The sequence below is a fragment of the Mustela nivalis genome, assembly GCF_964662115.1.
Source record: "Mustela nivalis genome assembly, chromosome: 1".
In the NCBI taxonomy this organism is placed as follows: Eukaryota; Metazoa; Chordata; class Mammalia; order Carnivora; family Mustelidae; genus Mustela; species Mustela nivalis.
The window spans coordinates 80,456,156-80,569,704 of NC_139020.1; the positions used below are offsets into that span (position 1 = coordinate 80,456,156).

Genomic DNA, 113,549 nt, shown 5'->3' on the forward strand with positions numbered 1-113,549 from the left:
TAATTTGCCAGGCCTGGCTCAGTGTTTTAACAGTGTATTCCCCTAAAATGAATACCTAATAAGAACCTGTGTATCCGCTCAGTTTTCCAGAGCTGAAGTCACAATCATGAGGACTTGGCCTTCTCTGTAAACCCTCTACATCACTGTTCTGCCCAGAAGCTCTGCCAGGATGACCAGCGTGCCTAGGACTGACACAAATCTACAGTAGGAAAGCCAGTTTGCGATTTTGTCTTAGTTAGCTCAGACTGTCATAACAGAATGCCACAGATCAGGTGGCTCGAATAACAGATATATATTTTCTCACTGTTCTGGAGGCTGGAAGTCTGAGATTAGGGTGCCAAGATGGCCAGATTCTGGGGAGAACCATCTCTCTGATTTGAAGATGGCCGCCTTGTCACTGTATCAGGGAGATAAATTGAGAGAGAGGAGAGAGAACACAGGGTGCCTCTCCAGATACTCTCCTACTGGGGGTAAGGGGCTTCAGTGTATGAATTTGAGTGGGACATAATTCAGTTTAGAGCAGGCATTAAAACAGAGGGAGCTTAAACAAACCATTTTACTCCTAATACTTGTGAAGCTGTATAGGCTAAGAAAATCTGTAGCATAGAGGCCGTTCTAGATGTGGTCTTCTGTGATTTCTTCAGGGAAGCTCAACGAAAAGCTTTCTTAAATGGCCTTGATCACTGAGATGGGTAAGAAGTACAGGCCGAACAAAGGCACACCAGGCAGGCAGGGCCCAACTGTTAGCATGGAAGGCTCTCAGAACGCAGTCAAAATTCAGTCACCATTTAGCTCGGATTTATTGAGCCCCTGCTATAAGCCAGGCACAGGTCTAGGCACTGGGGATACTACTGCAGCCAAGAAAACATCAACATTCCCTGCCCTCAGGGAGTTTCCATTTACATATCATACCAAAGGGCTGGCCCTCAATAATTCAGATACAAATTTTAGAAAGCTAAGGGGTGAGCAAACAGTGCAACATTTGCATATGGACGCCCTTCAGAGCTGTTTGCCTTCATCAAGCTTTGAGATACACCAAGAGCATATGCTGCTCAGAGGAGCTGGAGCTGCCCAGGGTGGGAGCAGAGGAACTCGTGCCTATCCACCCCCGCCCCCAATCCCATTCTCTTTGGCTCTGTGGCTGACCTGCTTGCGGTGTGGCCTTGGACCAGAAGCTTCTACCTTGTGCCCATTTCTTCACTGACAAAGAAGACAGCTGGGCATGTGTGTGCGTCCCCCACCAGCTGGTGTTTGGGAAGACCACTTTCAGATGTTAAGGAAAAGTAAATGAAGTCAATGAGCTTTGCAACTCACCCCTGCTCAGTGAACTTGCTCCCTGCCTTTCTGGAGATCCGTGTGTAAACACGGGACTGTGTAATTAACCTGATGTCAACACCAGCTGTACAAAGGCATCAGAGGGGGACCAGGTGGCCCAGGAGAGAGATATCCGGGCAGACCTTGGGAGAGAAGGAGCCCTTTCCTCTGGCTTCTCATTCCAATTCCTTCAAGGGAGGAATGTCCTACCAAAAGTGGGCAGGCGGCTTCCAGGACCCGGTGAGTTTCATTTACAGGGAAGAGAACAAAAGGTGGCCCCTGCAGGAGCCTTTATTTTCCAAGAAGCCTTGGCCAGCCAGTGGCTGTGGGCACTTGTCCAGATAGTTAAGGTGCAAGATGCCATTGCCTGAATTACCACCACAGGATTCTTTGATATGGTGATGACCATTGTGCTGAGTGGGGCCTGGGAGATGCCCCAGGTTTGGTCCTATGGCTGCTGACAGAATTGGGGGAGGGGTGGAAGTGAATTAAGAATGGTTGAATTTGTATCCCCCATTTTGTCTGGTGTTTTTTTTTTTTCACTTGGGGTAAGAATATTATGATGAGATGATTTATTATGAGGAAAGCAACATTAAAAAGGGAAGGCATGAGAGAAAGTCACGTTGTCATTACAGTAACAAAAACCGCAAAGGTGAACTCAGTATGAAGTTAAGACAAAATGCTTCAAAGACTGTCAGAACAAGCTTTGGCTTTGCTAAGAGACTTTTCCACAATTTAAAGGAAAACTTTTTTAGCCATCTTGTTATTCCTCCTCACCTCAGACTGAATGAAAAGCTTATCCCAAGGAAGTAAACAGTTCTAGCAAATGAGGAAATGATTTTGGTTTAAACTAATATAAAATAGGAGCTGGACTTCTTGATAATTTGTAACTTGTGGCCCACTGCCCACCCTTCCCTCCTTCCCTCCTCCTTTCCTTTCTTTTTTTCTTCCTTTCCCCCCCTCCCTGCTCTTAGCCATGATTAACAGTTTTGAGTCCTTTAAGTAAACCATGACACCTTTCTGACCTTTCTGTCCTCTGAGGTGTTCCAAGTGCGTCACATGCCCAGTGTGACTGAAAAGTAACAAGACAGAGTTCCAGATCTGGCTCTGGAGATAAGTCTCATCACTTTGTAGTCACAGGGCATTGTTGGGGGGTGGGGAGAGGTTATCAACCTTCAGGGAGGGAGCGGGGCGGGCAGGCAAGTGACCTGGCAGGAATGCGAGTATGTGAATATGTGACAGGCAGTGCTCTGGGTTAAGTTCGCAATAAGCCACACTCCCACTGTGGAAAAGCCATCCTTCTAGAAGGTTAGGGAGGTGTGGGTGATGAGCCGTGGGATCAGGAGCTTTGCAGCCTTCTTCAGATGTCTGACTGCATGTGTGAAATTTCCTTGGAGGTTTTCTGGAGAATTCCTGAGGTGAGCGGTGTCAGAACAAGAGAACCAAACATGGCTTCCATACTTTTGATGTGGTTTGAAAAGGTGGGGCCAAGAAAAAATTCTTGAGACATCTTTGGTGGAAAAAGGTGCTATAATTAAACCACAGGGACAAGACCCATGGGCAGAAAGAGCTGCACTGGGCTCATGAGGAGTAACTGGGTTATATAAGATTTTCTATCCTATGGAGGGGAAGGTAATGTTAGGGCTCCAGGAAATTAGTCTCTAGGTTTCTGGAGATTGCTTTTTTCTTGTAAATCATTAAGACAGTTGCAAACTGATGGAGACTCCTGTCCTACAAGACTGTGATCTCTATCAGTTACCCATTTGTTTTTCCCTTTCCTTTGTTCTTGGGCAGCTAGGAGTGCCTGAGAAATGTCACACAGATCCCACAATGTTGGGGTGGGTAGGGGGTGGGGAGGAGGTTGCTGAATGTCAGCTTGTGCTTTGCCTTCAGCTGGCCTTCTGCTCCCTCACCGCTTTGAGTGTCTGTGTCTTCTTTTCATGGGCCCCAGAGTTACCGCGACCTCAGTGGGGCCTCAGGGCTCCGGCAACCCCCATCCCTGCAGCCCTAGCCCCAGGGAACCATCTTCGGCCCTGGATTCATAGAAGCCCTGGTTGGTGCTGAATTCTGATTTCTACCTTGAAGTAAGCAGAACTGAGTTCTGAGCTCCGCTGCTGGTTTGTTTCTTCCTTCCTATTCATATTTTGTTTGGGCTTGGAGTCTGGTTTATTCTGCTGATCTGCTTCCCATTCAATGATTAACTTATGAATAAAGAAACATTAGGAGCTGTGAGTTCTCACTGGGGGCGTCAGTACGTCACACTGAGGATTCAAGAACGATGAGCCTTAGAAACCAACGGTAAGGACCACATGTCCCCTGGCAGATGTGAGGACTGCCACAGGTTGTTGGGAGGAGAGAAGTCCCAAATGTCCTTCATACTCTCAAATAGCAGACCTTTCAGTCAGCACCCCAGGCCCAGGACTCCAGCCTCCTCAGTGTTTTTGTTCTTTACCCTGATGAAGAGCTGCTCTGACACAGTTTTCTGCATAGAACATACAGTCTGGGTGGAGGGATGGGCTGGACCTGAAGCCACTCTATGGGTTTCGCAGTTTAGAAACGTATTTGTCTTAGTTGGAGTTAACTCTACAATACCACTGACAGCGTTCAGTGTGGTCCAGGACGCAGGCCTCTCTGTGGACATGGCTGTGGGCCTAGGGGCCTGAGTTGTGATGATGCATTTTGTATGGTCAGAACTATAATGGGTTTTTCTGGTGTCTGTTATCTAGCGTATGTTTTCTAGCTTATGTTAACATCCGTTATCCCCCTCCTCCCATTCATTCAGAGAGCACTGGCTCTCAGAAGGTTTAAAATACCAAGCACAGGTTACCTTGGGAATCATTACATTTCTTACCACTTAAAAAACAGAACAGAATTACAAGAAGGCAGGTCAACATGCTGATCCTTGTAAAGGCAAGGTAATAGGTACAAGAAGAGTTATTATATTAGTTTATGCACTTTAAAAAATTATTTATTTATTTATTTGTCAGGGAGATAGAGAAAGAAAGAGAACGAGCACACAAAGGGAGAGTGGCAGGCAGAAGGAGAAGCAGGATCCCTGCTGAGCAGAGAGCCCGATGAAGGACTTGATCCCAGGACCCTAGACCATGACCTGAGCCGAAGGCAGATGCTTAACCATCTGAGCCACCCAGGCATCCCTATTTTATGCACTTTTATATATGTTTGAAAGCATTTCTTTCTTTCTTCCTTTCTTTTTAAAGATTTTTAATTATTTTTTTAAAGTAATCGCTACATCCAATAAGGGGCTTGAACCCATGTAGAGTTGCATGGTCTACAGACTGAGCCAGCCAGGTGCTCCTGTGTGAAAGCATTTAAGTAAATTTTTCAAAAGGATTCTGAACACCCATTTGAAATGATCAAAGATGTCTGACATGTGCAAATTTTGACTCAACACTCATGAGAACTATCATTAACTGAGCATGTAGCCTTGTATCAGAGAACCTTATGCCAGGCCTCTATGTTCATGATTTCCATGTGCATAACAACCCAGCAAAAGCCGAACAATTAATCCGATTTACAAGCTTGACTCAAGGAGGCTCTAGCCACTTGTTGAGTAACAGAACCAAAAAATCAAACACAGATCTCCTTCCCTAAGAAGCACAATTTCTACAATTCCACGGGACCTTCAACTCTGTGTAGGTATAGAGTGCAGTGATCCCCAAGCTCAGCTAGTCTCAAAAATGACCCAGAACACCAACTTTTAGATTATTCCACCAGGTCAGGAATAAGTCTGGGGAAGGTCATGTTTTATGCACACGCCCCTACCCCAGAGATTCTCATGAGGAGGAGAATTTAGGACGTTCTACCCTGCCCCTAAAAGGAAACTGGTTCCTTTAAAGTGTCCCCCTCTTTAAAGGTTATCTTTTAAAATGTATGATTTCATGTCAGTATAAAGCATTACAACACATTCCTAATTCTTTCCCTTTGAATTCATTTATTACATAGCCTTGTTTGTTCCCTGTTGGGAGAGAATGTCCTTAGAGCAGGGACATCTGGGGCAGGGGAGTCGCTAAGAGGTGGTAAAAGGTTGCAGACAAGGAGGGTGGGGAAATTCAGTGTTCTTTCCTTCACAATTCCATCGAGCACCAGCCAACACCACACCCCTATGGGTGTCTGTTTGCTCTTCATGCACTGTAAAACCTAAACATAAAAGGAAATACCTTTGAAAGAGAATATTGTCCCCAGTTACAGTAGAGGGTTTGAATCCAGTAACCAGTTGTATTTTTCAAAGGACAGTTTTGATATTTGGATCTTCTTCCTTGATGTCTCTTCCTTGTCTTGTGCAAGAAGTGTTTCTAAATGGATACAAGGGTCGGTTCTAGGCTGGGAAGAACAATGGGCATATTAGGATTGCCAAGGGTCAGAAACTGAAGCATTTCACATCATAGGTCTGCGTTCCAGGAAACTGAAATTCCTGAGCTCTTTGGAGATACTGGCATACAAAGAGGCACAGATGATTCCAGCTTCATTTTAGGCCTCGGGGGATTGCATTTGGTCGTGAAAATCTGCAAGATGGAACACACACACATACCCTATCTGTGAAAACCACATAATCTCAGTGACTCCGGCAGTCTTTAAAAACATTTATGCTTCCCAATACCACATCCACCCCCACTAAGAAGGATCCAGAAGGGCCTCTTAATTCGCCCTGTGAGAGAAGAAAACACACAGTGGATTTTTTCCCCCGCTTGTTTGCTTGTCAAGGTTAAGAAAACATTGAAGCCAATGGCTTCTTCTCTCAACCGGCTAAACCAAGGGCAGGAGACCAAATGAGAGCGGGATCCTCAGTAATTCCTGCATCTGACCTCAAGTCCAGAGCCGATGACCTTCTTCAAAGGAAGAATGCTTTGAATGTGTCCTGTGTAATCTCGAGACAGGGGATGAGGGCAGCTGAGGTCTGTGGGCACCGGGAGTGGGAGTGGATCTTGCGTCCTTCCAGCCAGGATGCCAGGTGGGCCAGAGAAATGTAGCTGGAGGAATGAGACCCGCCATGGAGTTGCGGGGCCCATTATTAGCAATCACCCTAGAAAGAGACTGCATTGTCCAGCACTGTCCCAGACTTCCGCGTTCGGAGCCCTGACAGGGAACTCTGAAGACAGTTCCAACAGACAACCCCCTCAAAACCATTTCTAATGTTACAGAATCTAAGACCCAGAAGGCACCCCAGAGCCACCTTATTGCGCTTGGCCGTAGGATAAGACAGACCTGGAAAGTAGCACTGCAGTTACCCTTCTATGCCCTAAGAAGTCTCTGGTAGGCCGCTTTTGAGAGAGGCTTTTCTAAATGATGCTCCCTACTAACCTGTTTTATTTAATACGTGTCATTAAGCATATGACTTTTTCTTAATACGTGGCCATCACCCCAAAGCTTCTGTTTTCCCATCTGTGAAATGGGCCAAACCATAGCCCCGACCATGTGGAACCGCATGTTCATATGCTCAGTTAAAATCAATACACCTTCATATGAGCGGTTCAGTGTGCAGCTGTGTGAGCTGAGTGCTTAGTCTGATCCGCAGAAATCTTCCCCCATCCAGAAACACAGTCTGTATTTTGAAGGGTTGAATACATCATAAATCAGCTATCCAGGGTCTAGATGAGCAGGCTGTTACTGTATTTATTACACTGCACTTGTACGAGATCCTATTTCTCTTTAATAAAGCAATTTTTTTTATTTATTTTTTTAAAAGACTTTTTATTTATTCATTTGGCAGACAGAGATCACAAGCAAGCAGAGAGGCAGGCAGAGAGAGAGGAGGAAGCAGGCTCCCTGCCGAGCAGAGAGCCCGATGTGGGGCTCGATCCCAGGACCCTGGGATATGACCTGAGCTGAAGGCAGAGGCTTTAACCCACTGAGCCACCCAGGAGCCCCTAATAAAGCAATTTTAATCACGCATCTGTAAGGTCTTGCTGGGCCACTACTCTTTTCCCACCTGCGGGCAAAGAGACACACTAGAGCATACTGCCAGTGAAGTACCGGGATCGATGTTAACCAAAGCTGTGGCTCCTGGAAGCCCCGTCCAGATTCAGAGATATCAGAGGTTTACCCAACCGCGAGAACTCTCTAACCTTGGCTGTGCGAAATAAATCTCCCAGAGGAATGTCCACGTCTGGTTCTATAAGAAGGGTGATGGAAAACAACGATGTGTTTCTGGATTGGAAGTTTGGCCTTGTCAGTCTTGAGAAGCGGGTGAGCGTACTGTGATATAATTTTCTGTTTATGGAAGCAGTCAGACAGGGATGTGTTTTGTACTGAACTGTGGTTGACTTTGCCAGCCCAACACCGTTCCCCCTCTTTTGTTGTTGTTGTTATAGACCCTGGGGACGCCACTGAAGCGCCTCCACCCAGCAACATCAAGACTTTTCGGTTATCTGTGCTAGTAGACAAATTCTCTTTGATTTGCTTTTTCTTGAGACAATTTAAAGTAGATTTTGGTCAGTTGCCACTGACAGATTTCTAGTCACACATTCTGATAATATGTAGCCCATGGTTCTGTGTGACTATGTGGCGGCCAGCCTCCATGATGGCCCAATAAACTTTGCCTCCTAGCATTTCCTGGTATTCACCGAGTAGAACTCCCTCCCACACCAAATTGGGGCTGGTCTGTGTGACTACAGAATACAGTAGAAGTACAAGTCCGTGTGACTTCAAAGCCTTGAATCTCTCATTTGGGGGCAAGCCAGCCACCATGTTGTGAGGACACTCGGGAAGCCCATGTGAAGTCCGCGTTGAGAGCACTCAGGTCTCCCACGAATAGCCAACACCAGTGAGCCAGGTGTGTGAGTGAAATACCTTGGAAGTGGGCCCCAGCCCCAGATACGCCTTTGAATGATCACCCCCACCCCCCAGACCCCCACTGGTATCTGGACTGCAACCCCACGAGAGACCCTAAGCTAGAGACACCCTATCAATTTTGCCCCAAATTCCTAACCCACTGTGAGAAACTGTAAGGGATAATAAATAGCTATTGTTGTCTGAAGCCTGTAAGTTTTGGAGGAATTAGTCACACAGCATCAGGTAAATCCCAGGCCTCACACTACTCCTCTCCCAGAGACGAAAACAAAATACTATAACGCATACGTTCCAGGCTCTTGTCCTTCAAATCTCAAACCGTTTTTGAGAGTTCCCAGAAGGGAAGTAATTGGTATAAGTAATTGGAAGTAATTGGCACCTGCCACCAGGTGCTCTCACTGCCCCTTGAGTGCCACCATCATCTCCCTGGGGACCAGTGTCTATGCCAGGCTGTCCCTGGGAACAAAGGCCTCCCTCATATTCCTAATGCAGAACTCAGGCATCAGGGGCATGTATGAGCGCAGGGCTTACCATGTCTTTTATAGTCCTAGGACTGCTTCCTGTCCTCTCTCTGTGATGTCACTTCAACCTTTACCTTGCCCATGAAGTTTGGAATTTGTCATTTTGACCATACCAGGTGATAGCCTGGAAGTCTAGCTTGGCCATTTTCTCTGCCATCATTGGAACAAACAGCTTTTTCTCTGAAGCGGAGCAACCTAATAGAATTTTCTGCTACAAGGCTATATCTTCACTTCAACACAGAAGCCACAGAAGCCTAGGATTACTTAGCACTTGAAATGTGACTCGTGTAATATAAGAATTGAAGTTTTAATTAGATTTAAAGCATCACAGATGACTCGTGACTTCTGTATTGGACAGCACAGCTTTGGAAGCCCTGAGATAAAGGTGACTGTAGAGCAAGGCTTTAGCTCCAGTATCGTACCCAATTTGAATGGAAGTTTGACTTTCAGCCCCTCCTCCCATCCTTCCCTCAGGACTCAGACAGGAGCCTAGGATTGACTAGTCCCACCATCTTCCTTCCAGAGGTGCCCACACTCAACTGAATCCTGGCGACAGGGGTCGTCCTCTTTCCAATGGATACTCTGTTACAAGGAGATCTGGCATCTTAGGGTGGGAGAGGATCTGGAAGCTTCTCTAGTCCAAGCTTCCATAGGCCTCTCACTGCTTATGATTCCATAGTCGTTCACTGAACAGTCTCAACTCAGCAGGGTCGAACATGAAACGGTTTTCATTTTTCTAATCACTACCTGCAAATTTGATTTGTTCCTAGCCAAACAAAACAAACCAGCAAATGAAAAATGAAAAGCTGCTCCCTTAGCACATCTCAGGCAGATTCCATTATTCTCTTGTCACTTGCAGTCCAGTTAAAAACCTCATTCACAGACTGAATTCAGAATTCTCTATCAGGCTCCTTCTCTTGCTGAGTTTTAAGACCCTCCAGGCTGCTGGGGTAGGAAGGGACAGGGAAGAAGGGACACACTGTTCCCTCATGTGGGCGAGCTAGCTTGGTGAGGCCTCTTGGGCTCCCTGGCAGTTCTTGCTATTGGTTTCCTTTGCCAGGGGGCACCCCTCCAGGAAAATCCTGGCAAGACAGCTCAAGACCAGCCATCTTTCCCGGTACGGCCCCCCAGCCCTGCCACCATCTCCCGTTCAGGTAGGCGAGGGGGAGATCTGCAGGCCCACAGCCTAAGCAGATGTCTACCTGGCGCTTGAGATGCCACCCTCCCGGTGGCCCCTCCCCCACTTCTTCGTCTTGGGACAGGAATGGACGGTGAGGCACAGGGAGAGAGCCACTTCTCTTCCTGTGATCCCCACCCGAGGTGGCTGGCCTAGATGACTCCTTCTGCTTCCTCTCTCTCTGCCCCCTTTTATGGAGCAGGGAGGTGATGGTGGTGGCTGTCGGTTATTGTGGACCTAAGACGTTGCCTTATAGAAAGCCCAGGGAAGTGCCGGGCAGGGCAGGAAGCAGATCTGGCTTTTGGTTTCTAAAAACTCTCTTGAATGTTCCGCATTTAGCACCCCTTCTTTTCAGTTGGGTCTCTAAATGCCAGTTCCAGGGTAACAGGAAAACTCTTATTCCACCGTCCCCTTCCCGGGTTTTGTCTGCTTTAGGTTGTCTCGAGCGGGAAGTGTGGAGCTGCGCGGGCCTGCTCCAGGGCCTGGGTGAACTGCTGGCAGGACTGTAGACAGTGCTGGCCCCAGTGGGTCCGGGCTGACGCCCAGCACTGTGGGCAGTAGCTCCCTGGCTTTTCAGTTGTCCCCCCTGTTCCGGTGTCCGCGTAGTGAGCAGTGGCTGCTGTGCCCCCACAAGGCCAGGCAGAGGGCTCCCAGCACATTGGCCCCGGCCAGAGTGCTGCGCTCTTTGCTAGTTTCTGTGGACTAGGTGGGCAGTGGGGGACGTTCCAGCCTTGAGCGATCTAATCCTTTGGGATCGGAATGCCACTTCTGGACATAGGGTAGGCTAAGGAACCAGTGGGGGTTGAATTTCCTCCACACAGAAGCAAACCCTAAAGGGCGGCGGCTGGGGGCGGGGCCGGGAGCAGGGCATTCTGCTGGGACCGTGGCCATGGGCGCTGGTCGGAACTGGTGAGTTCACAAGGGTTTGTGGGTGTGGGTGATCGTCGGTATCACACTCAGTGGGCCAGGGACCCGCACACGTTATCCAGTGGAACACTAAGCTGTGATGTTCTTCCCAACTTGTATGCTCAGGTCTTGCGCTCAGATCCCCGCGGAGGCCCGGGACTGATGGTTCAGGACTTGGGACAACCTCATCCTGCCTCCCTTTGACCTCAACCACCATCCTGTCCCAGATTGGAGAAGCCTGTCCCCACCCTGTTCAGGAGGAAACAACTCCTCTTCCGTTTTTTCCATCTCGTTCCGTCTCCATTCTCTCTTTCCTTTTTAAAGCCCCAATACAACTCACTCCATACCTACCATTCTCAGGGATGCTCACTGCATTGATTCCAAGGTGGTATTCTGAGCCAGCCTATATTTTGAAGTATCTGGCACAGGTCTCCTAGAGAACAGAAAAGGAAAAAACAAAATACATATTAAATCTCCAGGACACGGCTCTGACAGAGACCCTGCTCGCCATGCACACATGAGTAAGAGAAAGGAAAAAACACCACTGCTCTTAAAGCATCACCCTCAAGCTGACTGTTGGCAGTCTTTTCGCAGGCTGAATATGTCCCTGTTCTCAATACCATCTGTTCTCACACACCTGCGACCTTTAAATAGGCCAAGCGTTCCTGCGGCAATAGGTAACAGGAACGATTTCTATAAGCAACAGATCCCATCAGGGAAACGTGGTTTCTTTAGACTCCCTGGATTCTGGAACTTATTTATAATGTAAACGGAAAACATTCCAAATGAATTCTTGGTAAAAGATATAAAACATGGCTGCCTTGTGTCTTTACTAGAAAGAGGATATAGAGCTGAAAGCTGGGTCCGCCATTTTTTTTTTTTTCCTCTCAACTGAATTTTTTTTTCCTTGCTGCCTGGCTAACTTCAGGAAGACTTTCTTTTTTCCTAAAAAAATATTCTCTGGGTTCTTAAAGATGAGAAGTTTTCACTCACTGCCCTCAAGGTTATATTTGAGTTAGAATTCTGGTGGCATTTTAGATGGCTCATTTTCTCAACAGAGAAAATGGGTCATTTTCACAACAGAGCCATGAAACAGTAATGTCCCATTTTATGTATGAGCACACTGAGGCATGGGAATTTCAGAAAATTTCTCCAAGGTTAAATAGTCACCGAGTACCCTAAGATTTCTGGTCATCATGCTCTCTCAAATATTTAAGCAGTTATCCCACTGTTGACTTTCCGACTAGCTGAGATGTTTTCCTTTGGTTCTTGATGCCAACTCTTTGATCAATGTTATCATTTTAAGTTCTCTTGGAAAGGCTTAGATTAATAAGTACATTAACTGGAAGTATCTTGATTTTTTTTATGGTGACTGAAGGAAATATTGAAGTAAAATGTGGTCAGAATTTTGTCTTGACTTTTTATGTTTTGTTTCAGCATTTATCCTGCTGGCAAAGCGTATTTCTCAATGCTTCTGTTTTCAATGGGAGACCTGTAGCCTGCTGGAGTAAACATTTTAAGTTACTTACCAGAGAGAATCCCCTTCTCAATGTTTATCTTCCATATGAATGGATTTTCTTTTATGTGTAGTTTTCCCGTTTCTGATTAACTCTTTGTGTGTTCTTGAATTCTTTTCCTGTTTGGTTGTCTTTGTTTTCCATAAAGCCACCCAGATTTTCCCTCTTGTCTAAGAGGTGCATAGCGCACTGGCTCTCTCCCTGTTTATTTTTCGTACTTCTTTTCTTTTTCTTTAATCTGGAGTGTGTGCCCTACAAAAGGAACGGGGGATTTAGGAAACTGCATTTTTGGCTTTGGTCACAGCAACACTAAACAACCTCCAGAGATTAAATGTTTGTGCTCCCAACTGCTCCAAGTTCTCAAACATTCAATCCAGCAGTGTGGGTGGGGGCTTTGTCATGCTTCCTACAGGAGTAGGAAGCTAAGTGGGTCCTGGTGCCTGTGTGGGGGGCAGCCCTGGGCAGCCTTGCAGGCCATCTGCTCCCTCAGAAACTAGTAGGAATCTTTTCTTTCCAGAAGCTTCTTTGTGTGGCTACTGGGACAGGGCACCTGAGGAATGTGGATGACTTGTCTACCTGCTGTCCTTTGACCCATGCTGGGAGTGCTCGCCACCACCTGACTTCTCAGAGTCCACATTTCACTCTTTTAAATAAATGAGATACCTTAAAAATCACCAAACTGCCCTTCTCTTTTAGGCTGTGGAAGGTCCAGACTCTAGCCTGGAGCGATAGGGGGTGGTCTAAAACCATGTGGACCACCTGGAAGGCACGGAGGCTTTGACAAGGTAAATGCAAGCTAGCAGCACCCTCCCCTTGCATCTGGAGAGACAGGGCGAAGACACATTTCAGGATTGAGAAGAATCTAGAACCCGTCAAGACCAGCGGTCCACAAAGCTGGTCTCTGCACGGGGAGACACTGCTGTTGTCAAAGGACCATAGAAGGAAGTGCCGGAAATAGGGAAGGGGACTTGCAGAAAAATGTATTTCTAGTTTCCAGGCTTATGAACCACTGCAAGGGTAACCCTCTCCCAATCCTCTATCAGGGGAAGCCCTGTACAGATGTGTGACTTTCCCCACATCGATGACTATTTAGTGACAGAACTAGAATATACATTCCCTCAAATTATTACTCCATTATTCCTCCTAATACAGCACAGAAATAATGTACCACAACTGTGCTTGGGGTGGAGCGGGGGGGAGGGAAAGCATTCTGCCACCATAATAGTAAGAGCTAAAGTACCAAGCAAAAGCTCAAGGTAAAAAGGGAAGGGACAGCGGGGGAGGGGGAGGTCCAAGACAGGTCACAGGGAGCCCTGTTTGTGTGCAAACCTGAAAGCATATAGAGGCCAGGAGTGGCACACAGATCAGACTAATCCGATCCAGATCTGGGAACTTAGTGCCCTGAATATGTAGGTTTATAGCTCCTGCTTCCTCCTCCCTCCCTTGCTAGTCCTGGAGCATGAGGTTAGAGAAATTCAATGGGAAGGTTTAGAGACCCAGACCCAGGAGACCATTACAACTCTTGTGCTCCCAACACAGAAGTGAGGGGAGGAATGTACGATGCAGTTGTGTTTTGTGTTTAGGAAAGAAAAAAGAAAGGGGAAAAAAGAAAAAAAGCCTGTGTGGTCCTGAAGGAAAGAACATCTTAGGTCACATATTAGGAAAAACTTGCTAACACTCAGAGCCATTCCTCTGAGGATCTGGGAACTTCCTTCCCTGCCATGTTCTGATCGTGACTTTTTTTTTTTTTTCCACAGCAGTGCAGCAACAAGACAGAAACTACCATTCGCGAGATAAATTCAGGTCAGTCTTTTGGGAGGTCTTGCTTCTGCGCTTTAAGAAATGTGTTCAGCCACTATAGCAGGCCAGCAGCATGACTGGCCTTTTCCCCAGTTTTAGTTAGCCCCAGCATTACGGCTAATCAGGAGCAGGATCCTTTTTTAACCCTTCAGATGGTGCCAGGGAGAATTCCTCTGTGTATTCATGAGTGGAGGAACATCTCTGGCATGGAGCGGTCTGGCAGGCTGGAATTTCTGGATGGCTTTTCCCACTGTAGGGATTCAAGCAAACCATTGTCATTCTTCCCTCTCTAGCAGGAGAAAGAAAAACCCCAGCTCTTAGAGATTTTGTTCTGGCTCAAGGACATGGGTTTTCTTTCCTGGAAACAGGGACTGGCTCAGTGAGATGCCCCCACATTTGTGCTTCGTGTTGCCAACGCGCCTGTTCTGGCAAGCTACAGAGGAAGGAGGCTGCTGGAGAGAAGGGGTCTTGATGCCTCCCCAGAAGGACACAAAACCTTCGTTATTTAATAGTTCTTCAGCATCTGAGAAATTTTATACCAGGGAAAAGGCTTCGAAAACTTCATGTGGAGTATTTTAAGAATTATAAGTAGAAATCAGATCACATTAAATAGTGCATGTCTAAGCCAAGTACAAGTTAAATTGCCTAACGGGCTACATAGGGCAACAGGGTAGTTGTGGATCTGCACTGTGTGTGTCTGTAACTGGCAGCATGTGGACTGGGGGAGCCAATTTCCTGTGTCCCCTGGCCCCAGGCTTCACAAGCACCCCAGCTCCAGGACACTCCGAAGGCTCCTCTGTAAAGCCCTGCCTGTGACAGCAGTGCCTGAGGCAAAAGTCACATTGACTCAGAGAAGAGGCCAAACCATGGTGTGACACAGAACTCCGTGCCTTCCAGGACCTGGCAACAATCATTTCGTCTCTGTGGTTTCTCCTAGGAGGCATCATTGGTCATCAGACCACCTAGAGTAGCAGTTCTCTGAGGGTGGGCTGCAGAGCCTTGGGAAGCCCAGCCCTATTACAGGTAGCCCAGGAGTCAAAGCCATTTTCATGATAATATTAAGATGCTCTTTGGCTCTTTTCATCTTACTGGCATTTGCATTGATGACCTAGAAGTGATGGTGGAGGATGGGGAGGGAACACCAGTGTCTTAGTGCAAATCAAGCCAATGGCACCAAACCATCCCAGTAGGCACTGCATTCTTCGCTGCCTCATCCCTGCAGTCCAAAGACACCCCTGCTCATTTCCTTTAAGAATGTCCTTGAGGGGGGCACCTGGGTGGCTCAGTGGGTTAAAGCCTCTGCCTTCGGCTCAAGTCATGATCCCAGGGTCCTGGGATTGAGCCCCGCATCAGGCTCTCTGCTCAGCGGGGAGCCTGCTTACTCCTCCCTCTCTCTCTGCCTGCCTCTCTGCCTACTTGTAATCTGTCTGTCAAATACATAAATAAATATTTTTATAAATAAATAAATAAATAAATAAAAGAATGTCCTTGAGGGACCATAGAAAATGCTCATTTTATTAAGTCTCGACCTCTAGGTACCAGTCTTTTTAACGATCTATATCCCGAAATGAGAAAGACACGTTGAAAAAATCTGCTGTATTCCAAAGTACCATGTTTGTCCCGAGAGAAAGCACTCGTGACATTGAGTTACCAACTAAACTGGCCGCTTTTGTGGAGCACTGCTTTTACCTGAAGGAAGGGCCAAAGAGACACATGACAGTTATTTTGGCTTGGATATTTGGCAGACATTTTCTCAAAAGTTGGCAAGTGAGCCCACCACTTCAAAGAAAATAACTGACAGTATTTGTTGTCAGTTGTAGAAATGAAGGCTTTAAAAAAAAATTAAAACTTTGGAAAATTTATATCAACTATCCTGAGCTTCACAGCTTTGCCAGTAAAGACTTCACTGATGACACCGATGGTGATATTGACAAATGCAATTTATGATACTGTATGAGTAATATCTCAGCATTGGGAGGGTTTGCATAAGTCAGTGAATCAACATTTTCTAAATGACCAATATCTGATGTGACTAAATTATGCATGAGTAAAGTCACTTCAAAGTATAAGCAGACCCATGGATTCTAATGTAACCGAGATGAAACTTTTATTCATTTGGGTTCAGATTCCACATTGCAACTAACTTTTAAGAAACTACCACTTGTGCAGTTTTGGTATAGCGTCAAAGAATATGCACAATTTTCCGAAAAGGCTCATAAGATAGCCCCCTCTTTTCCAATGATAGATCTGTGTGAAGTCAGATTTTCTTTGTGTACTTCAACCAAAACAACGTATCACAACAGATTGAATGCAGAAGCAGAGAGAATCCAGCTGTCTTCTATTAAGCCAGATGTTAAAGAGATTTGCAAAAATGTAAAGCAATGTCATTCTTCTCACTACTTTGTTTTGTTTGGGAAAATATAATTATTTTTCATGAAAATATTTTATGTTAGCATGAAATGGGCTAATCAATGTTATTTTTAAATTAATTAAACACCTTAAATTTTTCAGTTTTAATTTTTAATGTATTAAATAGCAATAGATATCACCTAAATACATAAAAACACTTATGATCCTCTATCATTTTTAAGAATGTAAAGGGGTCCTGAGTCTAAAAAGTTGAGAACTGATGATATACTGAAATTTCATGTAATAAAGCCATTTAAACTAGAAAGTATGATAGAGTGGATAGAACATATGCTTTTGAGTCAAACCCAGGTTCAAATTCTGACTTTACCACTTACTAGATATTTGGCTTAACTGGGCACTGGGTTGCTTCAAGTTTCCATTTCCTCATCTGTAAAATAGGAATATCGACACTTGACTTACAGATTGTTTGAGGGTTAGGATAATACTTATAATGTACTTAGCACATATTGGACTTAGCCTCACAGTAGGCACTCAAATATTGGTTGACTGAATATAGTAAGATGTTCAGTATATCGATGACAACTTTCGTTTGCAAAGAACAGAAATCGCTTAAACAGTAATAGACAAACTAAGAAACAAACAAACAAACAAACTTCCGTAATAAGAAGTCCAGAGAAAGAAGAGCTCAACAATGTCCCAAGACCCAGGTCCTTCCCATCTCCGCTCTGATCCCTCAGTGTTGGCTTTCTTCATCGGTCAGGTAGCAGATGGCAGCTGTAGTTCCAAGGCACAACATCAAGGCAGAACAATATCTCGAAAAGGAGAGATTTGTTTCTCTCCCTTGTGGCTTTCTCTTCGAAAAGAGAAAACTTTTTCTAGACTGCTCCCCAACATACTTACGCTCATATTTGATTAACCTGAATTTGGCCACATGTCCATTCCTGAACGAACCCCTGCTGGGGGCGGGATGGAATGGGATGTCCCTTTGACCAATCAGGCCTAGATCTCGGGCTGGAGGTGGGGGTCAAGCTTCCTCGAGGTATAGGCTTGGTGGGTGAAGTGCTGATCCTGAACAAAATCAAGGCCTTGTTGTGTAGGGAAAAGGGGTAACAGAAGGAGCCATTAGGCAATCACACAAGGTCTACGAGACACAGTAAATGGAAGTCTAGAGCAGTGGGTCTCAGTTGCCACTCAGCCAACTGGTTACATGGGAATCAGCCAGGAGCTTGTTTAAAATTACAGTTCAGACTGTACTATGCATATGAAGTACCCAGGGATCTTATTAAAATACAAATTCTGCATTTGTAACAAGTTCTCAGATAATGTAGCCACTACAGGTCGAGGAAGCCCACTTTGATAAAGATGTAGATCTGCCACCCCCACATTACTGACTCAGTCTCCTGGGTGACCCTGGTTTGAGCACTGGGTTCGATGTGATAGGATATCAACTATGTGCAAGACCGGCACGCGTGCTTCCACTCATCCATTAATTTACTCATTCAGTGAGCACTCACAGAAACCTATGCCCTGCTGAGCCCTGTGCTGACTGCTGAAACCTCAGGCCATATTTGTTGGTGAGGGAGAGGAGGCGGGCCTATAAACCAATGTCTTTAACGTTATACGGGAAATGCTCTAAGAAAGCGAGGCACAAAGTGTCCTGTGACTGAAGGGAAAGGTGGTGAAGGTGGGGTGACAATTAGGGACGTTGCACAGAGGAAGACATTTGAGCTGGGCTTTTTTGGGTACCCAAAGTGAGACAATATGTGTGCCTGAAAGTATGGAAATACGCATGAGCCAAGTACATTCAGGGCACAATGAAAAGGTCTCTGCCTCATGTACAGGCTGAGATGGGGATGAAGGAAGGAAAAGGTCAAAAGGTTTGGCCGGGACTCCATTATGAGAGACCCTGAATGCCACGTTAAATCCCTCGGCAGCTGTTCTCAAGTTTGCACTTTAGAATCACCTGGGCGCCTGGGTGGCTCAGTGGTTTAAGCCTCTGCCTTCAGGTCAGGTCATGATCCCAGGGTCCTGGGATCAAGCCCCGAATCGTTCTCTGCTCAGCAGACAGCCTGCTGCACACCACTGCCCCCCGCCTCTCTGCCCACTTGTGATCTCTCTCTCCCTGTGAAATAAATAAAATCTTAAAAAGAAAAAAAAAAAGAGTCACCTGAAGAGCTGGTAAAAGTCTGGATGCCCAGGCCACGCACTAGGTCCATTATTCATACTATCTTGGGGCGGGGGGAGGTGTGGAGCCAGGCATCAGTCCGTTTGAGAGCACTGATGCAACGTGCCGCCAAACTGAGAACCACAGGCAGGCAAGAGCCCAGTGCCTGCCCAACCTGTTTGCATAGAACACGCTTTTCAGCGTGGACAGAGCCTCTCCTTCCTAAGTGCACTTTTCATTTCAATTTGATATTCAAAATCAGAATTATTAAAAGGCCTTTATGCCATAGAGGCCATGTGACGGGCATTGGAATGGAGCCCCCCCTCCTTGGCCAGAGGCCTGTGGGGTGCAGGCAGATGAAGCCTGCCCTTTGTTCTCCTGTCTGCATCTGTGAAAGCCAATCCCTGAGAAGCTGCGGCCCCCTGCGGCTGAGGGCACCCCTTCCACCCACAGCCTGGACCACGGGGATCTTTGACCAGATAAGTCTGCAGAGTGTGTGCCCAATGAGAATGCATCCCCCAACCTCCCCCTCAGTTTACTAACTGAATACCTATTCGGGAATTTGAGCATATTTTTCCTTGATAAGATGAAAAGATGAAGTCTCCACATTTCAAAGCTGACAGAAGAATGTTTTTGTAGACACTTCCCAATATGAATTTGGAATGCCTGCTCCTGGTTTTGATCTCCGGATTCCGCTGCTAAAATGTTATAGTTAATAACATTAACTTCTTCCATTTATCACCCTTAAAGTCCCTGAAATAAAGTCTTTAAAGTGTCCAAATGTTGCTATGAAACTTTTGTAGTTGTTCCCTCAAGTTGCAGAATTTCAGGAGTGTTTTGAATTAAAAAATATTTAAAACTATTCCATGTATAAAACATAAACACAGCAAGAAAAAAAATAGCACTCCAAACTTGTTTACCAACCAGCTCAATTCCCCAGTTTGTAGTCAATAAAACATTGGGCCATCTTCAGCGGAATGGAACAAGCCTTCCTGGGGGAGACTGTGTAGCGGCCACTGATGTCTGGCCCCCACCTGCAGGCTCCTGGGGGCACCCGCCTAGCTTGGGGCTGACTTTGGTTTGGCGGTCACGACTGCTTTGACTGTGTCTTGTTTTACAATTCCCCACCCAGCACACGGGAGGTGAAGTGCTCCTTTATTTTCAGAATTAAACTGCCTTCTAGGAAGCCTGGGATCCCGTTGGGTTCTTCTCAGACAGGTCCTCAGATGGGGGCGGAGGGAGCCGAGGCTTCTCCCCAGTGACTCACAGGCCTCCCCTGCAGAGTTTTCAAATATTTCACCCAGCCTCTTCCTTTCCTGATAGCCATGGCTTTCTCCACGACCAAATGCTGTGTAATCACCTTGAAAAGAAATAGAAAACAAACAGTTATCTGCGGCTCAGACTCCGAGAACGGGCTTCTGTGGGAATTACAGGCTTTCATTCTGGCCCTGCAGATGTGACTCGGAATCCCGGCCGTAGCTAATGCAGAATGGGAGCTGGCCTCCGTGTGTGCAGCCCGTGCCAGTGTGTGGGTGGCCCAGGGTAAAGCGGGCCCCTCCTGGGTAGGCCTTGCCTGGGGTCTGCGTCCCTGAGCAGGAGGCCCTGCTGTGCCTGACCACTTACGCCCAGAATATGTAATTGGTAAACAAAACTTCAACAGCCCCCACGCCTAGCCTGCATTCCCATCTCCCCAGTTGTGCAGCAATCGGCCCCCATTCCTGCGGCTGAGGCCACTTCCCCCCAGAGTGCCCGGCTCTCCCAAGGCCCTACCCAGAGACAAACAAGCTGGCCTTTGATGACAGGAAGGGAGTGGAGTTTTAATCTTGGTTCTGGGGGATGTTCCCTCCCTCTTTGTGGACCAGGAGTTGCTTTCAAAATACTAGGATTTTTTTTTTTTTTTTACCTTACAGGGTTATTGTGTGCTATAATTAATTTAGCCAAGGCTCTTAGAAAGCAGTAAATGCTGAGTGGCCTTATTAGTCCTCATTTTAAAAAGCACTTTAACATCCCCCAGCAGCAGGTCTGATGAGAAGTGCTACTTATCCTAAGGCTCCTGGCCCTTCCTTCTTCTTAACTGATTCTCACAGGGCTTTTTTGTTCCTCTGATGAATATGCACGGGGTCCAAATGAATCATAGAAAAATTCAGCAGCAGCGAGCTGAATTTTATCTTCAAAGGAGATTCCTTCCAGTTTCTAATGAAGGATAAAGAAAACATAATTTCCTGGGAACTAGGAGGGAGACACATCGCCTGCGTTTTGGAGGGGATAGGACAAGGGTTGGGGTTTAAAGTTTAATTAGAAAATGTCTGCCGAAAAGGAAAGCCCATTTTGAAGCTTGCTTACAGCCTGGGGGATCTCTTCTCTCAGCTTCCCTTTCCCCCTTCCTCATCTCCTCCCCACCAGCCCCACCCCACCACACCGCCCAGCACCCCCCACCGCGCCACACTCTACCAGCGTGGAAGGCCTCCCAGGCCAAGGGATGAGTCTTTACAAGACACATTGGCACATCCTGGGTGGTGCAGAAAGGCAGGGATTACAAAGACGGGATGGGTTGGCAGTACGACCGAGCCTTGCCCCAGCCCAGTGGATTCCACATTCTTACCCCAGGGGAGCACCCCCAGTTGCCTCAAGGCCCTAGGCCAGTAGCTCCAGGGCTCAGCAAGTGCCCTGGGAGCCCAAGGGTTTCTGGAAGCCTGTCCAGCTGTCCCTGCTGCGGTTCTGTCGCTGAGCCTGTAGCAGGCTGTGCCAAAGTTGTACTCTGTTTGACAGTTTTAAAATCGCTCTTTACATGTGCTTTTAATTTTTATTTAACAAAGGAATAAATACTTTGTAATTAAAGGCCAGTTGGTGATTAGTTTTATTGATGGCTAGCAAACACAGGGAAGAGCTGATAGAAATCTTTATGAGCTCCACGAGGCCCAGCTGCTTGCCGGCAATCCCTCTTCTCCCGAGCGAGCGTGTTTTCTCTGGGGCAGCCTGTCTCTCACTTTCCCCCAACTTTGTTTTGGTCTGGTAATTCTACCCTGTTTACACAATTGCTCATCCTTTATCCTCCTGTTTTTGATTACCAACTGGTGTTTATTTTAAATGTAGTTACTGGCCAATTAAATAGAAATTAACTACATTTAGAGACAGGGTTCCTGATGATTGGATTAGTGGCTCTTCCTCCTTTGGCGAATAGCCACTCTTCTTCAGGCCCTTCCAAGAGAACAGAAATCCCAAAGGCAAAGTCGAGCACCCTTTCTTTGCCAGGAGTCCTTGGGTCAGCTACCTGCGAGACCCAGAGCTTCAGGAAGTAGGGATGGGGTGCCCCGGTTGCCTGTTAGGACTTGGAGCAAGCTGGGCGCCGGAACCAGAGCAGTTTCCTGTTGTGATTTGGTTAAACCATTTCTGATGCAAGACAGACTCTCCTACCAGAAGGTCAGGTTTACTTCATTGAAGTAAAGGAAAACGACCCCATCTTCTGCTTGTCTTTGTTGTTTAGGACAGCTGGAACACATCTTCCTTCCCACCCAAACACTGAACACTTCTCGGTTGGGTGAAGGAGAGGTTGGCTGGGTTCCTGAGCTGGGCGGAGCCCGTGGGCTAAATCAGTGAGCTCCAGGCAAGAGCGGAGCCCAGGCTTCCTACTTTCAAATCAGACCCATTGTGCTAATCACCTAGATAATCTGATATGGATATCCTTTATTCTAAAATGAGCATGAGAAGCACATCTGTGACAGAAGTCATTCATCCAAGCCTTTTTCAGTGTCAACATGTGCGTCTGTGGGTTGCATAGGCATACATACACTACTCTATATGGGTGTCTCAAGAGACGCGCTGCCTCTCCAGAAAACATCTTCTGTCTTTGCCTGACATCAAGCTATCCATCCTTCAAGGTTCAGCTCAGGCCCACCTTCTCCTTTATGAAGACTTGCCCTGAGAGTCAAGTCCTAGCTCCCTCACTTAAAAGCCGTGTGGCTCTGAGTTAATGGGTAGAAGTCCTCTAGTTCTCATTTTCCTAATATGGAAAATGGGGAATTATTGTTAAGACCAAAAGTTTTACTAGGGGCGGAGGTATTGCTATTCTGCACACGGATGTGAGGTACCCTTATTATTCCGTTATGATTCCTCCTTGTGATTGCACCTGAGAATGCTATTTGGGACATTCATTATATCCTACCTGTGCTCTTTCTTAACTGGTCCTGGTAAGCCTGCCTGTTCTCTTTAATGAGGTTGTAAACTGAGAAAGGAGATAATCAAAGGTAGATTTACCTATAAGAATCATGCAACCTTGTTTGTAACAGAAAAAATGGAAAATTGCCTAACGGTAAAATAATATGGGATTGAAATTGGTTAAATAAGATATATCACACATTCATTTAACATAATACAGTTTGACCATTAAAATGAAAGGGAAGGGCTTTGCTTTGTGATGTAGAGGGCTAGAAGGAACGTCCCTCTCATCCTTACAAGGAAAGTAGCTGGATTAACGTCAAATTTTGTACAGACTAACAGAGAGCTGAGGTCACGGAGCAAGCAACAGGTCCCAAACTTAAGAAGAGGTAATGTCTGCAGAGAAAAAGAGAACGCGAAGTACTCACCAGGTGTGGGTACCACTGGACACCAATAAGAAGAGTTGAACTAAAATAGCCGTTAAGTTGTTGAAGACTGAATATGGATGCCAGGCAAGTATGAAATCCCTGGGGACCACAGAGTTTGGGGAGTCTGCGCGTCATTCAGGCTCTTTCCACAACCCCAACAAGTATTCACGGAAAAGACTGGAAAGATGGCCTTAGGTGGCCCATCATGTTGCGGACCTAGGAGAGAGCAGTTTTGTGGGAGGAGTAGGAAACTCCAGTTGGATCTATTTCTCCTATCTCCAGTAGAGGGGGAAAAGCCCTCCCCTCCTCCTTTTTTTAAAAGATTTTATTTACTGGGTGCCTGGGTGGCTCGGTGGGTTAAGCCTCTACCTTCAGCTCCGGTCATGATCTCAGGGTCCTGGGATGGAGCCTTGCGTGGGGCTCTCTGCTCAGCAGGGAGCCTGCTTCCTCCTCTCTCTCTGCCTGCCTCTCTGCCTACTTGTGATCTCTCTCTGTCAAATGAATAAATAAAATCTTTAAAAAAAATTTTTTTTATTTACTTATTTGACAGAGAGATACAGAAAGAGCACAAGCAGACAGAGCAGCAAGCAGAGGGAAAGGGAGAAGCAGGCTTTCCACAGAGTTGCGAGCCCAATGCGGGGCTCCATTCCAGGATCCTGGGATCATGACCGGAGCTGAAGGCAGAGGCTTAACCCACTGAGCTACCCAGACACCCCTGGGGGTGGGAAAGCCTTACTCGGTAAAGGGAAGGCACACCAAGCATGACTGCCCTAGGGCACAGGTGAAAACTCACTGCACCAAAAGGGAAAAAATCAGGGAGGGACAGAATTATTATACACTGGGTCTACAATACATTGGGGGTAGGGACAAGAGAACTGAGAGACAAAACCCTTCCCTAATCCAGAGATAAGGTACATACCTAAGACAGGCTTATTCAAAACATGGAGAATAAACTCCCACACTACCTCTCTCCCACTGTCAAGCTAACAAGATTTGAATAACAAATAACAGAATACAAAGGAGAGAAGGAGGGGAGAGAAACACGAGAACATAAAGATACTCTCTTAGGTACAGTGCAAGAAGACCTAAAATTCAGAATCAAACAGCTAGTGCTCTGGTAAATTCACTTCCATCCACCCAAAACACAAGGTATCCCTGTAAGAATTTCAAGCCTTGAGGATAAACATAGTAACCCAAACCTAGATTAATTTATGCCACTACATTAAAGGTCTAGCAGGAGGATAGTTGTGCCTATATTAAGGCCAAAAACTATTTACTCCAGTCTCTATTAGCCTATACAAGATGACTGGCTTTCAACAGAAGATTACACAGCATATAAAAAGACAGAGAAAATAGATTCCAAGAGAGAGTCATCATCAGAACCAGATATAGATATGATACAGATGTTGGAAATGACAGGAAATTCTAAGTACATATGATTAATATGTTAATGGCCCTAATAAAAAAAGGTGGACAATATGTAAAATCAGATGGTTAATATCAATGGAGAGACAACAGCTAAAAAAAAGGAATTAAATCACAATTCTGGAAATGAAAGCCACAAGAATAAAGAATGCCTTGGAGAATTTCATCAATAGACTCAGACAAAAGAGGCAGAAACAGTGAACTCAAAGGTAGGCCATTATAAATGACCAAAATGGAAACACAATGGAAAAATGAGTGAGGGGGAAAAACAGAATATAACAGCCAAGAATCTCAGGACATTCTTAAACATTCTAACATATGCATAATTAAAATCTTAGAAGTAGAGGACAAAGAGAGGGACACAAATAGTGGAAGAAATAATGACCAAGACTTATCTAAATTTAATGTTAGACCCGAGAAGCTCAGAGAACACAAAGTAGGGATGATCTCACACACACCACACTCCTAAGAACATCATCATATTCCAAACCAGCTGCAAACCAATGACAAAGAGAAAACACTAGGGCAGCCAGAGAAAAAAGAAATTGCATACTATGGAACAAAGAGAAGAGTTGCAACAGTCTTCTCAGAAATAATGTAAGCCAGAAGACATGAAGTAACATCTTTAAAGTGCTGAAAGAAAAACAAACAAAAACCTGCCAACCCAGAATCCTACACCCAGCAAAAATCTCTTTCAGAAGGAAAAAGAAGTAAAAGACTGGTTCAGACTAATAAAAACTGAGGGATTTTCTTACCAGATGACCCACTCTATAAGAAATGTTAAAAGAGGGGTGTGTGGGTGGCACAGTCATTAAGTGTCTGCCTTCGGCTCAGGTCATGATCCCAGGGTCCTGGGATGGAACCCACATCAGGCTCCCTGCTTGTCAGGAAGCCTATTTCTCTCTCTCCCACACCCACTGCTTGTTTTCCCTCTCTCACTGTGTCTCTTTCTGTCAAATAAATAAATAAAATCTTAAAAGAAAAAAGAAATGTTAAAAGAAGTTCTTCATGCAGAAAGAATATATCAGACTGTAACTTGGATCTATACAGAGAAATGAAGACCTTGTAAGTAAATAAATAAAGGAAAAATAAAATTCATTTCTTTTCTTATTTATGATTTTTCTAAAGGATAACTTTTCACTGTGGAAAACAATGATAGTGCCACGTATTCTGTATTTATAGCACATGTAAAAGTGAAAGATACGAAAACAATAGCAGAAAGATGGAAGGGAGGAATTGGGAATACACTGTTGCTAGGTCCTCATAAAACATAGGAATAAGTAAAATATTTGAAGGCAGACTTCGATTAATTAAAGATGTGTATTGTAAACCCTAGAGAAACTACTGAGAATATTTTTAAAAGAGGAATGAATAATAAGTCAATAGGAAATATAAAATGGAATAATAAAGAAATTCTCAATGAGCACAAGAAATCACAGGAAAAAAAGAAAAAAGGAAACAAAGGACGGATGGAACAAGTGAGCTCACCTTAATTGTAGAGACAGATTGGTTAAAAGTAAAAGGATAAAGAATAATACGCCATGCAAATACTAATTTAAAAAAAAGCTGGAGTAGCTATGCTATCAAAGCAAACTTCAAAACAAGAGATATTATTTTACGGATAAAGAGGTATAATACATAATGATAAAGGGTTTAGTTTTCTAAGAAAATATAACCAACCAATTATGAATGCAACTAACAGCAGAGCTTCAACAGACATGAGGCAGAAGATACACAACTAAAAGGAGGAATATACAATTATCTCTCAGTAATTAATAGAAGAAGCAGACATAATTATTATGGAAATAGAAGCTCTGAATGATGCTATCAACAACTAGACCAAATTGATAAGTAAAACACTCCACCCAACAGTAGTGGGACATACTTTTTTTTTTCAAGTGCCCATGGGAAGTTCACCAATATGTACTATATTCTGTGAAATAAAACAAAAGACTATATATCATTCAAAGTATGTTCTCAGGCCACAGTGTAATTAAACTAGAAATCAATAACAGAAAGATATTTAGAAAATCCCCATATATCAGAAATTAAGCACCCCCCCAATAATCTATGGACCAACGAGAAAGTCTCAGAGGAATTAAAAAAATTTTTGACTGAAGAAATTAAAAATACAACATGTCAAAATGTGTGCTGTTCACTGAAAGGAGTGCTTAGAGAGAAATGTAGGCATTAAATGCTTAGAAGAGAAAAAGGGTTCTAAATCAATTATCTAAGCTTCTACCTTTAGAAACTAGAAAAAGAAGAAAAGAAGTGCAAAGTATGCTTTAGTTACCCATAAGCTAAGGAAAGAAAATAATAACAGTTAAAGCAGAAATCAATGAAATTAAAACAGAAAACAATAGAGAAATAGTAATAAAACCAAAAGCTGCTTCTTTGACAAGACTGATAAAATTGATAAGCCTCTAGCCAGATTTACCAAGACCAAAAAGAGAAAAGATAGACATTACCAGTGTTGGGGACAAAAGAAGGGATATCATTACAGACCCCACAAATACTAACAAGATTAGAAGGGTATATTATTAACAACTCTGTGCCCAGAAATTTGACTGCTGAAAAGGATTCCTTGAAAGAAACAAATTACTAAAGCTCACTCAAGAAGAAGTAAACTGATAGTCCTATATCTATTAAAGAAATTTAATTTGTATTTTAAAAAACTTGCCATAAAGAAGTCTCTAGTCCCCCAAAGTTTTTACCATTGAATTCCACCAAACTTTATGAATTCAGCACAATGTTCTTCAGAAAATAGAAGAAGAGGAAACCTTCCCAACTCATTTTATGATATTGGTGTTCCCTAATACCAAAGCCAGACATGGTTATCATGAAAGAAGAAAACTATAGAACAATATCCCTCATTAACATAGATGAAAATCTCTTTAAATTCCTTACCAAAATACTAGCAAATTTAATGCAGCATATGAAAAAGATAATCATGGTCAAGTGGCATTGGTCTCAGGAGTGTAAGACTGGTTCAACATCTGAAAATCAATTCAGGTAAGTCACTAGATTAACAGGCTAAAGAAGAAAATAGATGCAGAATAAGCATTTAACAAAATTCTACCCTCATTCATGATTGAAACTCTCTCTCAGTAAGCTAGTAACAAAAACTTCCTTAATCTAACAAAAGAAATCTATGAGAAACCTATAGCTAACCTATAGCTATGATGTTAGCTATAGGTTTCTCATAATTACCCATAATTATAATTATTTTTATATAATAAAATATTTATAATTTTTAAATTATATTATTATCTATAATATATATTATATATGATAATATTATAATTATAATCTCATAATTACTGATTATTAATTTTCCTTAACAGGAAAAGACTGAATGCTCTCCCCCTAAGATGGGGGAGAAAGCAAAAATATCTATCCTCTTTCATTATTCTTACTTAACATAATACTGCAAACCCTAGCCATTATAATAAGACAAGACATGGAAATAAAAGACAGGTCATCTCTCTTCACAGATGACAAAATTGTCTATGTAGACATTCCTAAAGAAATCTAGACAGAAGCTCCTAGTACTAATAAGTCTAATAAAGTCTCAGGATACAAAGTCAATGCATACAAATCAAGGATATTTCTATATACCAGCACAGAACAATTGAAATGCAAAGGTAAAATAACAGTTCTACTTACAAGAGCACCAAAAACACCTGACTTAGATATTATTCTAAAAAACAAATTTAAAAAGAAAGGAAGGATAAAGATTTGGGAAACTGCAAAGAACAAAACACTAAAGGAAAAAAAAAACAAAAACAAACCTAAGAAGACCCAAAATAAATGAAGAAATAGACTATGTTAATGGATTAGAAGATTCAGTATTATTACAATGTGAAGTCCCCCCAGTTTATTTTATAGATTCATTGACATTCCAATCAAATTATCAGCAGACTTATCTATAGATATCAAACCTCAGGCTGTATTTCACATCTCATATGAAAATTAACTCAAAATGGATCATAGACCTAAAATGTTAAACACAAAATCATAAAACTTCTCAAAGAAAACATAGAAGAAAATGACATGCATGACCTTGGGTTAGACCAGGGATTCAGAACAAAGTCATCTTGATACCCCAGGGAACATCTGGAACATTTTGATTGTCATGAATATGGGTAGAAGTAGGGGAGGGGGAAGCAATAGGCGTTTAGTGGGTAGAGGCCAGGGGTGCTGCTAAACGTCCTACAGTGCACAGGACAGCCCTCATCCCCAACAAAGAATTTTCAAGTCCAAAATGTCCACCATTGAGAAAACCTGAGTTAGGCAGAGCTTTTAGATATGACAACAAAATCACAATCCATGAAAGAAAAAAAGTGATAAATTGGACTGTATTAAAATAAAAAATGGGGGGAGGGGCGATTGGCTCAGTCAGTAGAGCATGAGACTCTTGATCTCAGGGTTGTAAGTTCAAGGCCCACAGTGGGCGAAGAGCTTACTTTAAAAAACATTTTTTGGGGGGGTGCCTGGGTGGCTCAGTGAGTTAAAGCCTCTGCTTTCAGCTCAGGTCATGATCCCAGGGTCCTGGGATCGAGCCCCAGGGTCCTGGGATCGAGCCCCATTTCGGGCTCTCTGCTCAGTGGGGAGCCTGCTTCCTCCTCTCTCTCTGTCTGCCTCTCTGTCTACTTGTGATCTCTGTCTGTTAAATAAATAAATAAAATCTTTAAAAAACACTTTTTTTCTCTGTAAATCTTGTTATTTTTAATTACAGGAATGAAAAGACAAGCCACAAATGGGGAGAAAATATTTTTAAATCACAACTGACAAAGGACTTGTATCCTGAATATACAAAGAACTAAAATTCAACACTCAGAAAACCCAATTCTTAAAAGCAGGCAAAAGATCTGAACAGATATTTACCAGAAAACATATTCAGACACAAAAGAGGCATAAGAAAAAAGGCTCAGCATCATTCACCATTAGGGAAATATAAACTAAAACCACAGTAAGAGACACCTATGCTGATTTGAATACTGGAAATGACAAAACCTGGCAATGCCAGGTGCCTGTGGGTCTGTGGACCAACCGGAACTCTCACACATGCCGGTGCAGACGCAAAATGGTGAAACATGCAAAATGGTATGGCTACTTTGGGCAACAGTTTGTCCAGTTTGTGTAAAGTAAAATGCGTACCTACCATAGGATCCAGGAATCCCGCTCTGAGATATTGGTGGGGGGGGGAGCAAGCATGTTCAACCGGAAAGCTATAAGTAAGTTCACAACCACTGGAAACACTGGAAACAACCTAGATGTACCACAAACTGTGGCACAACCCTATAATTGATGGCGACCAGCAGTAAAAGAGAATGGATGACTGACTCACAAAATACCACGCGTGAGTCTTACCCGCGTTTGCAAAGTGAAAGAAGCCTGACCCGCAATTGTTTGCTTCTAGTCACACGACACCGTGAAAAAGGCAAAATAATAAAGAGGAAAGCAGAAGAGCAGTTGACAGGTCAGGAGCTGGGGACTGGGTCGTCCCTAAAGGAGTACCAGGGGAATTTTGGGGTGAGGCAGTTGTTGGGTACAGGGCTGTGGCTCCCCATACTGCTCTAAGCATTTTTCAAAATTGATAGAACTGTACACCACAAAAAGTGAATTTTTTCACTATGTGTGGAAAAAAAAGAGAAAAACCCTACCAGGATGTGGGAGAAAAGATGGAATGCAGGTTGTGACAGATACATTGAACTTACTACAAATTAATCCCATAAGCACACCGAAGGGCTGGGGAAGAAAGGAGCTGACCTAAGTAACTTGGGAAAACATCGTTTTGATTTGATATAAAGCTTAAGCGGCAAATATGAACACTGCACTTCAGCTGTTTTCTGACCTACTTATTTTGTATACATGGATTAAACTGGAAACTAAATCCACTGTAGATGGTGACAGCCGGGTTTGTCACTGTTGTAGGAAAGAAATGACACCCAGGAAGACAGAGAAGCCTAGAATGACTCCCATAATGCTCAGTTAGCCTCAGGGATACCCATACCGACACATGTTTTAAAGGTTAAGTTAAAAAAAATTAAGTATATACAGATAAATTGGTACAGAAGTATAGATAAGTATGTATGTATGAGTTAGTTATCTACACACACAGACACAGACACACATGGACACGCGTCCTAGCTCCAGCCACTGAAGGGGATAGAGACAGTGACAAGGGGAATGCCTAACTGCCAATGCTATTGGTTTCTAAATACATCCTCCAAATAGTCAGAATCACAGATCCTTGCAGAATTGTTTTATTCCAGGGACGGAACAGTGGAAATAAACATAAGCGTTTTACATGATGTCTGAATGTAAGGAAATGCTTTAAAATATATATATATACATATATATATGTATATATATATATGTATAATGCACGAGAATCTGAAGGCACTGCTGATAATCAAAGCTGGAAAAATTTGAGCGACAAAATAAAAAGCAGTAGTACAATATTAGGTTATAACAAAAAGGGCAAAATAAATGTCCATGAGTCCACATAGATAAAAATAAATGATTGAGTAAATAAATGGGAGAGAAAGGATAGCTTTTCCTGTGAGAAGAATACTAATTAATAAATGTAGAGGGCATGAAAATCCCCAATACAAGACCACAGTAATAATTGTAGGCATGATCCACCAATGTATGCTAAAAAGAGAAGGCAAATGTTTAAGTAGAAACTCAATATATTTGCATACTATCCAAGTATCTCTGTACTCATTTTTGCAGCTCTTCTTTAAGGCCAAAATTATTTCAGAATGAAATTTTTGAAAAAAGGGGCGCCTGGGTGGCTCAGTGCATTAGAGCCTCTGCCTTCAGCTCAGGTCATGATCTCAGGGTCCTAGGATCGAGCCCCGCATTGGGCTCTCTGCTCAGCAGGGAGCCTGCTTCCTCCCTCTCTCTCTTCCTGCCTCTCTGCCTACTTGTGATCTCTGTCTGTCAAATAAATAAATAAGATCTTTAAAAAAATTTTCGAAAAAAATAAGGGAGAGAAAAATATTTGGTAATGTGGAATGACATTTATGATGCATTAAATTTTAAAAAGCAGTATGATTCCAATTTAGTGTGCCCCAACACACACACACACACACACACACACACACACACACACACACCAAAATTTGAGACACAGCTATCTCTTGGTGGTGGCAATATGGGTAAGTAATTTCAATTTTATGTTGTTATTGCTGCTATTAATATCATTGTTACCATTTATCAGTATTTTTAAAAATTTTCTACAATGATCATGGATTAACATTAGAATAAAAGATACTTAAAACACTTTTTGAGGGATGTATTACATAACTTTTGCATTTTGTCCAAGTGAATTCTTGAATTGAAGCACTGTCTTGCTATTCCTTTTTGCAAAATAGCTAATCATCCCCTTAGTTTATATTTATATACAGCACTTCAGTGCTTTGCCCAAAATACTCAGTAATAGTTGAAGTTTAAATATGGGTTCTGGGGTATTTAAATTAATATGAAATGGAGAGGACCTGAAAAATAAATAAGGTATATATGCCATCTAATGTATAGAAATAACAGAAAACATTTACAGCTAAATATGTAGTAGCATACCGTATGCTAAGTGCTATTCTAAGCATTTACATGTATTAATTTATGTAATCCTCACTGTAACCCAAAGGTGGAGGGAGTAGTATTACCATCCCCATTTTACAGATAAAGAAACTGAGGTATAGAGCTTAATTGATTTGCATAAAATCATGCGGCTAGTAAGTAGTAGGCAGCCATATAAGGTACTTCTGTATTCATTATCATTTTACTTCTTATAGTAACTCACTGGGTCAGGTATCTTTACCCCCATTATCAGATACAGAACCTGAAGTTAGAGAAGGAAGTGATTAGCCTAGCTAAAAGTGACAGAACGAGGACCCTTGATCTCAAACTCAGGCTTTTTCAGCAATTGCATGCTGCTTCAAGCATTAACCTCAAGTGGGCAAACCAAACAGGAAATTACTAGAGAACTGTCAAAACAAATCTCCAGTGGAGAATTCCAAACGTGGATTAGTTCTTTCTCAAGTCTGCTTAAATTCCACACCATCCACCTGCACGGTGTTTTCTTCCCTCCCAGCTGAGAATGGTGACATTTCTTGTTCTCTGGTTCAAATCAGACAAGTTTGAAGCACTATAATCCCCAACGAAGCTACATATTCATTTACGGAGATTTTTTTTCTCTTTTAAATTAAAAAGGCAGCGAATGGTACAATCTTGACTCGCTTCCTAGGCCTCTGAGAAAGTCACTGTGGGCATTCTCAGGCGAAAAGAAGGTCACTTCATTTTTAGAAAGGAGTGCCCTGTTGATAAGTTGGCAGGACTTCCTTGTTTGGAAAAGAATGTGCAGAAAACCTGAAAGATAATTAGTATGTGGTAACCTAACAGCACGCAGCACTGCTGTAGCGTGCTTGACAGAAGCAGATGCGGCCACACAGTTCATTAACGCTGGAAAGTTTGCTTCGTTCCAGATGAGGCAATTAAGAAGGTTCTAGAACCTGGATGGAACTCGAAAAAGGCTCTGGGCTCAGCAGCAGGGGGGCGCATCTAAGCCACCACCTTGGGCTCTGGTAGATTAGACTAGAATTCCTCATAAACCGATTTGCTTTCTTTGACAATCATCTCTATATTGCCCATTGTGATGGAGAAGAGTAGGTGATGGCATAGATGGTCAAAATAAAGGAGGATTTTTTTTTAAAGGATTTTATTTTTAAGTAATGTCTACACCCAACATGGAGCTCGAACTCACGACTCCGAGATCAAGAGTTGCGTGCTCCACCAACTGAGCCAGCCAGACACTCTGAGAGGAGAATTTTTAAATTAGCTTTACAACGCACTATGGAATGACCCCATCATTGAACTTACCTTTTAACTTATATTTGGCTTATGCATCAATTAAAATCACAAGTGTTTCCAGTTTTACAGAGTGAATAAATTTTAGTTAGATTGTTTATCAAGTGGTTATTTATTAAGGTAATTCTGTTCTGCTGGCAGTTTCTTTTAATAAAATTTTTTTTTAAAGATTTTATTTATTTGAAAGCCAGAGATCACAAGTAGGCAGAGAGGCAGGCAGAGAGAGAGGAGGAAGCAGGGTCCCTGCTGAGCAGAGAGCCCAATGCAGGGCTCGATCCCAGGACCCCGAGATCATGACCTGAGCAGAAGGCAGAGGCTTTAACCCACTGAGCCACCCAGCTGCCCCTCTTTTAATAAAATTTAAGTTATGTTTCACTGGAGGGAAAAAGTAGCTCAGTAGGACTGATATTTTTGTATTTTGACATGCTTTATAGCCCTTGAAAACTGTTCATTACTCTCCCGATCTGAAATTTCTCCTACCCTTACTTTCTTTGTTCTCTCTTCCCTTTCTTGGACCATTGAAATCCTTTGGTAGATCTCTTTCTGCCTGGATATTTGTAGCATCTAACAGAGCTGGGGGCACTATCACACAGAACCAACTGCTCTAAAATATGAGGGACCCCAACTTCTGATCCCCATTTACTATTCTCTCGTGCAAACAGGTGCTGTACTCCATAACTTTGCTGACCTTGAAAATCAGACAGCTTTGTTTATAATGCTATACTTACAGTGCACATCCTCTGATTCTAGCAACGGATGGTGAGGGAATAAAATGGGCATTAGGCTGAGCAAACAGGGAAAGCCGAGCTGTTGCTAAATATTTTCCCGAAGTCTTCCTCTATGGGTTATTTAGCTGACAGATAAGCAAGTGACTTTGTCTTAAAAAAAAAAAAAAATTAAAATAAGTACAGAATTTTTTCTAGGTTCTGTGTATAGCCCATCAGGGTGACACAGAATGGCTATCTTTAGCAGAAGAGAGCACATGAAGGTTTTTGTTTATGGCTATGGGTCAGTGTGGGCTTTCACCGATCTGATCAATGCTACCACTGCCTTGGGCAGAACTCCAGCTTTCCAGCAAAGGGTTGCTGTATCTTGCCAGGGTTTTGTATTGAGCCATTATGTACAGTTTCTTTCTACCTGCCTTTTCTGGACTATCAAGATGAAGTAAGCTGGCTTCAACAATTCCTTTAAAATCCTAAACCCATTTTTTTTTTTTAATGAAACAAGGCAAAACAAAAACAAAAACCCAAACATTCTCTCCTACCCTTCCAGAGAAGGGACCCAAATCCCCAACATCAGGCTTATTGCTGGTTTTCTGCGCAGCATGGCTTCTTATCCCTAGTGAACTTGAGAAGCACAGGGAGAATGAGACATTACCCAAAGCCAACTCCATTCAGCAAATAGCGTAGGCTTCCTGGCTTCATTTCCTCCGCTCTGGAGCTCATCACGCCATAAACCACAGGGACTTTGTAGGCATGTTATTGTATTAGCACCATATGGAGAATACTCATGGAACTCACATGCAGAACGTGTGATGTCAGACCAGTTTACATGAGTCCAAATTCTGCGCAGCTGTTAGACTCAGATGTTTCATTTCATTTTTTATGTCAGCATCATCCCCATAAACCCACTGATCCTGAGACTGAAAAATGAGGAGAGTTCTGTGTGCTCACATGTGTTTTGGAGCTGCGGAGCTCTGCGCCACAACTGTGTGGACCTGCTCTCGCTACCAGGGGTCACATCAGAGCCTCAGCTCCTGTTCTCCTCGTAGAAGGGCAAGCATGGCTGTGGAAATCAGTGAAAATGCAAATACAGGAGGACAGCAGCCTTCACAGAAATGAGAACCCGTTACCTGGGATCAGATGTGTTCTTGGAAATAGCTTCTTGCAAAGGAAAATTTCAGGAAAGATACTGCAGTTTCTTTAGTAGGCACTTGATAGAAACCATGCTCCAAACTAAACAGCTTCTGAAAAGGAAAAGTGTTTGCTAACAAGTGTCCCTGACTCTACCTCTTGGAGAATCAGCAAGCCTGCTTTGGGTTTGCCTTAGTCAGAGCAAGATGAGTCACTGTCTTTAACCAGGAAAGGAAAACCTTCAAAGGTTGCCACCCAAATAATGCTGATCTTCAAAAATAAATAGTTCTCAAGGTTTCCTTGGAATTAAGCAGGGAAGGCTACACATATATATATATTTTTAATGCCTGGATCTTTAGATTTATATATGCTATTTATGACTCCTCCTAATATGACTATATGGGTTATTTAAAAATAAATGTTGAGGACTGTATTTCCTATGATTCATTTTGGATAAGTTATGGCTCTTCCTGGTTTGGTGAAAAAAAGAGAACTTGGGAGATTAAAAAAAGGAGAGAGTAAGAATTTTCTGTTTTTCTGGACTGGTGCAGGCACAGTTTCTGGGTCTAAATTAAGAACTGATATAAGGTTTATTGCCCCCTGCCTCTATCCACATCACTCCACTTTAAGGATTTTCACAGGCTCATCTCCAGGCAGAGTAAAGCTTTGCAAAAGGTTAGTGGCCTATGGGAAAATGGCTCTTGCTTAAGATATATTTGTGGAATTGCTTGTTCAACATGTCTTCCCTCCCCATCGTGTTGTCGTTATGGATTTTTTAAACTCAGAAAACACCAAACCCAAACAAAAAAAAAACAAATCAAAACTACTCTAGTTTATCTTCTGGAGAAGAGAGAAAACATTCAGCTGCAACACGCTGTGAACATTTTAGGACCTGCTTCTCATTCCAGATGCATGGCGTGCCTAGCTACTTAAGACTTCAAATCCCTGCCGTGTTCCCAAAGCAGGCACACAGAGCAGACTTCAGGAGCTCCTGGGCACACTTTAGACTCTAGCTCTTAATGCTCAGTCATTAAAATTGCTATAGAGGATGTAACTCTATTGGGTGTTATTTGGGAAGATCACACTGAGCAGTATCTTCCGAAATATGGTGGGAGAAGGACAGGATCTCACTTTAGCAGCACAGAAAGCGAGTGCATGGGGTGAGGCTTAATCAATTTAGTTTGGAAGATGCTGCTCCTGGAGCAGAAAGTTTTGCTCCATTGCACCACCAGCTTCAAAGAGTCCCCAAACTCTGTGGACTTGGGGAGTGATGTTAAAGGTTTCACAGTCCTTTTTGAATTCTGGGCTGGCTAGATGTTTTATCTAAACTAGGCTAGGTAAGTCATGTAGCAGCACGTGGCCGGCAAGCAATTGCTGGAAATTCTCATCTAGAAAGATCAGAAGATTTGCATGAAGGCCTGGTGGCAATTTCAGCAATTATACAAACTGCTCAAGTGTGAAAGTTAAACCTTGTGAAGGTACAACCCTTCTGGATTTTTTTGACTCCTTTTTTTTTTTTTTAATATAACTCATCCCCACATAAGACTAAGCTGTCACCATTCTCTTAACAGTTGTATTGTTTTCCATGTGATAAATATATAGTCATTTAATGAGGACATGTAGGAATTTGCAGCATAAAGTAAATCTTCTAGTTAAAAAAAAAATCTGTACTATATGCCTGAGGTGGTTTTATTCCTATATTATTCCTTATTTTTTCTGTATCTCTTAGTCTTAAAGCCTCATGTCCTTAAAAGATTACTCATCTTTGAGCTGAATTAATCCATTAACTCTTTCCTTGCAGAAAATCCTCCAGGTTGCTCCAACCCAGGGAATGAGAGGCTTACTATCCGATATTTAAACACACACAATAACACATCAGAGTTATATGTGGACTAATCACCCTCCTTTCTAAGTCCACCATTGACTAAATGTGCAGCTTGTAGGTCTTGTAATCTAACTTATAATATTAATTGCAAATATTCAATATACTTTTCTTGAAAATGACACACAGTTCTCAATTTTCAAGTACCAATTTTTGGTTTGGGAAATATGATCACTGAAAACATAAGACCTTCCTATTTTGTTTTAATTGGTTCAAAATGCACAGTGGAACCAAGAGGGGACACTTAAGTTGGAAAAAGAGTTCACGGAGTCCTTGCTTCCAGAAACGTAGGAAGCCATAGTTGGATTTGCTAAAATGGAGAATAAGGGTAGCATCTGTGAAACCAAAATGGGCCCTTTTGAGAGGTACCCAAAGGTGAATCCCAAGGCCGGAAGACAGACTAACTTTTATGAGTGCAGGAAGCAGCACAAGAAGTAGTTAAAATTGTGAGTGAAGGGACGCCTGGGTGGCTCAGTTGGTTAAGCAGCTGCCTTCGGCTCAGGTCATGATCCCAGCGTCCTGGGATAGAGTCCCACATCAGGCTCCTTGCTCCGCAGGGAGCCTGCTTCTCCCTCTGACTCTGCCTTCCACTCTGTCTGCCTGTGCTCGCTCTCACTCGCTCTCTCTCTGACAAATAAATAAATAAAATCTTAAAAAAAAAAAAAATTGTGAGTGAAGAGGTAGGCCAGACCCAGGTGGCTTATTGGCAGGTTCTAGCAAGCCTTCAAGATACAGATAATTCTTACCTAATTGGATCTGCTTGGGAACACAGAAAAAGATGGAAAGGCTTTCAAGATGGCTAACTAAGTAATCTACCCAAAATCTCATTGAAATGATACAAAATATATATATATATAAAAAGTAAGACTAACTGACAACAGAGCTAAGAAAACAAAAAGGATGTCATTACAAGGCTCACTCAGAGCAGTGAAAATTCTTGAAAAGTATGGAGGTAAAACTGGCAGATAACCTCCCAAAACAGAAAAAAATTAAAGCTCAGGAGATGAAAAGAAGACATTTTTTTAAAGGTGAGTTTTTCAGCAGAACTCCAGTAAAATCCCAGGTTCAAAAGTAGCAGAGACTATGGACTCCAAAAAAACAATCTGAGGGGTTTTAAGTGGTGGGGGAGTGGGAGGTTGGGGGAACCAGGTGGTAGGTATTAGAAAGGGCACGGATTGCATGAAGCACTGGGTGTGGTGCAAAAAACAATGAATACTGTTATGCTAAAAAAAAAAAAAAAAAAAAAGTAGCAGAGGCTCAGAAAAAGAATGGACCTCCAGCAGGGATAGGTAATTATTTAAATGTTACAAATGGGCTGCATCTGAATCTCAATCTCAGTGGGGTTGTGTGGTGTTTGTCACCAGGATCAAGCCAGCAGTAGAGTTTTCTAGATGGAAGTGGGAGCTTCCATGTAGAAATTTCTCAGAGTGATCCCTGGGACCAGAGAAGAGATGAAGGCTCTAGATAACCCAGAGTTAATTAAGATCAGTGAAATGAGGTTCTGCAACCAGATGCCAATTTACTTTGACTCCTTAAATGAAACTTCACTTGGTCCCAGCCATCACCCTTGTAATCAGAATCTGCCTTCCAATGGGTGCCATTAGTTGGGGAAGGAAGCACCAAAGAAACAGAATTTTTTTGAGAAATAGATAACAATTTTAAGGCAAGTTTAGTTAAGATTTTCTGAGAGATCCAAAAGATATTAAATTCATTAAACAACAAAAAAGACTATTATGAAAAATAATTATTTCTTAAAAACTAAAAACTCTTGGAGGCAGACCCAGGTGGGTTTTTTTACTTTTTTTTTTTTTTTTAAGATTTTATTTATTTATTTTACAGAGAGAGACAGAAAGAGAGGGAACACAAACAGGGGGAGTGGGAGAGTGAGAAGCAGGCTTCCTGCTGAGCAGGGAGCCCACTGTGGGGCTCCATTCCAGGACCCTGGAATCATGATCTGAACTGAAGGCACGCACTTAATTGATTGAGCCACCCAGGTGCCCCTGGACCCAGGCATTTTAAAAGAAAAATTGAGGGGCGCCTGGGTGGCTCAGTTGGTTAAGCGACTGCCTTCGGCTCAGGTCATGATCCTGGAGTCCTGGGATCAAGTCCCACATCAGACTCCCTGCTCAGCAGGGAGTCTGCTTCTCCCACTGATCTCTCTCCTCTTGTGCTTGCTCTCTCTCTCTCTCTCAAATAAATAAATAAAATCATTTAAAAAAAAAAGAAAAATTGAAAGTAAGTATTTATTTCAAGGAGCTAAGAAAAAGAAAAATAATAAACATCTTGGAAAAGCAAAAGAAGATGAGAAAGCATTTTTTCTTTCTGAAGCAGAAAGACAATAAAATAAAAAGTCAAATAAATAAATAAATAAATGAAAGTAGGAAAAACAAGCAAAAATGAAGCTGACATGAAAATTGAATAGAATACAAAGCTGATTCCTTGGAAACTAAAATGCAAGATAAACCTTTGAACAAAAAATAATATATAAATAACCAATATTAAGAAGGAAAAGGGGAGAATTAATTATAGATACAGGAGAGATTTTAGCAAGTCAAAATATACTGGAAGAATAAAATACTATAATTAGTGTTTACCTAAGAATGCTAGAATGGCTTAATAAATATTAGGAAATCTATTCAACAGTTATAAAAGAGAATATCTAGATGATCATCTTAATAGATGCTGTAAAAGCATATTAAAAATGAATGACTATCTTTTGAAAAGTGTTAGCAAGTTAAGATTAGAAGGAAAACTTTCTTACTTGATATCAGAAACTATAGTACATATTATCCATAATGATAAAACATTAGAAGCAATCCATTAAATTCAAATAAAAAAACACAAAGGTATCATAATTATCATTACTATTTAAGAATGCATAGATCCGAAGTCATAAGTCAAGGAAAAGATATTAGATGCAGATGATAAAAGAAAATAGAAAAATCATCATTATTTGTGGTTATAAAAATCTACTAAGGGAATCCAAGATAATTAATGGAGAAAAATTAGAAATAATGAGTAAAAATTTACTAAAGTGGCCATGTATTAGATAACATACAAAAAAGAAAACACTTTCTATAATTGAATACCACTGACCAATCAGAAAATGTTACAGAAATAAGTGCAACTTATTTTAACATTAAAACACTGTATTGATGATCAGTCGTAGAAGAGAATAAACCCAACAAGAACTAGACAGGACCTATATTAAGAAAACTATAGGGGAGCCTGGGTGGCTCAGTCAGTTAAGTATCAGGCTCTTGGTTTCAGCTCAGATCATGACCCTACTATTGTGAGACTGAGCCCTATATCGGGCACTGTGCTGGGCATGGAGCCTCTTTCAGATTCTCTCTCTACCTCTCCCTTAGCCCCTCTACCCCACTTGCCCTCCTGTGTGCACTCTCTCTCAAAAACAACAACAACAACAAACTATAAATTTTAACCTGAGAGAGCACCTGAATAATGACAGAAATGCCCATGTTATCGGATGGACAGACTCAAGATCATAAAGCTGTTGATTTTTTCCTAAACTAATATCTAAATGTAATAAATGCTAACAAAGACCCCATTTGTACTTTTAAAAATGAAACTTGACATGTCCATTCTAAAGAAAACCTATAAGGGCAAATGGTAGGAATAGCTGAGTTGAAAAGAGAACAAGAAAAGATAATTTACTTCACCAAAGAGAACATTCAGACATAAATAGAAAATTGTAGTAAATATAAAGTGGTTTTAACACAAAAATAAATAGTTCACTAAAATGAACTTAAAAGTCCAAAAGTAGTTTGCTATAAATTGGTAGATGAATGATAGCTTTTTCAATATGTATATGTCTAGTTTGATAACAAAGGTGGCATTTTAATGGAAGGAAAAGTACATTATTTGCTAATTGGTAGTAGAATGTTGCTATTCAATTCGAAAAAAGTAAAGCATACATTACCTCACACAATAATGAATTCCATATTCATTGAATTGAATATAAAAGGCATTTGAATTAAAATAAAGAATGTTTCTGTAATTTCGGGGAGTTGAAGGATATTTCTAAATGGCATATAAAAACTGAAAATCAGGGGTGCCTGTGTGGCTCAGTGGGTTAAAGCCTCTGCCTTCTGCTCAGGTCATGATCCCAGGGTCCTAGGATTGAGCCCCACATCAGGTGCTCTGCTTAGCAGGGAGCCTGCTTCCTCCTCTCTCTCTGCCTGCCTCTGAACTTACTTGAGATCTTAATAAAAAAAAAAAAAAAAAAAGAAAAAACACTGAAAATCAAGAAGGACAAAGATTGACAAAATCTGTTACAAACATTTTTAATATTTCAGTTAAAGACTCCACAGACATAGTTATGGGAGAAAATACCTGCCATGTATATAATAAAGGATTACAATATATGTGAAATGTTCCTGTAAATTGGTCAGAAAAACAGTTAACAAGTATGAACAGATAATTTAGAGAAAAAAAATACAAAGTGCCAAAATTCCAAGCTTCACTAGTAATGAAAGAGATGTAAAGTAACATGCCTAGGTTTGGGGTTGTTTTGTTTTGTTTTGTTTTTTGTCTAGATCTTGCTTGGTATTCTCTGAGCCTCCTGGATCTGTTGGGAGGCGGGGAGGGTCTGCTTTCTATAATTCATTTTGTGAAATTCTTAGGCCTGATTTTTCAAATATTTTTTCTGCCCTCTTCTCTGTTCCTTGCAGTATTCTAATCCACACGCATATTAGCCCTTTTGGTCTTGTCCAGTAGTGATCAAATGCTGTTTTAAAAAATTCTTTTTTTCTCTTTGAATTTCAATTTGGGAGGTTTCTATTGAGCTACCTTCAAGTTCACCAGTTGTTTCCTCACTGTGCCCAGTAAATGAGTCCGCTGAAGACGCTCCATCTCCTTTACAATTTTTCATTTTTAGGGTTTGATTCATACTATTTCCACCTCTTTGCCTACATGACCTGTTTGGTCTTACATGCTGTTTATTTTACCATTAGAACGTTTAACATTTTGATCATAACAATTTTGAATTCCTTGTCTGATAATTCCATCATCTGTGTCATATCTAAATTGATTCTGATGTTTGCTTTGTCTCATCAGACCATGTTTTTTTCTTGTCTTTTGATATGCCTTGCAATTTTTTTTGCTGAAGCCTGATCTGTTGTATTAGTAATAGGCCTTAAAAATGAGGATTTCTGTTAATCTGGCTTGGAGTAGGGCTATGTTTAATGTTCATTGTAGTTAGGAGTTCCAGAGGCTTCAGACTCCTCAACTGTCTTGATTTTTGTGTCCTTTCTTGGCTTTGGAGCTTCCCTTCATACTCAGAGTCTGGGTCTTGCAATTCTTTCAGCTTTAATCCTCTGGAGGCTCACTGGTATGGTGGTAAAGTATGGGGGAGGGAATAGTTGTTCTATCATTCTGATGAAGTCTCAGTTTTTTGGTGGGCCTGTGTCTTGGAAGTGTGCTTTCACAAGTGTTTCTGTCTCTCCTCCCTGAGTGTAGGATTCCCCTCCTTTACATCCCATTCCTCCTGTCTGGTTAACTATGTTTTTTGGGTTTGTTATAGGGGAGACAGAAAGGCTAGGTGCTGGAGTAGGGTGGAAATCCCTGCCTCCAGGTTGGTCAAGCTCTCCTAGTAGACCTTGGTTTGGAGAAGTTTCCATGAAGGTTATACTATTGCTACTCTTCCCATCTCTCTGCCAGGGCCAACAGAGGATTTTCCTCAGATCCTCACCATGAGAACTTGGGGTTCCTAAGGAAGAAAGACCTCAGACTGTGGGACCCCCTTATGAATGAGACCCCATAGTGTTTCTCGCTATCACACTAGTCTACATTCAGCCTCCAGCAATTTATCACAATTACTAGTGAAGTTAAGTGGCCGCACCCTTACCACTCAGGTGTGGTTTGTTCCATTGTATCTTTCTGGAAGCTCTTGTTTCTCCAGACTTCAGAGAGTAGTTTGATTTCAAACTTTAATTCCCTGATGGATCTAAGAAAAGTCACTGGCTTTCAGTTTGTCCAGTTTTTCCTGGTTGTGAGGATGGGAAGTGCAACTTCTAAGCTTTTTACATGTCAGGGTGAAAACCAGCAGTCTGCAAACTAAAATGTAATCCCTTTTTTTTTTTTTTTTGTCTATCCAATTGGCAAATTTAGGAATGATAATATTCAGTAGCGGAGAGAGAGGAAGGAAGCAAGCATTCTCATATGGTCCTGATGGGAATCTAAATTGGGTGTCATCTTTCTTTATTTTTCTTTTTTTTTTTAGGGAGAGAGAGAGAGCACACACATTAGTGGGGTGAGGCATAGAAGAAGAGGGAGAGAGAGGATCCCAGGCAGGCTCCATTCTCAGGGCAGAGCCTAAGGCAGGGCTCAAGCTCATGACCTTGGATAATGACCTGATCCTTTCTGAGAGTTGACCATCTAACCGAATGAGCCACCCCAGGCACTCCATGGGTGTGTTCTTTCTTTCTCCCTTTCTTCCTTTCTTTCTTTCTTTCTTTCTTTCTTTCTTTCTTTCTTTCTCTCTTCCTTTCTTTCTTTCTTTCTTAATATTTTATTTCTTTGACACAGAGAGAGAGAGAGCGTGCGCAAGAGGGGGAACACAAGCAAAGGGAGTGGCAGGCAGAAGGAGAAGCAGTTTCCCCACTGAGCAGGGAGATGGATGTGGGGCTGGGCCCCAGGACCCTGGGATCATGACCTGAGCCAGAGGCAGAGGCTTAGCGACTAGCGACTGAGCCACCCAGGTGCCCCGGGTGTCATCTTTCTCAAAGGCAGTTTCACATTATCAGAGTTTAAGATGCACAACCCTTTTGACCTAGCAATTCTACTTCCAGGATTCTATTCTACAGATAAGTACACACAAATGTGAAAATACATATGTACAAGAACATTTACTTAATAACTGCCTTTATAGCAATAAGTTAGATACAAACTACAGTGCTGTCAATAGAAGAATGGTTTAATATACTAAAATAATATCATATTTGTGACAAATTGCTACCTGAAGAAAAAAAAAAAAAAAAACCAAGTGAAGGAAGAGTAAGTGAATGTATTATCTTTGTGAAACGAGCAGGACGTTGTGTGTTCATAGTGCATGCAGCTGAGTTTACATACACATATATTTGTATCTGCTTAGAAAAGAGTCTGGAAATGTAGACACCAAATTCCAAATTTTAATAGCTTCTCCACTATCAAGGAGGAGAGTCTTCCCATTTTAGGTTAGATTAACACATTTTAAAGCAAGCCCGTGTTATTTCTATAATTAAAGATGCAAACACAAAGGAAGCAGATCTTTTCTTCAATTAAAGAGAAAGCCGTCTGGGGAAAGATGACAATAACCTTTAGTTCATATTTCTAAATAATTCTAGGAATCTTAAACAAGTTGCATTTTTGTCTAAGTAAAAAACCCCCTGGGAATGCGGCGGGGAAGGAAAGCCGTTTCTCTGCCAGTGGAACCGGCTGGTTAACCTTGGCCCGTGCAGGAGTGAGTGCGGGAGCCGGGACCCTCTCCCTTGTCATGATCACTGCAGTATCTACTCCGTTTCAGGCACTTAGCATGGTCTCAGTATAGACTGGTTGAATTAATAAATGAAATGGGACATGAAGAAAAGGCAGTGGTTTTGTGACAAATGACTGTACCACGTGTAACAGGGAAATCTAGCAAGCTGTTGATTGGAAGTTTCTCTGTTCTTACTGAGAGTTTAGATACCAGACTCAGATTCTACAATAAACAGGAGTTTTTAGCACCATAGCAATGTTGAGGAAATTAACCAGACTGAGAAAGCAAGCTGCTCGTTGACTGAGAATCTTTCTCGTATTGAAATAGCAGCTGAAGTTGCCAAGGTAATTTTCTCCCTGCCAGCTCCCAAAAAGGATCACTGACTCAGGAAATGACCTAAATGTTTAACATTTTTGTTTTAATTCTTACATTCAAAAAGTAATGTAGCAAATGGAGCCAGAATCAGGATTACCCGGGGTTTCTGTGGGTCAGAGTGTGTGACCACAAGCTCTGGGATAAAAAGAAAGAGGAAAGGCCGAGATTTATTGAGCACCTCCTGACTATTCATGGAGGGACTAGGTTAGTCACTCCGCATATGGTATCTCATTAAATGTCACAACAGGCTTGGGATGTGTTGTCATCATTTTACAGATGAGGAAACTGGGACTTAGAGCATTTGGGGACTCATCTCAGGCACGGGCAGCAAGAGGCAGAGCTGGGATTTGAAGAGAGATGGGCTAGACTCCAGAGCCTGCGGTCACCTCCGGGGCCACAGGACTCTGTCCTGGCTGGTGTTGGCTCACTTATCACGCTGACGCAAGAACAGCCCCCAGGGACTCCAAAAGGCTTGGTGACTAGGAACTGACCAGATTGGACCATGCCCGCTATGGAACAAATCTGGAGACTTTACACACAGATGGAAGATCCCCACCCCATCTTTAAATTCTAGAAGCTAAGGGGAAATGACTCAGTATTACCAAACATGACTCTCCGAATCTTGAATAAACACAGGTGTGCTGTCTATTCCCCCAAACTCGTCCTAGGATACAGAGCTCTCCCCCGCCCCCCGCCGCACCCCACGCCCATACACATACACACTGCTAAGACAAATCCCAGTTCCCGAAGAACTGCTTACCAGGGTGCCAGTGATGCGGAGACAGTCACCTGTTATAAATACCCTCATGGAATAAAGATCTTCTTTCCTTTTCCGTAATATTTGCTAACTCAGATGAAATGCTTTTCATCTTTATTTTCACCACGGAAAGTTGGCATATGAGAAAGCTGCAGCATTCCGTCTATGTCACCTTTGACTCTTTCTCCAATGTATTTCATGCTCTGGGTTGGACCTCCTTTTACTGTGTGTTAGATACTGTATCCGTTTCCACGACACTCTAATGTTAGAGTGCAGTGTTGCTTGGTCCTGGACTCCTTACTTGTCCCTCCTCCCCCGGCTTTATGTATCATCTACATGCTGATCACTCCTACTTTAATTTCCCCGGCTTCCATGCCGGCTTCCATGCCTCGGGTCAGATCTCCAGTAGAAATCTCCCATTCCACAGAGCTGCAAAGAGCCGCACTTCCTACCTTGTCTCAAACTTCGTCCTCCCCTCCACCCTGAAGGCAATTCTCCCCGTCATGACAGCACCTCCCCACCCCGTTGTTCAACCCTAGAATTTTCCAGGTTGCCGACCTTTCTCTGGTCCCCACATCAAATTCTTGGGCAGATCTGGAGGTTCTGCCTCTAAAACATCTCGAATCCATCTACTGTGTTTCGTGTCCCTGATGGTATTAAGCCGCCAATCTTTTGCCTCAACTACTTTAAGCTGGTCTTCCTGCTTTCATCTGTTTCCTGTCGAGCAGCCAGAATAATAACTTTAAAACATCAATAATATTATGTATTGCTAGAAATCTTGAGATGTTTTCTGGTTTTACCTTATCATGATCTATAGGACTTGCATTCTCCAGCCTCTGCCTACCTGTAGGACTTCATCTCCTGTACCTCTTTTGACTTACACCCCAGCTGCCACGTTACCCTTCTTCCTATTCTTTGAACATGCCCAGCATTCCCCTTGGGTTTCCCGGGATGCTCCTCGCATTCTTCCCCCGGACTTGCCATGGCTGGGCCTCCCTTGTTATTCAGGTCTGGCTTAACAGGTTTCCTCCGGAATGGTTCTTCTATGACCACCTTGAAGTAGCTCTCCTTTACTTTGCCAGCCATTATCATGTGTTCTGTTTTAGTTCTTTTTAATAGCAATTGTAATTATCTAAAATTACTTTTCAATTACTTACCTGTTTACTGTCTGCTTCCCCCTGTGGAAAGACCTCTCCCAGGAGCAGGGAGTGCTTCTTGTGTGGAGCCGTATCTCTAGACCTAAGACTTCCTCTGACTGAAATAGTAGAAGGTGTCCGGGCTGTTTTCTCTTCGGTCAGCCTACAGAATAATGGCTCACTGACTTAGGACAGGACTTAAATAATAATATTTTTGTTTTCATGTTTGCATTAAAAAATAAAGTAACAAATGGAGCCTGAATGAAGGTTCTAACTCAGAATCAGATGGGCAGATAGTTGGTATTTGATGAAAGTGTATGGACTCTTGAAGGCACTCTGGCTTGAATATGACCATCAAGGAGTGAAATGCTGCCCTTTCCTAACTGAGGCTATAATGATGATAAAGGAACATTGTATTCATTTTACAGCATTATAAGTAAATAAAGAATTCTAGCTTGTATTTAAAATATACATTGCATTATGTCACGACTTACTGGATCATTTATTTGTCACACCAATTGAACTTTGCAAAACACCAACCCCTTAAATTCATTCAAAGAAGAAGAATATGGGGGGAAATCTGCTTTCCTAATTGTGACCAGCTGGTCTTACTGTACATTTCTGCTTGAGTCTCATCACTCTGAATGCCTAGTATTGCTTCTAAAAGCTGAGTTGGCCAAAGACGGGCTGCCCTAACAAGTGACCTCCATCTCACCTTGAAAACAGTGCCTCCAGGTTAGCTGAACTGGACTGTGGCTGTCCTGGCTCGTAGCCAATGAGCCAGCAGTCAAGAGGGTTGGTTGCCTTTTGAAGGATACCTTTTCAAAGCAGAGGCCCATGGTGAGGACTCATCCCTCTGGGTAGTGGGGGAGGCATTGATTTTGCTCTTGTATTCCCCCTAACAAACAGGAATATATTATTTATTCTTATCCCTTGCTTGTTACCACTTGTTATCTAAAAACAAAGATGTAAAATAGCCAAAACAGGATAGAAGCGTGAGGTTTCCTTTTGCCTCCTAAGGAGGACTTCCAAATAGAGGTATTTTGTAAACAGCTGCATGTTCTTTGGGAGAGGAAATTGGAGTAACAGGCTAGCTGGGGGAAAAAAAAAAAAGAAAAGAAAAGAAAAGAAAAAGAAACACAGAGTTGTATAAGGGCTTTTCTTCTGATAAATCTGGGTAAACCTGAAGGAGCAAAGGAGGTAAGTGGACGTTTTATTATCTGCAAACCAAGCCCGGGGCATGTGGTATGACCAAGAGCAACTTCTCCAAATTGAAGGGGATCTTTGTTAACTTCAGGTTAAACAACAGCAATATAAAATGAGAAACAGACTGGATAAATTTAAGGAGGAGCCATTTGTTTCCGTTAGATTTCTCCTGATTAGGTCTGTGGATCAGCTAAATTGGGTAAAGTTGTCTTTTGCAGTTTGTAAGAGATGTATTTCAGGATTCTATGTTAACAAAGAGTGCAAAATGAGTTCAAGTCAGATTCCACATAGATTTGGAGGAAGGAGAACATGCAAATCATAATGAATGAAGTAGAGAAAGATTTCCTGAGGAGTCACAGCAGTTAGATTCTTTGGGCATTTTCTTTTTTTTAAAATCTGGATGGGGGATGTGAGATGAGTTACACCTTCAAGGGAATTGGGCTCCGCTGTTTGTTCTTGAGATTCAGGAAAGACAAAAACTAATTCAGGCTTAGCTGAGTTCTCTGCACGTTATCAGGATTAAAACACAGAAAGTCCTAGAAATTCAGAGTTAGAAGAAACTTTGAGGATCTACTACCCAATTTATAAATGGGGACACGGGTCCAGAGGGCTTCCATCCCACAGCCAGAAGTCAAGTCACTTTAAGGGTCACAACACTTTCCCCTTAATCTCTTCTCTATCAACCTCTCTCTTGTAAGTTGGAAATTCTCAACCTATTTGAAACGATAGTGGCCTGGGGCAGTGCAGGTAAGGATCTGGTTGGACTTCATGTCCTAGTTGGAGACACATTTGCAATTGCAAACTGAAAGCCATTTTGGAAAACAGTTCAATAGAGGGGACTTATACTTAGATTTTTCATGAGTGTTTCTGTTTTGTGTACCAAGGGATTTCTTTATTTCTGGGACATTTCCAGATGAAGAGAGTGAAAACAAAACAAAACAAAACAAAACTTCATATGATTCAGTGATGGTGGTTTCAGTTGATTTTAATTTCTACCAACAAGCTAATTATATATTACCCTGTTCCTCAAACCCCAACCACCCCATCCCCAAAGTAAATGACGCCTGTTTGCTTCCTGCCTCTGTGTACTCAAAGAGAAGCTGGAGACAATGAAGTTTCAGGCATGTAGGTATACTGGGTCTGGAATACTCGGACATTGACATCTTCATTTGCAAATCTTTGGGAAAATATTTAAAATTATTGTAAGCCAGATTATTTCATTGACCTTCTGGAGACATGATGATCTCAAAAGCATCCCCTAGAACTTAGGGCCACCATCACTGATGTCAACTAAGAAAAATGAGAACTCCTTTTTTTTTTTTTTTTAAATAAGTCATACTCTCTAAGAAAAAGGAAAAAAAAACCTCTCTCTATAACAGAAAAGCTCTTTGCACAGGAAAGTACTCTACTGCATTAATTGTAATAATGAATGTTGAAAACTATCTTAGTATCCAGTAATAAGGTAATGATTAAGTAAATCATGGCATATAACCTAAATAAAGTATTGCATAAGAATCCAAGTTGATCATTATGGAAACTACAGCAATATGGACATGTTTATTTAATAATTATGCACTAAGTGTTTACTGTAGTCTAGGACTCTACTGGGCAGTGGAAATAAAGGAGTTCCTCAAATAGCTGACACTGTAGTAGAGGCATCAGGCATGGACAAGCATTTCAAGAAGAAATTGGACTATGAATGCAGAGTGCTAGACGTATGTTCTGGGAGTTATAAGCCATTCAGTATGGCCAGGAAGAGAGGGGTGGGAGGGAATGGAGCCAGAAAGGAAGATGTGGGCCAGATTAAGGGGCCCTTGAGATTTATTGTGTGGATAAAGAGGTGTTATTGTAAGTCTTCGGAGGATAAAATATATGACTACTATAGTCATGCATTCATTCATTCACTTGAATATTTATTTGTTAATTCATGGATCACTTATTAAGCATTCATTGTGGTAGACACTGGGACTATAAAGATGAATAAAAAATGATCCCACCTCTGAGAGGCTAACAACCTTAGTGGTGGGACACTGTCATCAAAGAAAAGCATTGTTAATACTGTGGTAATCAGCACTTCAAAGGAGCCATCTACAAGGTTCTATAGAAGATAGAGTCCTAGCTCTTAGATAGAGTCCTATCTAAGGAAGGAAGAACTGTCTTCTTTCTGTCCATCTTAGGTTTGTTGGCTGATGTTCTGTAAATTAGATTAAGAGAAAAAAAGGTGGTTAGTGCATGCATCGCCTATGTACACGGGAGTGTTCAGTGATGAGTAACTCAAAGGCAGTGTAAGTTAGAACTTGGACTTCATGGAGTTTTAACAAACACACAATACTTTTTTAATAAAGTGACAAGACAATGGAAAAGGACTGAGTTTCTGGGGTGGCAAACTGTGGGAAGGTAAATATATGGGGAACTAATGGATGATAAGGGCTAGGTAGTAAAGTTTGTTACACAGATTCCCTGGGGTAGTTAACTTCAGTCCTTCCTGGTAGAGAGGGGGGCGCGGGGGTGGGGGGGGGGGGAGTGTTGAAGCCAGGGGGATGACACCTTAGCAAATTTTCATCTTGCTTTTAGGCAAATATGGGGAGGTTGGAGAGCTTTGTTCTCATCTGTTTCTTAATCAATTGCCTTCAGCTCAAAATAATCCTTAGGGACGTTGAAGTGGCATATTTTGGGGTGACATAATCTGCTACCAACCACTTAACAGAGGATAAATCAGTCAGGAAAACAAACAAAAACACATTAAGAATTTCAATAGAGACAATGTAATACAGGGATTTAGTTAACCAGATCTTAGAGAGAACTGAAAATACAAAAAGGGAACACTGAGGTTTCATAGAGATAGTAACCTAAGGAAGCAAAACCACCTTCTAGTCTGAGCAAACAAAGAAGACATTGGGGTTATCAGAATTCAGAAACTTGGAGAGAGGGGATCCCTCCCGGGCCTGCCGGTGCTGGTGTTTCCAAGGAGGGTGGGGCAAAGCTGGCTCTGGGTACACCAAAAGAAACTGGGAACGGGGACGAGGGCTATTGTCAGGCCCAAAGGTCATTGCTGGGCGACGTTACAAGAAAAGCGAGCAAATCAGAAAGCACAGGTCCCTTCGACTTCCTCCTGCCTTCTGGGCTCCCTTTAGCACCCCCTATTGACAAAACCAAAAGGAATTCTGCTGACAAAAGAAAAAGGTGGTTGGCATCGTAAGGCAACCTCACAAAAGAGGGAAGAGGAAAGGGGGTTGAGAGCGGCCAGAGAATAGCCTCATCTCCTGTCTCCGGGTTCAGAGTGTAAATCCAATCAAGCGAGGAAGCCGGCTTACAGAGAGGGCACTGCAGGCGGAAAGAAATTCCGGGTGCTAAGGCGTGCGTGATGCCATCACAGGGCTTGGCGCTCTTGGGAGTTCAAGTGCTGATACCCGTGCACCTGGAACGCCAGACACACTGGGAACGTCTTGAGCAGTGCAACTGGAGGGATTGAAAGGAACCACGGGGCTGAAAGGGCAGGGACTCCGGGGCTAAAGAGCAAAGCCAGATAATAAAATAGCTCCGCTTTTAGGGGTGTGTGTGTGTTTACCCTCAAGAATAACCTTGAATCTGAGGGGGGTTTTTTGTCCCAGGGAAGGGGAGTATTTGATATAGCCCAGAACAAATAGGTCATTGCCTCCATTTTTGAATTTCAAAATAGTTTTTTTTTTAAGTCCCTAGGGAAACAAGATAGCCTGAGGACAAGCCCTTTTGATTTGCAAAACTACGGCTTTTTGAAATGGAAAAAAATTAACTCAACACTGCAAAAGCTTTATCAGAGCCAAGAAACCAGACTTTATTTTAAGGAGCCATCGAGTAGGGACATACAGGATAGGACGGAAGGGAAGGCACGTTGCTGTTCCACAGGACAAAAGAAAAGCCCTCAGCGCAGAGGGGAGCCACCAACCACAATGTCAGATTCCAGCGTTCCTGCTGTGTTCATTCCTCAACCCCCACGTCTGGGAAAGACCTGGGCAGGGCGGGGAGTGTGTGTGTGTGTGTGTGTGTGTGTGTGTGAACTTCCCGAGACATTTAACTCGAAGTCCCAGAACAAAAAGTCTGTTCCTCAATTCTCCAACTACAGCGTTTAGCCTGCTGGGCGGAGAAGCCTGGTGTTAGCCTGGGGCCACAATGGTCCCTTAGGATGCACCTGGGAAAGTATATCCCCAAACAGTAGAATAAATGGTTTTGTTTTCGGTGGAACTCGAGTTTTCCATATTATTTCATGTAGCTGCAGTTCATTCACTTTCATTTGAATATAGTGAATTGTGAGAATATTCTCTGATTTGGTAATCCATTTCCTGGTCAATAGATGTGCTGTTTCTTGTTCTGACTCTTCCCAACACTGTGAACATGGCATCTGTTTCATTAGGGGTGGAGCTATAAGCTATGTGACTGTTCAATTTTATAAAGTAATGCAAAGTTTTCCCAGTTAGTTATACCAGTTTGAATTCTCAGCAGTATTTTTAAGGTTTCTGTTGACTACATCCTTTCCACCACCTAGTATTATCTGACTTCTTAATTTTGTCACTCTAGCGAATGCAAAATATTATCCTATCGCCCTCGCCCCGCAAGGACGACAAGAAGCCTGGTTCGGATGCATCTTCTCTCTATTTCTGCAAGTCAACACACTTATATATGCTTACATGACCAATCAGGGAGCAGGGTACAGGAGGGAGCGAATCAGGCTGTGCACCTAAACGAACAACTTCGCTAGCAACCAATGCTGTGTACGTCCTCTTTGGGCGTTCTGCTTAGTCTCACGAGGCAATCCTAACCTGGCAACTAGCCAGGCGCCATCTTTTAATGGCGGAGGCCGCCCTGGCCAGGGGCCTGCCTCCGACATCTCCCCCTTTTTTCTTTTATGACAGGGATCGTGCCTGTCTTAGGTTGTCAGTGGCGGGGAATATCCTTACCCGTCATCAGATGGCAGATATCAATGATCTGCGTCCTGTCTTAGGTTGGTATATTTCCCCCACCAATCTTACCCGTCATTGACTACTGATCCAGCATACTTAGCCACACTTGGGGGGATGTTCCAGCCTCAATGGCTAACAAGGCCTGCACCATGGCTTGCTGTTGCCTTGGTTGCTGTCGCCTCCAAATTTGCAGTTTCCTTACTAGCAGAATCAAGCCCACTACGAGTATTATCATCAGACCAATTACGCTAGCCCATTGTTTCGTAAAGGTTAACACATCTTGCAATGTTTTGATTATCTCTGGGAGGGTTGCAAGCTCAACTCTGGTGTTTTTTATCCTTGTCATGCCTAGTAGCAGGTGCTGAGTATAGTTTTGGAATTCTGCGGACTAATTCCCCCGCAAGTATTGGGAGAGTTGTCGGGAGACATTCTGTAAGTCACTCATATTAGTATAGGCTATGGGAGTTACACAAATTGCCGGGAAGGGTACTATACATCCCAGTCCCAATAGGGCCCCCCATATGTCCACTTGTTCTTGAACCAAATCAACTCTCTGGTTGACTATCAGGATTCCTGCTTGCAGATGTGCATTGATCTGAGTCTGTGTTTGAAGGGCAGCAGCCGTTCCTTCTGCAAGGGTGTTCACAGCTTCCGCAGTGGGTATAGTTGCAGCAAGCGAGACTGCTGCTGCCGTGGCAGCTGCTGTAGATATAGCCAATGCTGTCACAATGGCAGCTGTGATACCAAAATCTTTCTTCTTAGGGATACGCATAGCAAATTCTTCCACTGTATTCAAAAAGGCCCGAGCAGTTTTTGCTTTTAGTGGAGTTCCATTGGCTTTCAGCAGGTCTTCTAAAGACCCTTCCAACCGCACTTTAGATACTTCAGATCCCATTATGAACACACAGACCACAGACGCGGACGTTAAAGACTCGCCACTAAATCCCGGCTCTAAGGCTGCCCCGCTTCTTATTGTGGACTCGCTATAGCCAGGCTCTAAGGCCACCCCGCTTCTTATTGCGGACTTGTAAAATCCCGGCTCTAAGGCCGCCCCGCTTCTTATTGCGGACTTGTACAAGTTAATCCCGGCTCTAAGGCCGCCCCGCTTCTTATTGTGGACTTGTACAAGTTAATCCAGGCTCTAAGGCCGCCCCGCTTCTTATTGCGGACTTGTACAAGATTCCCACCACTTTGATCGTTGTCCCTTCCCCGCTTACCTGTGGTTTCGATAAGAAAATCCCGGCTCTATGGCCGCCCCGCTTCTTGTTGCGGTCTTGTACAAGTTTCCCACCACCTTTGTTGTGGTTTTACCCTGCTTACCTGCGGACTTCTCCCTTGCAAGGTTTTTCTATTGTTACTCCCCGCTTTACCACAGAATTCCCACTTTTGAACGTGGCTAATGTCCCCGCTTACCTGCGGACCTTTACTTCCCGCTTTCCTGCGGATTACCTTGCAAGATTCCTTTATTTAGTTCCCGGGTTTCGGCACCATTTATCGCCCTCCCCCTGCAAGGATGACAAGAAGCCTGGTTCGGATGCATCTTCTCTCTCTTTATTTTCGCAAGTCGACACACTTATATACGCTTACATGACCAATCAGGGAGCAGGGCACAGGAGGGAGCGAATCAGGCTGTGCACCTAAACGAACAACTTCGCTAGCAACCAATGCTGTTTACTTCCTCTTTGGGCGTTCTGCTTAGTCTCATGAGGCAATCCTAACCTGGCAACTAGCCAGGCACCATCTTTTAATAGCAGAGGCCGCCCTGGCCAGGGGCCTGCCTCCGACATTATCCTATTATGATCTTAATTTCCATTTTCTTTTCTTTCATTTTTTTAAAAGATTTTATTTATTTATTTATTTGACAGAGAAAGAGAGAGAGAGTTGGAAAGGAAACACAAGCAGCGGGGGGTGGGGGGGAGTAGTAGAGGGAGAAGCAGGCTTCTCGCAGAGCAGGGAGCCAGATGCAGGGCTCAATCCTATGACCAGGGGATCATGACCTGAGCTGAAAGCAGATGAGATACTCCACAACTGAGCCACAGAGACGCCCCTAATTTCCATTTTCTTGGGGATTAAAAAGGTCAACTATCTTTTTATGTGTCTATTTGTCATTAGGGAATTCTGTTGTGTGAAATTCCTTTTTTTTTTCTTTTTTTGTTTTGCCTTTGCTATCAAGTCCCTTGCCTTTTAATATTGATGGGTAAGAGATCTGTAGATATTCTGGTTCGAATCCTTTGTTAGTTCTAGTTCTTGCAAATATCCCTATCTTAGTTTGTGATATGAGTTTTTACTTTCTTAATAATGTCTTTTGAGAAACAGATGTTCTTAACTGATCAGACTTTGCTTTAGTGGTTAAAACTATGTCTTGTTTTCAAGAGATTCTTCTCTACTCAGAGGTGATAAAATTTTCTTTTAAAAGTTTTAAAATTAGGTCATTTATTTTACACTCTCAATCCACCTATAAATTGATATTTCAGAATGGTATGGCAGAGGGGTTGAATTTTATGCTTTTTACATGGATAATCAATGATTCCATTTACTGAATAATCTGCCATGCATAGATATACATGTCCATATTTCAATGTTCTATAACCACTTTGGATTTTTAAGAAGTCCTGATATCTGAAATGAAGAAACTCATTGGTCTGTGAGAGTAATTTGGCTGTTCTTGGCCCTTTGATTTTCTACATGATTTTTAAACTCAGTTTGTCAATTTTTAAGAAATAGTCTTTTAGGATTTTTACTGAATTGCGTTAAATCCATTCAGTCTCAACCCACTTCATTCTGACTTCAATGTCAATGTCCATTCTGACTTCAAGTCTCGAGGACTCCGCTGCAGTGATTTGCCAAAATCACAGAAACTCGTCATATTACCACATGGAGTGGATTTGTCTTCATCCTCACTTTACTTGACCCGGTAACAGTATTCAACACAAATAAGAACTCTCTCCTTTTTTTGAATCAACTTATGCTCTGGGCTTCGGAAACATTACACTGTCCTGATTTCCTTCCCAAATTAATGAACTCTTCTCAATTTTTATGGCTGGCTTTTTGCATTGACCAACATCTGAAAGCTGGAGTGTCATGGGGCCTGGTAGTCAATTCTCCCTTCTTACTTGTCTTCCAGTCTGATGGCTTTAAATTTTACTATGTGCTGATATAGAACTGACCCGAGCTTCAGACTCACGGATCCAATTGCATAACTGACATTTCCAATTAAACTCCAAATAGATATTGTAAACTAAATGCACATGAAAAAGGGCTCCTAAATCTGATCCTATTCCAGTCAAAGTCAATACCTCCATCATCTACCCAGTTGCTTCACCCCAAAAAACAAGGATCCCAATCATTCTAGGTTCCTCTTGCCCTCATCCTCTGTATCTAATCCATCAGCAAATGTGTAAGTGCTACTTCCGGAATACATTTTGAAACCATCTACTTTATCATCCCAGTCTAAGTCACCATCCTCTTTTGTTTTCACTACTACAAGAGCCCACTAATGGGTCTCTTTCTTTCTCTTCGTGTCTCCCCATAATTCACTCTTCGCCTAGCAATGAGAGTAACCTAATAGGGCAAAACACGTGCTGCCTTTGGTGAAAGTCTTCCAAAGTCTTCCTGTTGCACGTAAAATAAAATCCAAATTCCTCACCGTGGCCTACAAGGCACTACAAAGCTGACTCCTGCCTTTCCCTTAGGTCCCTGCTGGCTGATTTCATGCCCATTGGCCTCCTTTAGCTTCCTCAAATACACAAAGCTCTTTCCCATGTCACTGAGGCCTTCAGCTCAGTGCACGGCTCTTACCACCTCATCTTTCTTCTGTCTGCCTACATATCCTCATAGGAGCCTTCTCCAACCCTAAAAAATCAGGAATTATCTTATTTATATATTGATTTACATGTTTATTCCTGACTAGAATTAAGTTCTTTGAGGCCTGAGGCCTTGTCTGCCTTGTTCATCCTTACATCTGTAGTACTTGGGACAATCCTTGGCATGTGGGAGATATTCAATAAATATTTACTGAATGGAGAAAACCTTCTCCCAGAGGGAGTGTGTGGTATGATAGGGAACAGGACAGACGACTGGGGCTTATAGAGCACTTAACTTTTTTTTTCTTCTTTCAACCACTAGGTTGAAAAAAAAAAAAAAAAAGGTAGGCAAATGGACTTGGTATAGAAAGGAACAGAGAAAAATGTAAACAACTGATTTATCGGGGTGTAAGTGTTAATGGTATTTCCTTCCTTCTATTATGGTTGCTATGCTATTTGTGTAATAAATCCAGATTTGAAGAGAAAATTAACTTCTTTGGGTTCATACGGTCTTATAATGAAATGGGCTGCAGTCAGCTTCTGAAACCAGTATATATCTATGATTTTTGGAAGAAGAAATGAAACCTATAGGAAGGTGTTCATCTGGATATGCTCTTTCACCTTGTCTGATGATCTAATTTCTGCCCCCCATACTGAACTCACACACTTGTTTTAAAATCCAAAATACTACATAAATTAAGAACACAGTTCTTTAACTCATATGTTTCATGTCTAATCTATTTTGGAAAAGGACAGGTTTAAACGATTGTCTTTTATCTCAGTTTTAACTATTATCTTAAGTTTTAGTTGGATATATAACTGAAAATGTACCATGGTTAACATAACATTCTGTCCAAAAATTAAAATATACTGGAACAGTCATAAATGATGATAAATACATACTTGTATATATTACTTACTTATTTAACAAATCCATACATAGTGCTTTCTGTGTGCCAGGCACTTTTCTAAGGTCTTTTAATAGGAAACCATTCGATCCCATTCTTATAAAAACTTTATGACATATGTACTATTATTATCCCCATTTTATATAGAAGGAAGATGATACACAGAGAGATTAAATAGCATTCCTAAGGCTTATAGAGCTCGTAGTCAATGCCAAAGTTTAGATTAAAATCCAGGCAGTTTCTTGCTACTGGATGTTCCCGTGATTGAAACTTGGTTATGGAAATGAAAATGTTTTCTTCATCCAATTGCAATAATTTCCACATGCTTGCCACATGCCTGTCCTTTTGAATAGTTGCTTGTTCTGAAACATCATGAGAGGAGCCAGTGCCAGGGATAGCTAGTGAAGTATCATTTAACACCATGGGTTCTGAAGGATATCATTAATACTCCCATGGTCAGAGCCACCGTTGACCATTTTGTAGCCTGTGCAGAAGACCATTCCCAGGCCATGACCCATTGAGACTGGATATGATTGGCACATCTTAGAGTTGCTTGGGTTTAACTATCTGCAATGACCTTGTGAGTGGCCTACAGACTTAATAGCTTTCTCAGAGAAAGACTTCCAACTGGGAGATCCTTCTCTCTACATTGCCCATTTTTAGTTTTCATCCATCAAAATTTATTGTTAAGAGAATGTATTAAAATGCCAGTCAGTGTCCTGGATACTTGTCATGTCTCTTCCATTTTGAGTTCACTAGAAAGAAAAAAATGCTTACATGTTTAAATATGTCTCCATATATGGTGTACTCTAGAGATAGTTTTTTTTTTTTTTAACTCTGTGTGAAATGTTATGATTTTTAAATGCCTTTCTGGGTACTTTCAGAGATGGCAACAAAGCTAAGCCAAGATTCTATGAAAGGCCACATTCGTTCCTTAGTTCATCTGCCTTTAGATAGTTTTGAGAACAACCTATGAGATTCTCAATTTAGTTGATTGGGAGTTAGCAGGCTTGGTACTCCTGGTCCTCTGGGCTTAAGCTCAAAACGTAGATCATTCCTAGAATGATCAGAATGGGACAAGTCAGGGTACAGGGGACCTGTGGGGTCCTGTGGTCTGATTTTTCCCTAGATAAAGAGCCTGAGGCTCAGAGAGTTGATCATAGATCCTGTGCACACAGCTGGCTGGTTACAGGAGAATGACACTGGAATCTCAAATTCCAAAGTCCTACTTTTTTTTTTTCCTGTTACATCTCTTTATATCCTGTACTCCTGTAGAAAACACAGACTCTACCTTGTGTGAATACCTTAAAACACCATGCCCCAACTTTGCTATTTGCCCTTGTCCATATTCAGTAGGACAATGAGTGGAGTCCTTTGAGCATTAAGTGTGATCTATACCATCTTTAGGAAGAAAAGTCCATTCCTAGCTCACAAATGCAGACTAGTGGTTTATTAGTCATGACTCAGGATTTGGGGCTCCACCACTAATTATATGGGTTAATTAACTAGTCAATTAACTTTTATGGGCTTTTCCCAATTATGAAATAAGAGGTTTGGGTGGTGGTCTGCTGTGTATTCTCCAGCTCTTATATTCCATGTTTCTGTGAACTCTACTTGTGGGTCCCCATTATCTTGTCTTTAAGGTGCATTTGGAACATGTAACACTACTTTTAGGTCTTGATTAAATGAGTTCATGTGTTTTAGTAACCTCGTCAATTTTGCTACCTTATTTTTCCCATGTTGCTTTCAGTACTTCGGACCCTAACACTAATATTCTGTTCTTTTCTTCCAAATTACCACTAAATATACAGTGACCTGTCATTCTGCTCTGGCTAGTCTAGCCTCACTTTCTGATTTTGTTGGGAAAGGATTATTGCTAAAATGAGCAGAGAAGGAAATTTCCCAGATGGATTCTTCAGAGTCCCAGGGATCTGCCAAGAGTTGCTGTAGTTAGGACTTCATGACCGCTTTAGCCAGAGGTTGGTGTCTGGTCCACAGGGAACTCATGGGGTGCCTGGTTTGAGAGCTGAACCCTAAACAGATGCTTAGGACTAGACAGTTCCCAAAAGACTCAAACAGACTCTCTCTCTTAGAGCCTTGGAATCAGAAGCAATGAGGTCATAGAAGGCATGAAGTGGAGGAACAGTTCATCAGAAAGGAAGGAAAATGAATGGAAATAGTAGCTGAGTCACAGTAATAGTGGGCTCACTGGAGCGGGAATAAATAAACAAGCCCGAGGCAATGACCAGATGACCTCCTGACCAGAACTCTTGTATCCTTAGGGCATCAGAAGCTCTTGTGGCATGCCTTACAATATTCTAATTCTCTGTGAGAAAACGACCAGCTAAAAGCTACTTTTCATAGTTCCCAAAATTCGCCCACTGTCTTTCCAATAATTTCTATCTCCTGAAGAATCCCGGGTAGTCCTGTGTACCTGGCCATTTGAAGGAGCCTAAACAACATGGCGTCTTTGTCAAAGTTTCCACATGCTGCCTAGGGCCGTCATACAGTAAGCGCTCGGCAGTGTTGGTTGAATGCCCTGTTGAGATGTACAGAATGATTTTGGGAGTGACTGCGTCCTTGTAGGCTGGTGAGAGAGTAGTTCTGGACAAGGTTCAAGGTGTATCCAAAGCTCTCCGAAAACATGTGGGCTGAAGCATAGTGAAGCCTTGCGAGTAGGTGAAGCAAGAAGTGGTTTATGCAGCAAGATGACCAGGAAGGATCTCCCACCCAAAGTAATTTTCCCTCCGGTTTGCCTACACTGCCTGAACTTGATGCTGGGAGAGTAACTTCTCCAGTGGAAGTCACTCTGTCTGCAAGCGCCCACTTACAAAGTACTTCTGTTCAGAAAGAGGATTAACACACAAAGCTGGTATCAGTATTTGCCACCTCAGTGTGCATTCATTCAGAAACACCCCTCCTTGTAGTCTGTTGTCTTCAGGGGCTAAAGAAATGGGAGTTTTGATGGTCACAGGAAGTAGAAAGGGGACATTTTCAGAGCATGGAGCACTGCTGAAGGAAAGTATGGTGACTCTGTGGACAAAATAAATTCTGGCTAGTCTTGGTAAGAGAAACAGTAGGTATGAAGCCAGATGTCAAATACCTCCAGGCCTCACTTTAGATGAACCCAATGACCACATATATTACAAAAAGACAGTCTTCAAGGATGTATGTTGTAGGACAAAGATTATAGGCTTTTGAATTAGAAGATCTGAGCTCTGAGTCTATTCTCTACAGCTTGTTTATGGTGCATATAACTTGCAGTTTCTGGGCCTCAGTTTCCCAATCTATAAAATGGGATATAGTAATAATAATAATAATAATAATAATAATAATAACAACAACATATAATTCTTCAGACGGAGGTGGCAAGGTTCAACAGAGAGGATGGAAGTCAAATGACTAAAAATTGCAGACTGCATCTATTGCTAAGTAGTTCACCAGTAGTAGCTGAAGGAGAGGGAATAACTTAAGAATGGCTTTAGCTGAGGGTAGACCCTTCCTGCTGCTAAGTCCCCACCCCAGTCCCCACTCAGGCTGGGCCTTAGAAGAAGTATGTGGATTGGCTTTTCTCCAGCCCCACACTGCTGCGGTAGTTACTTATCCCTTGGAAACATTTTTTTTCTCATCCTTTTCTCAGTAGCAACCACTTCCTTATTCCTTATTGATCTTGCTTTTCTGTAATTAGTTCTGAAATTGACCATAATAGTAGCCCATTAGATTATCACCTTGTCCCCTTATTTTTCTTTTGTAAATGTCTTCTAACAGGTAAGTATGACAGTTATTAAGCTTTGGTTACAAACTACAAAAAAACTTGAATCAAACTAGTTTAAGCAGTATAGGTAACTTAATGGTTTATGTTACTAAATGGTCCAGAGATAGATCTTCAGGCAAAGCTTGATCCAGCAGTAAAACATAACAGTTTTTTTTTTTTTTCCACCTTTCTATCCTGCCTTCTGTGGTCTTTGCCTTTTTTAGGCAAATGGGTTAGTCCCCATTATGACCCTAAGGTGACTGCCAACTGTTTCAGTGGTCTTGTCCATCAGGAAAAAGTGACTAATGTTTTCCCAGCAAAAGCCTCAAGATTCACTTTGATTGGATAAACTTAGTTCATAGGCCTCTGCCTGAAATCTCTGTGGCTAGGAGAGATAACCCGTTGAATAGCTTAACCTAAGTCACATCCTCTGTTCCTGGGGCTGAAGTAGCTTAAGTTCTTCCAGAGTGTCACAGATCCCAAAATAGTTTCTGGGCTGATAAGGAAGTGAACTGGGAAAAACAGATGTTGAGGAGGACACTAACCAAAGACCCCTGTAACAGGTTAGAAAAAGAGGCCGTCCTTTTATGAAAAGCTGAACGTTTTTGTTTGTTTGTTTGTTTGTTTGTTTTTCATTTAAGAACTAGAGAATACACTGTTTAACCAAATTTGATGTGTCCAGTATAATATGGATTTACTTTCATCAACAGGCATGAAAAACAATCATTAACCTTTTAATTTTATGAGTTTATAAAGCACTGACTTCCAGCCTTCAGAGTTCTCATGAGGGAAGCTTTCCGTTGATGCATTTTGGCCATTTTCAACATGCTCTAAATTGAAACAGAGAATGTTATTTTTTTTTTTCCCTCCTAGTGTAAAATCGAATAAGCTGCAGCACCCTGCAGGAAGTCAGTCTAGCCACAGCAAATCTGTACTTGTTTTTGTGAGAGAGGATGGGAAGAATGAATATTTGCCCTGTGGCATCAATTTCCTGTTTAATGTTCTCCAAAAGGCATTTGGAAAATGCCCAGGAACACAGATGTACATAAATACCATACATAACTGGTTTTCGTGAGTAGAAAAAGAGTCTGTAAAATCATGACAAGGCTGGCTTCCCCTCACCTGCTCGCAGTTGGTGAATCGCTCTACCTTTAACTTGGTGATTTGGAGAATGGATTGTTCCAGAGTGTGACACTGGAAGGAGAAGTTGTGTAGAAATGGCATGGCGCTCTGCTTCTTAGCTCAAGTTCTTACTCATTCAGGGTTACCTGCATCCCAAAGTTTGCTGGTGCCTGCTGGAGGTTGTCTGCAGGTCGCCTGTGAGGAGAATATACATACCAGCATGGGTTTCTAAATGAATGAGCAAACAAACAAAAAATAACCCCCCAAAACAGAAACCCATCTGTAGGTTTGCAGACAGAAATTTGTTTTCAAACCACAGAAAAACATGCACATACCACATAGCATCTCTCAAGGTGTGAGCAGACATGTTCTCATTTCTGTAGATCGCATTACCCCAGACCACTCGCACACCAATTTTGGACATCTTCTCTAAAAGGTCATGGCGTGGTTGGAGAACCAAACTCTTTTATTTTTTTTCAGCAACTAACCTCTAAGGGCTACTACATGAATTAAGAACTTGACATAGAAAAGAAGATTCAGGCTCAAGAATCCATTCTCTTCTCTTCTGAGCCACTTCCCTACATAACTCAAGAAAAGAAATAATAGTTATGACCTGTAACACCTACTAAGGTGCTTAAGAAGGAATGTGCAAGAAAGGCCTTGATATGTCTCAGAGCTAATCTTCATAACACCCCACAATTTGTCCATATCTCCCTATCTTATGGATGAAGAAACTGAACTTAGAGAAGATAAATATAGCCCAAAGCCACCCCAGAAGCTGTTGGAGGCAACAATTGAACTCATATCTGGCCCGTCCATGCTCTTTTTTTCAAACTTAGAAATTATTAATTTAGGATGCGTGATAGGCTTTGGAAGAGTCACAAGAGCCTAGAACAGAATGCAGGTATGTAAATATGTTCCTGTATACTTTCTTTTCTCCCCTGGGGAGAGGGTCTAAAACTTTTATCAGAGTTATTAACTGTATTTCTAGAGGCTGGCACAGTCTGGAATATAGTAGAAAATAATAAATACTGGTTCAATGAACAATATGGGTCCTTGACACAGAAGAGGATCAGTACCACTGATTTTATTACATGCCTCTGTATCACTCTAGCTTATCCTAATATCTGTCCTAACATCAGTGGATTTGAACTTCCAGTACAGCTGGATTTGTTTGGGGGACATAGATGCCTTTTTTAAAAACAGTTAAAAATACGTAATTTAGTTGAGATTTCATTGGAAACTATTTGGTAGTTCTATAAAAATATTAAAAATTTTTCAATGGTATTGGCCAAGGAGATTAAAAAAATTTTTTTTTATTTTATTTTAAGATTTTATTTATTTATTTATTTTGACACAGAGAGAGACATAGAGAGAGCATAAACAAGGGCAGTGGGAGAGGTAGAAGCAGACTTCCCCCTGAGCAGAGAGTCCTATGTGGAGCTTGATCCCCAGACCCTGGGATCATGACCTGAGCTGAAGGCAGACACTTAACAACTGAGCTACTCAGGTGCCCCAAGATATGCTTTTTCTTAAGTAGAGCACAGTAACGCAAAGGACTGGAAACTAGACCACTAAAGAACAGAAATACAACGTGAGCTACAAATGCAAGTCACACATTTTAATTTTAGTCTTCCTAATAGCCACATTAGAAAAGAATTTTTTTGAAAAAGTAGGTAAAATTCATTTTAATCATATATTTTCTTTATCTCAGTATGTTCCAAACAGTCTCATTTCGACCTGCAAGACATATTGGAAGTTGTTAATGAGATATTTTACATTCTTTTTTCCACCCTGGGTCTTGGAAATTGAGTGTGTAATTTCACACTTCTTTCGGACTGGCTTTATTGCTTCTGCTCAGGGCCCATGCTGGCTCCTTGCGGTTCTGTGGGGTGATGCACATGGAGACTCTGGTGTGTGAAAGGGGGCGACATGGTAAAACCTGGAGGAGAGTGAGAAGAGAGTACGGCAGGCTTGGGCATGTGGGGAGACACCTTAATAATCCAAGACCCAGTGACGGTGGGTTAGGCCGCCAGCTCACATTGCCACAATTGCAGCTTTGCAGGTGATTATTAAGAAAGGCTCTAGAAATAGTGGAAAAGTCAGCATTTAAGCAGCACTTCTCCCATACCCGCAGTCACCTTCTTTTCTTGGTAACCGACATGCAAACCTAGGGCACACGTTCAGTGGAAGATGTGATGCAGAATGACTAAAGTTACGCCCAGTAATTATAATAATTTTGTTCTTTTAACCACACCTAGAGCAAAGGATCTGGGTTTTATAGCGTGAGGCTTAGGCAGTTTCTGGCCCCCTGGGGGAGAAAAGCAGAGCAGAGGTCCTGGATTTGCATTCCTCCCTTTGACAGATACAGGAAGGAGGCTGCCCAGTGCCTAAGGTCATAGGCAGCAAGAACAGACAAAGCCATAAAAGAGCCCAGGAAACTCTGCACCCAGTCCCGGCTTCCTGCGGTCCCTTCTGTGCTTCCTGAGGCCATACCAAAACTTTTCCCCAGGGTGTTGTCCTGCCTTCCTCTCTGGCCTGCCTCCTCCGTATCCTGAGATTGAACACACTTAAAACACCTTCTGCTGCTTGGCGGAGTGGTGTTGTGATCTGCAAACATGGCTAGAAATATCTCATTGATGTAAAGGATCTTACAAAATTACATTTCTTCTAAATTTTTTAGTTATTCAAAATGACAAGTGTATGATTGTCATTCTCCATAAGATACTGCTAATTTGGGAGCTCACGGTTTAGTTAGCACGGGTGCCACGCCTAGATTGCCAAGAATTGAGGATTTACCTGAATCTGTATAGCATGGTTTCCTTCTATCCCTGGGTCTTCAGTTAAACGTATTTTCTTTAGGCAGATGGTAGAGGCTGTTTTAAATTTTAAAGGAAAAAAAAATTCAACAGTATACGTGAAGGCATATGCCACTGGAAGATGGAGATACTTTTATTTGGGAACTTCAGTAGCAACTAATAAACTCTAAAACACTGACCAAATAAGTTCAGATTTGTCAGAATAGAATAAAATTCCTCCTGGGTGAGGTGCCCACGTGGTTGGATAAACTCTTTCCACTACCATGTTATCCCCCCTGCTATTACAACCACCAGCAATATGCGCCTTCCATTAACCCTCAGGTTGTCTAGGAAAGGAGAAAGGACCCAGGGAAACAATGTTTTATAGGGATTTTCCCCTGAACTCAGGGCCCTGTTCTCCCACAGTTACTGGGTCATGGGATGGTATAAACTGGAAAGTGCAGCATCTGTAAACCCTTCTCCAATCCCAACAATTTCTCGCTCCTCTATAATGATGTCAAGTTATTTGCTGAGGTAGACATAGACATCGACTGACCTAATAGAAGCGTCGAAGAAAGCAATTAACTAGGTTGGTGAAAATACAAGTCAGAGATGGCTGTGACTGAGCACCCGTGGGGAGTAATGAGACAGGAATTCCTAGGACTTAATTCATAAAGGAGAGCCGTAGAGTGTGGAGGAGTGCGTGGGTAGGCGATGACTCATGTTCCTGCACAGGGTGCAGCCTCAAAATAGTGATGCCGATCCTACAAAGTGTGTATGAAAACCAGTCTCAGAACTGCAGTCACTACTCATGGGTGATTGTTGACTCCACTTTCGAAGATTAATTTCTAAGATTGCTTTTGTAAAAGAAGAGTGCTCTGTGCAGTCATTTTATGAGCAGAAACAGTTAGGAGGTTGGCTCCTCAACATGTGTGGTCTAGAGCAAGATTCTTAATTGCCTGAGCCTCTGTGGTTTTCTCTGCAAAATGGGGGTAATGCCACGTAAATTAGAAAATACATAATTCATTACATAGGGGATCTTTGACACACACAGTAGGAGAGACAATAATGTAGAATTTGTTTACTAAGAGAATGCTTGCCTTATCTCTATTAATCTCCCCTTCGTCCCCAGGAAATAGATATTATTTTCACCCCCATTTTATAAATGAGGAAACTGAGGTTTAGCAAGGTTAAGATCACACAGCTTTCACAGAGACCTCTAATTTATTTCTCACTGTTGTGCACAACTAGATTTCTTTAATATGTAAACTGTGTTATTTACAATGGTTTAGACCCCAATGAAAGATGAAAATCATTCAAACCTAAGATACAAATACATAGAGAAAATTCACTAATCTGGAAAACTGGGCCATTTCAAAGGATATGTGGGCTTTATTACTTTCAAGTACATACAGTAACCAGAAAAAAATGACTAGTAAGTACTGTCAGTTCAGGCCCAGATTCAGTAAACAGATAAAAATGATTAATATATCTAAGAAGTTCTGATCTTGCCTACACTTTGAATAGAGTGTTTTTTTTTTTTTTAAAGATTTTATTTATTTTTTTGACAGACATAAATCACAAGTAGGCAGAGAAGCAGGCAGAGAGAGAGGGAGGAAGCAGGCTTCCTGCTGAGCAGAGAGCCTAATGTGGAGCTCTATCCCAGGACCCTGGGATCATGACCTGAGCGGAAGGCAGAGGCTTAACCCACTGAGCCACCCAGGTGCCCCCTTGAATAGAGTGTTTTATAAATAAATCTCGGGTTGCCTGGGTGGCTCAGTTGGTTGAGCCGCTGCCTTTGGCTCAGGTCATGGTCCCAGGGACCAGGGATTGAGTCCCGCATCAAGGAGCCTGTTTCTCTCTCTGCCTCTGGCTGCTTGTATGCTCCCTCTCTCTCTCTGACAAATACATAAATAAAATTTTTTTTTTTTTAAATGAAAGCAATCTCGAGTGTTGAAAACAAATTATTTTCCTTGGTAAGTAACCTTTCAAATATTATTTATACTCTTCATTTACTAAGGAAGACAATTTTTCTCACAGAGAGTACAAAAGTACACTTTCAGCTCAGTTACTGCAAGCATTATAAGAAACTTAGAGATTATAGCTGTCTAAAGTAAATGTTAAATTATTTTAATCAGGTTAATGTATTTTCCCTTTAATTCTTTAGAATATAATGTTCCAAACAAATGTAAATTTTGAAATGTTTTTCAAGTATTACAGTAATCCAAACTTCATACAAATATTTATTCTAGTATTAATATGAATGGGATAAATATCAGCTGTGTCCTCTGTTAAAATAGACAGTTTTTGAGGAATGTGATCTTTCCTCACATGAAATATTTATGTCATTTATGAGTACACTTTAGGGTAGAAGATGGACAAATGAAGAAGGAAGTGTTCAGATTGTACTCTTTGACAATAGTTTACCGGATCTGCCCTGGGTTATAGACCTGGGACTTCCATTCATTTTGCTATACCAGGCAGGGCACAACCTGGGTGTGGAAGCTTAGCTATTGGTGTTAACCCGTGGAAAATATTTCAGCGTGATGCATTCCCCTTGAAAGTTAATAAAATGTTGCAAAAAGAATAATGGGATTTATTAAATATGGTAGTCTTGAACCATGCCAAATGGTCTTTGGTTTTGTGGGAATATAGCAAATGTAGTTATTGGTATTGTAATAAATAAGGGTCTCCACAAGTTCCAGCTGTTGAACATATGATCATTACTTAGGAGTACAAATAATAATATTTTTCCATCTCCAGAGTACATTCTGCTCTTGATATGCCTGCATAACTACCATGAACCATTAGTGGGAGTTACACACAGAGGGAAGAGACTGAGGAACTACAGCTCTTTTCTGCTGCCCAAACGAAACTTCATCTGGTTGTTATCTGTCCAGAGTTAAATTTTCTATATCACACAAACTCTGTCACTATTTGAATTCCACTTTCATGGGAGTCTTTCCTTATAAAAGCCAACTGAACAGTACATTTTTAATTGGGTGGAATCTGGTTTTGCCACATATTTGTGTGTAACTAAATTAATGTTCAACAAATGACTTTTAAACAATGCCTAGCACTGTTACCTGCAAAGGCAGAAGAAAAGCACCAGACTCCGCCCTTCCAGAAATTAAATCTGGCTAGAGAGAGAAGACACATTTATCCAGAATCATGAATATATAGAGTTAGAAGGGTTCCAGAAAGGATATAGTCTTGGGTTATATATTCAAATTCTAAGAGAGAACTAACATAAACAAGTGAAGTGTGCAGGCTACTTCACCATGGCACATCAAAGGGTCCCCACCCCATGTTAAAGACAATTGTTGGGGCGCCTGGGTGACTCAGTTGGTTGAGTGTCTAAATCTTGGTTTCAGCTCAGGTGGTGATCTCATGGGTTGTGAGATGGAGCCCAGCATTGGGCTATACACTCAGCCAGAAGTTGAAGATTCTCTCCCTCTGTCCCTCACCCCACTTACACGCACTCATGTTCTCTCTCTCAAATATATAAATAAATCTTAAAGATAAAGACAATTGCTTTCTTTCTCAGTGGATTTTTAAAAAATATTTTTACCTATTTGAGAGAGAGAGAGCATGTGACCATGAGCGGTGGGTGGAGGGGCAGAGGAAGAGAGAGAAGCAGACTCCCTGCTGAGCAGGGAGCCCCATGTGGGACTCGATCCTAGGACCCTGGGCTCATGAGCTGAGCTGAAGGCAGACGTTTTAGCCACTGAGCCACCCAGGCATCTTTTCTCAGTGGATTTGTCACCATGCACAAATGTAGGTCTCGGGCCGCCTGGGTGGCTCAGTCTTGAGTGGCTGCCTTCAGCTCAGGTCATGGTCCTGGGGTCCTGGGATCTAGTCCCCCATCGGGCTTCCTGCTCAGTGAGGAGCCTGCTTCTTCCTCCCCCTTTGGGCCTCCCTTGCTTGTGCTCTCTCTCATGCTCTTTCTCTCTTTATTTCTCTCTCTTTATTTCTTTCTCTCTTTATTTCTCTTTATTAAATCTTTAAGATTTAATAAAATCTTAAAAAAAAAAGAAAGAAAGAAATGTAGGTCTCTTGTTGCCTATTCTATTGATTTCCACCCCTCCCCCCCCCGCAGAGGAGGTAGAATTTCAAGCTTTCCAAAAATTTCCCAATTTTTAAACATGCTAACTAATTTGAGTTTCACTAAGGCCAAATGAAACACATCTGTGGGCCTTATTCAACCCGAGGGCTGGCATTTTGCAACCTATGGTCTAGACTAACGGTTCCATAATGTGCAGATGTGGGAAATGGCCCCTCTGCAGTCTGGAATTATTCTCCAGGATTCTGAGTCCAAAGCTTTTGTCACTTAACTACACCTCTGTCAATAAGAAAACAATTAGATGACTCAGAAAGAAAAAAAAAATGTTAGTTATAAAGCAGTATGATGAGAAGAAGCCATCATGCAATGGTCTGGGCTAAGAACTTTCAAGACAAAGAAGAAAGCTAGTGCTGTGGGCCTTGGGTGTGAAAGAACAGAAAGAAATGTAAGCTGTAGCAAGGATTATTAGAAACATGGTTGGAAAGATTGGCAGACACGTATTAGCCTTTGGTAAGGAGTCTGGAGTGAAATGAGGTTTTCCACAGGGAAGCGGCATAATTTGACTATATAGAGACCACTTCTGATAAGAAAGTGGCATAATTTCATGAGAAAAGGAGGTAGATAATGGAAGTTCTTGAATGGAAGCTGATGAAATACAGCTAATCTTGTGGGAATGCTGTAGATTTCAGTGGGCAGAAAGACAGTGACAAAGTTGGTGTATGAGAGTCTATTCTGTCTGCTGAGTATAGATGGGTTGAGATCAGGAGCTCTGGATAAAGGCTATTGTACAAGTCCAGGTATAAGGGAGGATTAGGATTCAGTCAAGAATGACAGAAATGAGGGGAGGAAAATGAGTATCATGGACACTAAACAGAATGAACTGTTGTAAGTCAAAACAAACAGGAGAGGAAAATTGTTGTGAGGATCTCTTAAGTTTCAGAGTTAGAAGCCATTTTGGAAGCAGTCTTGATAATTAAGATAGGAGGGAATTTATCAAGATAGTAACTCTTACTGGATCATAAGATATATATTATAAGAAATTAGAAATACAAAATTAGAGAGGCCTTGGAGGTAAGAGTTGAGGGCAGGAGAGAGGTTTGGAACTACTCTTTGTATCAGTAGAGATTGAGGAGAACAGAGAGAACTTTCCTAGAAAGAAATGTCAAGAAGAGAATCAGGTCAAAAAACTAAATCCTGATTATATCCACAGCAAGGTTGAAAGTACAGGGTAACTTGGTGTTTGCTCTGTTTTGTTCTTTTATTTTATTTTTTAAAGATGTATTTATTTATGTTAGAGAGCATACACACACACACACACATACACACATGAACACACACACATAAGCAGGGGGAGGGGTAAAGGTAGAGGGGGAGAATCTCAAGCAGACTTCCACTGAGCATGGAGTCCAGGGGTGGGGTGGGGGGAACTGGCTCCACTTCAAGACCTTGAGATCATGACCTGAGCCAAAATCAAGAGCCAGCTGCTTATCTGACTGAGTCACCTAGGTACCCCTGCTCTGTTCTGCTTTTTAAGTTGATCTGTTAATCAGGGGGAAAAAAACATAGACCCTTGGTCAACTCAAGTTTAGAAAAAATACTTGTAAGAAGCAGGAAGTTATTCTATATCAATGTAATAAATATTGATATATTTTACTATAAGAAAGTTGTTTTTTGAAGCAAAATTTAAAGAAACATAAAATTTGACTTACTTGGAAGGCTTTTTTTTAAAAGCCTTTTTTTCTTACTATAAGAAAGTTGTTTTTTGAAGCAAAATTTAAAGAAACATAAAATTTGACTTACTTGGAAGGCTTTTTTTTAAAAAAGATTTTATTAATTTATTTGCAAGGGAGAGAGTGAAAGAGAGTTTGAGAGGGGAGAGGGTCAGGGAAAGAAGCAGACTCCCCACTGAACAGGGATCCTGATGCAGGACTTGATTCCAGGAGTCCATGACCCAAGCTGAAGGCAGTTGCCTAACCAAATGAGCCACCCAGGTGCCCCCTCTTGGAAGGCTTTTTTTTAAATTAATTTTTAATTTTTTTAAATAAACATAATATATTTTTATCCCCAGGGGTACAGGTCTGTGAATCGCCAGGTGTACACACTTCACAGCACTCACCATAGCACATACCCTCCCCAATGTCCATAACCCCACCCCCCCTTCTCCTCAACCCCCTCCCCCCAGCAACCCTCAGTTTGTTTTGTGAGATTAAGAGTCACTTATGGTTTGTATCCCTCCCAATCCCATCTTGTTTCATTTATTCTTCTCCTACCCCCTTAACCCCCCATGTTGCATCTCCACTTCTTGTATCAGGGAGATCATATGATAGTTGTCTTTCTCCACTTGACTTATTTCGCTAAGCATGATACCCTCTAGTTCCATCCATGTCGTCGCAAATGGCAAGATTTCATTTCTTTTGATGGCTGCATAGTATTCCATTGTGTATATATGCCACTTCTTCTTTACCCATTCATCTGTTGATGGACATCTAGGTTCTTTCCATAGTTTGGCTATTGTAGACATTGCTGCTACAAACATTTGGGTGCACGCGCCCCTTCGTTTGTATTTTTAGGGTAAATACCCAGTAGTGCAATTGCTGGGTCATAGGGTAGTTCTATTTTCAACATTTTGAGGAACCTCCAAGTTGTTTTCCAGAGTGGTTGCACCAGCTTGCATTCCCACCAACGGTGTAGGAGGGTTCCCCTTTCTCCCAAAACCATAAGATACCTAGGAATAAACCTACCCAAAGAGGCAAAGAATCTATACTCAGAAAACTGTAAAGTACTCATGAAAGAAATTGAGGAAGACACAAAGAAATGGAAAAATGTTCCATGCTCCTGGATTGGAAGAATAAATATTGTGAAAATGTCTATGTTACCTAAAGCAATCTACACATTTAATGCAATTCCTATCAAAGTACCATCCATCTTTTTCAAGGAAAGGGAACAAATAAGCTTGGAAGGCTTTTAATTTTTACTTACTATTGATGATTACTTAATATTTGAATATAAACCTGAGTGTTTTCCTAGAATCTGCAACCTCTCTATGTAGTCTAGAAAGTCTGATGATCTTGAACTTGCAATCTCTGAGTCTCAAAACAAAGCAGAGCAAAATTTCAGGCAGTCTTTTAAACCAACCCTTTCCTCTTAATTTTATCTTTCAACAAAAATTGTAAAAAACTTTTCATAGTCCCAAATATTTATTAGTACCTGTACACAAGAATGAAGACATGGTCTCTGCCCTCATGAAGCTTACAATTTCATCAACAACAACAAAAAAGAATTTGGTAATACCTCCAATAGTAGAGGAATGACTATTTTAGCTGAGCACCAGGTGGGGGTTAGAGAATAAGCATTTGATTGTTTTGTGGGAGACCCTCCGCCAGTGTCAATTCCTTTTTAAAAAGAAGAATCAAGTTGTGTGTAGATGAAAAGATCAGGGATCAACTTTGTTATTCAAAATGCCAAACTAAACCTTCCTCAAGGAAATTCTGAGAAAGCTAGGCCATTTAGGAAAAATCGAAAGGGTTTCTTTCAATTATTTTAAAAGGACATCCAAAATTTTTCATTGTTTTGATTTTGAGGAAAATCCCTTGCTTTTGTAAACATTAACACGTACATCAATGCTTATCATGAAAATTCAAATAATGCACACAGTACAAATATGAACATGAAAAAAAGTCACACTTTCCACCAGTTCATAATAATATTATCACTACTAAGAGTTGAAAACAATGTCTGGACGCTTTCTCTGCATATAGACACAGAAGGATAGATAGAAGGGTAAAAAAGGAGGAGGGAAATAGAGAAATACTTTCATAAAAGTCAAATTTTGTGTTGTTATTTGTAATAAAATATATTACATTTAACTGTATCTGAATTTCAATAGAAAAGGAAAAAGGCAAAAGTAGAAGGGGAAAAAGATGGATTAAAGTGTCAGAAAACACCTGAAGCGTTGGACTTTGGTCTCTAGCGTCATGCTACTGTATACTAGGAATACTAATCTTTGTGATTTAGTAGATGCTTATCAGCTTTATTTATGTTACATTAAGATAAATGTTTAACGCTTCATTTGATGTGTTACTCTTATTAACCTTCCATGTTTAATCCAATTCACTTAAAATAGATGTGATAGCTTTCTATCATGAGGATGCATTTTCCATTGATATATATGCTAAAAACTAACAAAGATAGTAATGCAGGATAGGTAGTCCTCTGCATGGCTCTGATACACATGGATATCAGTTACTACATTGTAGTTAAGTAATGCAAGTGTGCCAATAACACAGTTCAAATTGTAGTTACCATGCTCTGTGGGATCTTTCCTGTATTTGCCCAAAGTATAAACGTTGCTCGTAGCCCTTCAGCACACAGATGACTATGTAAATAACAGATGTGAATCACGATCCATGACCAATCACTTCCTTGAAAGTCTGTAGGGTCCCCTCGCATCTGTTATTCAGTTCACCCAAAGATAGCAAAGTGTGCTATTGTCTCCTTGTTGCCCAGGGATAAACCTCTGTGACATTTTATAGGAAGAGTTCATCAAAGGAGTGTATTGACCAACCAAGAGGGAAGTGTAGCAGAGAAATGATAAGAGACACTTGGGAAGTAGAATCTGAGTGCAATGTAATGGAATTCTTGAGGACACTGCTGGTCAGTGCAGTGTGAGCCCCTCCAGATGGGCAGCCAGGCCCTCAGCAAAGCCAACTTCCTGATGTCAGTGGGGAAACCCACCATGATGAAAAGGATAACGATGTTCCAGGGGAAGTGAATTCAGGAAAATACTTCACATTAAATAAAGTCTAGGAGGTATTTCGTGACACTGAATGTGCAAAGGATAAAGTGTTGGAAACTGACCCAGATTTAGGAAGGAATGTGACAATTTTGCCCAGGCAGTGGGAAGATGTGTAAAAAGTTATACGATGAGAGGAAAGCAAGTACTGTTCAAACTCTTCTTGATGCTTTTTCACAAGGAAATGAGACAATTTCATTCATTTTTTTTTTTAAGGTTTCATTTATTTATTTGACAGACAGAGATCACAAGTAGGCAGAGAGGCAGGCAGAGAGAGACGGGGAAGCAGGCTCCCTGCTGAACAGAGAGCCAATGTGGAGCTCAATCCCAGGACCCTGAGATCATGACCTGAGCCGAAGGCAGAGGCTTAACCCACTGAGCCACCCAGGTGCCCCATTTTCATTCATTTTTATTGTTTTAAATTCTAGTTTACTGAATGTCAGTTTTTACTTTTTTTTTTTCTTCATTTCCCAATACATGGATAACTGACCTTCAGAGAGTTTTTAATGTTTTCACAAAAGTTTTTAAAGATCTTGGAATAATCGTAATTTTCCCTACTGATTATTAAGATTACTTTGCATGGCTTCAGCTTACATAGGTCATTTTTATGTTCCCACACTGCCATGCAAAGTGAGGGCTGCCTGTACTTATTATGTCATGCAGATTAGCACTTATGTATATTTTATGTACTTGACTCCAACTGGATTTTAAGTTGCTTAATTACAGAAATCAGGCAAAGCAATCCTTTACTTCTGCATTGCCTACTCTGTCTAGAATAGCTTTGGGGGCGTCTGGCGGCTCAGTGGGTTAAAGCCTCTGCCTTTGGCTCAGATCATGATCCCGGGGTCCTGGGATCGAGCCCCGATTCGGGCTCTCTGCTCAGCAGGGAGCCTGCTTCCCTTCCTCTCTCTCTGCCTGCCTCTGCCTACTTGTGATCTCTGTCTGTCAAATAAATAAATAAAATCTTAAAAAAAAAAAAAAGAATAGCTTTGGATGTCTGGTAAACATTTGACTAATACTTACTGGTTCACTACTTATATAGAATGATAATGTTTTTATAAAGTGCCAAGTCGGGGCGCCTGGGTGGCTCAGTGGATTAAGCCGCTGCCTTCAGCTCAGGTCATGATCCCAGTGTCCTGGGATCGAGCCCCGCATCAGGCTCTTTGCTCAGCGGGAGCCTGCTTCCTCCTCTCTCTCTGCCTGACTCTCTGCCTACTTGTGATCTTTCTCTCTGTCAAATAAATTAATAAAATCTTTAAAAAAAAAAAATAAAGTGCCAAGTCATAATAATAAATGTTATTCCTTTCATTGGAATGTAAGCTTTCCTCATTTTATTTTCCATTACTGGGGCAACAAAGTATGACTCCCAGGTTGATTCCTACTGTCTTCAGGTTGCATTGTTCCTTTGGATGATGATGCAAATGGTGGCCTGCAGATTTGTTTTGTGCATAACCTGTACAATCATACAGGCAGCCCTGATCCCACTCCTCATGCCTAAAACAATGCCTCCCACACCAAAGGCACATGATAAATATTTATTGAATTACTGTAATTCATAGTAATTACTAGGACCATGCACTGTATATTATTTTGTACTAGATATTTTACATACATTATCTCATTTTATCTTTACAGCAATCCTGTGGCCCCATTTTATAGGTGACAAAAGCTTGGCTTGAAGATTTAATGACTCAGCCAGCAACGGCAGGCTAGAGCCAGAATCAGAATCCAGGGTTACTTGACCCTCATGTACCTTGGTCACCACAATGATAATAAACTGACATCAGTGATACCAAGTGATGTGCAAATGGATTAGAGACAAAAATCTGATGCAATTTAAAAAATCTCTTCAAATTCATTTTCTGTCTATCACAGGCCTATTTTGACAAGCAGAGTACTTCCCATCAAATGTATTTTTGTATTACTTTACATTTATAATTTCCCTCATGATATTTTTTCTTTAAACACCAATTTTTAGAAAAAGAATCGCCCAAAAAGCATTTTCCATAATATTAGCTTAAAGTAGAAATGGCCCAAAATCATATTATTATTTAAAACAATCTAAATTTATAAGCCACTTTATGAAGCTCTCTTGGTCTATAAACGAATGTGTGTGTGTGTGTGTGTGTGTGTGTGTGTGTGTGAAATACCTCTTCCATTTTAAGAAGTTTATGTTTTAAAAATCATTTGGCTTTCTGTTTTGGCATTTCCCTACACTGACGCTTTATTGGTACTTCTTGGCTAATAAACTCTTGATTGCAGGGGGATAGCATCACTGTTGCACGGCACACACCAGACCCCCCACAGCAGACTTTTCATGGGAAAGGTCACGTAGCACATGAAACCTGAAGAGGTCATCATGGCCGTCAGAGTCTACGTGCCTGTGTCACTGGGCAAACCAACTATTGTTAGAAGGCTGTTACTGCTGTCACCTTGGCAAAGGCCTCCACGTCACACTTGTTTTCTTTCTCTTTGTATATGATAAAATACTCTGTTGACTACCCTTCTCCTCAGTGAATAGATGTATGCATGTTGTTTGGTGTGAAGAGTTAGTTTGAATCCACGACTGAGCAGAAGAGGGCTTATGATCTAATGACTCTCTGCCCCAGTTTTTCCCTGCGTCTCCGTCTCTCTTGCTTTCTCTCTCTGAACCCCACACCCCTACCCATTTTCTCTCTCCAGGCTTCTGTGTTAAGACTGCTTTTTGAAAACCAGGCGTTTAGGATTCGATATCTGCTCTACATTTAGACTTCTTGCTGTGGACTATTCACTAGTCCCTTTCCTGGTAGTTCATTTTCCCTTTCTTCAAATCTTCACACTTTTCTTCCTTTCTCTTGAAACTAGGAGACCTGTTACCTTTAATCGTGTTTAATAAGTATTCAGTCAAGGTGGTGGCTTGGCCTGTGTGTGGGACCTGAAACGAATAATGCTGTCAATGGTGGGCAGTTAGTGAGGCTCTTCTGTTAACATTCTCTCTCAGATACCTCGTTCTCCTTGGGGCTTAAACTACATCACCTCTGCAGATTTAGTAGCTTAACAGATGTTTATTGAGCACCAGCTATGTGCCGGGCCTTACATATTGTATGAATAGGGCAAGTGCTCCTTTTACCTTCACTGAGCTTACATTTTAGTGCAGAGGACATTAAACAAAACAGTAAGTATGCAAAATACATTTCGATAAGGAAGTGCGACTGTAGGGAAGGAAAGTTTTTTCTCTAACTCTCTTATTTCTGTAGCTAGGGTTGCAAATTCAGCTGACAAGTGACATTAAGCAGGACAAAAGCATACACATTTTATTTGATGTTAGTATTCTTACTTGGCATAGAGGACATCACAGGAAAAAGGTGAAAACAGACTTGGGGGCTTTTATGCTATTTCAACAAATGGTGAGAAATTGTGAAGAAGTAACTGGATAAAGGGAAGAGGTTTGGACCTCTGGGGGTGGTAAATTGTGGGAAAGTGACTAGGAAATATATGAGGGAAACAAATGGAAGCTAAGGATTACTTTAATAAGATTTGTTGGTTTGTGGGCTCATCTTGGCATCAACTCCCCAGCTCCAGTGATAAAAATTTTCTATTCTTTCTGGTACCAGCAGGGCATCTTTCTCAAAGGAAATTTATGCCCTGCTTTTTTAGAGTGGGGGAAGGGAAGAGAGCCCTTCCTGTATCTGCTGTTTTTCAATTGCCTTCAGCTCAAAATAATCAATATGCCAAAGTAGCAACTTTGGGAATGCATGTTCTGATCCCTTCACTAGGAAGATTAGGTGGGGTGGGCATTTGTTTAAAAAAAGCGGCTTGGGGGAATGCCTGGGTGGCATAGTCAGTTGACCATACAACTCCTGGTTTCAGCTCACGTTGTGATCTCAGGGTTGTGAGATTTGAGTCTCACATTGGGCTCCGTGCTCAGTGTGGAGTCTGCTTGAGATTCTCTCTCCCTCTACCCCTTCCTCCTCAAATAAATAAATTTCGAAAAAAAAAAAAAAAGAATGATTAGGCAAAAGTTTTCTTAGGAAATGTATTTGTTCAGAGGACTGACAGATGATAACTTGGATTGTCAGTTCAAGATCCCAAGAAAGAAGCTGGGGGTGGAGGGAATAGCATTTCTACCCTAATGCAGCAATGAGCAGCCTCTCCTGTTGAAGAATGAAAGGAAGGCCAGACATGGTGCAGAGACATGAGCCAGGGTGAGGGGAGGAAGGGAGGCCAGGGACTAGTCAGGGTCTGGAGCCTCTGAGGCCTCTGTGGGCCCAAGAAAGGAATTTGGCTCTTACTCTAAATGTAATGGGGAAACACTCGAGGACTTAAACAGGAGAGGGATATAGCCAGTGTACTGTATGCATGTATGTGTGCGTTTATTAATTTATTGACTTATATTTGTTTTTTGCTTTCCCTGGGCCAATTTATTTTCTACTTAGGATTCAGAAGTAAACTTAAAAGAACAAATACAGTAACTGCAAATGTGACCATTTATTACTGAGAACAACCACATAAGTTGAATAATTAGATGAAGGATAGCTGGTGTATTCTCAAAAGGTCATTCCGAATATATGTGCAGAATGGATCTAAGGAGGTGAGATGGTAAACACAGGAAGTCTGGTTGGAAGGCGAATCTAGCAGTCCATGAAAGGAGATGGCGACTTGGCCTAGATGGTAGCAGTAGAGGTGGGAAGAAGGGCACGGATTCGGAATACAGTTTGGGACATACCAGTACTTACTGTTGAAGTCAAGTAGATGGATACGGGAGAAAGAGGGAAGGAAGGAAGAAGAAATGGCACTTAAGATTTTGGCTGGACCACTGTGTTGTGTTCGCTGAGCTAGGGAAGGCCAGGGGAGGGGCAGGCTGTGGGCTGGAATGAAGAGCTCTACCAGCGCATGCGCAATGTGGGATGCCCATGAGCTACTCCAGCAGAGGTGTCTAGAGCTTAGAGCTCAATTTGCAGCTCTTGCCCCTACATTTGGAGAAGAGTTTAAAGGGCAAATCGTTTAAGAGAAATAACAATATGTCTATCTTGGAATTTGAATTATACCTTCACTTACTAATGTTTGGGTCAACTGCCTCAGTTTGGAAAGCAAATGACTGGTGACAGCAGGCTGACATAAGGGGACCGTTTGGGCATGGGCTTCAAATCGATCAAATCAATTATTTCTGAGCAGGACTCTCAAAGTGTGTGCCCAGGAATGTTGCAAACAATTTTCCAGCAGATTCAGATTTAGACTGTTTGGATTTAAATCCCAGCTCCATCACTTGCTAATTTTATGATTGTGACAAGTTATTTAAATCTCTTGTCAGGTTTCCTGTGTGTAAAATGGAGACGATACCAACTCACAGAGTGGATTTCATCCCCAGCCTCTTTTGTCTTATGTGGACCTTATAGGAACAGAGACATTTATCTGTGGCTTCCAATTCTGGCCTCGGCTTGAGCTGGATTGGTCCAAGAGGTGCTGGCGAAGGTGCTTGATATGGCACCATGGGAAGACCTGAACCCTTCTCATCCCTTCTCCACTTTGAGGTGTGCTATGAAGATAGGAAGGCCCTGCTGGCAAGTGGAGTGGATCCTCATTCAATAAGCTCAGAGGAGGGTTTGGAGTTGATCCTGTCTTAGCCTGGGTCTATTAAGACAGGTCTTGAGAAAGACGCATGTTGTTCACAGATGCCCCCCAATGCAGTGATTCTCAAATTTAAGTGTCCAATGCAGTGATTCTCAAATTTAAGTGTGTATCAGAATCCCCTGGAGGGCTTGTTGAAGCAGATTGCTGGGCCCCGCTCCCAGAATTTTAAATTTGGTAGGTGTTGGATGAGGCCCAAGAATTTGCATTCTAACAAGTTTCCAGGTGATGCTGATGCTCCAAGGATGACACTTTAAAGGAACCCACTGCCCTGCTGCCTCCCAGAGACCTAGGCAGTATGTGTGACTCTGACCTCCTATTCTGGACCTGCTACAGACAGAAGTTAACCAGCTCTGTGGCAGTGTGAACGAGGAAAACAGCATTCTCATCCTGTGGGGAAAACCTACCTCTAAATACAACTTCTCTCAGCACCAGAGAGAAGATTAGAATCCTTGCTTTCAACATCGATTGAACCCAAAGCACAGATAAGACAAAGAATATAGAAAGGTAGGAAATGGCCCTAAAAGCTCTTCTCTCTGAGCTTCATGCCAGTCCAGGGCCTGGTTTTCCTAGCTGGGACCCCTGCAGCCTCCCTAGATGGATTATAACCATAGGAATTGTCCCAGGCAGTAGGCAGGACCTGAAATGACCATAACTTCCACGTGCTCTCTAAAACAGTACCTTCCACATGGAGACATGTGTGGGGCACCTTAGGAATTCCATCTGGGGCTTTTAATCATACTCCAAGATCATACTGCAAGCAGTCAAACTTGGGCTGGAGGAAAGGAAAATATTGGCTTTTTTCTTAGTCTTAGCCCTCAAAGTCTATATCGTTTCTACACTACAGGTAACTAAGAATAAGGTACTTTGGTTCTTCAATTCATTCTGAATTGTGTCCCTTTTCTCCCCTCCTATTTTCTGAAGGAGTCCTTGTGTAGGTTTTCCCTGATACTGACTCCTCTTATAAGAATCAGGAGGTCCTCCTGATGTTTCAATGGTTCCTAAGTCTCCTGTGTCATTGTGCCATAATACCCTTGATTCCCCCCCACCCCAAACATTTATACTGCCGCTCTCTCTCTCAGCTTTCTGGAATTAATGGCTTTATCAGCCAGGTCAAGCCGCATTATGCTGCAATAACAGATGAACCTTCTATTTTGGTGGTTACAACAACAAAGGTTGTTTCCTGGTTTATTTTCTCACTCATGTCAATAACAGATCAGCTTCTGTTCCAGGTCATCTTTATTTTGGGATTTGGACTGCAGGAGCAATCCCCACCTATGACACATTGGTCATTTTATAACAGAGGGAAGCGCCATGGCAGAACTATGCAATGGTTTTTAAAGCTTCTGCTAGAAATGTCACATGCCCTCTCTACTCACATTTCATTAGTAGAAGCAAGTCAGAAAGCCAAACATAATATTGGTGTGTGGGAAGGGTAATCTCTTAGCACAGCCTCTCCTACAAAATCATCCTCCCTTGTTGGAAGGGACTGGTAGAGAGGAGCTGGGCTTGTGTTTGCTTTTGCAAACTGATACAAATCAAACGTGAACTTAATGGGCATCTAGAAGATCCAAGTTAGCAGTGATATGCTCCACTCTTCTTCTCTTTTTACTTTTGTAGTCTTCCTGTTTTTATAGGCCACCCACTTTCTTCCTGTCATTCAAGCCTTCATCAGCTTCTTTGGACTCTACAAGCCATCTTAAACCATCTTTGATTGAGAGGTTGAGAAAAGGGGAAAAAAGGAAGTGAAACAGGGAGGAAAATAAGTTACTTTCTTTAAGAACTTTACAACAACACGCTTCCATAGATTTGAACAAAACTGGGCTCCAGGGGAAATGTTCATCTGTCCTGTTTGGCATAGATTAGTGGTATTACCAGTTGTTGGTGGCTGGTTTTTGTCACTGGCCATGTTTGCTGTGATTGGGCACAGATTTGGGTGGGGAGTGCGCTTTGGGAACACTCTCCACCTCTTTGTGTCCAGAGAGTACAGAGGCTGTGAGACTGTTGGAAGAGCTAGTAAGAAGACACATATGGCTAGGGTGGAAACAACAGTGGAGGGAATACACATTGTAAACGAAGAGAAAAAGATGAGAGTTGCATGTGTGCAAGGGATGAATTGTTTTCGCAGAAGGAACAGTTCTGAAGGACAAAGAGAATCCCGCAGCAATTGAAGAGCTGGGCTTTTGCAATCAAGAGTAATCAGCAAGAGATGAGGCAACGTGATTAACCAAATGGAAAGCCTGGCCCATGGGGTTAGAGGATCACAATCAACACAGACGTCCTTTAGCCTGTGTTAATTCAGGAGAAGGCCAAGAGTTTGTTTGAGAACTTAAAGGCTCAAATATGTTTGTGGTAGACCAAGGCCAAGCCTGCCTGCAAAGTAAGTAGAAAACTCCTACACCCCACTGCCCAGGTGTAGATAAGGAGAGACTGCCCCAGGCTGGGCACAGCAACCATTTCAAGGTCTGGAATCTGGACACTAGCCTGAAGGAAGTAGCCCGCCAGAGAACCACATTTTGGCCTTATATGGTAGCATAAATTGTTTCTGGTTGCTGATGTGGTGGGAGGTTGAAAGATAGTGAGCCCCTACTTCTGGGCTCCCCTGACCTCCCAGACATCTCACTCTCTTCAGGCTGCCAAGACCACCAAATTTATGTGTCTCTCTGAAGAATAAAGGAGGCAACGGGCAGCTGCATCTGCCTTACCTCATGTCTATCCTTCGCACTGCTTGGATGCTGCTTTGGAAATAAATCAAAGTGCAGCATCTTTGAACTGAACTCAGAATGTCATTCTTGCCCATTCTCTCACCTAGACCAGGCTCCATGCTCTGACTCTCGTGGAGCAAATAAATGAGCATTTGGGGAAGCTCTTGGTAAAAGCCACAAGTGGTCCATTAGTTCAAGGCCTGGCCCCATCTGCACTGTCAAATAAGTGGTAAATTCAGATGCTGTATCTGCCGAGGTCAAGCGATTACTGCCTCAAGAGATTCTCAGTGATCTCTTCTGGTGGAGGAAATGCCTGACAGTACTCAACATGTCATCAGAGAGGGGACAAGTGCAACTGACTTAAAAGTTTTGAGAAACCTCTAACTCCTATTAGATAAAAATGTGTTCATTGCTATAAGCTTAATCTCCTCTTAGTCACACTAGACAGTGGCAACGGGTTGTCACCTGCTTAGCCTCTTCCTTTCCCTCTGAGAGTCTCTCCTCAGGCACCTTTACAGATCCAATGGCTCTTTAAACCCAGTAGGAACAGCAATGCCCTAACTTAGGCAATGTTAGTAAGTTATAGGTCAAACTGGGACACTTCTGAGCATGAAAGGAAGTAAGTTCGGTTGGTAATTATGCTAGACGACAGACATAACCTGGGGCCATCCTAGGAAGATGGAGAGTCTGGTCACCCTACAGATATCCTAATCCCAGTGTTTGCCTGCAGAAAGAGGCTGCTTCAGTTGAGCATGTGACTCAAGGCCGGTAAATAACCCTGGGCTAGTGACTCCAGGAGACCTCGAGGAGGCTTGGCGAGACAGGACTATCCTGGTCAAGCAGATTCCATCATGAATTGGAAATCCTGACCAAAAGAAGCCAGCCGGTAATGGTTCTATTTTTTCGGCCTCCACACAATTCACTCTGCCATTATCAGTAAGTAACAGCTGTCATTGCACTACAGTTCTCCACTGCTAGGGAGTGGAGAGGGAGGGCGGTAATATAAAAATCCCCAGCAATGCCTGCTCAAACCACAAATGTACACACCCTTGACCCAGTAATCCCAAGTCTAGAAATGTATCAGACAGATATGATTGCACACTTGCAAAATGCTCTATGTCGAGGCTGTTTGCTGCAGCAGTGTTTTACCAGCAAAAGACTGGACCCCCTCAAATCACTCAATGTTGATCAACAGGGAACTCATCTGTAACTTCTGTATGTCATCTCCAGGGAGAGAAATTGGATGTCTGGGGAGTGAATGGGAGCATTTTCGCTGTACACTCTTTTATACTTGTTCAATTTGGAACCATGCGAGTTTATGAGCTATTTTGAAAATTAGTAAATAAAATTCAAGATCTAGGATACATGACAGCTCTTAAGTAGGAACGTAGAAATATTAACTCTGTCTTTGCCCACAGGGCTGCCTAGGATCCCTTCAGGCATGGTGCACTCAGGAGCATTGGCAGTTTTAAGATTGGGTGGCAAAGTCCTGATTATTCAGCAAACATGCATTAAGCACTATAGGAATTACAGACATTAACAAAATGATTTACAGTTGCATAAAATGTGAATATACTTAACATTACTGAACTGTGCACTTAAAAATTGTTAAGATGGTAAATTTTGTTATGTGTTTTTTACCACAATTTAAAAAACAAGGAAATAATAAATAAGAACAAAACAAAATTTAAAAAAATTATAGCCTACTAAAAGCCTGAATACAATCCAGTATTTCACCCATAGATGATGTTCAACAAATGTTTAACAGAATAGAATTGGCAGATGAGAGAATAAAAGTAACAAATTAAAACAAAATGGAGTGAGGAATGCCTGGCTGGCTCAGTCGGTAAAGCATGAGACTCTGGATCTCAGGGTTATAAATTCAAGCCCCATGTTGGGTGTAGAGATTACCTAAAAAAATAAAACCTTAAAAAACAAAACAAAACAAAACAGGGACACTTGGGTAGTTCAGCTGGTTAAGTGGTGGGGTGATGAACTAAGGGTCATGGGATAGAGCCCCTGTCAGCCTCCCCAAGAAGCTGGGGTCTGCTTGGCATTCTTTCTTCCTCTGCCTCTCCCCCTCCCCATGCAGGTGCATGCTTGCTCTCTCTCTCTCTTAAATAAATAAATATCTTTTAAAAAAAATATTCTCTCTCCCTCTCCTTCTGCCACTCCACCCCTCATTCATTCTGATAGAGACGGTCAGTATTATATGCACTGTGATGCAAAGAATAAAATGAATGCTTTTGGATCTTTCAGTCCTGGGATCCATTCCAGGCTTGACTATTTTTCTGGCTAATTGTCTTAGTTCCTAGTTGCCTCCTTCTATAAAGGATTGATAATTTCCCCCTCTCAGGACTACACCCATGGTAAATGAGGCAGCTCAAGTAAAGCACCTAGCAAAATACTGAGCATATAGTATATGCTTTAGGTATGTTGGTCCTCCAGTGAGATTCAGTGAGAGCCTAGAAGAAGAGTAGAAGTCTGCTGGTCTGGAAAAAGTCCAAAAAAAGGTATTTTAGCTCAAAGAACTATTACAGTTGGATGAGTCAAGCAAGAAAAGCCTTGGGATTTTCATGAAAACCATCAGGGGGGGACTTAAGTGACTTTTTTTTATTTTTTAAAGATTTATTTATTTTAGAAAGAGAGAGAGAGAATCTCAATCAGACTCCCAGTTGAGCCCAGAGCAATTGTGGGGCTAGATCCCATGATACCAAGATCATGACCTGAGCTGAAATCAAGAGGAGGATGTTTGACTGACTGAACCATCCAGGCACTGCTTAAGTAAACTCTTGAATGTGGCTAAATGCAGGTACAAAGACCTAGGTCTCCTTTTTCTTTTTGTTTCTGCTCATTTTCTTCTTTTGACTTCTCCTCATTTTTCTTTAATCCCACTCCTTTTGTTCCTCTTCCTTCTCCCCTCTTCTTTTTCTTTTCTTTATGTCAGAAATTAGACTGTATTCTAAAAAACCATCATTATCTTCCCAGGTAGTCTTAGGAATATTCCATAACTTTTCTGAAACAGCATAATTTCATAGGAGTTAAGACCTGAAAGGAGCATGATTTCAAATTTAAATCAGGAAGAACAGCTAGCTATTTGCCCCATGGGCACATTATTAACAGGGGAATAATGATAATGCCTACTGTGTATTGAGTGGCTGTTGGGTACTTCACATGCAATATCAGGAATTTTTACAACTGTAAGGCAGGTATCAGCCCTATTTTATGGATGAGAAAAATCAAATAAATCTTAGATTTAGTGGAAATAGGATTTAAGCCCATATCTCTGTTCAAAGACTGCAGTCTTTTCTGTATACTCTCTTCCCTCCCCAAACTTCTTGATTTTCTCCGGTCTCCCATCTCTAGCCTTGTCTAATGCTTATAGTTTTCAGTTCTGGAAGCAGTAGTCGTGTTTTTTTTTTTTAAGATTTTATTTATTTATTTGACAGAGAGAGATCACAGGTAGGTAGAGAGGCTGGCAGAGAGAGAGAGAGAGGGAAGCAGGCTCCCTGCTGAGCAGAGAGCCCGATGTGGGACTCGATCCCAGGACCCTGAGATCATGACCTGAGCCGAAGGCAGCGGCTTAACCCACTGAGCCACCCAGGCGCCCCAGTAGTCATGTTTAATAGAGAAAGTAATTAGATAGGTCATCTATATAAACAAGAAGCAGGACAATAGTATTCCTATCTCTTTGTAGAATAGAATTTTATTTAATAGATGCCAAAGTTATTAATAGCTTATTAAAGTACATGAAAGACATGGGAATGTCTTTGATTCCACCAGATTTTCAGAAATGATTAATACTGAATCAATGAATCCCTCTCCCTAAATTGTTCTGTTTCTAATGCCTGAGGTCATATAGTTGACCTCTTTCTGTTATTCTTTTTGCTTCATCCTACTCATGCAGTGAGCAAAATTATCCCCATACAGAAAAACATGGAGAATCTCTTCTGTACACTCAGGAGAAAATTGTATCATTTTGAGAATTTAACAACTATTATAGACATTTTATTCATTTATTCTCTTGGTGACTTACAGAGCAATTATCAAGAAGTCTGTATGCTTTTAGGCTGGTGCTTGCTTTAAATGCCAGTATGTATTCTTTAATATTTCAAGTGTGATATGTAAGGCTCAACAGTTTTTTTTAACTGAACTGTGAATGTGTCTGAATACAACTAAAATTGGAACAACTTCTTGGGGAGTTTCTTTGTTTATAAGAGAAGTGGTTCAAATAAGATAGTATACAATTGACTAATTTCTGTTCTAATTTTCCAGAAATGCTTCTCTCCAGCCTATGATGTTCTAACTTTACCATTGGTGTCTACACACACATGCTAACACATAGTCATATAGACAGAGACATACACACAGACACACACCTACTTCTTTGCACATTTCTAAGATAAATTCTTCCCCTGGAGGAAGGTAAGACTTAAATGTCGAAAGAGGAGGGAATTCACAGGCTCTTTGCTAGAATTACAGAATATTTTTTTGTGGAAATGACTTTAGAGAATATTTATCCAAAGTTTTCATTTACAGATAATGAAAATGAGACCAAGGGAGGCAAAGTTACATACCCAAGGTCATACAGTTGGATAGTCAGAGAGACAGGGATGGAGTTCATTTTTTTCTGACTCTCAGGTTGAGATAGGGTAGATTGATCGGGCAGGGGGTGGGGGGCAAGCCTTAAGACGATTTATGGAAAGGATGCCACTTTGAAACAATGTTCCCTTGCTCCTGGCTACCTTCTCCTTTACTTCCTCAGTTGTTGTTTTGTTTGTTTGTTTTTTAAATCAGAACTTTTGGTTGAAACTGACGGCCCTGACCCTTCCATGCCTTTCACTTGTTTTTAGCCTCTCTATCAACCTCCCCAACTTGGCCCCTACTTCTCAAATTTGCTGCTGCTTCTTCTTAAGGGAAAAGTATTTTATAACTTGCTCAGAATTTACAGGAATGTCACTGAGAGGTACCACCTAACACCAAAGATGAATGGCAAAAATGTAGACAGCAATAGAAGAGAGGTTTTTATTTTTTAATTATACTAAGTAAATAATGTTGGTTGGGAGAGAGATGAGCTTAGTTGGTGGAGTTGTTCTTAGTCTTTTTTTTTTTTTTTAAGATTTTATTTATTCACTTGACAGACAGAGATTACAAGTAGGCAGAGAGGCAGGCAGAGAGAGGAGGAAGCAGGCTCCCCGCTGAGCAGAGAGCCCAATGTGGGGCTCAATCCCAGGACTCTGAGATCATGACCCGAGACAAAGTCAGAGGCTTTAACCCATTGAGCCACCCAGGTGCCCCTCTTAGTCTTTAAATAATTATCACCTAGGCCACTATCAACCACCTAGCCATACAAACATCTTGGCATTAAGGCAAGCTTAAAATGCATAGTAAACATGAGAACTACTATCTAGAGCTTGTATCTTTAAACCTATAAAACAACTAACATTTTTATAGTCCTTTATCATTTACAAAGCACCGGTACATACATTTTCCTCTTTGGGTCTCAAATGACCGTGCAAGCTCATTAAGGCAATCTATGTTGTTCTTTAGAGGAAAAACAGAGGTTCCAAGTTAGACAGACTTATTCAGGTGGAGTCAAATTGGGGCTTCTATTTCTATAAATCCCAAGGTCTTTTCATTTCACCACTTTGTCTCCTAGAAAGCCCAGCAGCAAACACAGTTTTAGAAACGTGGAAACTTGGGCGAAATCTGTGTAGAAGCTGTGATGGTTAATTTTTGGTGCCATTTGCGAAAGGTCCAGGCTGCCGTGCAAAGCTGCTTCGCTGCTTGGGCATATGATCTAAGAAGGGTATGCTGAGATTATTTTCAGATATTATTTCCTCAGTGCTGGGGCAGGTGGGGTCAGAAAGTGGAGCATAGACATGCACACTGGGTAGAACTTGGCTGGTTTGGGGTGATTTGAATATGATAGGACACACTTGCCTATTTGCTCTTTTAATTTTATCCATGTTTCTTTCTTACATACATACACACAGAAATTTTATTGATGAGAAAGCTACTATTTATGGGAAAGTGGGCTTCCTAATGTAAAACCCTGCTATGAAATTTGTTTCCCCACTCACAAGACCTGAAGAGGCCTCCTTCTGCCCTGTTCATCTTTGGGCCCAGAAGTGCAAAAGACAAAGCTTCCCTTCAGGCACAATTGTCCTAAGAAAAGAGAAGGGAAGGGACTGAGTTACTTAGGCACAGTCACTCCAAACTCAAATGTCACTTTATCTCCCCTTGGGCAGAGTAAATAAGGCAGGGAGAAAAGCCAGGACTCATATGTTAATGGAGCTCCCTTCACAGGGAAGGAGACAACAGGAGTGGGAAGACACACTCCATCCTACTGTAAATTAGCGAAGATTATGTCACTTAATGTAGGTGAAACACTTAGGGCCTGGTCTGGAGTCAGTACTTGATTAATGGAAGCTCTTTTAATTAGAAATCCACAGACTCATTTCTGTTTCTAGCTCCTCCATTAACTGAGTGATTCAGGGCAAGAGACCACATCTGTCTTATTCACTGCTGGATTCCCAGAACAGACACTGGTGCCTTGCATAGTACCTGTAGTGATGAAGATGGTAACAACAGTAATACTGTTTTTAAATGAATTAATTTTCCTCTCTGAATTTGCTTCCTCATCCATAAAATGAAGAATGTGATCTTGACATTTAAATCTCTTCCTTGTGCTAATGATCTAATTCTATAATAGAGAATCTCAGAATATCTGACACACCTCTGTGGCTTTTTTAGGTTTAAAAACAACAACAAAAACAAAAGGATTTGCTGCCAGCATTCTCATTTAGTCTTTGTATTTTGAATTCCATTATTTACAAAAGACAATTCATTAAGAATAGCAACATATGTATAATTCTCTAATAATGTTAGGGTTAATTAATTTTTCTCTATCTCCTATATATCCCGGTTACTTTTAGTAATATTGTCAGCATTTTATTCTATTCCTTGTAATTTTTTAAAAACTTTATCTCTATTAGTCAAGTCCTCAGCTATGTTACTATAAGTTCTTCTCAACTGAAAAGTTTAGGATTTTATGGAACAAATCCAATGTTGCCAAGCATTCAGATTATTGTTTTAGAAAATCTCTTCCTTGTTCACTGAGCCCAAAACAAAACCATTCTCCAGTTGTTACATATTTAGAGATGAGAAAATAGGCTCATGTAGTAATACGACCAGGGCACAAAAACAGTAAATGGCTGAGCCTAGTTCTGCAGACTTTTTATTTTTTATTTTATAAAGATTTTACTTATTTGGGAGAGAGAGAGACAGAGACAGAGATAGCGAGAGAGTACCAGCAGGGAGGAGAGGGAGAAGCAGGCTCCCTGCAGGTTCTGTCCTCAAGATGATGATCTGAGCCAAGGCAGCAGCTTGCTTGACCTACTGAGCCACCTAGTCACCCCTCAAAGCACTTTTTATTTTTATTTTTTTTAAAGATTTTTTTTTTTTTTTTGACAGATCAGAAGCAGTCAGAAAGGCAGGCAGAGAGAGAGAGAGGAGGAAGCAGGCTCACCGCTGAGCAGAGAGCCCGATGCGGGCCTCAATCCCAGGACCCTGAGATCATGACCTGAGCCGAAGGCAGAGGCTTTAACCCACTGAGCCACCCAGGCACCCCTCAAAGCACTTTTTAAAGTGCCTTTCTATTTTATTAGTATCCTATTAAGCAGCTGGTAGTTATGATCATGTGCTCCATCATCCACTGTTCAGCTAGAGAACTAATGTGCTCTGGAAGAGGGCATGCACAGAACATAAAAGAACTTAGCACTTTTTCATTAAAAAGTCTAAAATTTCTTAGAAACATTTGAACGGATTAGCTAACAAAGGCAAATATCATAAATCTAGTAAATGGCCTCAAAAGGCACAACGGAAAATATCACACAGTAGGTGAATGAATTCAGCAACTCTGAAAACAAAGTTTCTTCGACTCCAATCTTCTTTACACACAGCTATTTCAGATTGGAGTCTAAAAGACTATCTATCTACTTTGTGTCTGACTGATCTTCCTGTCAGGCAGGAACTGGAATTTGAACTTTGCTCTCCAAAAGCCAAAGGCCAACTAATTTAGAGGGAGACTCTCAAAATCAATGATGGGTTCTTCTAGTTTCATTAGCTCTGTCTAAAGTGATGAAAGGATTTGATTCCCAGATAACTATGATCCTTATTGCTATTTTTACAAATCACATTAATTTCTATACTTAGTTCTGATCACTTGTGGCATTCCTGAGGCAAGTCTGGATTCATGCAACATTCCAATCCTGAGTGCCTTTTCAAGTTTCCAACAGAACCCTGTGCTGCTGAGTGATGATACCTTTATTGTAGTAGCCCCAAGGTGTGGAAGTTGTTTCCTGTGGCCTAGACTCAGCCCTACCCCTCCACTTGTTGAAACATCTGCAAATACTTTTTTCATTTCAGAGGCATCTGACCATAGCTAGCCTCCCATCTGGATTGCTTCCTTTTTCCTGATTGCTCATGTAAGACATCAATAATCTGGAAAGGCAATGAGCAAGAGAGAAACTGGGAGGGCCTAGGGATTAGAATGGGGTGCTTCGAAGTTAGTTCTTACGGGTTTTCTCTCATACTCATTCATTAACTGACTCATTCAATCATCATGATTGACTGCATGATACTAGCAACATGTAGCAGTATTTGTCCTCAAACAGAAAACAAACAATATAATTCATGCAACATTTATTGCCTCAGATAGGGAATTACATTAATATCAGTTATAGTAGTAAACTATTTTTACTAGGAGTATTCTGTGTATAAAGTTCCACAATTGCTTTAATTCTTATCTGTGCTAGGTATTGGATTCATGGAGTATTTTAACTAATCTCTTCATTTCCCCACCTTGAAAACTGAAAAGTGATGCTCTCAATTTCAATAAAATTGAAAGCAATACTCTCCAAAGGCTTTTGTAAATAATCATTAATCAATTTAATAAATACCATAGGAATCTTTACTTGATAAGTAAAATGATAAATTGTATAGTGCAAAGTAATCATATTTCTTCATGTTTCATTTGCTTTAGGCTTATATGTTAAGCCATGAATCTAACTGCTTGACTACTATTAGAAAGAGATGACATTTTAGAAGGTGTTAAGGCATTTGGATCATTTCCCTGCTCTTATATGATATTAACTCCAAGTTTTAAAATATATTTATATTATGCCCACATTTGCACAATTTTAATAAGTTACATTTAAACTCTCACTCAAGTCATATAAAGAACTAATTAACTCCATCCTGGGAGTTATTGAGCAATGACTATACCTTCAAAGCAACAAGAGATTTAAGGTGTATTCAGGGTGTGGCCCATCCACCTGGGATTTCAAAACGACATGGTTCTTCAGGTCTTGTTGGGGCTCATCTATCCGCACGGCTCCCCTGCAGGAGTTTGGACTAATCAGGTCACTACATCCTGACACTGCAGACTCTTACCACTCATTGTTTGCAACATGATGTAATGTCAACAGACCACAGCGAAGTTAGCAACGGGAAAAGGAAAACACTTTAATACCCAAGGCCATCCCTGGGGTTCAGCAGGACATATATCCTATATCAAATCACCTGATATCAAATCCTACAAATGAGCTCGGCCAAAAGGTTGAGCCATGTGGTCTGACTATATCATGTTCTGCAGTTGCAATGCAATACTAAGGCAACCTGTTGTGAGTTGACAGTTCTTCCAGTTTGCTAAAACCGAAAAGGCAGTTTTGTTGCTCTGTCACTGCTTCCTCTTTGCTGCAGAACATTTTACACAGCATCACGCCTCAGCTAGTTTTCATTTATCTAGATATTATTTGAAATCATGGAAGGTGATTGGGGTTGCTGGTTCACTTCTACAGCCTTGACTTCACCCCATCCCCCAATGTTCCCTGTCTTGCTACTCAGAGCAGTGCTATTCAATATAACATGAAAATACATGTCAAGGGCAGATGGCAGTCAGTTGCCTGAGAACTCTGAAGAACAAAGAGAGCCATGGTGGTTCTACAGTGCTGTGTTCAAATTAGAAAAAGATACCCCTTCCTCAGGTAGATGCAAAACACATGTCTTAGCAGGTGAAGGTAGATGCTGGAATTCAGTGCCTACCCACCTCCTCTACATGATACAGTCAATAGACTGTACAATGTACGGTGTCCTGGCAAAAAGGGCATGTGTTGCCTTAAAATGATAGTAGAGGGCATTAAGAAAGAGGAGGGCAACCTCGATATGGAGAATGATGGAAAATAGCAGTATTGTTTGGTTTTGGCTTTTCCTTTCTCTTTCTTAGAGATTGCTTCTAAAAGATGAGACAAGGAACAAGTTTTACATTTACACAAAAATATATGTCATGTATTACCATATCTAAGGTTATTTGTAGTTAGAGAGACCAAAATTATTTAAATATTACACAATCTACAGTTCTGTTCACTTCTGTGTATCTCTAATACCTAGAACAATGCTCAATACACAGTAGGTCCCTTAATGTGTTGAGTAAATCTCGAATCCAGGACTTTTGGTCACTGAGCAACAGGAAAGTAAACCAAGAGGATCTCTTTGTCTTCAGGATTCCACAAATCAAATTAGGAAGGGTTATCAAAAATTAGTTTTCTCCTAGATACTTCATAGGCCAGAGGTCTCAGCTTTTATATAAAAAATCGTCACCACAAATGCTACTCAATACTAATTATTTAGAACTTCTGGTTTGCACATCGTATTTGTCAACTAACAGTGAAATGTCTATAAGTCAAATATTTACATAAGGATGCAGCCTCCCACTGTATTTTAGTACTCAATGGGCTAAACACCAAAAAAAAAAAAAGGTAGCACAGCTGCATTTAAACATTATTTTAGGGGCACCTGGGTGGCTCAGTGGGTTAAGCCGCTACCTTAGGCTCAGGTCATGATCCCAGGGTCCTGGGATCGAGCCCCGCATCGGACTCGGCTCAGGTCATGATCCCAGGGTCCTGGGATCGAGCCCCGCATCGGACTCTCTGCTTCCTCCTTTCTCTCTGCCTGCCTCTCTGCCTACTGTCAAATAAATAAATAAAATATTTTTAAAAAATAAATAAATAAACATTATTTTATACTTTTTGTAATTTTATATACAGGCTGCCATAACAGCAGTATATTATTTGTAATAATTGAATTTATCACCTTCCTCCAAAGATCTCAAAGCACCTTTTGTGAGTAAGGAATATTCCTCCCCACACCTCTGGTGAGGTGGGTATGCTGTAGGCATTATTTCCATCGTACCAGTATCACACATGAGTCATGGGACAGTGGTAGGACTGCCATTACTCACTCATGACACTTTATAGTTCTCAGCTCTGTCAGAGAGTACTGCTCACATATTCATTTCTTCATTGAAAATACTTATTTGATGCATTTACTAAGCACTTAGGGTCAAGCCCCTACTTCATTACTGAACTCACACTGTATAAACATTACAATTCTAAAAACAAAAACCAAAACCCCCCCACTCATAATATTTAAAATTCAAAGCAGAGATTTTTCTGCAGTTGTGATTAATCCTTTGTTTCATAGTGACATACCTATCACTGACTCACTAAGGAAGTGACTGAAATACAACAAAAATTAAAGATACATTTCTCCATGTTATGGCTGTAAATCACGTGTCTATAACATAAGGGCTTTTAAAAAGAAAATATTTGCCTGGTACAGCTAAATACTTGCGTTTTCTGTGTCTAATTAGAAGTTTCCGCCGTGTATTATAGTTGAGTTGGTACAAGATGTTCAAGACCATGAAAAGCTGAATGTAATGGCTTCCTTGTGTCATGGTCTGAAATTTTTTTTTCTTCAGTTCATTTGTCCTTTTAAGTAATCTTACTGTTTGTACCCTAACTGAATTCGCAATTGTTCCTCTTGCCAAACCATGCCTCCAGACTTGACTGTATAAATTAAATTTCATGCATGCATGTGCAAGCCGTGTGCACCGCCTGTTAAACGAAGTACTATAAACAAATTAAAGGCACATTTTAATGACCCTTGCGTTCCGCGTTACAGTGGTTTTTAGCCAGTTACCTACTGGGCACAGTGTAAGACACTGATTCACATAAGTAATTTTCCATGTGCCAGCCGGGCTGCTCAAAGAATCCAGTCCCCTAACTGTGCAAGTTGCATTTTGTCCGGTTTTCTTCTCGGGCTCCCCAGCCCCTAGAGGCCTCTGGAAATAGTTCTGACGCTCCCCTGGCGACCGCCAGGACGGGGCTGATTCAGCCCCCAGCTCCCTCTGCCGGAGCCGGCGCGCGGGGCGGCCGCAGCCACGGCCACCAGGGCAGAGCCGGCGCCGGGGCCCGGCGGCGGCTGCGTGACAGGCTGCACTCCCCAGCCCCGGCGCTGTGGTAATTCAAACTGATCTCATCGCCTGTCGTCACGACACGCGCTTCCTCGCTTGCACGCGGCGTAGCGTGAGAGGCTCCGGGACAGCCGGCGCACTCACCCCTGAGCCTTCGGGCGGGCGGACGCGCCCTTCAGACCGCTTTGAGGCCGCGATGCAGCAAGTCCCTACCCCTGGCGACAACGCCACGGGCCATCCTGCCTTAAAAAACAAAAACCCAAACCAAACCAAACTAAACAACAAAACAACAACAACAACAACAACAACAACAACAAAACGGTCCCGGGGCGTCAACAAACAACCTCACCTCCCAAGGGCTGGCCTTCGCCCTCTTTGGCCTCAGCGGGCCCTGCCCCTCACCGCCCCCTGACGCACAGCCGCCACCCCCTCCGAGTTCGGGAGTAGACGCCAGGTCGCCGGGGTCAGTCGCCCGGCAACGCAGCCCGCCTCCCGCGCGCCCCGGGCGTCCGACCGCGCCGGCTTCCCGGCAGTCCGGGCGCCGTGGGGGCCCCTTCCCGGGTCTCCCTCCCGGGGGCGGGTCCTCCCTGTCCCTCCCGCGCAGGACGGGCAGGGCGCGAGGCCCCCAGGCGGCGGCCTCAGACCCCCACGACCGAGAGGCCGGGTTTGGAAGGCGCCGGGGAGGCGCCGCGCCTCCTAAGGAAACCGAGAGGGGTCCGCCGGGCGAGACCGATTTGTCGGTCCCTCCCTCCGCCGCCCGTGGTGTTTGCTTTACAGCCGCGAAGGTGGAAACTTTTGACGTTAAGTGGAGGGCATCACCCTCTCGGCTAAAGTCGGCGGAGGGCGCGGTGTGTCAGGAGCCCGGCGGAATCCGAGATTCCGCGCCGGATTACTCGGCCGGGTCGGCACGCGAAGCGGGCTCCGTGCCCGCCAGGAAACCCCGAACGAGCACGGAAGCGCCGAGAGCAGGCGGCGGGGGCGGGGCCGCCGCCGCCGGGGTTGCGTGACCTGCCGGCCGGCGGCCGCACGCACTTCGTGCCGGTGACGGCCCTCTCCAGCCTGGCCGGCCGCCGCCGCCGCGGGGCGGGAGGCGCAGGTGCTGGAGGGCGGCGCCCGGTTTCCACTTTTACAGCCCCAGCCGGGAGGGGAGTCACGCTATGTTTCTGGGAAAGGGAGTGAGTTCACCGGGGAGGACACGGCGTCTCCTTGTTATCAGAACGTGGGTAGCATTCGGTAATAAAACCCGCTCACACAGGATGGATTAGACGAACTGGGAACCGGAGCTGCTTAATCAATAAGTAATCATGCTGGGAAAGTTTACCAAACAAAGGAAACAACAACTTTACGAGGCAGGGCGCACAGGTGTGAAGCGTGTGACAGGCTTACACAGACAAGAACAGAACAAGGACGGCGGTTTCGGGAGGCCGTTTTGTCCACTCTGCACAAAGATGAATAACAGAGTCTGCATTCCATGCATGTTGTTATATTCCTCTTCGAAGCGTTCCTTCCAGTGTTTTATTTCAAAATCAGAAATACCTATTTCCCTGGAATACTGAATGTAGAGAGACTTCTTTTATGTGTCTACTCCAGAGTCCCAAGCGCATTTAAAAAGAAGACTACAGACATCCAAGCTCCTTGTCAATATCATGAGAAAAAGTGTTTTTCGCTCAGATATCTATTTACATAACTCATATGTTTGTAGATATCTAGATAAATGAAGTTTGGAGGGTAGAGCAAAAATATTAACACCAAAATAGTTTAACACACAAAACCACTCCGGTGGACTAAAAGCTTTTAGCTTATCTGCTATTTATTTATAAATTTTTATATGGTGGATCTAAGCTCTTATTTATTTCCCTCTTACTCTTTCTCTTAGACCTATGGTGCCTGGTGACACACGCATTGATTTTTGTTATACAAGTAATATATTATTGAAGAGGAGGATTTTCCTGGGTTAGGATACCTGCCGTAAACTAGGAAACTTCTTCAAAATACCCATATTTACCTCCCAACTTATCACATGTTTAAAGGGTGAGCAAGGTTCACTGTTCACTTTTAAAATGTTTTCCCAGTCAACTGATCCTTACTTAAGTGTATTTGGGGATGTTTATTTTGTCTGCCCAGCAGTCTGTTTCCTCTGGGGCAGAACTGCCCCTTTACTGTTCTAGGCATATAATTAGAAAGGGAAGTTCATCATGTGTGGCCTTGCCTACCTGATCCTCACAACTGGTCAGGAGGCATGTACCTGCTATCTCCTAGCTTCAGCAATTTGGTCAAAGGATTGCTGTATAACTTAAGAGTGCCAAACAGTTATTTCCTGGCATTTTTCTAACTGGAGGTTGGGAGCAGCGTCCTCCTCTTTGCCTCTTGCTGACAAATCTGGACTGTCAGCCACTGCTGCCCTTCCATGCACAGAGACTGTAAAAGAACAGAGCCAACTTGCATTAAGTGGTAAACTCAAAGGGCTGAGATGCACCACGATTATTATAGTTCAAGAATCCATATCTGAAATTCTCAAAGAAGTCCCGTTTTCCTGCTTTCTTGAAGCTTGGTTATTCAGCTCTTCTGTTGACTCTGTGAGGTACTCTGGTATCCTAAGAAAATATACATCTATAGACACAAATAACAGAATGTATATTTAGAATACTATTTGGAAAACTTATTTTTTGGGTTTATAATATTGTTTTTAACTTGCTTTTTTTTTCACAGAACAATCCATTGGGGACATTAGTTACCAAGCAATGATATCATCATTTCTTTAAAAGATGCACAACCTTGATATTTGGTATATCAGTTTATTTCACATTTTGATTTTTCCAACTTTTAAGCATTAAACAAGACTGTGATGAACACTAAATATATGTACTAGTAAGAAAGAACTTTCCCAGAAGCTTCTGGTAGCCTTCTCTTGGAGACTGTTTGATGAGAATTGGGTCATAGGCCCATTTGTTTGTCTGTCTATCTATCTATCTAATCTTTCCTTCCTCCCTCCCTTTTCTCTCTTTCTAAGATTTATTTGAGAGAGACAGACAGCAAGACAGAAAGCACAAGCCAGGGGAGGGGCAGAGAGTCTCAAGCTGACTCCCTATGGAGCCAGGAGCCTGACCTGGGGCCCTATCCTATGACCCCTGAGATCAAACCTGAGCTAAAACCAAGAGTCCGAGGCCCAACGGACTGAGGCACCGGGGTGACCCAACAGGCCCATTTCTGATTTAAATCACTGGTAAAGGGAAAGGGGCTAGCAGAGTTGACCTAATCTGTGCTGATTCCTGGAGTTGGGCTGATTCACTTGGGTTGAGGGTAGAGGGAGGGTAGGGGGAGGAGGTCTAGATTCCTGAACAAAAGGAAGAACGGGACTCAGATGTCCACTACAATAGTTTTGAACATTTCAAGGTGTTCACAATATATGTATTATTTTTTTACCCTAAAAGCAATGTTTAAGACTGCTATTGCTCTACACCCTTGCAAACCAGGGCTACTATAAGTATTTTAATTTTTTCATCTATTTAATAGATCTGGTAGTCCTATTTGATATTTTTTATCAATAATTTGTAAGAAAGTATCTTTAAGATGATCCACAACTCCTTGTTTAGTGGAATTAAATCATTCTATTAATAGAAATATAACAAAATGACAGGAAAGTTGTTATAATTTGATGCCTATAAATTCCAGTTACCTAAAATTATAGGTACAGAAACATGAACTTCATCTCTACAAAGGTAGAATGAAATAACTTCTGCCAATCACTTATGAAAACACACGTTAGACTCTTATATGCTTCATTAGAATGCTATGGAAATCTCAGAAATAAGCTATAATTTCATTAAACAAGCAAATTCTACAAAAGCTGTTTTTAAATATATAAGGCAGTTCTCAATTATCAGTCTTTAAATTCATTAACATTTATTATAGGCTATATATTTGATGCTAAGAGTTTAAAGAACTAGCAGGAGCATATATTTGAGCATCAAATTCATTACAAAAGTTTTAGTCAGTTACATGAGAGCTTTGTTCTTTTTGTTTTTAAATATGTTCATAGAAGTAAATGTATCCTGGGGATGTATTGGACAGCATATTGATGATAATAATACTGTATTTTATATTTGAAAAATTGCTAAGAAGATAGATCTTAAAAGCTCTTATCACAAGAAAAACAGTTTGTAATTATGTGTGGTAATGGATGTTAACTAGACTTATTGTGGTGATTATTTCACAATATATACAAATATTGACTCATTATATTATGTACCTGGAACTAATAAAATGTGAAAAGTCAATTATATTTCAATAAAAATAAATATACTTATGTAAAAAATATTTTTTAGAATATATTATTTATTTGACAGAGACACAGCAAAAGAGGGAACACAGTGGGGGGAGTGGGAGAGAGAGAAGCAGGCTTTCTGCTAAGCAAGGAGCTGGACATGGGGCTGTGGAGCTCCATCCTCTTCATGAGAATAAAGTGTGTTGGGGTAAGTACAACAAAGCAAGTAGTCACTTGTAGCTGGCCTCTTTTTTGAAAACTGGAAGCTGTATCAGAAAAGTTATGAAAAAAAGTAAGTCTAAGACAAAGTCAAGTTTCCAGAATTCAATACTTTTTGAGTATTTACATGTGTTACTACTCCACAGTAGGCTGATGCCTCCTGGTTACTGACTGCCCAACAGAGTCAACTAACACAATACATGAGACCCAGGTGCTTCTGCTTATACTTTTCACTCCAAGTACACTTCAGTGGTCACATGTTGGACCTTGCCCTTGACCTTGCCCTTGGCCATTTCCATCATTTGGATAAAAGTAAACAATAAGCAGGATCTGACTGAGTTATGTTTGGAAGGATTCTCAATAAATAAGACATTGTGTATGAAGTGACTGGCAAACAGAAAGAGCCCAATAAATGTTAGTTTTTTAAAAATTCTGCAATTGCATTGGATAGATCCCAGAAATAGCAGTGAAATCCACGGTTGCTTCCCACCTGGGAGGCCTGTATTGCAACTGTTTCATTCAAACTTTGGAGGTATTAGTATGTGTGTTCTGGTTCACAAGATAAAAATAAAGCTGGGCTAACTATAATTTTGCCATGCTCCTTTTGGTACAGTTCTGAACTCACTTTGAAATTAGCAATCTTGGGGAGACTTCCTGATATTTTCATCAGACTTGCCAACGAAGTACCTATTCTTCCATATGCTTTTTATGGAGGGAGGGAAGGGGGTTATACTATTACCAAAACGAATGGGCTGAATGACAGTGCCTTGATGGATCAATATCTTAGGTAAATTCATGATAGAAACAAAAGCACAGACACTGTGTTCTCATAAATATTACTACTACAACACAAAGGTCTACAGACATTGTGGAAAGTTTTTAGTCACTTTAGACTAAACTTTAGGCTCTTTAGACTCTTCTTCCAAAACCAGGGACTATATTTTTTTCTCTCAGGGGTCATTGACCCACAGGGGAAAACAAATAATAAAGGGTCTTATAGAAGTTGAAAAGGAACTTAATTATCAATGGATTACTTTATAAAGTCACAGTAAAAAGTGAAATTTAGATGATTTAAAATTTAAGAACAGAATAACACAAAACTTCCAGTATATTTAATGATAGGAACATTTTAAATTCTACTTCAATTCCAGTATAGCCAATAATGGGGTGAAGAAAAGTAGTGGACAAACCAAAAAAAGGAAAGAAATTCAGAGGGAGAGAAGGAGAGATTGAGATCAACAGAGAACCAAGAATAAACACACAAGACCCTGTGGACAGGCTTATTGGATTTCTTTTTTTAAAAAGTAACAACTTTCATAACTCTTCATCTGTGCTGTGGTCTTCAGGGATAACGCCTTTCACTGCTATTTTTTAACAAACGCTATTCTTCACAATTTATTAACTCTCTTTATCCTTGAAATTCTTACTGGGCCTACTGCTCCCTGTTCAGAACTTTTTCTGATGATGACAATGTTCTAATGTTCTAAATATGGGTAGCCTGATGCTGTGGCAATATATGACTACTGAACACTCGTACTGTGGCTAGTGCAATAAAGGAATTTTTAAATTTCATTTTGATTAGTCAGACGTGGCTATCTAATTGGACAGTGTAGGTCTAAGGGACGTTTGTGGTGCGGACGCTTATGGTGGGAGGAAAACTGGTCTCAAGGCTATGTAGAGATGACTAAGGACAGATGAAATTAAATCACAGAACGAATTACAGCCTTTCAGCTCTATCTTCTTCCACCCTTAAGGTGTTTCCTTTCCTTTCCTTATCATATACACGAAGTACTCAATAAATACTATTGCCTCAGAAAAGTCACCTTGCTTTAGGTGTACAGTTTCTGTTCCAGATAAAGCACCTAGATGAACTCCTTTTTTTATGCCTCATGTCTAAACCCCATTACTGAGAACAATCCTACCTTCATTGTCCCTCAAAGAAACATGCTGAACATAAACAGCTTTTGAAAGTCCTTTGCACTTCTCATAAGCATGTCCTACCTGATCACTTTGTTGGCTGTCCTCTACTCCCCTTAACCTCTTCAATCCTCTTATTGCTTACCTTTTCCAAATGGAGAAAAACGCTCTTTGAGGGGGTGGAATCTCAAAGTCGTTGGTAGGCGTTGGGGCAAAAACATCTGCCAGGTTAAGTGTACAGGGTATATCTACCTCTAAGACTTTGGGGAACAAGGCTTTTAGGAGTGTTCACTACTACATGCTATCATTTTCATTAATAAACAGCTCTCACCAGCAGTTTGACTACCGTTTCAGCACTGCTCTGCATGGTTTGGTCACCTCTAAATCTATAGGTTTTAACTAGTTTTCTCTTTCTTAAACCTTACTTCATCCGAAAGTAACAAGTCTCTTTCCATGCTAGTGAGCCACATACGATTTTTCTTGTAAGAGCTACATTTTCGACCTCATATACCTCGGAGAGATTGGGACTATTAAAGAGTCACTTGAAAATCACACCAGTAGCTGCCCCTACCTGGGTTAGTCACAGAATCACCCCATTCCGGTATGCAGTGCTTGTCTCTTGGTAGTAGGTCATTAATAAACACTTGCTTTATGAAGGAAGAGTCACGTGTAAAGCTACGCAGCCTCCTGTAAATAACCTGTGTACGAGGGCAGTCTCAGGGTACCTTCTGAATGAGACTTAGTCCATCCCGAGTAGTTTGGGCTATGAAAATTCTAACGCCTTCCCAATTGCCCTCGTGGCAATGCCGATGACCAGAGCTTCCCTTTATACTCATGACCTCTTCAACAGGCTTTTCTCCTCTTGGCGCTCAATATGATAATGGTCCACTGCTGTGTCCGCTTTGCGGGCTCTAGAGCCAGGGATCAGAGGTACAGGGACCTAGGCCACCACTGCAGGCCGAGTCTCTCTCCAACCCACTTGAACCTAGGGACATTTCTCTTCTCAGCAGCTTCTACTAGGACTCCAGCCTGCCCTCCCCCACGTTCGTCTTCGCGCCCCTTCCTTCCCTCACAAAACACTTTGTATAAGACAAGCCCCCCCCTCCGCCCCCTCACTCCCCGCAAACCCCGTCGAGAGCTTTCCGGCTTCCGCCCGGCGCGTGGGGCCCGAGGCGTGGCAAGGGAGCCCCGCTCTGCGTTGGCGAACGGCGTGGGCCGTGACGTCACTGCGCCCTGACGTCGAGCCGACGCGTAGCTTTGGTCTCCCGGGAGACCGCGAAAGCCGTTCGCACTCCGAGTGGAGGTCTAGGTGAGACAATGAATGACTTCCTTGAGTGCCCCCCGGCCTACCCAGTCCTCGGGACGCAGTTCCGGAGCGGAGGCGTGCTGACACCGGGGGAGAGGGCCGGAAGGCTGAGCCGCGGCGCCGGGGCAAGGGAATGTGGCCCCGAGCGTCGCCCCCGCACCCCTTTGCGGCCCCTGCCCAGCTTCCGCGAGCCAGCTTGGCCCCGGCGTCCTCTACCGAGAACGCAGCTCGTCCTCCGCCCTGCACCCTCCTCCTTCCTCTTGCCACAGCAGGTCCCGAGGGTACGGGGTTAGAAGGGGACGGGTTTCAAAATCCAGCAGTCTTAGCTGGCCTTGCAGTTGGTTTCTATTTGGAAAATCCCGCCGCTTCAGGAATGTCTTAGAACGTGAACTTCGTTTCACCTGACCGTGACCTGCTCCTTTGCGGGTGATTCACACCAGGGGAAGGGTGTGTTTACGGAAGGGCCCGAAAGCTGAACGTGAGTTAATGGCCCAACGTGACACTGCTGTGAGGAAGGGAATCGGAAGTGAACTATCCAGGACGTTCCTGTGTTTTCGACATCTTCCTTGTGAGCCTGTTAAAGAGCGGGTTCACAAATACTTAGTGGTTGCTGCCAGTTTCACCGCACCTCTTGCTCAAGGGCAGCCTGCATGTATGTAATGTGAAAGAATAAAAGAAACTGACTTCATAAAACATGCAAAATAATGTGAGAGTGAAGTAATAATTTAAAAAATTGCCGTGTTGCCAAAGGGGAAAGAGACTTTCCCCCTCCCTTTCTTGAGAAACTTTGTATTTGTGAATGTTTCCACCGTTCCTTTAATACCTATGCAATTTTTAAAACGACTCAATTTTTCTCGAGGACTTGAGAAAAATTTCTTTAAAATGTAAACATCAAGGAAGCTATCTGTCATCTTGGAAATTTCGCCTAGGCTCCTTACATTAGTACCAAGGGCTCTGTCCTAGAGATTTGTATTCCTTAGAACAGTCGCAATTAACTAGCGCAGATAGCTTCTTCAATTACTAGGTCAATTGAAAACAAACTATGGAATTGTATAACAGACTGTATTGAGAATGAGTTACTGTTTCTCTTGAGAAGATGTATGTAATGGATTGTATCTACACAGTTATATAAAAAAAAGTGGAGTTACTTTCTGTCTTTGTAGTCTCATTAGCAGATTGGCTCTGATGTGCGTCACAATCTAGTTAAATGCTTATTCAGTAATAAGACTGTTTTCTTTCTGCATTGTGGAGAGATTTTTTGGGTTGGCAGTATTTAATTCTTCAGTAATCAGAACCTGCCAAATTTCCCCACTTGCTATAATAAGGCTACAAAGTTGGAATAGCTTTAGAGATAAAGAGGATACTAAACAAAACTGTTCCACTGGTCCCTTGTTTATACTGTCACTAGATCCATACTCTCAAATAATTTTATGGGTGGAATTTAAAAAGGAGATTTCGTTGGTAATTTTAGGAAAAATTCTACTCCCACCAGAGTTTAATTAAGGTGATGCCATCTTATTTTACTGATGGTGAGTCCATTGTAAAATGACAGAAGAGAGAATAATGAGCCTTCTGTGAATAATGAGCTCTTGCCACATCAGAGACAGTCTGCTGAACATCAGATTATTATGTACTTGGCTATGTGGGCCTATGTTAGCTATGTCAGTTAACTTTACCCTCATAGTTAACTCCAGTTAACTTTACCACACACACACATTATCTTTATATGGGAAGAGAGTCCATTAGTTATTTGTTTTTAAAAAGCATCTCATTAAAACAGCAGGCTTTGTGTTAACACAGGGGATGAGGAATTTTCTTTCCAACCATGGTTGCATGATTAAAAAAAAATACCGCTACTACAGAAATTTTTGTCAACTATAATTTCCCTAACACTCTGTAGTGACTGAGGTTGCTGTCTCTGATAGAGTACTCTGCCTCCAGTCTATCTTTGTGTCAAAATCATGCTCTGATCAAAAGCAGACGGCTTCAGGAAGCCTTCCATAGTTTCCAATTCCCACCCGAAAGATAAGACAGGTTTCTTTTCTGAACTCCTAGGTTGTTCCTTCTCTACCACTCCTGGCCCTCAGACTTTCTTCCTTGCTATGGAATTGTGCCTGTTCATACTCTGCTGCCCTCTTTCTACTCGTCACTCCTCAGATGTATATATAAACGTTTCTTACGAAACTGGACTGTGTATTCTCTCTCCATAGTTGGGAAAGATTAAAAAAAAAAAAAACCCGAAAGTACTTCCTTCAGTCACCTTGTGCAGTTATAACCAAGTAGTGATAGAATTTTATGTTGAGTTCTTTTATTAGAAAATGAAAATCTGGGGCACCTGGGTGGCTCAGCGGGTTAACCCTCTGCCTTCAGCTCAGGCCAAGGTCTCAGGGTCCTGGGAGCTTGGGGCTCTCTGGTCGACGGGGAGCCTGCTTCCCACTCCTGCTCTCTGCCTGCCTCTCTGCCTACTTGTGATCTCTGTCTGTCAAATAAATAAATAAAATGTTTTAAAAAAGAAAATGAATATCTATTAAAGTAAAATATCTGAACAAAATTATGTAAATGTTCATCTTAAAATGAAAACTTCTCCTGCTTTGATGCACTGATCTTCCATGTCTGCAGATGATATTTAATTTGATAACTGTCTTTTTCATACTTCATCCTTTAAACCAGCATTCGTGTCACAATTGTTTTTCCTATCTGCTGAACTAAACTACAATATTTAGATATTTTTCTGTTAAGTTTTGAACCCCCCTTTTATAACGAAACAGAAATAAATGGGCCTGTTTAAAATTTTAAGTGACATTTATTCTGTATTTGCAAAACAAATTGTTAGTAGTAAACCACCACAGAAATTACAATTAGACTATACAGTTCTAAAGAAAAAGAAGTTTTCTAAGTTGTCTGTTATCTTTTTCATTCTAGTGGCCTAATAACTGAGAAAAGCCCAGTTGTTTGTACCTTTTAACATTGAGTTGACAAAATAACTGTTGAAAGTTATCACCAATCATCTCTGAGTACTCCTAAGAACTTATATCTTTTAATTTGAATTTTATTCACATTGTTTCAATTCTGATTATTGTTATCAATGTTTTTAGATTATTTTACTTGAGAACTCACATTTTGGAAATTATGGATCGTCACATCCCCATGCATGCATTACCTGAAGAAATCCAAAAGGTATGATATTGGGTTATTACAGCATAATATTAAGAACATTTTAAGGTAGTTAGTTGTAAAACCTGGGAGAATGATTTTAGAGGTTTTACACTTATTTTCATCAGGGCATCTGCAATGAACTGATGGAGTGGTTAAGGAGAATAACCATAATGGCCAAACTAGAGTTCAAATTAGTGCAAAGAATGTTTAACCTGTGAAGGAGACATCTTTAATTCCAGCATAGTATTTGACCAGGTATTTGTGGAGCTTTTGTGAAAAGAGGGCCTCGGGAATGTCCAAACACTAAGGTACTTTTCTTGTAGCTTTTCAGGAGAGAAAGCTTATAAAAAATGGAAATACATGGCCCTGTTTAAAATTTTAAGTGAACCTTATTCTGTATTTGCAAAATGGATAATTAGTGTAAGCCATTATAGAAACTACAGTTACTTTGTAACTTTTTGTTACAAACGCTAAATGTTGTGATGCTAAATGTTGGTGTCTCTCTCCATATAAAGGTCTATTTCAGTTTCATCTTATTTTTTGCCACTTATCATGTACCAGACACTGTTTTAAAACCTTTCATATATATCTGCTCATTGAATCTGATTAACATCAATTTTTCTTTACAGTTTCTATCCTCCTTTCCTCCCTGTGAGTTCTTATCTGTCCTCAGGCAGAAGCATTTATCCTATATTTACTTTGGCAATGCATACATTGTTTACAGTTTAATTTTTAAAATATCTCTTTGAAACTGATTGACAAATTGTGTATTGAAACCTCAAACATTAACTATCATTAATCATTGATGTTTTTTAGTAAATCTACAGTCAACTCTTAATTAACCACCAATCCATTACTTTTTAATTAAAAATTGCAGTCATCTCTCAGATATGTTTTTATCCTTTGTGCACATTGCTTTGGGCTGCCTGTTAGCATTAATCATTCCATTGATTTAACTTGATGCTTAATGTTACTGCGTGTCCTTCAGATTTATGTAAAATGCAACCTAGCAGGAGCTGGAAGGGAAAAGACCCAAAAAAGACCTTTTAAACCATTGCATTTCATTTTCTTCACCTTTTAAGTTACATGTAAGAGATAATAAGCACACAGAGAGCTTAGCTATGCTCTATATATCTGAGAAATGGTGATTTTATATCTTTAAAGACATGGTGTATTCTTCCTTTCTCACTCAACTGAGTTCCTTCCATTGTGCTAGACTGGTATGGTAGAGATTAAGAGAAACAGACCAAAATAGTCTGAAAGAAACAATACCCACACTGCAGATCCCAAAGAAGAGGATATATAATGACATGAAAAAATTACTCTAAAAGATAGTTTATGATTTAAATATCATATAAAGTAGTATATTCTTTGAGAATGGAGAGGTGGCAGGCAAGGGGGAGGAATCCCTGGTATTGGGATGGTCCACATAAGAAGCTATATGTGGGGGATAGACCTGGAATAGGCCCCCCGAAGGCAGAGTATTTCTATAGACAGATGGGAACAGGATATCCTAGGCCAGGGTAACAGTAGCTTGCTGGTGAGAAAAAGCTGGCTAAGTTAGAGGACGTTTAACAATATAAATGTTTTGAATACATGAAAGAGTATGTATTTATTTTGACTATTGTTGTAAGAGTTGCAGAATGCATTTTTCTCATGTTTAAGTTACTATATAAGTAAATTGTTTAAAAATGATAAAAACTGAACCTTTCATAAATCTGCAGTTATATTCTTCTGGCAGGAATGGCAGGCAGCTGTCCGTACAGTGCAGAGAAGGGACATCAAGAGAAACTCAGCTGCCTAAGGCCTTGGACAATTATGCTGATTATAACCCTTTTCCTGCTGAATGTTTAGAATGTAAAGTGCAGCTCTGTACTTTTTCAGATCTAAGTTAGATACATTTATACCACAAATTTTTATCAAGTGCCTATTATGTGCTAGACATTGTTCTGGATACTTGATTATAAAGCAGTGAAAATGTGTACATGTAGCCACAGCCTATTAAGCACAACCTCAGAATAAATCAGTTATTTGTTTTCCACAACTTCTTACCAACCTTTGATTCCTCTAGATTGTCCATAATGTAACTTGTTAAATTGCTCACTGATCATACTCTTTCATGATCAGGTGGTCTATTTAGTCAGCTTGCATACATCATTCTGTATGGAACCATGTTAAATAGATAAATAGCTTATAATGGTAATAGGAATACTTCAGATTAGAACCATTTCATTATTTTTTTCAGTTTTTTTATATTAAATTTTTATTTTAATTTCAGTACAGTTAACATACAAGTGTTATATTAGTTTTAGGTATACATTTTAGTGTTCAACAATCCTAGAACCATCTCATTATTAATATGAAGAAAACAAGTCATTTTTTCCACCATGGCTTTGAAATTGTGCTCATTTCTTTATTAGATAAACAAGTATGTGAGGTGTGTTGGTCAGTATGTGGTGACAGGTTTTTCAAAGGTTTATTTATTTATTTATTTAATTGTTCTTCTGTTAACTTTTTGTGTTAGTTTTTATGCTGGCTCTTCTTTCTAGAGAAGCCCCTGCTGTGTTTCCTTCCCTCCCCCCCCCCCACTTCCTTCCACAGGCAAGGAAGGTTAGTGTAGAAATTAGGAAAGAAAAGGTGAAATTTTCCTATCTCTTTCTTTCTATACTTTTGCTATATGATCAGGAAATCGATGGTCAATAAATCCCTTGAAAGATACATGATAAAGAATGTGAAAATGCACTATATTGTACTATTAATAGCAAAATTGGTAGTAATTGAAAGAGTTGCAAGAAAAAGTAAAGGTGGTGGGGACAGGTGTGAAGAACGCTGATGACAAGCGTTCTTGTTAGAGAACCCATTTCCTGATTAGAAGCCTACAATTGTTAAATTAGCTTCCCCTGATCTCATCTTCTTAGGAAATCTTAGAGAAGAAAGAATAAAATAATCTTTTTGACTCCCATTCCTAACTCTTTCTGCCTTTTATCATAGTTTCTGATGGAGCATAAAACACACCTCAGACATCCATATCTCTCAGTGGAATAAAATGTAAAACAGGCCCATGGGCTGGATGGCAGGACCACACTTGTCTACTTTGCTGCTAGACTATGGTTCTCTTCTGAATGTTCTTAGACTGTATCTCTAAATCTACTCTCTCTGGACTGACTTAACCCCTGCCTGTGTCCAACCTCCATTATCCAACAGCTTTGCTTGAATTTTCATCCAGTGTTCTGGAAGAATGCACTTGGTCTGAGTTTAGAATTGCCACAATTTAAAGCTAAAACTATGCTTCTAAATCAGCAAATAATTCTTTATTTATTCCCTTTCTGAATGTCAGCTGATGAGACAGACAGGTGGGCTTTTGTTTTTAGAAAAAGAAACAATGAACGACTTTCCTTTTGCTGATTTCATTAGGGGACATAGGCAGAAGTCAAAATAACTCCAACAAGCTAATGGAAAAATTAGTTCTTTTGCAAAAGTAGAATTGATATCTTGTTTTTGAAAACAGTGACAAAATGAACACTTGTAATAGGATTTTAGCTTCAGAAGATATTTATCACCACAGAACACAAAGTAAAATAAAGAGATCAGAGTTGTTTATTTTACAAAACAGAAGTGGTGCTGCAAGGACTGGAGAGCACACTGTTCTTTCTGGGATAACAATCCCTTTCTCTAGAGTAACAGCTCATTTTGTCCTGTTTCAGTAAAGTAATTTTAGTACTTTGGAACTTTGAAATTTATTCAGAATAACAGTTTTATATTTCCAAGCACAGATTGTCATTGCCAGAAAAAACAAAACGTAATTTTCCAGGTCATTTTGGGCCACTGTGGCTAGGGTCAGATTTGGTGTTGAGTTAAAGTAGAGAAAGAAAGAGAATATAGTCATAGAAATGTTAGCACTAGTGTCCTGGAAAAGTGATATTTGTATGTGAGTGTATGTGTGTTGTGATTTTAAGCAGTCGTAGTTTTAAAAGTTAATGACAAAAGAAATAGGAAGCATTGTAGTTTTTGGAGAGACTATTCAGTTAATATTGTGATCCCAGATAGTTCGTTAGGAAAAACAGTTTTTTTTTTTTTTTAAATAGTACTATGAATCTTGAAAACTCTGCATCTGTCAATCTGTAGTCCAAAATACTGTTTTGTTTTTGTTTTTGTTTTTTAAGTCCAAAATACTTTTGTTGGCTGGCTACAAAGAGTCATAGAGTCTAAGGTGAGGTAGGTATCCCAGGGGAAAAATAGGTATTGGAGGAAATACACTTTGGAAGTATATTTATATAAACTGAGTGTGTCATGTATAATTTATGTGTGAAGCCAACATTTCTTAAAATTGCTCAATAAAATTTCTTTAAGGGTTAATCTCTCTATTTCACTCCCTGATTTATTTTTACTCTTATTTTAAAAGTAAACTTCTTATTTTGAGATCGTTGTAGATTCACATGTAATTGCAAGAAATAATACCAAGAGATGACAGCTTCTTCTTCCTCAGCCCCACTTCTTTCCCCAGTTTCCCCTAATGGTAATATTTGGCAAAACTGCAGTCTCATGACCAGGATATTGACATTGATACAGTCAGGGTGTAGAACAGTTCTATCACAGCAAGGGGTCCTCATGTTGCCCTTTAATAGCCACACTCACCTCAGCCTACCTCTTCACACACCTCCACTACCCCATCTCCCACACCTAGTTCATGAACCCTGGGAGCCATTGATCTCCAAGAATTATGTTATCTAAATGGAATCAAGCAATATGTAACCTTTTGGGATTCCTTTTTCCCCTCAGTGTAATTCTCTAGAACTTTATTGAGATTGTTGCATGTATCATTCGTTTATTCCTTTCTGCTGCTGAGAAGTATTCCAGGGATGAAGGCACTGCAGTTTAACCTGTGGAAGGACGCCTGGGTTTTTTCCAGTTTTTGACTATTATGTATAAAGCTGTAAATATTCACGTGCATGTTTTTATGTGAACATATGTTTTCATTTTCCTGGGATAAGTGCCCAAGAGTGCAATTTCTACAGTAGTTGAATTGTACAGTAGTTGCATTGCATGTTTAGTTTTTTAAGACACTGTCAAACTTTTCCAGAGGTCTGTCCCATTTTGCATTCTCACCAGCAATGTATGAGTGAGCCACCTTTTCTGCATCTTTACCAGAATTTGATGTCATTAGTGTTTGTGCTAGCTTTTTGGACAGGTATATAGTGATACCTCATTTTAGTTTTAACTTGCATTTTGTAATGGCTAATGATGAATGTCCTTCCATGTGCTTATTTGGCATCTGTATATATCTTCTTAAGTGAAGTCTCTCTTCATGTCATTTGACCATGTATTTTCTAATTGGATTTTTTTTAAACTGTTGAGTTTTGAGAGTTCTTGTGTAATCTAGATAATAGTCCTTTTTCAGATACGTGATTTGTAAATATTTTTTCCCTAGTCTGTAGCTTGTTTTTTTATCCTCTTCACAGGGTCCTTTGCAAAATAAAAGTTTCAGATTTTGATAAAATCCAGCTTACCAGTTTTTCCATTTATGGATTATGCTTTTGGTATCAAGTATAAGAATTCTTTGCCTAGAAAATCCTGAAGATTTTCTCCTAGGTTTTTTTTTCTTCTAAGATTATATTTTTATGTTTTATATTTAGGTCCATAATCATTTTGAGTTAATTTTTATATCCGGAATGAGTTTAGTATAAGTCCGTTCATTCGTTCTTCCCTCCCTCCCTCCCTCTTTTCTTCCTTACCTCCTTCCTTTTAACCTATGAGCATCCAATTGTTCCATCACCATTTGTTGAAAAAGCTGTCTTTCGTTCACTGAGTTGCTTTTGGACCATTGCAAAAAATCAGTTTGGCATATTTATGCAGATCTATTTCTGGGTTTGCTATTCTGTTCCATTGATCTATCGCTCTGTTAATACCACACAGTCTTGATTGCTATAGTATGTCTTGAAATCAGGTAAAATGATTCTTTCCACTTCATGTTTTTCAAGATTGTTTTAGCTCTTCTGATTCCTTTGCCTTTCCATATAAATTTGAGAACAATCTCATCTATATCTTTAAAAACATTTTGCTGAAATTTTGCTGAAAGAATTACATTAAGCCTATATATATATAAATTTGGGGACAATTGTTTTTTTTAAAAAAGATTTATTTATTTATTTATTTGACAGACAGAGATCACAAGTAGGCAGAGAGGCAGGCAGAGAGAGAGGGGAAAGCAGGCTCCCTGCCAAGCAGAGAACCTGATGCGGGGCTTGATCCCAGGATCCTGGGATCATGACCTGAGCCGAAGGCAGAGGCTTTAACTCGCTGAGCCACCCAGGTGCCCCGGCAATTGCTATTTTTAATATTTTGAGTCTTCAGTATGTTTTTCTATATATTTGGATCTTCTTTGGTTTTTTTCATCAGCATTTTATAGTTTTTAGCATATAAGTACTGTATATGTTTTGTTAGATTTACGCCTAAGTATTTCATTTTTTTGAGCAATCGGTGTTGTATTTTTAATTTCCCTGTCCATGTGTTCACTGGCAGTTTGTACAAATATAATTAGTTTTTTTATGTTATTCTTCAATTATTGATCTTGCTTAAACCTATTTGTTCTACTTTTATTGTAGATTCTTGGGATTTTCTATGTAGACAATCATGTCCTCTCAAATAGGGATAGTTTTCTTTTCTTTTTCTTTTCCTTTCCCTTTTCTTTTCTTTCTTTTTTTCTTTCTTTCTTGTATGTATACCATTTACTTCTTCTTGCCTTCTTTCCCTGGCTAGAACTTCCAGCATTATGTTGAATAAGAGTGGAGAGAATGAATATATTTGCCTTGCTACTGATATTAGAGGAAAAAACACATAATTTTTCACTGTTACCTATAATGTTGGCATAGGGGTTTTTGTAGATGTTTTTTGCCAGTTGATCTTTAAATTGGTGGTATAGCGGTTTGACTTATTGATAAAGAAGGGTCCTGATGGTATTATGAAATGGTCAGGTGTCCTATATACTTAATGATTCAAGAGGTACACTGTCCTGTCTTAAAGTGTTTCTCCCAATCCTAATGAAATTCACTAGCTAGACACTCTGCACCTTTTTGAATGGAAAGCCTCTTAGAAAGATTAACATTTTATATTGCTGTCACTCTTACCTTTGTGGCATAATTTACCCATTTTTTTCTTCCTTATTCAAGTATGAAAAGCCTGGGAGGGGTAGAATAAGGAAGAAGGAACAGTTTTGGAGCAGAGAATGCCTCAGATGGGCAGCAGTAGGTTACTCAAGTGCCTTTTCTAGGTAAAGCACAAACAAGAACTTGGAAAAGGATCCAAAGCCTAAATAAACCTTTTAAAAATTTTGCATCATTTTTATGTTAAATAACAAAATTTTTAAAGTACAAACACTGCACATGAACGGTTTGTTTTATAATTTATTTTTAAAGAGCTGTACGTTTGTTTAATATCCTGTATTTGTTGATGCCTCCGCCAAAGTGCATCTTGTAGAAAGCAAAACATCCTGCTAATGATAGCTCTTTTGTCAAGAATGACAGCATGTCAATATTTTACTTACCAAATTGGACATGATATAACACAAGTTATAAGAATGAAGCACAAATTATGTTTTACAAAAAACATAACTTTGACTTACTTCATTTGGGAACACAATTATAGTATTCAATAATTTCTCAAGTTTGACAAAAATGTCCTAAGTAATTAGCCCATACAAACAAAGAATTTGAAAGGGTTATTACATTTCTTTCTATTGTAG

The 113,549-nt window shown here is 41.4% G+C and overlaps 3 long non-coding RNA genes across 7 annotated transcripts; 2 read left to right on the plus strand and 1 right to left on the minus strand.

Moving 5' to 3' along the window:
• The first annotated feature begins 1,442 nt into the window (after positions 1–1,442).
• LOC309841952 lies at positions 1,443–18,593 on the plus strand. Its single transcript, XR_014299413.1, has 4 exons — positions 1,443–1,554; positions 12,939–13,027; positions 14,000–14,045; positions 14,411–18,593. It is a non-coding gene; the product is annotated as an uncharacterized lncRNA (long non-coding RNA).
• Positions 18,594–19,714: 1,121 nt separating this feature from the next.
• On the minus strand, positions 19,715–95,281 carry LOC309841959. 4 transcript variants are annotated; one of them, XR_014299416.1, is made up of 4 exons: positions 91,922–93,395; positions 65,468–65,544; positions 62,669–62,863; positions 19,715–19,936 (listed from the first exon to the last, which is right to left on the minus strand). It is a non-coding gene; the product is annotated as an uncharacterized lncRNA (long non-coding RNA). The 4 variants fall into 4 exon arrangements; XR_014299417.1 differs by lacking the exons at positions 19,715–19,936; positions 91,922–93,395 and adding exons at positions 54,922–58,547; positions 94,680–95,281; XR_014299418.1 differs by lacking the exon at positions 19,715–19,936 and adding an exon at positions 54,922–58,547.
• LOC309841954 lies at positions 58,561–76,080 on the plus strand. Of its 2 annotated transcripts, none has more exons than XR_014299414.1 (3): positions 58,561–60,301; positions 63,149–63,572; positions 75,957–76,080. It is a non-coding gene; the product is annotated as an uncharacterized lncRNA (long non-coding RNA). The 2 variants fall into 2 exon arrangements; XR_014299415.1 differs by lacking the exon at positions 75,957–76,080 and adding an exon at positions 68,230–68,373.
• Positions 95,282–113,549: the final 18,268 nt, after the last annotated feature.